General features: G+C 41.3%; 1 protein-coding gene across 2 annotated transcripts; it reads left to right on the top strand.

The window, feature by feature from the left end:
• Nucleotides 1-25,559: 25,559 nt before the first annotated feature.
• Nucleotides 25,560-120,360, top strand: DRD2 (dopamine receptor D2). Of its 2 annotated transcripts, XM_069949045.1 has the most exons (8): nucleotides 25,560-25,665; nucleotides 44,315-44,612; nucleotides 72,483-72,592; nucleotides 95,355-95,491; nucleotides 101,222-101,403; nucleotides 102,885-102,971; nucleotides 117,093-117,429; nucleotides 118,074-120,360. In XM_069949045.1, exons 2-8 carry the CDS (start codon nucleotides 44,346-44,348, stop codon nucleotides 118,265-118,267), a joined length of 1,314 nt encoding a protein of 437 aa, XP_069805146.1. In that variant the 5' UTR covers nucleotides 25,560-25,665; nucleotides 44,315-44,345; the 3' UTR covers nucleotides 118,268-120,360. The 2 variants fall into 2 exon arrangements, with proteins under 2 accessions (XP_069805146.1, XP_069805147.1); XM_069949046.1 differs by lacking the exons at nucleotides 25,560-25,665; nucleotides 44,315-44,612 and adding an exon at nucleotides 71,853-72,344.
• The last annotated feature ends 23,819 nt before the right edge of the window (nucleotides 120,361-144,179 follow it).

Here is a 144,179-nt window from a genome sequence, read left to right as displayed (position 1 = left end):
AGTCTATGAATGAAGGAGAGAATTCTGTAAGCATTTGCCTTGAGTAGTACAGGCATCAAGGGGCATCATCAGTAGTTTACAACTGGGAAGGCCAAAGCTTTCCAAAAAACTATAATGGCATTTAAACAAAGTGTATGGAAATATGGGCAGAATCTCACACCAAGAAGCAAGCAATACAGTACTCACATCCAGCCCGCTTACTTTGTTAATCCATATGCCTAGGGATGATACAAAATGATACCAAACAGGTGATGATCGTTTTGTGCTAGCTTGCACTTCGTCACAGCCCTTACCGTAAGGGATGTGACGAAGCGTGAGCTAGCGCAAAATGATCATCGCCTGGTTTTTTTTTGTTGTTGTTTTTATCATCCCTATGCATATGGATTAATAAAGTAAGTGAACTGGATGCAAGTGCCACACTTCTTGCCTCTTGGTGTGAGACTATAGTGGTTTCTGTTACCAGCCAGTCACTAGTCATTGGTTGAGGACTGTATTTCAAGAAGTTGTTACCTTATAGAAGAACCCTCAAAAGTAGGTGCCCTAAGGAAGCAAAATGAGATATTGCAAAAACTCTATTTGTATCTGATCTGCATCCTTGGGGCCCTTAAATTTTTTTGCTATGGGCCCCCGTGAATCCTAGCTACGCCCCTGACTAGAGATGAGTGAATTTTGTAAACCAAACTTAACAAATCTATACTTACCTATCCATGCTCCCTCAGAGTCCTCTTCTGTGTCTTCAACCACCTCCAGGCAATCATGGACTGAGGGACAACGCCCTGGTCAGTGATTGGCCTGAGAGTCTCTTGAAAGTGACAGCCTGCTCAGTTAGTGATTGCCTTAGCAGACTAGAGGCGGCTGAGGACACAAATGAGGACCCAGGGGGGAGCACTGTATGATTTTTTTTTTTAACAATTTCTTTTGTTAAGCTTTCACCGACACACAACTTGCTTTGTCTTTCTTTAAAAAAAATGACAGCATTATAATGTTTAATTAATCATGCTTTCCTTTGACTGATGCATTGTGTTTTATCTTAGCTGAGCACGTTCCAAAGCTCAAACATTTACAAATGGCAATTTCTAATGTAATTAGTCCTTAATCTGTTTTTATCTTTAGTCCCACGCTGTATTTTCATGTTTGCATGGGAAATGTTTTGCTAAAATGCCCATTTGACAGAAACTTATTCAAAAGACTGTTATGTAACAGAGTTACATGTTATTAATTTGGCTATCCCACAACTTAAAGCGAATCTGTACACTCCCATTTGCTGGTCACTGTGTAGCTTTCAATAAAAAATTAAAATCTGCGTTGTTATTCCCCCCCCCCCCAGAAAAAAAGCGGCAGCTTTAAGTCCTTCCTCTTTAATCTCGTCCAGGAATGCCTCAGAAATTAACATGATCTACCAAAGGCTACCCAGTGGTACCAGCAGTTTTTTTTTTTGTTTTGTTTTTTTTTTGGGGGGAGGGTATCACAGGTGATCTTTTAAGAATTATGTGTAGAGGATTTACAGTAATAACGAAGCAAATCACTTTGTCAGCCTTGCAGTTGGCTTATGAGCTGGCTGTTTTTTAACTCTATGCCTCTCAGGGCTGCTCCGCTCTGGGAGTCAGGTAGCTGTATAGTGTCCATAGAAGTAATAATGAAGTGAATTGCTTTGTTAGCTCCTCAGTCGGGTTATCATCTAGCTGCCTTTAAACTCCTGGGTGCCTGGAAAAGCTGGATCCAGTCCTAAGCACTGAGATAAAAGGCAGCCAGCTGATAAGTTGAATGCTGAGCTAATGAAGCTATTCACTGTAAATTCACTCATCTCTAATTATGTGTAATCAACCAATGCATTATTTTATGTTCTTTTTTTGTTTATTTATATTTTTTGAAGGATCACCTATTTGCTAAGTAAAAATTGTCTTTAAAATTTGACCGAAATAATCAGCTGAATACACGGAAGAATCTGGCATGTCTGATGTGGACTTACACCACCACAAAGGATGTAAAGAACTCTATGGTGCTGTATTGTATTGTATTGTATTGTACTGTCGATGTATTACTGTCCATGGACATTTTGTGTCTTCCAGAGAGAGAGAGAGTGCATTTGAGAGATTATGATTCAGCTAAAAAGCCAAAGTTCAAGTCATCTTCTTTATTGAGATAGAGGAACTTTTCTCAATTCCCTATTTGGGTATTTAAAAAAATATATTTCTCTAAACCCTATTTTCTAGAACCTGTTTAAGATTACAAGGGACCTGAAGTCTATATAATTTGCATTTGGTAATCCATGTATTAGGAAGGAATATATAGCTGTGTCCTTTCTTAACCTTTCCCTAAAGTAAATGTATTCCGTGATGAGCTTACCAGGCTTTCACAGCAACATGATCTCATGACACTCTATCACCAAGTGTAAACAATAAAAAATATATGGATTGACACATCTAAAAGTGTCTGCTACTGTAGTTCTTTTTCTGATCAGTGGTTGGTTAGAACCATTGGCAAAATACACAGTTCATCAGGGAATGTAAAAGGCTGACATGTAAAATGCCTGAGATTAATGACCCAGTGATGCTTTGAAAATCACGTGAGCATAGGACTGCACTTTAACGTTTTCTTTTGCTGGTCTAAGTACACTTCTTTTTATCCCTGGCCTCCTGGCTTGGCCATAACATGAAGTTTTTTTTTTTTTTTTAATGTTGGCTATTAGAATGGGTTGATTAAGCACGGTATATTATTTGTTATTGCAAACAAAGAGTACAGTAGGCACCACTACAGATATACTGTCACTATTTCTACGGGACTAAGTGTTCAGGTCAATACGGAGGTGCTCTAAAGTCAGTAAAAGACATATCACATAGTATAGCTAGAAACATTCATCGGGCACTCACCAAAGTTGCAAGAACATTAATTTACTTATTTATTTTCTCATGGTGTGCATAGGAGAGGAAGTATAGGTGGACATGTGGGAGCATTTTACCCTGGGATATAATGCTCCTGCTTGTCCACCTGTCCTCCATCTCCTATGCACACATTGATAAAATAAAGTGGGTCTCTTTCTTGCAACTTTGGTGAGTGCCCAATGACCATTTTTGGATTTACTATAATATTTGTTATATTTTCATGTTCATTATATATGTTAATCAACAGGGTTTCCTATGAGGATGTGCCCCTATGGGAGTAACTGCCAGATTTTAGGGGGATATGTGTGTGACTTTTTGGTTCCTTACCCCCCTTTTAACCTGTTTCGCTTTCTCTCTTGTTCTGGTGCCAAGCCTAGAAATGTAAGCCCCAGGGGATTCTTAGACATCCTGTTTGTAGGCAGTCTAGAAAGAGGTTGGAACTCAGCTTCCTTTGTCTAAAGTTTTAGTAAGTAAACACTATTTGTGCCTGATCTCTGCAGCATTTTTTTTTACTTTGAGAGTTATGGAATTGTTAGGTACCTTTTCTTTTATGGAACACTTTTTTTTTTATGACACATGAAACTTTTTTTGTGGATGGTAGAGATGAGAGAATCACTTAGAAATTCATTTTGTAAAGTTCACGAATATTCGCAAATCGTATACAATGTTTTTAATGAAAACAGGCAAACTATAGTAGCTACAATAGTAGGAATATTACAGAGCAATTTGTTCAACAGCTGTTTCTGTGACAGTTTCAAAATTGGAAAAAAATTAAAAATGTCAATCAGCCTGTCAATTATTCAATTTCCACCATGGACAGTATCCATCAGTGGACATTGGTGGATCAGCGGCGTAATATCAAGTTTCTTCAAGGACAGCAGTGGACAATAGTAAATGAGCACCCAATGAGTTATTAAGATGGATACTGTGTTCACTGTGACTTTCTACAATGCACACCCAGCACCCAGTGACTTGGAAGAATGAACAACACTCTTGAGAAATACACTCTTCTATCCTCTCCTCTGTCTCTATCGCTCTGTATTTTTCTACCGGCTCTATTTCTCAACCTACAGTACTCTCCATTATACACAGCCGACTATCCGCCTCCAGGAAGCCAATCACCTTATATAGAGGGTGAGGGGGGGGGGGTTGCTGACATCACAGTGGGGTTTGCAGCTGATTGGATGGATACAAGGGATTATGAATGATGCCTTGCTCCCGCCAAAGGACATTACTGTAAGCTAACATGTTCGGCGAATGTTTAACATGTTAACCATGTTTAACAAATTTGCGAACTGAATCTGGAAAATCTGTGAATCGATATGGAGCAAATTTAATGCCCAATTCCCTGCGAATCAGAATTCGTTCATCTCTAGTGATTGGGTAACACACAGCACAAAAAATAGCCCTCTCTAGCATCAATATTGAAATATTAGTCAATCCTTTCTGGGATCCAACACCATTCACAATTGATTAACTATGAAGAATTATCTACACGCATATCGAATGCTCAACCTAAAAGCAGATTAGATTTCATCTCTTGCTTGCAGCAACCTGTGGTGAAATAAACAACCTTGATGCTTTATTCAGTATCAGCATTAATAAGGCAAAAAAATAAAATAGAAAATGTTTCTTTGTTTAGCATAAAAACCTCCTCCTCCTCTCACATGCTCAGCTTTGAGTCATTCGCTCCTAACATTTAATTAAATTGTGACACCTTGACAGCTAGCAAGCAAAAACACATAGAATAATCAACTAAACTTCACAGGCCTGTCAAGGCTCCTTTCAATTAGCTGTTATTAGGGCTCATAAGTAATGAATTTCAATGTCCCCTTACAATACAAATACTCAATGAAGGAAAGAGGAGGCAGTGAAGTAATACAGCATATATGAATTTTTAAATTTCAATCCTAGTTCTTATATTCTTCTTCACGTCTTGCCTTACATAGATACAATGCAACCATTTCAAAGGCCCCTTTGTCACTGGGGCAAAGGATGAATATGGGTAAGCCAAGAATATTTTAAATTCATGTTGTGCTATGGCAACCTTTGAAATGCAGTTGGCTTACATTGTTATGTTGTAGTTAGTGTGTCTATATCTTTTGGTTTAGAGGAAACCTTTGAATTGGAAAATCATCTATAAAACAAGCTTTTATGTTAAAACTTTTAATAAGTTTGTGAAGTTGCTTTAGTATTTTTATAATTTTTACTATTTTACTTTTTATAGTATTTTTATGCTTTATACTTTTTTTTTATATCAGTAGCTGTGTAAAATATTCATAATTTGCAGTTTACCACTGACTGCTGTGAATATTGGGGGAAGATTAAAGACTACGTATGGTCTAGATTTTTTACTGATTAAAGCCAGATACTAAAACTAAGTTCTTATTTTTTTCTAATCTGTTTTTTTCTAATCTGTTGTGGGATCTGCCCTCTCGTCTGAACTATTTTTAACAGCATTTAGTGACATGCTTTATGACAAGCCCCATAGACATACAGATGCACAGAAGATTGTCGACAGGTAAAGACCCCTTGGTCCATCAAGTTTGCCTTTTTAGTAATTACTTTTTTATTATCTTAGGATCAATATGTTTATCCCAGGCATGTTTAAAATCTATAATTGAAGATTTACTAACCACATCTGCTGTAAGTTTGTACAAAGCATCTACTACTCTTGTAATACTTTCTTCTGATATTTCCTCCAACTAACTTGAGATTGTGTCCCCTTGTTCTTGAATTCATTTTTATTTCTAAAAACTCTTTCTTGTTGAACATTATTTAGTCCTCAAACGTACTTAAATGTTTTAATCATGCCCTCCATTTCCCTTCTTTTCTTCAGACTATACAGATTCAAATCCTTCAGTCTTTTCTGATATGTTTTATGCCTGACACCCTAACCATTTTTGTAGCCTGCACAGGGGGCATGGCCTCTGCATGCGCTGCATTCAACATTTTTTCACTGGAAAAAAAACGTTAGTGAAACCTACGCCAACTCTGAGCTGCCGTAGGTTTCCCTGCATATGAACCAAGAGGCTCAGGTGTGCACATGATTACTGTAAAGGCATTGCACCTCTACATACTGTAAACCCTCAGAGCCTCTGCGCCATGGGGATATTTTTAAGCCCAGCACAAAAACTTAATACGTGTCCCACCTAGTGTACGGTATGCAAATGAAGCCTTTTGATTGTTCTGATGCATGCCAAGATTGTGTGAATTGAGTTTAACCCCTTCTCGTCAGCAGTCTGTATATATACGTTCCTGCTGCACATACCCTGTGAGGGACAGTGGATGTGTGCGGGACCACTGCAGTAAGAGTGGTCCTGCACACATCAGTGTGTCCGGGGTGGGAGATAAGGCCAGGCAACTGCGATCCTGCAGCTGCCTGTCAATAACCCCTTAAACACTGCAATCTATAGCGATTGCGGTTTTTAAGGTACTCAGTGACAGGACAAGCTCCCAATAGCTTGCATCCACGGGCGGGGGTAAGTCACTTACCTCCGTCCTGTCGGATCGGTCATCTGTGTATAGAGTCTGCTCTCTGCTTTCACTATTAGAGATTCGTACGAACCAGAAATCTCAGCATCTGACTGTTTGCTGACTACGTGCAGCGGGTGGATACAGCGTAAGGAACGCCTAGAAAACCAGAAATCCGTCAGGTTCGCTCATCTCTAGTCACTGTATGTAGGGATGGTCCAAACCGATCCAGCGGGAGGACCGCCTGGAAAACTGGGATACAGCCATAGCCATAGGCTGTATCCCAGTTTTCCAGGCGTTACTCCCGCTGTATCCGCCCGCTCCACGGAGCGAGATGACAGCGGGAATCTGCTGCCGAGCGTTCGGGTTCATACGAACCCGAACCTCGGGAGGTTCGGATTATCCCTAACTATATGCAATTGATTGATTTTAAAGTGAATAACAGTGTTAAAAAAAGAGTAATAAAAAAGTTTTTAAAAGTAATAAAAAAAAACTTAGAACCCCCCCATAAGTGTTTAAAATACCTCGTAGCCCATTATAAAAATAAAAATATAAAAAATAAATAAATAAACATATATATTGTAGCATGCAGAATTGTCCAATCTATTAAAATATAACATTATTGTTCCCGCACAGTAAACGGCCTACACGGGCAAAAAAAAAACAGAATTTCAGATTTTTTAAAACTATTTATGAGAAAAAAATAAGAAAAAAACAATCAAAAGTGTTCTTTTACACCAATATGATATTAGTAAAAACTAGAGATCATGGCACAAAAAATGACACCCCAACCAGCCCTGTAAGTAGAAAAATAATAGAGCTATGGCTCTAAGAAGGCGGGTAGGAAAATTGCATTTATCTGACCCAGACATCCGTGCATCAATGGGCTTAGTCATGGAGGGGTTAATGAGTCATTTTTCCCCTTTGTAGGTCTTTTTTCAATGTTTTTATTCTCTATACATCTAAACACTGAATAGTAAAAGTTTGATGTTCCAATTGTAAAGCAAGAATAAAATTAATTGCTGGGATATTTAGTATGTTAGCATGTTATACCAGTTCAAGGTAGTAAAACAAAATCTGACTTATTGGGCACAACAGTTGTAAACGTTGGTGGATACTATTATAATCAGTTTACTTATAAACATATTATAATATAATCATATAGAAGTTTTGGCTTGCTATTTTCGAAATTCCAATGAAAAAATGTAGAGTGGGTCATAACAGAGTAAACATTGAAAGTATATTATTATTAATGATGATGATGATAATAATAATAATAATAATAATAATAATAATAATAATAATAATAATTCAGAGTTAATCTCCTCATTGCTGACTTATTCCATTTTCTCTATAATTTAAAGGGGATGTCCAGCGGAAATCTTGTCTTTGAAACCAACTGATATCAGACAGTTACTGTATATAGATTTGTAATTTATTTCTATTAAAAAATCTCTAGTCTTCCCATACTTATTAGCTACAAAATGTCATGTCATGTCATTTTCAGTCTGACACAGTGCTCTCTGCTGACATTTCTGGCCGAGACAGGAACTCTGTCTCGATTTAACATGAATCCCCATAGAAAACCTCTCCTGCTCTGGAGAGTTCCTGTTTCAGCCAGAGATGTCAGCAAAGAGCACTGTGTCAGACTGAAAATAAAACAACACTTCCTGCAGGACATACAGCAGCTGATAAGTATGAGAAGACTGGAGATTTTTTAATAGAAGTAAATTACAAATCTTTATAACTTTCTGACACCAGATGATTTGAAAGAACAACCCCTTTAAAGGAGAAGTTCAGCGAAAATTTTTATTAAAGTATTGTATTGCCCCCCAGAAGTTATACAAATCACCAATATACACTTATTACGGGAAATGCACATGAAGAGTTTTTTTCCCTGTACTTACTACTGCATCAAGGCTTCACTTCCTGGATAAAATGGTGATGTCACGACCCGACTCCCAGAGCTGTGCGGGCTGCGGCTGCTGGAGAGGATGATGGCAGGGGGACACTGAGGGACACAGGGCACTGAATGGACACTGAGCATCCCTCTGCCATCATCCTCTCCAGCAGCCACAGCCCGCACAGCTCTGGGAGTCAAGTCGTGACATCACCATTTTATCCAGGAAGTGAAGCCTTGATGCAGTAGTAAGTGCAGGGAAAAAAGCTCTTTATGTGCATTTCCCTTAATAAGTGTATATTGGTGATTTGTATAACTTTTGGGGGGGTGATACAATACTTAAATAAACATTTTGGCCGGACTTCTCCTTTAAGAACAGATTAGTTGCACAGGTAAAATCCAACAAGCCCAATCCTTCTCTCCCCCCAAAATGTGTTTAGTAAGACTCAGGAGTTGGTAAGTTGGTGAGTTTAGATGACTTTTAACTAAAGTATATAGTGAGGTGTATACAGACGGTAATTGCAGATGATGCAGTTTTAAGCCAAAACAAGAGCGTATTAATGAAGAAGGACATGCTGCACATCTGTCTTTTTTATTCAGCGAAAGAAAAGGGTAAAAAAGGAAGAATTGTTGGCAAAACTGATGCAATCCTATGCCGAAGGCCCAAAGCAAAAGGTAAAATTTAGGAGATAAAACAATCCATTTCTCAGCGTTCTATTCTTCAAAACCATAACATTATCTGTACCGATAATAAAGAAACAAAAGTAAAAACTGTAATAGAAAATGCAATAGAAAACAACACAATAGCATATGAGAAATCAGCCCACATAGAAAGTTATTATTCTTCCCACATCTGACACTCTTTATTACAATGTTGTCAGCCAACAAATAATTATAGAGAGGCAAAAATATGTCTTCTGTAGGCAGTGATGTTAATCAAGGATTATAAGCCACCCTTATATAGTCCTAATGTCGTACCAAGTTGTTACTTACAGTATGATGTTGAACACAGTTTTTGTGGTTTTGAAAAATCTAGCTACAACATACTGTACATTCATTTGCTTGAATTTTCTTCTTGGAATTTTCTAAAAACTATAGGGGGGAATATACTGTATAATTTTTCCACTGCTATTCTTATGTAATGTATGTACATGTACTTAGGTGCAACCACTTTATCAAAAGTCACACAATGTTTTAGTTGTATCTAAGTATTTTATTTAAAGGAAACAAGGGAAGGGGGGGCAGGAGATTGTAGAAACATAACAATCAAGAGTTGTTCCCCAATACCGAAGCCTCTGCGGCAGCAGTGCCACTGCTCATGGTCATCCACTGGTCTCCTGTGACATAATAGCTCAGCTCAGAAATGCTGCTCAGCCAATAAGTGATTAAAGTTGAAGTTACATGAAAATAAAAAAATCACAGGCAGGTAGGGGTGTGTGGAAAAATAATCATACTTACCCTTCCCTGTGCCCCTGTATCATTGCTTTTAATCTTTTCAGACAGCCACTAGATGTTATTTTCATTAAGACTTACTGGAGCTCTGCGGTCCGGCTACTGCAACGTCACAACCCCGCTGATGGATTGGCCGCTCAGCCAGTCAGTGACTGCCACAGTATTCCGCCACTGATTGTCGGTATCCTTCTCCACTCCAAGACGGGTACAACAAGTACAGGTTTAAGAGGTAGTATTGATATAAAATATCATAAAATTTATTAATAGAATTATGCCAGCGACATTACTGTACAATCTCTTTATCAAGTGTCTTTATCAAGGGTCATTAGACACTCGATAAAGAGACCAAACAGGTCTCGAAACGCAATGTGTCGCTGGCATAAATCTTTTAATAAATTTTATGATATTTTATATCACTATTACCCCTTGGACCTGCGCCTGTTTTACCCGTCTTGGAGAGGAGGATACTGACTGTCTATAATCCCTGTAGGGATTAGTTGGGAGTGGCTGCAGTTCATTCACATGCTATCAGTAAGAGTTGTGCCTTTCACCATGGGCTCATGGGCTTTCTTTCACCACTTAAAGGGGTACTCTGGCCTGGGGGATTTTTTTTCATATGGCCCGGTTCCAGCGGCGGGTCCCGTATTGCGGCGCTCCGGTCCCCGCTGCCCGGCCGCTTTCTGGTGTCTGACGCGGGCTCAAGACGTGACATTTCAAGTTCGCTCAGCCTGTCAGTAACAGAGGTGGGATCCTGCCGCTGGAACCGGGAGGTTAGGGAACGTTCTTGCCTTCAGCCACCTCCTCCCCGGCCATATAAAAAAAGAGCCCCCAGGCGGGAGTACCTTATTAAGTCCTGTCTGAATTACACTATGGAGCGCTGTCTTATATTTTGTTTCTAATCACTGATTTGGGGCAATCCATCAGCTGGGTAATGAATGGGGTGTTGCAATAGCAGGAGCTCCAGGGAGCAAGCAGCTGTCAGAGATCAGTAAGCCAGCGCTGCAGGGGCACAGGAAAGGTTTAGTATATTTTCTTTATTTTGTTCCCAAGCCCCCCCTGCCTGCCTTTTTTCTTTACATTTTCGTAGGACTTCTTTTTTAAGGCAGGACACCACCGCAATCACTGATTTTGCTGAGCACGTAGTTCCTGTGGTGTCATAACGGTATGGAAACAGGGAGGTACAGGAGACCAGCGGGTGATGATGAGGGGTGGTGCTGCTGCTGATGGGGCATGGGGACAGGTAAGTATAACTTGATTGTCATGTTCTGTAGGTGTGCTCTGGGTTGAAGTCACATGGCACAATTTTGTCACAAAAAAAGCTGCATTATGTAAACGATACTTACAGACCGAAAAATACTTATAAATAGGAAACTCACTTCAGCATTCATTAGGATTAGTATTTATTAGGGTTGGCATTTGTATATATTTAGCAAAGGGGGGAAACAAAACTCTACAAAGGGTATTGGCTTCTTGTTAAGTAAATCTGGGCCATTGTGTAGCATACCCTAAGGCTCCATTCACATGGAGTAAAACTGGTGGAATTCCGCGTCGGAATTCTCCGCAGCGGAATGCAGCCAGCCTCCGTGTCATACTGGTAGTCTATGAGAGGCTTGTGCGCCTCGTCTCTCTGCACTGAAGAATAGACATGTCCATTCTTCCGCATAGAGAGAGGAGACGCACCAGCCTCCTATAGACTCCCAGTATGACACGGAGGCTTACGGGATTCCGCAGAAGAGAGGTTTTACTCCGTGTGAACTGAACCTTAGTAGCCTATCCTAGATAGAGAAAATCCAATATAATGAGGCTATTCTGTAATACTTGTAACAGCTACTTTTAGAAACATGTTGCTGGACTTGAAGCTGTGTTCGGCTTGACTTGGGGATCGCCTGGGCTGGACCACCAATGATCACACAAAGGATCTTCATGCCTGTAAAACCTCAAGAACACAGTCAAATCTGGCTTTGAGACATAAATATTTTTTTCATTATTGAAGCACAACATGTATCAACTTCTAACAAAAAAAAAGTCAAATTTTCTGATTCTTTATTATCATTGTTCTATGCAAACATTACATAATACTCTGGTATGAGCAGTGGTTATAACAGTGGCATAAAATATCCCACCACAGGTACTGATGTGCAAGTGCAGTCAAGGAGAAATAAGCAGCAAAGCTGTTATCTTGTGCGCAGTCATACACTGCATTACATCCTAGAAATGAAAGCGGAGACACAGAGATTTGGACTCTGCTTAAATTTCCTGCCTGTTTTGTTGATTAAAAATTCATGAAAATCAGAAGCAAAGAGTCTCTCAGCATGAAATTACAGTTATAAAAGAACGCTTGTGTGTTCGCTAGCTGGAAATTTAAGACAACCACATTGGCAGTCAGAACTGAAGGGTTTTGAAAACCATTTAACCTTCCCTACTGATTCAACATGTGGAGAAATAATTCTCATTGATACTTCCTTGCTATGAATCTTTTACCAAGAAAATGTAAGGTGGTTATGCTTAGATGAGTGAGTCTGAAAATCACAGGTTTTGTTGCATTTATATACTATACACTTAGTCTCAAAGTCAAATAAAAAGCAAAAAGAAACTCACTAAAGTACAATAAGTAACTAAAGAGTGGGATGGACAGGAAGTTAAGAAACCCAAAGCATGCATTAAAATAAGTTCCTCTTTAACCAGGATAGAAAACTCTAGTGATACAAACAGTAATATATAGTGATGAGCAAACTGAGCCAAACCGAGATTTGTTCCAAAATGCAAAAAAAATTCAGTTTGCTACCAAACTAAACTTTTTGTAAAGTTCAGAGCAAGTTCAGAAAGATGGCAGCCATACATCTAAAAAACATAAAAAAGGGTTTCTCATCTGTCCACATTCCCCCGGTGTCGTTCTCAGGTTCTTCTGTGCCATCAGCACTCTCCAGCCAGTTCAGCCAATCACTGACTGAGACGGAAAGCTCTGCGGCTAGTGATTGGCTGAGTGGTCTGTGGTCACTGGCTATGGTATGGCTATGGTCCCATAAAATAATGGGATGCATCAAAACAGGCATAGATGCTAAAGATGAGAACATAGTTTTGCCTCTTTATAAATCACTGGTCAGACCACATATAGAATATTGTGTACAGTTTTGGACACCTGTATATAAGAAGGACACAGCTGAACTGGAGCAGGTGCAGAGTAGTGCAACCAAGGTCATTAAGGGAATGGGTGGGTTACAGTACCAAGACAGGTTATCAAGCTTAAGGTTCTTTAGTTTAGAATAAAACTAGGGGTAATCTGATCACAATGTACAAATATATGAATGGGCAGTACTGAGATTTTTTTTAGAAACCTTTTTACTTTTAGGCTTGTAACCATGACAAGGGGATGTCTAGAGGAAAGAAGATTTCACCAGCAGCACGGATGCAGATTCTTTACTGTAAGAGTAGTGAGACTATGGAACTCTCTGCCACATGATGTTGTCATGTCTAATTCCTTAAAGGGGTTATCCAGTGTGGGGACACTTTTTTGGGGGGATCGGGGAGGAGGTGGCTGAAATAAAAGACGTCCACTCCGCTCCCCGGTTCAAGCGGAGGGTCACTCATCGCGATGCTCCGGTCCCCGGTTCCCGGCCGCTTCCTGGTGTCTGGCGCCGCCCGAGACGCTATGTCTCAGGGCCGCTCAGCCACTCAGTGACGGAGGCAGGATCTGTTTGAAGTCCACTCGGATCCCGCCTCCTTCACTGAGTGTAGCGTAGCGTCTCGGGCGGCGTCAGACACCAGGAAGCGGCTGGGAATCGGGGACTGGAGTGCCGCGAGAAGTGACCTGCCACTGAAACCGGGGAGGTGAGTGGACGTCTTTTATTTAAGCCACCTCCTCCCCGGTCCCCCCCATAAAGTGCCCCCATGCTGGAGCACCCCTTTAAATACGTTCAAGGGAGGCTTGGGTGCTCTTCTTGAAAAATATAATATTACAAGTTATGGACATTAGATTTTATTTGATAAGACACTGATCCAGGGATTATTCTGATTGTCATTGGAGTCGGTAAGGAATTTTCTTCCTGTGATTGGGAAATTGTCATCTGCCTCAAAGGGCTTTTATGCCTTCCTCTGGGTTTTCTCTAAGTTATCCAACAGAGATACATGTCCTTTTGGGCAAAATATATAATATGTAGAGCATCCCTTGTATTTACTGAATACATATTATCCCTTAAGGTTTTTTTGTTGTGCAAAAGCAATAATTTTCCATATATATATATATATATATATATATATATATATATATATATACTATATATATATATATTGTTCTCAAAATGGAAAATGAAGAAATCCTTTAGAAAAGTTTTGTGAGAAGAAGCCGTTGTTTTAATAATTTCTAGCCAAAGTATTCTGGTGGAAATATAGAAAAGAGGATTACATAGCAATGGTGATATTTAGAGAAGGTTTAAGAAAACAGGTGTCATAGTAGTCTTCTGATATTACCTGAATTGATTCACGTCTGTAGTTATGGCAACTAGACATGTCCTGTCACCTTTTTGTATTGGATAATACTAATTTTCCAAGCTTTCAGTAATGGAAGTAGGATCCTTTGGGCTTGTTTAAATAAAGTACAATGTGCGGTAACGTCAATATCTTGATATTAGACTAACTAAAATTGTATTTCTGTTAAGTTAATTAAACATTTTTTGTGGGTTTTGTTACTTTTTAAAAAAAAATAATACTGTAACTATTAAAAAAAGTAACCAACAAGTTCAGTTTGTGCCAAAATCTCTAAATACTTCCCTTTATATCAATTGTGGTGTTTTCTTAGGATAATGTTTCCTGCAACACAGCAATAATTTTCAGGTATGGTTTGAAGAAAATGACAGGTGTTGACTTGATCTCTAAATTATCTATATCTCAGGCCAATTGGAAATCCATGGGATGTGCTAAAAAAACAAGTAACACACATAGAGGGCCCACATAATTACTTAGGCCCCCTTCACATATACCCAGTGGTCCAACTCCAACCATTTTGGGAACAGATATAAAATGGGGTACAGTGCCAAACATATGGACCATCCAGCATATTCCCCCTTCCCTCAGCCAGATCAAAAAATGTTGCATGCATTTGATCCAGCACCTGGACACTGGATGGTAAATGGCTGTAAAATAAATTAAAGAATACTCACCTCCACTTTGTCCAGTGCCAGCTTTCTGGTCTGCCTTGGTGCCTTTGTTTACATAACCTAATGATGTACATTCCCTTCTCTACTGAAAGCGTCCCAAACCTACTATAACCTCAGGGCCTAAAGCCCCTTTAATATGGGCCAGTTATCAGCAAGGAACCTTGCTAGAAACGCTCGATAAAAGTGTACTCCATACTATACCTGTTAGGTAGAGGGTCTGGGAAAACAAGACGAGTGCAGCCCTAGAACTGGCACCCACCCCAGCTGGCCCTACCTTCTTGCCGCGACAGCTCTAAACAGCTGCGGACAACTGGGCAGCGTTCCCTGACCTGGCAAAGTGCATACACGAAAAACAGAGACAAGACTAACAAACAAGCAAGGGAAGTCAGAGGTCCGAGTCGGTAACAGCCGGTCAGTATAGGTACAAAATCATGATCCAAAGAATAGTCGAGGTCCAAGCCAAAAAGTCAGGTATCAGAAGTACAAAGTCAGAGTAATGCTAGGTCAAGATACACAGGAGGAACCAGGTTCTATCGATGGCAAGAAATGAGAGCACAGGTCTGATATTTATGGAGCCTGGAGTCCCAGCCCCAGACTTGATTGGGGCTGAGGCTCCAGGTCCTGCCAGATACAGAAAGCTAACTGGTAAGTCAGCTGTCAATCAATAATCAGTGCACACACCCAACACCTATGCTGAACAGCCAGGGGAGTGAAACCCTGGCCTCTGCTATAACAAAGAACAGCAGAGCTGAGTATGTGAAAAACATGTGAAGCATTATGGCTGAAAAAGCGGAGCCGAGCGCACAACCCGAGTTAATAAAATAAAATATATTTTAATTTATATTTTATTTTAAGTGTCAACTATCAGCCGAGGAGCCAGAAAATGCCTGCTCATCGGTTAAACGCATTTTTGTGCGGCTTCAAAATGTATCGCTATTGGCTGCACATCTACTTCTCGCTCGTTTCCTTGCACGGAGCCCCATATCAGGCTATGTGAAAGGACCCTTAGTCATTGGATGTAGTGTATTCAGTAGTTTGTAGTAGTAGTTTGCAGTTTCTCTACAGGATGGAGTGTTTTTTTTTTTTTTTTTTGTTAAAGGGGTAGTGCGGCATTTTACATTTATTCACTAAATAACACACATTACAAAGTTATACAACTTTTTAATGTGTGTTATTTATGGGCCCCCTTCCCCGTGTTCCCCCCCACACCTCGAAAGTGTGGTGCAGTATAATTACTCAATTGCTGTCGACCCTGGCCAACATCTTGGGTCGACGACGTCATCTTCAGGAGGCCGGACGGACCGATCCAACCCTCCCTCCCCCCTCTGTCGGGTCATCAGCTGCTCAGCCGCGATTGGCTGAGCATAACTATGGTGCATAACTTTGTAATGTGTGTTATTTAGTGAATAAATGTGGAACATGGCACTACCCCTTTAAAACTGACAATTTAATGCTAAGTACTGCATATTTCCCTTTTTTCTAAGAAAGGGACTAAGTTATAGTGTCAGGTTCATTGACTAGAACATATGGTTCTAATGGAACTTAGAACTTTTACGGTTAGCGTTATTTATTACATCAAGGGAGTGTGTTGCCACTTATCGGCTGCTTGTAACAAAATGTCAGTGACTTCTATGCTCGAAGGAATCTTGAATCCATTTACTGTAGCATTTAGTGACATGACAAAAAAAGGAAGAAAGAAAAGAGTATGCTTACCTACACTTTACAGCAAAGTACAAGGACATCAAACAAATCTTCCAATCTTATTCTTAAATTATTCTAGGCTTGTTCATTTAAGAAATTCAATGCATTAACCTTTTTTTTTATTTTTGCTGTAGAAGCCTCAATGGGGCCGTGCAATGACGCAAACGAGCGCCAAACAGCGAGATTGTCTCTAGTTTTCAGAGCCTTGGCATGGCCCCATTAACGTTGCTGGGCCACACAAACAATCGCAGTTTCATTTGTGTGGCCCTTTAATTATATTGCTATTACACAAACATGTGCAGCTAATAGCGATACATTTTGAAGCTACATAAAAGATGCAATCAGCCGAGGAGAGAGTGTTTTCCCACTCCTCAGCCGATCGCTGACACTTTTACACAGGCCGATCATCGGGTTAAGGAGTGTTTCTAGCAGTGCTACTTGACCATAATAGGCCAGTGTAAAAGCAGCTTAACTTTACTTTATTTGCAGGAATCAGACAAACAATGAAGAAGGTCTAAGCCAGGGATAGCCAACTAAAAAAGTTACGGAAATGTAGTTGTTTTTTTCTAGAAACAGTGCCACTCTTATTCTCAGTTTTTGAGTGGTACTGAAGATCAGTTTGATTGAAGTAAAGGGAGCAGAGTCGTAATACCACACATCTGCTGAGGACATGTGTTGTGCTGTATTTGGAAGAAAGCAGCTATGTTTTTGTAATCCTGGATAATCCAAAGGCAGATACTGTATGTCATTCATCCCAATGATTTAGTGCATAAAAATCCAATGACTGTGCAATATTCCTTTATTCTAACCAGTTACTAATCCAATATGTATGGGAATCCCGATTTTATACAATCACTGGGAAATACCGTTTTAGGCTACACACAGCTAAAGAAAAGCGTTTTAGCATCAACACAAGAACTGCTTGGTGACTCATTGCTGGAGAGCTACAGTATGTAGTACAAAATGTAAGCTACGTTGATGATCTAAATCATTGTGACTGCTGATGTTCCTAACAGCTGCTGCTGAATGCAGTCAGGTAAAGGATACAATGTCAGCATTGTACATGAAGAAGCAATGCTATCCCCGAAGCACTTGAGTATACACTTTTGGCATATTGGATGCAGAGTCAGAGAAAAATGCACTGATATCAGAATCCATCCCAGGGGAATTATAGTACTTTGCAGACTCTTGAGCCTTAGTCTTGATTTACTGCCGTACTTAAATGTATATTGGGATTTCATGTATTTTGTAAGGTAAAATCTCCAGAGAAGGGTTCAGTAAGTTCAACACAAGCCCATTTGTGTAGGTAGTTTAAAAGTTTTTGTTATTTTACATGAATGGGGTATTTTGCTTACTGGATAATTCAAGGTAAACTAAAAATAGTCTTGATGATTTTGCTTTATAATAATAAACGTAATAAACACCATGATGGTGTCAGAAACTGCAGGGCTGTTTAAGCTAGAATATATTATATTAGGCACTGGGGGAAGCTGTTTGTGTCATTAGTGCTGCACCCTGTAGCAGAGTGAGTGCTGGATAACAATCAGTGCTAGTGACACAGACAGCTTCCCCTAGGCTTAAACTTTAGTGCTAACATGCATTAGAATAGATATCATGGGAGGCTCAGTATTAAACAGCATGCAGCCACCGCATATATATTTAACTGTCCCAGAACAGGGTTTGAGTACTCCTACCATTCTTGTCATAGCAAATAGTGGCAGCCAAGGGGCCTTTAAAATCAAATCAACTGGTTTCAGAAAGTTATAGAGATTTGTAATTTATTTCTATTTAAAGAAGCTCAAGTCTTCCCATACTTATCAGCTGCTGTTTGTCTTGCAGGAAATTGTGTTTTCTTTCCAGTCTGCCACAGTGCTCTCTGCTGTCATCTCTGTCCAAAACAGGAACTGTCCAAATCAGCTGCAAATCCCCGTAGAAAACCTTTCCTGCTCTGGACAGTTCTTGTCTCAGCCAGAGATCCATACATGAGGGGTGAGGGCCCAGCTCACATGCATGAGCTTACAGACTATTAGGAGGGGGTTTGAGACATATATATATATATATATATATATATATATATATATATATATATAGAGAGAGAGAGAGAGAGAGAGAGAGAGAGAGAGAGAGAGAGAGCAGATATCTCACAGATATCCATTCTTTTTTCTCCCATTTTCTATCCCTATCTCTCTCACAGATGTGAATTTATGTTTAGTACTGCTTATGGAAGTGCATAAAGAAAGTGCACAATGTCCACATTTCTACATAGGTATCAATGCACAGTAAGGAGGCCAGCAACGGAACTGTGCCAACCACTGGGTACTGCAAAAGGTGGACACAGAAATCGATAGAAGAAAGACCAGCAGGAGGAGCTACCACTGACATCAACAAAAGATTTGTATTGATGTTATGTAGCTAGCTTATAACTCTGTAAGTAAAATACTGATACTTGTACAATTGGGCACTGCATGTTCATATACTACATTATCCAGACCAGCCTAGCATGAATTGATTTTACAATCTTTCTATAGTTCTCGTGAAAGATACCCACTGGTTTATACAAAAGTACAAAACTTTTGTACATTGTCATTGATTTTTTTTTCCAACTAGACAACAGCAATGTTGAGATTTTGAACAACTTAATAATAATTGTGACATTGGATCGACATTTTCAAAGATTATAATTTTAGCCTTTTTTATGGCATCTCTATTGTTTCCATATGAAACACATTGTTTGGTATTGATAAGGATTGATAATAGATTAACAAGAAGGTACAGCACAAGGACAAAGGTTAAAGCAAGTCTCTCCCTTCCAAATGCTGAACTTAGAAGTTCACTAAGATCCACTGGGACTTGGCTTAATATAACTGAGACAAGCCTTTTTTTTGGCCACTATGCTCAATTATCATCAGAGGAACACTAGACAGGCCTCAAAGTGATTCCCAGTGGGAGCTTTCAATTAAAATTGTGCTATAGCATCATTATTTAAAACCCATCCTTTCCTCATTATCTGCCCTCTAAAGAAACCTAATAAAGTTGGCTCAAACACAATACAATAATTATTTCTGTGGAATTTTAATGATACTTTTTAATAGGTTATAATAAGAATCATTAACAATAACAGTATATCACACTGAGCACAGGTCGGCTGTTCATTTAATTCTCTAATTGTAAAATGATTAAGGAAGGAAACGAGAATAAATGGGTTATCGCAATTAATGTTTATGAACTCACTTAACCTCTTCCCGACTGCCCCGTATTATTAACAGGCTAGAGGAAGGGGAAGATGAAAAGAGTATGAAACTTGGCCCACTCCGTACACAGAAGCTTTCTGCTGCTATGTGCATTTATTCTACCGATGTCAATCTTTTAACCATTTAGATGCTGCAACTAATAGCGATCATGGCATTTAGATGTCCAATTGACAGGTGCCGCACCAGTCAACTGTCCAATTCACGGCCATGTGATTGCTTGGTGCCAATCTGTTACCTCTGCTGCAGGTGGTGCACCTAGGGTCCTATTACACGGGACGACGGGGGCTAGATGAATACTGTAAACAGATAATCGTTAAGCAATAGCTGCATGGACATCATTACCAATGTCCTTGCAGCCCTTGCCCAAACAGTATACATTACCCATTCACATTCCAGGCCTCCTCCTGTGGTCTGCTTCCTCCCTGATCCTGCGTGATGCAGCTTCAGATTGGCCTGTCTGAGCTGACAGGCCACTCAGCCAATCACTGGACAAACCAGTGACTGGCTGAGCAGCCTGTCATCTCTGACAGGCCACTCTGAAGCTGCAGCACGTGGGATTGGGTAGAAAGCAGACCGCAGGGGGAGCCCTGGAACGTGGATGGGTAATATATTTTGTTTGTAGAATCATCAGCTGCCGGCCACACATAACTATTACACGTAGCGATGATCGCTACATCGACTGATTACACTGAGTGATAATCGGCTGATTCCCCAAATTATCGCTCCATGTAGTAGGGCCCTTATAGATGTACATTTACAAACAACAAGTGTTGATTTTTTTTCATTGAAATGAAAGGCATATAGACAAGAAAATAAATCACTGTGAAAAGTCACTAATACGATCATAATTACGATACTAAATGCGTTGTTGTATATATACTGTGAATGATCGTAATTGCGTTCGTATCAATATACTGTGAACAATGAGTGTTTACACTGAAAGACTTGACACCGATTAACTATGATTTTGAGGTCAGCTCAAAAGATTTTGAGGTCATCCAAAAGGCCTCTACTTACTTTTCGTGCTTGCCGAAGTGACTCAGCTAATAAAGTCTGGCTCTGCCAGCCACTGCTAACAGAACACTGATCTAACTGTGATACATTGCATGGAAAGTATTAGCAATCCAATGATTGCTTTTGGAATTTTTCTCAGGGAACTAAAAAAAAAGTAAAAAAAAAACATACTTTTCCAAAAATATAAGTAAAATGCATTACAAAAGTTTAAATCACTCCCATTTTCCCAAATAATTTATCAGTTCAGGAGAAAAATAGGAAATGTAACCAAAAAAGAAGAAACCATGCAAGGTAGGGGAAAACAAACACTAATCGTTGTTCAGAGACAAGAAGCCTGGAGGGAAGTAGAAAAAACTATTTGAGAAATAGAAGAGGATGAGGAGCAGTCTGAGTGGTGGGGGATTGGAAGAAGTTTGTTTAAAGGGGACTCAAGGAGTAGTCTATGTGGAATAAATGTACGGAATAGTCTATGTAAGAAGAGGCAATGAAGCAGTCTACGAGAGATGGAGGCCCCTTGGAGCAGTCTGTGAGAGGGGAGTGGACCATAGTGAGCAGTCTGTAAGAGAGGAGACATGGAGAGGAATCTATGTAACACATAGATGACCATATGTAACAGTTTTCATAAGAGAAGAAGGCATATTAGCAGTTTGTGTAACATATAATAATAGCTGTCTGTTCTTGTGAGTCAGAGTTATAGGCATTACCCTTCCAGTAGTTGGTTAACTAGTTAACATTTATTGTGAAAACACTTCCTTTTCATTTATATTGATGTCTTCTCTTGGGAAATCAATCTAAATGGAAAAATTTGTATTTCAATATATTCACAGTTCATAGGTCTTGGTTTACTTGACATGATGATTTAAGTGTTAAACTGGTAAAGCGCCATAATATTAGGTCAAGTAAATGAGCTCCTTAGAAAGGTCAACCTGACAGTCTGCGATACACGGATTATATGAATAGTAGGGTTTACAATATACTGAATCACTTTGTAACCAGCTACAGCATTCTCAATATAGAGGCTTTATGACAAGTGATATGGCTCCTTTGTTCTTAATGTGTGGGAGTAGAAGCAGAAATTCTCATGTGCAGAAAGCAGCTTGGTTTCTTTCCAAGGTCTGAGGATGATCTGTTTGCAGACTTTGCATTATGTTTTGTAGGAAATAATTAACAAATTGTGACATGCTAGAAGTCATGGATGCATTTCTTGCAAAAAAAGCACATTATGTTAAGTTTTGAAAAATGAACAAATTCTGAAACACAAAGCAGCGTAGCGTGCTAGAAGCAAAGAGTCAGCTCTATTTAACAGGGAATTGCAATAGTAATAAAAGGCAGTGTACATGTTTAGTCGCTAATATGTAATGAAAATGTCAGAGCCAAACTAAATTTTTCCTCTCTCACTTAAAGGGGTATAATCATCGCAAGTTGTTATTAGGGATGAGTGAACCCGCTGAGGTTCGGGTTCATAGGAACCTGAACTATCGGCTTCTGATTCCCGCTGTCTGCCCGCTCCGTGGAGAGGGTGGATATAACCTGAGGACCGCCTAGAAAACTGGGATACAGCCTATGGCTATGGCTGTATCCTAGTTTTCCAGGCGGTCCTCAAGGTTGTATCAACCCTCTCCAAGGAGTGGGCAGACAGCGGGAATCAGAAACCGATAGTTCAGGTTTATACGAACCCGAACCTCGGCCGGTTCGCTCATCTCTAGTTGTTATTGTGTATCTATAGGATAAGGGATAATAAGCTGATTGTGGGGGTTTAACTACTGGGGCCCACCAAGCCCAAGAATGGAACTTGTCCTAAGATCATACACCATGGTCATTTGGCCAGCTTTCCATTCATTTTTGTGGGTCCATTGAACATTTCCAAAACCTATGCTTGAAAATGTTTGGCCCCATAGAGAGGAGGTGGTGCACTGGCCACTTATGCTTGGTGAGTACAATTCATTCTGGGGTCAATTTTGCGCTCATTCTTGGAATTGGTGGGGCCCTGGAGGTCAGACCCCCACCAATCAGCTTGATATCACACATCCAATTAAGCAAGATTCCTTTCATATTGCAAAATTGGCAAGATAATATGAAATGCCTCATTCTTACTCTGAAAACAGGGTAAACGGTCACACTTATATAGTACCATCATTTTTAGAAAGAATTTGAGGAGAATAAAGAATATAATATAATATACAGATAAAGTTCGTGTGTCAGCTTACTTGTTGTTGTCCAGGAACAAAATTTGTAAGTGGCGGGTGCTAGGATCCTGGGTGGCCAGCCCACTTGCAGCAAAAATTCCAAAATCCAAAAGTGATCCAGCACTTCCAAGTTGAAGAGATAGGCTGTTAAAACATATAACTTTAATTCATGTTCAGTTTAAAAACGAGACCCATGTTGGGAAGTTCTCTGGCTGGACCGGAGCACTTTCCAAGAATATCATAGGTGGTGATGGTAAAGGGTGCAATAATAAACCCATAGCTACATAGGGCTAGTCTGTAGAATTCTGGACATACCTTTTTATTTCAATAATTCTCTCTATTGGGGAGATATAAGCAAAAGTGCTCCAAGGGGCATTTTCAGCACTACAAGAGCCTAGATAAATCGAGCCCATGTCCTCTACATAAAAACCACTAGATAAACAAAACAAGGGCTAGACTTACATGGGCTCTGGCTGTGCTGAGGAATGCCCCCTGGAAACTTGAGCCCATTTCCCCAGGCTTACATATTGATGATAGGAGAGGACTTTTGACAAAAAGAATGCCCGTAATCCTAACAACTATCCTTATCTAGCCATCAGCTTGACGCTCTAATTTTGCTTTAGGCTATGTTCACACAAAGTGTCTTAAAGTAGCCTTAAAGGGAACCAATCAGCCTGCAGCGCTGTATACCTGAGATATTAAAGGGGTTATCCAGCGCTACAAAAACATGAAGTTTCAAACTCAGTTCCATTGAAGTGAGTGGAGCTGTCAGGATTGTACTTGGTAAAACAACGTTCTCGAGCTCTGGTCGCCGACTGCGATCATGGCGGCAAAATTAGTTGTTTACTTGCATCATTTTATTAGTGTGAACACAGTTTTATTCTGCTGTGGCATTTCTATTGATTCAGGTTAACGCCCTGCTTATTGTCTGGGAAGATTTATTCCAGCAGGTATACAGTTAACACCTTGCCTTGGATAATGACTGACAGCCGGGTCCTCCTGTCCAATCTCTTGTTTCTCTGCTCCAATCGTCTCTGAGACCGGGACCTGGTTTCAGATAAAGCTCAGTTATTCCCTAGGTCTGATGCCTGCTATAGGATTACACTTGCTGTGCCTGTTTCAAGCTTGCTATTCCTGTGTATTTTGAACTCCTGTTTTACCTGACCTCGGCTTGCTTCTCACTGTTCTTTGGCTCTGTGATTCTGGTCTATATTTTGATTCTCCTGGTTCTGACCCATTTTTGCCTGACTATCCACCATTGTGTTGTCTGTCTTTGTTATTGTCTTTTGTCTTGTCTCATGTGTCACCCTGTTGCAGTGCAGGGAACGTCACCTAGTTGTCCACCATCATTTAGGGTGGTCTAGTGGCAAGCAGGTAGGGGCAGTGGGAGTGGGACAGTTTCAGGGCTTCACCTGTCTTTGTGTGTGTTTCCTTGTGTGCCCTGAACTGTCCTGACAGGAGCTTAAATGCAAACCACACCTGAACTGGAGACAAGAGAGTGGGAAAAGTGGCCATGTTTTTGTAGCGCTGGATAACCCCTTTAAAGTTTAATCCCTGTGCACGCATCAGAGAGAGGGGTGAGAGGTAGTCCTCTGGGCGGCTCTCCGCCCATGTCTGATCACCACTCTCTCCCTGTCAGTGTACTCAGCGGGGACGATTGACAGGGAGAGGCGCCAGTAACGGACCTCTCTGCCTGTCACGCATTTATATATATAGCAATATGTTAGTGCTATATATAAATTATCATGGCTGATTATTGCCCTTACTCATTAGATGTTAAATCAAAACAACATTTTCTTTTCTATCAGAATTCCTACTTTTATAGGACAATGTCTCCATTAAAACAATCCCAAAGCATGCACTCCGGGTCACTATGTGCCCTGCACATGACTCTGCTACATCCATTAAACTAGTTAGTGCTGTCTAAAGTAGCATATCAATAAGAGAAGCAGCTGCAAACAAGCCAAATGGCATTGATGCCCATAAAGACAGTGGGACCATAGGCAGGAGTCATACAATCTCTACATGCACAGCTATGTAATGATGCTAAAAAACATTATCTCACAATACAAATGAAAATGCAATGTCCTGATGGATAATCAAAGCAAAGCTTTTTTCTGGGACGCAAACTCTTCAAGCAATGTCTCTTCCTAAAATAGTATTTTATATACAAAGATATACACTTTGTACTATTCCTGATGTTACATTTTTATATGGAACAGTCCCAGAACCCTTACAGTCTCGTCACCCCGTTCCTTAACCATCACCTAATGTCCTATGCATTCCTCTCTCATTGTGTTCACATCACGGTGAAAAATCCTCACATTTCTCCTGAGATTATCTAAAAATAGTTCTTTTGCATGTACTGAACTCCACCTTCTTCTAATCTCCAAAATAAGAAAGTCAAATCTCACCTCCGAGCTTGCTTTTAATTCTTAACCCACCAAAACAATATCGGTAGAATCGAGCCTATTGTCACACTGAACACTTTGGATTTCTTTCTTCCTTTCCTTTATTCTTTGTAAAGGTCATTTTTTTCTTACCATTGGAATGTTTGCTTAGCGTGCTAATAACCAGAACGCTTGCTCGGCTGTAGTTAATTGGAGATTCCTATGCCAGTCACACCTACAGATGTTAGAAAGTATAGACAAGGTAAGTTTCTATCTCACGGTGAATTATTTCTAAAGCTTCGGCATGTTTTATTGATATTTGTAACAATGGTGGTGTCACAGAGAGGGCACACCGAGGAGATCTGTGCTGCCTTAGAATTTTCATCTCAGTAGATTCCTGATAGAAAAGGGCAAAACTTTTTTTTTCTTTCTTTCTGTCGGTTCACTGATCACTGAATTTCTTATTATTGTTGTCCTCTCATAAAGACAAAAGAGGATAAAATGAAGTGATTAAGTGGCTGAAATATAGTACCATAGCAGATAATAAGTTAAAGTTGTTGGTTGTTTAGATAGCGAATTGACGGCACCCTGCAAACTTGCTCATCCCTACCTCTAATGTAGAATTAGAGAAATACAAATGAACATGGTGCAAAATTCCAGGTAAATCACCAAAAACAAGAGAAAATCTCTGCAAATTCCCTCACCTGATAATGTAGTGCAATTGTGAGGCACAACTCTCAAGATAGCATAGAGGGAATGTGCTGTGGACAGGCTTCCTGTGAACCCACACCGGGGTAGGTAAAGCCCTACGTGTTTCAAAGCCAAACTGGCTTCTTCCTTCTTCATAAGAAATAAACAGGTATAGTGACCTTCTATACGCTCACTCTCATTTTGACTGTATAAAAGGTCAATATACCTGTTTTTTCTTAGGCACCTGAGGAAGAAGCCGGTTTGGCTTTGAAACGCGTAAGACTTGTTTTTAAAATAAATTTTAGTAGTTTCATGCTACACTGTGCACCTGTGTGTGACCTTTGCCTAATACACCTGTGGAGGATAATGTTCTCTAATGTAGAATGACCTGTGTGAGTGTTAGTAGTGTGGAAGGATATTTGAAATTTTTTAGGTATTTTTTCATCACTTCACTAATTGCTGGTCAGTATGGAATATTGGGTTAGCAACATCAGAGTCTGAGCATGTTTAAACGTTGGCAACAAAATGAATGAGCAGGCTACAGTACCATGAAACAAAAAAGTAAAATGATTTTTTTTTTTTAAGAAAGGAAAGGGTTGTGGGTGATCTACAGTAATAATACGTATATATTAGTTTAAGACATGATCTATATATGCCAAAGCCTGTATCTACAACAAGGAAACATCTTATATATCAAGAGGAAAGAAGGATGCTGCATTGACCTAAAAAACACGGGGACTATAAAAGTCTTTCAGGTGAATTTATAGAAAAAATTCAAACTGGGCCTGGATCTATTTTAAAGGGAATCTAACCTGCTGATATCTCACTTTTGTGCAAGGAGCGCTGAGTATAAGGGTAGATCCTTATGCTAATCAGGGGGTTGGGGCACTGGAGGGGGGGGGGGGGGACTGCCCCCAGGGCTCTGGTCAGCCCCTGGCCATCCCGCCTCTCGTAATGAAAATCAACGGAGGAAGTCTGCTGTAGAGTGGTGCCCTGGAAGGTGGTAGCCCCACCCCCAGTGCTCCAAACCACCCAATTAACATCAGGATCTTATTTCTAACTGCACAGGAATGTCTCTTACTTTAATCCTCAGTGCTCCATGCACAAAAAAGACATATCAGCAGGTTAGATTTGTCTAGCTTGATGATAGTTTCCCTTGAATTAAAAAAAGTTATACATAGAAACATAGAAGATTATCAGCAGAAAAAGACCCCCTGATTGACCAGTACAAGAATATTTTAGTGTGTTGTATAGCCTCTGATAGGATAGTTCCCTTTGTCTGGGTCAATATTGTAGCATAGTAGACTGAATTGGATGGACTTGCATGTTTTTTTTGGTTTTTGTTCCACTTAAATAAATTGTGCTGTGGCCAGATCCCATAAGGTACTGGAGGTACACAGCCATATTTGCTACCAGGCATTGGATGTCCAGAGCAATTTTTGCCACAGGGTCCAGTGCCAAAGGTGGTCCCCTGCAGGAGGCAGCATTTGCTGAAGGTAATGAAAATTAATGTATTTATTTCCTGCCGCTGGTCACTAGCTTCTGACTAACCTGAGCATGCGGCATTTGATTACAGGTGGCTGAAGAAGTTGAATGCAGAAAACCTAGATATGTGTATCCAAGTTTTGCAGGACTATTTGTGCTGCATCCAACTTCTTCAGCCACCCGTAATCAAATCCTGCATGTTTAAGTGTGAATGAACCTTAGCACGCTCAAGGTTTATTTACCTCTAATAAGGAGGCATTTAAAACATAGCCAAGAATAGTGGCATACTGATTGGCATACAATCCATTTCAGTTTACAGTATGTACCATATATAACTTTTAGTTAATTTACACTGGAAGACCACAGATCAATTAAAGACCACTAAACTTTTAGCAAAAAAACAAAAAACACTTTAGGCTATGTTCACACTACGTATGAGACCGTCCGGGTTACGGAACAGCCGGTCTCTGGCCGGATCCTCTCGGATCGGATCAGATCTGGCCGGATGATCTTTATGGCCGCGGAGCTCTGATGCAGGCCCGCATCAGAGCTTACCATAGCCCACAGTGAAGTGAGCGTCTGGAGCCACTCGCTTCATTGTGTGAGCTGTCAGGTCTTTCTGTGGCCAGAATTCACTGAATTACGGCCGCAGAAAACTGACCTGTCATTTTTTTTCCGGCGCCGCATGGGATCCCGGAGCGCATGTGTGTACAATGTGTGTACCCTCCGTCCGGGATCCCATTCAACATCAAGCTATGTCACACACCGCAAAACTACATAGTGTGAACATAAAAATCAAAGCAAAAATATGCCCAAAGTAACTAGTCCTAAACGCACCAACGACTCTAAACACCAAAGAAAAGATCCAATGAAGGATCAAAAAAATGCAGGACAATCTCAAATAAATATATCAAAAGCTTTTATTTAATTGATTTATATTTAATAAAATTCATAAAAAATGAAAACACAAAGGGGTAAAGCAAAACCAAACAAATAGAAAACATACAAACAGCGAGGGGACATGTGGATGTACTTTATAGAATCATATATTGCACATACTAATAGCTGTATACAAGGTTAGAGAAATACAAACAGCCTCCACTAGATGGCACACTAATTGGTGTGAATAACAATCACTAATATACATATATATATATATCTACATGTATATATACCCGGGCAGAAACCCTGAGAAATGAAGGAGATGCTAAATAAGAATCTCCTATGTGAAGAAAAACACCAAACACCTTTATATATTTGTAAACAATGAAGGATGTCTGTATTCCATGGGGTCCCACTCACCTACTCACCCTACGCGCGTTTCGCGTGGCTTTATCAAGGGATGTGAGTAATGGGAGGAAGCCTGTTCTTTTTAAGCGCCATTCAACCAATGAGAGTAACCTGTTACAGGTGAAATAACTCACCCTAATGACAAACTGACCTATAACAGTGGATTAAGTCATGACAAGAAGGAGTAGGTGGAGAGACAAGCTGATCCATATTGTCATGTGACAGCAAGTGTCACCCCTGACCGGAACGTACGTCAGAACGTTTAAGACGTTTTTGGAAATACAGAGAAAGAGATGGTTACTGCGGTCATGTGACCGCACGCGTCACCCGCAACCGGAAATTACGTCAGAGCACACCGGTCACATGATTGCAAATGCAACCACGTGACCAAGGCTCAGCCCTCACCAGAGCAAACAGGTGATAGTGACATCAGGCTATAGATCACATGACCGCATGTGCGGACACGTGATCTACGGCAATTATGCAAGGAAGAAAAAAACCTTTTGACACATACACTAAAAATCGAATAGTATACGGATCAATTCTTATAATACTCTTTACCTATATGTTGGAATACAAAAACTCCGGATACCCTAGCACATGCACATGTATAACATACACAATACACTTTACATCAAACAAACATAACAAATAAACAAAGACAAGTGTCACATAGATATAATACCACCAGTGAAAAGGTGAAAAAATAAAGTGAAAAAGTGCCAAGTGAAAAAAGTGCAGTGCAGAAATGAAAAACCAAATGTGAATACTTACCACTATGACATCAAACAATCCTTATATATATATATATATATATATATATATATATATATATATATACACATATATATACATATACATATATCTGTATATAACCACACATAATTTATAATACAAAAATTAGAAAAAAAAAAATATATATATAGTTTATATGTGCACAACACGTGCCTGTGCCAAAATCGATATATAAAATGAATGTGTATAATACATGCAGACGCATAAAAATGGCCCTACTGAATATGAAATACATAATATGCATAATACTGTATGTAACACACACCAAACTAAGATGATGTGTGAGCAAAAAAACTACCGTGAAAGTGCAAGTGCAAATAAATAGATCGGTGTCAGTTATAATCACGGACCTGTGAAACTGTATAGAGATAGTGAAAATACCTAATGTATACATGTAAGTGCAAAACCTGCAATATAAAGTGCATATATTACAGTACATAAAATAATTCATATACATATAGATCAAAAGTGCCAATATAAAGTGCATATATTGCCAAACATAGTAAAATAATCTATATGCATACAAAACCTGAAGTGCAATATATCATCGTATAAAGTGACATAATGTAAAGTGCATGCGTACACATATATAGCTCATGGTGAGAAGTAAGATAAAGCAGGAGCCAATTCAAACGAACAAGTTCTCTGAACCCATATATTCCTAATCCTCCAAACAGGACCAGCACGTCAGCCTCTCATTGATCGAAGATCCCAAATACGTAGGCTAAAATAGAACACAACAACAAACATATAGTGAACGCTACAAAGCAGTTAAAAACAAAGATTATATCTCGATTAAAAATGTGTGTGTAAAATAACATACAACAAAATTAAAACCAAAAAAGAAAGAAAAAAAGGCTTCCTTAATAAAGAATACTTATTAAAGGGGCATGGAAGAAAAGGGGAAAATTTCAATATTCTGAACGATATAAGAAATATAAGGAATATAGGAAGGCGTCATTATAGAAAAGGGGCAAAGCTATTATATTCATTAAGGCCAACTGGAGCCATTGTTTTAAGAAGGTAAATCCATCTTGTTTCTTTTTGTGCCAAACGTTTTTTAATGTCTCCACCACGTATATTTGTATGGATCACATCAATCCCCCGTACTTTCAGGCCTGTTTCATCACATCCATGGACTGATTTGAAGTGTCTCGGTAAAGACTTCAAGCCCACAATGTCAGTTACGTCCTTGGCTGCCCGAATGTCTAAGACATGTTCACGGACTCGTCTCCTCAGCTGGCGTGTGGTCATGCCAATATAGATTTTATCACATGGACACGTGGCGAAGTAGATAACTCCCTTCGTATCACAGGAGATATGATGTCTGATCCCATACTGCTTGGTAGCATCAGAGTTGTAGAAACAATCGGATCTATCCATGTTGGGGCAAGCTACACACTTACCACAGGGGGTGGATTCAAATTTCTTCATCCTCACTCCTTTGAATGGTTCTACTGGTTTCACTGGTTGATAGTGGCTACGCACCATATGATCTCTCAAATTCCTAGATCGACGATATGTGACAGACGCCTGTGGACGTAAAAACGAATTAAGTGATTCATCCATACATAGGACAGGCCAATATTTGTTCAATGCTTGTACCATTGCCTGACTCTGTCCATTAAAGTCAGTAATGAATCTCACCTGTGTCTCATCCATAACATCTTTCTTCTCAGAGTGGAATAGATCCGATCTATGAGAGTGTTTAGCCCGCAGGTATGCTCTTTTGATGCACCTGTTACTGTAACCACGCTCACGAAAGCGCATCTTTAGATCTTCAGCTTGTTTTTCAAAGGCTGCATCGGTGGAACAGATTCTTCTAGCGCGTAGGAATTGGCCAACTGGAATATTTTTGATCAAATGTGAAGGATGAGAGGAGGATGCATGTAACAATGTATTAGCAGAGGTCGCTTTCCGGTATAGATCGGTCTGGACAAAGCCATGTTCATCAACCTGTAATGACACATCCAGGAAGTCAATTTTCGTACGACTATGCTTGTATGTCAATCTGATGTTGCGATCATTTTGGTTTAGTCGCTGCATAAATATTTGCAGCTCCTGTAATGACCCCTGCCAGATCATGGCAATATCGTCAATATACCGTCCCCACATAATCACCTTCTCAATGCCCGGTATGGGATCCACTTGGAATATATCCCTCTCCCACAGCCCCAGGAATAAATTGGCATATGAGGGCGCACAAGCCGCCCCCATAGCCGTTCCCTGGAGCTGCAGGAAGAAAGAATCCTTGAAGGTGAAGAAATTGTGGGTGAGGACAAATTGTAGGGCCTCTACAATAAAGTCACATATTTCCCTACTCAAGCAACTGGTTGATAGGAAGAAGCGAACTGCCCGTATACCATCTTCATGCCTGATTGAGGTATACAGTGACTCCTCGTCACATGTGACGATGTGCATACTTTCATCAAGTTGTATCCCATCTACTTTCGCCAAAAAATCACTAGTATCCTTGATGTACGATGGTAAATCTTCAACAAGGGGGCGAAGTATATAATCAATGTACCTACACAAGGGCTCACATAGATTATTATTCCCCGACACTATAGGTCTCCCCGGGGGATTATTGAGATCCTTGTGTACCTTGGGTAATAGGTATATCGTTGAAATCGTCGGTGATTCTATTGTCAATGCTTTTTTCTCGGTAGATGTAAGAATGCCTTGTCCGACCGCCGATGTCAAAAGTCCCTCCAGTTGGCCCTTAAATGAAAGAAGAGGATTAAAAGTAAGTTTTCTGTAACATGCAACCTCTCGCAGTTGTTTCAACATCTCCTTCTCATAGAGGGAGGTAGGCCAGATCACTATGTTACCCCCCTTATCGGATGGTTTTATAACAACTTCCTTCATTTCTGACAGTTCCTGTAGCGCATACCGTTGTGCCCGATTGAGGTTATCCTGATGAGAAGACATTGGAATTTTCTCAAACTCAGCTGCCACCAACTTCACAAATGTATCAATGGCGGGGCATAAGGATAGCATGGGAAACCTAGTAGACTTAGGAAGTAACGCTTTCGGGAACTTACCCTGAGTGTCTGATGTTGAGCCCATCTCCTGTTCATTTAACAAATCCACAAGTGTATGTACGGCTTGTTGTTCTTCCAAAGTTGAAAATGTAGTGTCAGTCTTTTTTTCGGAGAAAATCTTCTTATAGAACAACTTCCTCCCAAAGAGCTGGAGGTCTTTTATGGCTGTAAAACAATCAAATTTAGCCACAGGGGAAAACGATAGACCATACTCAAGAACCTCCACTTGTGATTTAGAGAGTCCATGTGATAAAATCTATATTGGCATGACCACACGCCAGCTGAGGAGACGAGTCCGTGAACATGTCTTAGACATTCGGGCAGCCAAGGACGTAACTGACATTGTGGGCTTGAAGTCTTTACCGAGACACTTCAAATCAGTCCATGGATGTGATGAAACAGGCCTGAAAGTACGGGGGATTGATGTGATCCATACAAATATACGTGGTGGAGACATTAAAAAACGTTTGGCACAAAAAGAAACAAGATGGATTTACCTTCTTAAAACAATGGCTCCAGTTGGCCTTAATGAATATAATAGCTTTGCCCCTTTTCTATAATGACGCCTTCCTATATTCCTTATATTTCTTATATCGTTCAGAATATTGAAATTTTCCCCTTTTCTTCCATGCCCCTTTAATAAGTATTCTTTATTAAGGAAGCCTTTTTTTCTTTCTTTTTTGGTTTTAATTTTGTTGTATGTTATTTTACACACACATTTTTAATCGAGATATAATCTTTGTTTTTAACTGCTTTGTAGCGTTCACTATATGTTTGTTGTTGTGTTCTATTTTAGCCTACGTATTTGGGATCTTCGATCAATGAGAGGCTGACGTGCTGGTCCTGTTTGGAGGATTAGGAATATATGGGTTCAGAGAACTTGTTCGTTTGAATTGGCTCCTGCTTTATCTTACTTCTCACCATGAGCTATATATGTGTACGCATGCACTTTACATTATGTCACTTTATACGATGATATATTGCACTTTAGGTTTTGTATGCATATAGATTATTTTACTATGTTTGGCAATATATGCACTTTATATTGGCACTTTTGATCTATATGTTGTAGGGATCTTCCCGGGGGATGGTGTGTTTGGACACAAGTCAGGCAGCAAACTTGGACTTTAGAAAAATCAGCTTTGATGTTTATTGGTAACATAAACAGTCCAGCAAAGTAAATCCAGCAACACTGTGCTTTAAGGATAAAACAAAACAAAAAGGTCTTGCCCGTCTGGGCACTTACTAACACAGGTCACCTATCTGTCACTTCCAGAGGCGGTATCGCAGGGTGTGAATAGACCCCAGCAGTGTTAGTACTCCTTGCTCCCAGGAAACACAGCATGCAGGCTGTTCACCCTGGCTGAGAGCAATCCCCTGTAGCACTGTGGAGCTTTTAAGTTGTTGCAGGCTAATCAGGGCACACCTGATTGCAACAACCGAACTGGACCGGGGGGAAGGGAATGGCAGGTCCCACTACCAACCTACCCACCATTCCAGTAAATCCGGCCCGGAAAATGTAAAGAACAACTCAGCAGCATAATACTGCTGAGTAAGAGATCTTTCCCGGATTTACCATCTCACCGTAAGCAGTAGCCTGGGTGAGATGTACCTCCCCTCGAACACTTTACCTGTGACATGTCCACAATGTATATGAATTATTTTATGTACTGTAATATATGCACTTTATATTGCAGGTTTTGCACTTACATGTATACATTAGGTATTTTCACTATCTCTATACAGTTTCACAGGTCCGTGATTATAACTGACACCGATCTATTTATTTGCACTTGCACTTTCACGGTAGTTTTTTTGCTCACACATCATCTTAGTTTGGTGTGTGTTACATACAGTATTATGCATATTATGTATTTCATATTCAGTAGGGCCATTTTTATGCGTCTGCATGTATTATACACATTCATTTTATATATCGATTTTGGCACAGGCACGTGTTGTGCACATATAAACTATATATATATTTTTTTTTTTCTAATTTTTGTATTATAAATTATGTGTGGTTATATACAGATATATGTATATGTATATATATGTGTATATATATATATATATATATATATATATATATATATATATATAAGGATTGTTTGATGTCATAGTGGTAAGTATTCACATTTGGTTTTTCATTTCTGCACTGCACTTTTTTCACTTGGCACTTTTTCACTTTATTTTTTCACCTTTTCACTGGTGGTATTATATCTATGTGACACTTGTCTTTGTTTATTTGTTATGTTTGTTTGATGTAAAGTGTATTGTGTATGTTATACATGTGCATGTGCTAGGGTATCCGGAGTTTTTGTATTCCAACATATAGGTAAAGAGTATTATAAGAATTGATCCGTATACTATTCGATTTTTAGTGTATGTGTCAAAAGGTTTTTTTCTTCCTTGCATAATTGCCGTAGATCACGTGTCCGCACATGCGGTCATGTGATCTATAGCCTGATGTCACTATCACCTGTTTGCTCTGGTGAGGGCTGAGCCTTGGTCACGTGGTTGCATTTGCAATCATGTGACCGGTGTGCTCTGACGTAATTTCCGGTTGCGGGTGACGCGTGCGGTCACATGACCGCAGTAACCATCTCTTTCTCTGTATTTCCAAAAACGTCTTAAACGTTCTGACGTACGTTCCGGTCAGGGGTGACACTTGCTGTCACATGACAATATGGATCAGCTTGTCTCTCCACCTACTCCTTCTTGTCATGACTTAATCCACTGTTATAAGTCAGTTTGTCATTAGGGTGAGTTATTTCACCTGTAACAGGTTACTCTCATTGGTTGAATGGCGCTTAAAAAGAACAGGCTTCCTCCCATTACTCACATCCCTTGATAAAGCCACGCGAAACGCGCGTAGGGTGAGTAGGTGAGTGGGACCCCATGGAATACAGACATCCTTCATTGTTTACAAATATATAAAGGTGTTTGGTGTTTTTCTTCACATAGGAGATTCTTATTTAGCATCTCCTTCATTTCTCAGGGTTTCTGCCCGGGTATATATACATGTAGATATATATATATATGTATATTAGTGATTGTTATTCACACCAATTAGTGTGCCATCTAGTGGAGGCTGTTTGTATTTCTCTAACCTTGTATACAGCTATTAGTATGTGCAATATATGATTCTATAAAGTACATCCACATGTCCCCTCGCTGTTTGTATGTTTTCTATTTGTTTGGTTTTGCTTTACCCCTTTGTGTTTTCATTTTTTATGAATTTTATTAAATATAAATCAATTAAATAAAAGCTTTTGATATATTTGAGATTGTCCTGCATTTTTTTGATCCTTCATTGGATCTTTTCTTTTGTGTTTGTAGTGTGAACATAGCCTTAAAGGGGTTATCCAGTGCTACAAAAATATGGCCACTTTTCCCCCTACTGTTGTCTCCAGTTCAGGTGCGGTTTGCAATTAAGCTCCATTTTATTTGAATGGAACTGAGTTTCAAAACCCCACCCAAACTGGAGACAACAGTAGGGGGAAAGTGGCCATGTTTTTCTAGCGCTGGATAACCCCTTTAATTTGACATTTAACACAATACATATAAAAAGGCAAACTTTAAATTTATATTTTTGTCTATACTGACTAATAGCTTAGTCACTCACACTGTAATTAGTACTGTAATGACTATATTAAAGTAGTACTGTAGGTTCTCATACTTGCCAACAGTCAATGTTTTCATGTTACTGCCCCTACAGGTCCATAATGGAGATTGGTTTGTAATAACTTGTATTTAAATGACAATTATTTAAAAATCTATAGGGTGTATGTGGTTCAAAGGGGGGAGCGGGGGTAAAAGTCAGTGAGTTGGGATTTAGATATCGGTTAGCATGAGTACACCGCCTAAGTCAGCTAAGACAATTTTGTAGAGCACATGCATAAAAAAGTGGCCACAGAACATTATTTTATAATGGAGGGATTATTGGGTTACTTTATGGCTCCACATCAACTCGTTGCAAAGGGTATAATTCTGTTAAAAGCCTTTCAGATATAGCATAGCTGTGAACTTTCACTTTGTTTCCATGTTTCCTTTTCTTCACTGTACTTTTGTTCCATGACCCAGTTTGATTTCCCATTTGATTTTTCTATAAAAACATCTAATTAAGGTTATTATTTTGTTCTAAGGAAGCATAGTGTTTACATTGATTTTACTATTGTAAGTTCTTGAAGGTGCCCATTGTCCAGAGGTTAGTGCTTTATATGATAAATATTTTAATGTTTGGTGGACGTTCTTAAAGCAAATGTAGCACTATTACATCACTTTTTTTTTTTTTCCAAATGAATAGACTGGCACCGGTCTATTTCCAAGCACTGGCCAGACATGAAGCACTGGAGGTGGACTGGCTGCCCCCCCCCCCCCCCCAGTGCGACTATCTGCCCTCTCCTCTGATCGTCACACTAGGGGTCGGCAGGCCTGCCTCCAGTGGTTGATGCCAAGCTGGTGTTCGGTAATAGACCGGCACCATGTGTGTGCAAGAACCAGACAGCGACTGAAGCATCGGTATGCCCACGCCGGCGCCAGTCTATTCATCTAAAAAACAAAAAAAGCGTTGAACCACTTTAAAGGCATGCACTGCTTAATAAGAACAGTGAAAGTCAAGTTATCTATGGGGTACTCATGTAATACCATGGACCCAGCTTCGCGTTTCATCCATCTCCAGCTGTTGGGTCCATGGTATTACATGAGCTTCAATGAGTGTACCATGATATTAGTTATATCGCTTTTCATTAGGTTGATTAATGTAGTCCGAAACCTCAAACATGTTGCGTTCTGTCACTATTTGACTTAAGTATTGCATTATTGTTAGTCTAGTGTTGGTTGGACTTTTTTTTTACTATTTAATTAATTTTTTATAATACAAAATCAAGTTCAAACATTCTTCAGTCATCCATATCCTACCCCATACAATCTCCATTTCTCCATTTGCTAAATTTACCCGGTCTTAATCATTACCATCCATTATAAAACAAAACAAAACATCAATATGCTCCCCCTCACCATCTTTATATCTTTCTATACCAAGACCCTCACTATATCTTCATATACTAAATGTGGAGTCCAGACCCAGCTGGGAGAACACATCAAACTAGCTCAATTTAAAGATTGTAAAAGTTAACTCTTAACCATTTGTCTCGGTTATCCATCAGCAGACCTCTGCTTCTCTCACGTTCAGTTCACTCCTGAAAAAAAAAATTAAAATTAATTGCAAATTTGCAAATTACAGAGATTGTTCTTTGACAACCTGGTAATTCCATCCATTCAGGGCTCCTTCTTCGGTTGAACTGCCCATTCTCTGGAGCAGAAGCTTACGAGCAGAAGTCTTCATAACTAACCATTCCATCCTGGAACACTGGCAAGCCCACTCAGGCAGACCAGCTATGCTCCAATCTACTAAGCTCATCCACCATTTATCATGATAAATTATAGTAGTGTTGGTTGGACTTAATGCACCTTTAATGTCCACCATTAATGCCTTTGTGGTTCTGCTGAAGACTTGTGAATGGAAGGATCTACTTTAGAGGAAGGTCTGACTCAATCCATTAGACTGTTTTTACTTATGTCAAAATGGCCTTAACTGTCCTCTGTTCTTTTGTAATATGGACCATTTAGAAAGTGCATAAACTTTTATTTTTTTACTTTAAATTTATATTTACATTTTTGAAAGTTTACAACAATGTCCATTTAAATATGCCACACAGAGAAGAAAGACAACAAACGTGAGTGTATATATGCCTTCATTAGTAGGACTCAAACACTAACAGATGTTTTCTTAAATTATGCTGAATTAGTCCAGCGGTGCCAACGTTGGTGCATTTTCTTTGTGGATAATAAAGCCAGAGACAGGGTAGATTCATGACAACACTGGGAGTTAACACGCCTGACAACATCATTTAAGGAGGGAGGATTAGGCAACTTCCAAGCTTGTGCCAGGAACAGTCTGGCAGCAATTAAAATGTGATGGATAACCATCCTAACTGGAGCAGGAAATGTATCCAAGTGAATACATTGCAAGCGAAGGATCTGTAGAAACTGGAGCTAAATTTATCTTTGAGAAAGTGCATAAACTTTTAAAGAGTCACTGTCATTAAATATAACTTTATGGAAAAAATAACTGACATGTCACCAATAGAGATGAATGAGCATATTCCATCAAGTATAGTATTTGCTTGAATATCAGGCTACTCGACAGTACTCAATACATAGGCAAGTACTGAATGCTTTTTGGGTGCTTGCTTACAAAAAGCTGGTTAAAAGGCAGCTGACTAGCCTTTCAACAAGCTTTAAGGCTGTGGAAATGCATAACGCATTTCTATAGCCTTAATAGAGTGTCTGTCTATCTTCTAGCTGTCTTCACTATTGCAGTTCAGCCAAGCGCCTAGGGCAGGACTGCAGTGCCTGATTACCTGAGTGGACTCTGCCTCAGCTGCTGTCCCGCCTTTGCTGATGTTTGGCTCCACGGCACTAGTGAAAACAGATAAAAGAGCAGAGCAGTAAGTATAATTTTCCTGCCCTTCTCCCCACCAACAGAGCACAGTCTGGCCCCCTAACCTGGAGGCCACGCTGTCACGTTAACCAGGTACCTTCCTCTCTGCCGAGTGGGAGGTGCCTGATAAAATACTAGAGTTTTCCATTGATTTTAATGAGGCTCATTACTCGAATTGAGCACTTGAATATTGAAATATAAAAGACTCAAGTAACGAGCATTGGTCCTCGCTCATCTCTAGTCACCAAGCTTTTCAAAAGTCATTGATCACAGCGAGTCTTACTGTCACGGAAAGAGCATGGCAGAAGTGCGCAAATGAATAAAAAAGCCGCTCACCGTTGCTGTCTGGGTCTCCACACTGGTGCAAAGAACTGCCAAAGACAACACAGCCAGACCAAACGTGAAGAAAGCCTGTGGCCCAAAACATGTTGGTCATTGATGATGTAGTATTTGTGTTTTAAACAATAAAGGACGATTTGCATTAAAACTCCTGCCCTGGTGTTGGACATTCGCTTTCTTCATGGCAGGAGGGTGATCCACTCCTCGGCTGTATGTACTGATCGGCTAGATCTGACAATTCAAGTCTACGAGGCTACATTGTTGGAATTAATGATTGGCCAGGGAGTGGATGCCACTGCTTCTGTACTCTCGTCCTGGCTATATTTTCTGATATCAGCAGGTCTCAGTAGTGACCCTGTTGCGATCAATAACTTTTGACATGCTGATGACATATCAAAAGATATTTTTAATGACAGGTACTATTTAAGTATATCCTATTCAGATCCACATGTATTTATGTATTTTAGTACAAGCCTTTTTTGTCTATACTATAGTTCTTGGTAACATACTATAAATTTGGGTAATCAAAAAAGTTGTCAGCACAAGGAACTGTGCTGGTGGGACTGCTGGGAATTTTAATACATTCAAAGGTGATTGATCCACTGTGCCACCCAACCAGTTTGGCATTTAGTCACTTCTGAGGGCATTTCTTAGGTACCCTCCTTGTTCTCTCCATTTAGCCTTATCCTATTAGGGTCTGTTATTTTTTTGTGGGGGGTGTAAATGAAAGCCTTCCCAGTGGGTCAAGAGAAGCACCAAGGGGTCAGGCATAGGTCCTGGTATGCGCAGAGGTCTAGTCAGGGTGGCATACTAGCATAATCAGAGACAGACAACTTGGGCAAGGCAGCATAGGTTTGTAGTCACCAGGCTAGGTGATACATTTGAGAAGCAACATGGTACAGGGTAGAAGAAATGAAGAAAGTTGAAAGTCTGAAAAGAGTCTGTGGTCATATATATTAAGAAATATGCTTATACAAGCCAACTTCATGAAACGCTAAGGAATTTTTTATTATCTTATAATAGGAGAATCTACCCGATATACATTAGGCTATAAGACTTTTGGTAACATTTTGAATATTTACATTGGCCCTTTGAAAGACTGAGAAAGAGCTTACCCTGAGGGCAAATTGAGGTTTAAGTAGAAGAAGGGAAAGCATGGAAGAAGCAGGCATGAACTAAGCTTCAGACAATTGAGGTAACCAAGTAGTTATATCAATGATGAAGCACAATATGTTGGTGAGGATGGGCTACTGGAATTATAAATCAGTCTATAAAAAAAAACTTTAAAATTAAATAGCAGATCCACAGGTTATCAATGTTTTGAAAATCTTTAAAACATCTGTCTATAAATTGTAAAATCACAAAGCGCAGTAAGGAACAATCGGAATATGAAATGGTGATGTATATCTTTTAGGGAATTGTAACCATGGTCGGGTCATTTAGAAAACATTTTTATTTTTAACTTCCTTATACTTTGTAGATCATTGTGTTAATCAGATTTGTGTTTTGCAGAATAGGATTTTCGTGTTCTATTCATATTTCTTGCAACATTTTAATGAATTGTAATTATAATTTTTCAGAAAACATTAGACTTACTTGCACTGGGAAGTCTGTAAAGAGTCCATTTTATTTTGGCTTTTTCATTGAAACATAATCCAATTTATTTCACTTAACGCATCATATGATATTTTTTTACAGCAGCCCCCTGCTGTCATTCAGTTCATACCCGGAATACAGAACACACTTCAAAGTTTACATAGAACAATCTGTTTCCTAGCTGAATATAAAGGGCAAGACCTGAAAAAAAAGAATACATTCCTCAGCAAACTAAACTCTGCACTAAACCTTCTCTCCTTAGGGGTCTGAGCTAAGACGGTCCGTACATCATTAAAATAAATGCTGTCTGTTTGGGTAACCTTTACTGCCCTCTTCTATACGTGACACGTTGCCTTTAAGAAATGTTAAAGCGACTTTGTAGCCACAATCTGCCCCTCCCCCCCCCAAAAAAAAAGAAAAAAAAACTGATTGGACCTTCCGATAGCTACTTTTAATCCAAGATCTATCCTGGGATCCGTTCGGCAGGTGATGCAGTTATTCTCCTAAAAAACAACTTTTAAACTTGCATCCCTGTGTCAAATTGGTGTGGCCTAGAGTACTCATGCCCTAAGATTGCGACACCCCTCCGTCGCCCCTCCCTGCCCTCCTCATCATTAGGAACTTCCCAGGAAGCATTTCTCCTATTCATCACCTGTCTGGACACTGAACATGTACTGTATTGTTAAGGCACCTGTGCAGTGTTCAGACAGGTGATAGGAAAAATCCTGCTTGGGGGCAATCCTAATGGTGAGGAGGGTGGGGGCAGAGAGGTGTCCCAATCCTAGGGTACAGACACTCTAGGCAACACCATTTTTACACAGGGCTGCAAGTTTAAAATTTGTTGGGCAGCCCTGCAGTTCACTAAAAGAACACTGGTGGCAGCAGAGAGGCATGTATCTCCCTTTTCTGTTGCAACTTAACATATAATAGTAGATTAATAAAAATAAATTTTCACTAATTTTAATGAAGTTATATTACAAAGTAAAATAATTGTTAAGATACATGTTATTACTTGCAATGTTAATATATCTTCGTATAACAATTATTTTGTGTTCAGATTAACCTTTCTGAAATATTAATGGCATATAAAACCAATTGAAACATTATAATTGCCTTGTTAAGTCTGTAAAACTCAATAGGTTTCATGCACCTCTATCTCTATCTTGGTAAAAAATAATGTTATCATGGGACCCTATAAAGCTCCCAATTACCTGTCAACCAATGAGATAAGAACCCCGACAGTATCCAGTGAAATTGAAAAGACACACTTTTAAAACACAACCCTCATTAATATTGCCTAAAAAAAGATAATACTCAAATTATCAACTAAAAAAAAGTCACAGTGGGGAGGATAATGCCAGATCAAGTATGGAAACTGGTGGCACACTATTAATAACTGCTATAGAGGCAGCAAATATAATAAGTCTGTCCTCAGGCTATGAAATAAATCCCAGATTATTGTAGGATATAACACATCAACTAGGGTGTTACTTGAGACATTAAAGTCTCCTAAAAAAAAAAAAAAAACTTGATCAGAGGTGAACAAATCAATTCTGCACAAATAGTTGAAATCCCAACATTTTGTAGCATAATTTAATTTCCTTATACAGTGGCCTAGAGGTATGTGTCCATGTTGTATGCATCTTAGGTTACACTTGCTGTGTTCTCTAGGCTGGATGATCTGCACCCTGCCCATTGAATTTGTACCATTTCTTAGTGTGCTGTACAGGAGCAGGGACTCCATTCCCTGCGTCCCTACTCCTGTACATACTGTGCATTTTTTTATCCCTTCAAGGACTGAACTCGCTGTGATGAAATCGAATGTACCACTTCATACACTGCAATTGTACCACTTCGTGGGGATGCTGGTGCCACAGCACTTTTTTTTAACCAGGTCCCAGTTCCCCCGCATGGTGCCGGTCTATTACCGACCATCGGCCGGGCATGAAGCACTAAAGGTGGGCCTGTCAGCCCCCAATACGACGATCTCCCCTCTGTGACTCGGCTCCATTCATTCTAATGGAGTCGCATCACATAGGGGAGGGGGGTTCATCACACTGGGGGACGGTAGGCTCGACTCCAGTGCTTCATGCCTGGCCAGGGTTTGGTAATAGACGGGCACCATGCAGGGAAACTGGGCTGCGGTTAAAAAAAAGTACAGCGGCACTGACATCCCTTACGCCGGAGACAGTCTGTTTATGTGAAAAAAAAAAAAAAAAAAGATGTGCCTAGTGGTACATTCACTTTAATGTTTCTTTAGCTATGTAACTAAAGCTACATTGTATTGCTTTGTTTTCCCTTTATTTCTATGTAAGTAATATAAAGCTGCACTATTCGTGTTTAGTTGAGAAAAGCTACATTACCTGCTGCATCTATACTGAAGCCCGTGCTGAGTTTGTTTGTATTACAGTAGCTTTCCAACCATATTTAATAATATGCATGCTGTTCTATATCAAAGCTGTATTTTACTGCTTTACTTTCAATAATTTTGTTACTGTTGGGATCCCGAAAAATATGTTAAATACTTGATTTAAATAATTACCTTTTTATAACTGTTTGGTTGTTATATTATAGATTGTGGAAGGGCATGTCAAAAATTTTGATCGTTCCAGGTCTAAATGTTTAGACCTGTACTGATCCTAAAAATGAACGGGGGAAGACTGATCTTTTTGCCGGCTCTGTGTCACATGAGTTGGGCTCCTAATGTAAGTCTATGGAGACCAACTTTTTCGGACCTCTCCCCGCTTGTTCTTATGATCGATATGGGTCTGAACACTCGAACCCGGACCGATCAAAACTTTTGCCCAATTTAACAGGAGGCATCACTGTTCTCATGCTCATATACCCAAAACAGTAGCTTTCATGAACACATCTCAAATCACACTTACACTGCCAAGTTAGATGAAGAGTACCATAATGGTTTCTCTGACTGACATCTGTAAAATAAATTTTTGCTGGTAGAAACAATGTCGACGTCAGCATTGTTGCAGACCCTAATACTGGTATATTTTGTCCTATCTACATGCAAAAATGCCTAAAAAAATTCAATAAGTGCATCAATCATAGAATGTGTCTGTTTTTATGTTATGTACAATATGTAAAATATAACAATGAAAAATAAAATGTGTTGTAAATTACGCTGACTTATCCCTTCTTTTTTGCAGGGCTAATTAGAAGAGGGACCGTCTCACCTTCATGGATCTAAAGAATCTGTCCATGTACAATGATGAATACAATAATGGCACTAATGGCACAGACATCGACCAGAAGACTCACTACAATTACTATGCCATGCTGCTTACACTCCTCATATTTGTCATCGTCTTTGGCAATGTCTTGGTGTGCATGGCAGTGTCTAGGGAGAAGGCTCTACAAACCACCACCAATTACCTAATTGTCAGCTTGGCTGTGGCTGATCTTTTGGTGGCAACACTGGTGATGCCCTGGGTGGTTTACTTAGAGGTACGTTTACTATATTAAAGGTCTTTACTAGTTTAAAAGTTCATTGAATTGTCTACAATTCTATAATTTTGTATGTGGAGATGAAATAGACCTAAGTCTCTTTAAAAAATTATTTTTAGATTGAAATTGTGGTATATGATTTATCTTTATACAACACCTTATAAAAAAGGCTACAAAAGTGGTCAGAGTCAAATATAGCACTCAATACTTGTTTCACATCTATCTTTTTTGGCAACGGCCTTTAATGTGCATGTTCAGCTTGGTTAATATGCTTATGATATTAATAAGGAAATTGACGGCATTCTCATTCTAACCGCCAGAGTTGTAATGTGCCTTACAGAAACTTATTGCATGTTTTCGGTTAAATTTTTGCAGATTTCGTTCATACATCCCTTCAAGGATGAAATATACAAATTTAGGCCAGGTTCTGTGACTCATCCAGATGAACCTAATTTCTGTTGAATTGGGATGCAGGTGCATCTGTGTGGACTTTTATCCAAATTCAATATTGCAGACAACAGAAAGTGTGGCCGGAGCCGCACTTTCCATTGTGTGAACTATCATTTTTTGTGCTGCCGCTACGAATCGTAGCCAGAGTGTATACTATGTGTATACACTCCGACCGAGATTCCCTTTGACTTCAGTGCAATGTATTTTTTCTATTAATCACGGCCGTTGTTGCAATTTGCAACAACGGCTGTGATTAATAGAAAAGATACATTGTGTGAACATAGCTTTAGAATGAAAAAAATTAATACCTTACTGCAATACCCATTGAAGGTTAACCAGTTCGCCATCAAGTCTGCCATTAAAAAATACTAGACTCAAATAATGAGCACTCAAGCATTTTAGTGCTCGCTCAACACTAGCATTGAACAATAATGTACTGTATATAGCCAGTTTTAGTACAGTGAAAAGTGTACCAAGTTTTGCTATGTAAAGCAGTAGTGGTAGTCTGCATTGAAAAGATACAAAATGACATGACTCAAAATATAGTTTTTATAAAGAATACAGTATTAGCAAGGGAAAAAAACTGAAAATTCTGTGTAATAGCAATGTCAAATGCAGAGGATGAAGGGTCTTGGTGCCCATGTAATGCATGGATATGACCTGGACCAAAACCTTTATCTATACTACTAGAGCCTGCTCACATGGCAGAGGAGCCAGGATACCTGGATTAATGAGTTACTAGATGAATGTTCTTCACCCTGTAGTCTTCATACTTTTCATGCCCTGCAACCAGTTATTTTATCATTTTATAGTGATTGCTCACATATCTATCATAGTTCACTCATTTTTGTTTAACCACAGTGGAAAGCCAACTCAGATTGAACACTGTATTTGTAATAACACTGGTTATTTGCTAGACAGCAGAGCTTCCTGTAGCTGTACCTCCAAGTACTCAGATACCCCCAAGAATCATATCACTCAAATAGGATATCCAACAAGAAGGAATATTGTCACGTAACAAGAATTGCTATTTAATGAGAGGAACTGGTGATAACCGGAATTATGATGCAAGGAATGATAATGTCAGCCAGGCATGAGGTAGAAGACGACAAAAAAGAGACAAGCGCTGGGGCTAGCTGTACCTTACTCTAAAGTGATATCAGGCACAAGAAAGTTCATTGTTCCTGCAATATCCCTACAGCCCTACGCTATGTTCCCACAATGTATCTTTTGTATTAATCGCGATGTTGCTACCGATTTGCAACAACGGCTCTGATTAATACAAAAAATATATTGCATAAAAGCCAAAGGGAATCCCGGCCGGAGTGTATACACATAGGGGGACATTTATTAAGTCCGGCGTTTTTTACGCCGGACTTATAAATGTCCCCACATCTCCGGCACTACGGAGATTTATGTAGAGGCGGACTGCCTCTACATAAATCCCGTGCGCGTCGGTGCGCACAGCCGAAAACCTACGCCACCTGAAAGTTGAGTAGAAAAAATGATAAATCGCGTGGACTCCGAGTCCGCGCCCCTCGTTCCGGCACTTTACGGCGAAAATCATCAGTACGCCGGATGATGCATGTCCCCCATAGTATACACTCCGGCCGGGATTGCAACCGGCCACATGAAAAACTGACATTTTGTGTCAGTTTTGTGCAGCCACTATTCATCGAAAAACAGCTGCTCAGATCTGTCAGTTCACACAGTGGAGAGTGCTCCGGCTGCACTTTTTATTGTGTGCTATGGTGAATTGATTTGCGAGCACTTACGAATGCGCCCGCATCCCAATTCAGCACAAATTAAGTTTATGAAGTACCGGCCAGGATGAACTTCACTGACACAGACCATTCTGTGAAACGGCCGGGTCACATGACGTCCGGTGTCTTTCGATGTGTGAACTCGGCCATAGGCTGTAAACTACCCATAGAAGAAACAACAATCAAAACTCCAGGACCCTGAGAAACTAAACAGAACCAAACCTGTTAAACTTTCAATTGCCTAATATCAAGTCATTTCAAGTCATTGTTATTTCTCAAGAATAAAACTCAAGAAAATTATTTTTAGATGGCCTTTGAGAACAGCAGGGAACAAGCTTTCACCAATACAACCTGAATAGCGATTACAGCAGAATTAACCTCAACAACAATAACGAGACCAACAATATGTTGCATACTTCTGGGAAATAATTTAGCAAGTCAAAGAATTTTTATTATGTATACATTTAAATGTCTGAATTTCTAAAGAACTACTGAAAGCTGAGGTTATCAGAGGTGCCATTTGTCAAGATGGTAACTACAGCGCTTTAACCTATCTTAGCCTAAAACTTTCAAACAAAACGAGAAAGGATTGTTCTAGAAAGTTCACAATAGACTTATGGGTACAAGGAAAGAGCAACATTCTAAAAGGAATGTGTGATCTGAAAATGATCTGTGTTCACTGCTAGTGTTTCCCATGCGGAACACCCACTTGCAGATTCAGAGCCAAATCCTGCCTTCAATCTCTTTGAATGGGAAAGCTTGCATGCCTCCGCTCTCCGCACCTCTCCGCTCAAAGAATTGACATGTCAATTCTTTGAGCTAAGAGTCCTAGAGAGCGGAGGTGTGTCTGCCCTTCAATTTAATCTAATAGAAGGCAGGATTCAGCTTCCAGGTGTTCCGCAGGGAATCTCTGCACCGAGTGTGAACAGGGCCTTAATCTGCCCACTAGACTTAATTTAATTATAGCAACACATATGTACTCAAGTACAAGCAGTTGTTTTTTACACACAGATTGTTATCCCCAATAGCAGCTTGCCTAGCCATGACTAGCTACATGCTTTTGCTGTTTACCATGGAGCATGGTCACTTATGGTCACTTCCTGACAGGGGCCATAATGCCAAATAGTGATGTCAGCTCCACACATGAAAGTCATGTGTCACCACCAGAGGGGATGCTCTTGTGCTCTATCTAGTTTAGAGTGATTGTGTGCATTGTGTTGAAGGAAAGTTGTTTTTGACTGGATCATTAAACTTTTTATCATTCGGCATTTGATTAGCGATGGCTGCTGAAGTTGGATAAAGCACTAAGGTTGTCTGGAAAACATGGATACAGCCAATGACTATATCCATGTTTTCCACATAGCCTTAGGGCTTTATCCAACTTCAGCAGCCACAGCTTATCAAATGCCGAACGATCGGGTTCGGATGGACTCGAGCATGCTCGAGGTTCGCTCATCGCTAGTCATTATCTTTTCCATCTCCGTCTCTCACTTTGAAGTTGCTAATTTCTGCTATAAGGGCCCATTCCCACTATGGAAAACAGTCTCTGGAGGAAAAGTGGCCATTTTTGCATAGCGCTGGATAACCCCTTTAAAGAGTATCACAGGTCCACTGCTCAGATTATAAGAAAGTCCCAACATCACTTTCCTGCTGAATTGCTCCTCTATCTGACTTACTTTCCTATTCTATACTATCACTTATCCTTCTGCTTCCCTTTCCCTCCAATCTTGTAGTGTTCTGTAACATCAGCTTCACAAAGCACATTTTATCCTTGTTTGATGGTGGATTATTGGGATTTGAAGGCATTTGGATGAGGGATTTAAAGGCTTTATCATCATAAGTGAATTAACTGAAAGAAAATTAAGCGATCCAACATATATTGCTTCGACTAAGCAAGTTTGACAGCTCCATAAGACACTACTAGAGATAAGCGAATTTTATAGTATTAACAAAGTGAAATGCTTTATGGTTATCCATCGGCTTGTCAGCCGGCTGCCTTTAAACTCCGCTCTGGGTGCCTGGAAAAGCTGGATTCAGTCCTGGGAAAAGTGGACTGCACCCAGCTTTTTCCAGCACCTGGAGCTGAGTGGAGTTCAAAGACAGCCGGCTTACAGCCAAGCGTAGCAAAATATTTCACTTTGCTAATACTGTAAATTTGCTCAAATAAAATTAATAATAATCAAAATAATAAAATTATCATAACTACTGTATTTATATTCCACAGTGCTGTTCAGTCCTTTTCATCATTCATATTGCTCCCTGTTCCCACTCGAGCATGGGACAGGAATTCATTGGTATGTTTTTGGAGCGTGGGAGGAAGCTGTATAAACACAGGAAAACTCCATTAAGATTTTGTCCATGCGCAATGGTTTATTAACCCCTTATGCTATCATGACATACTGGTATTTCATGGGACCATTAGGGGAAGTATGTAAGGGGTTCAGGCTTCCTTCCCACTCCATATCCAGGAGTGATCTACTGTATTCAACTGCAGAAAATTGCCACTATTAGCCTACAAGTTGTAAGAAGAACTAAACTTAGAAAATGAACGACTTGTAGTATGCCTTATTAAATATAAGATAAGAAATTTCATTTAGGTGAATTAAAAATCGATAATTATGTGTAGATGTCTGCATTCCATGTATTTATCTGGATGCAAAATGCTTGTTGTTTGAACTGATTCTTACATTCATCCAAACAAACACTTGCAGGCTGTGTAATCACCATAGTGGTCTCTATATTAAAGGGGTATTCCAGGGAAAATCAATAATTTAGCAAAGGAAAGGGTTAACCGAGGTTAACCCTTTTCTAATATACTTACCTGTTGTTTATTGGCCCCCCAAGGAGATCTCCGGTCCGGTCACGTGATCTTGCAGCTTGTGGCTCGGATCCTCTTCTCCTTCCGGTTTGGTGACGTCACCCGGCCGGCGTCGCTCTCCGTCTCATTAGCAGCAGAGCACTGAACCCTGACTGGCTTGGTAGCGTGTAGCCAATCAGGGTTCAGTGCTCTGCATCCCCACATGCTTCAGAGTGGGGGTCCCCTGAGGCTGCAGTAAATTATCAGGGGTAGTCGGGCTCAGTGCCGGTCACCAGTTACATGGGCCGGCGCTGCACTACAGCAGGTAAATAGGTAAATGCGGGGTCTAGCATCCATCATCACTCCGCAGAACACCCCCCCCGTCAGCAATGCTGACCGATTCACCGGCCCCCCTCCCTGTGTCCCTGTCAGAGATCGCTCACCGCCACCCCCGGAGCGTGCTGCTGGCCCCTATCTCGGCACTGGTCTCAAGCACCTGTACTCAGCTGACAGGCTCTGTGTGAGTGAGGCAGGAGAGATTTCTGTCTTGCTCCATACACAGAGCCTGTCAGCTGAGTACAGGTGCTTGAGACCAGTACAGAGATCGGGGCCAGCAGCACGCTCCATGGGTGGGGGTGAGCGATCTCTGACAGGGACACAGGGAGGGGGGCCGGGGGGGATCAGCAGCCGATACACATTACTTCCTCACCGATGCTGACCCTGAGTCCCTGGGGGGAGGGGATGCGGCAGGCGGCCGGGTGTCTGGTAGCTATGAATGAAGTAATGCCGCCCGCCGCATCCCCTCCGGGGACTCGGTCGGCATCGCTGACACAGGGGACGGGGGGCGGGGGTTCTGTGGAGTGATGATGGATGCTAGACCCCGCATTTACCTGCTGTAGTGCAGTGCCGGCCCATGTAACTGGTGACCGGCACTGAGCCCGACGACCCCTGATAATTTACTGCAGCCTCAGGGGACCCCCACTCTGAAGCATGTGGGGATGCAGAGCACTGAACCCTGATTGGCTACACGCTACCAAGCCAGTCAGGGTTCATTGCTCTGCTGCTAATGAGACGGAGAGCGACGCTGGCCAGGTAACGTCACCGAACCGGAAGGAGAAGAGGATCCGAGCCACAAGCTGGAAGATCACGTGACCGGACCGGAGATCTCCTTGGGGGGCCAATAAACAACAGGTAAGTATATTAGGAAAGGGTTAACTTTGGTTAACCCTTTCCTTTGCTAAATTATTGATTTTCCCTGGAATACCCCTTTAAGGTTGTTACAGCCGCGAAGTGGCCCCTTAGACTCCTCTCCCAGGTACGGCTTATGCCATCGCTAGCAGCAGTACAGCAGATCCACAACTTCAGTTGTGACACAGGGCAAAATATAGATGGTGCTTCGCTGCACATAAACACAATTTACACAAGTAGAACTTCAGTCTCCATTAAATGTAGTCTTCTTTTCCTTCTTAAGAAAATAGTTCATGATACAGAGAAGATTACAATCTATTTTGAGTGAAGTCACCCTTCTTCTTGGGCCAGGAAGAAGAGCAACTGTGCACGAAACAGACTGGAGCTGCACGAACCACCATTATACTGCAATCGGTTGCACATACCCTATGTACAGAGGGGGATGTGCGGTCAATAGAAATTATTTTTAGTAAAAAAATGCGATCAGCTGATATTCTCTTATGTGCGCTAAATACTTTTGTGTTTTGCGGCTCCTCAGCTGATCTCTGTCACTTTTACATGGGCTGATTATTGGTCACATGAGCTTTTCTAAGAAAGCACTTTGCTGATAATTGACTTGTGTAAAAAAGCTTTAAGTCTCATGCATATTGGTCCTAGGTAAAGTCCACAACATGAGTGATTGTGGCTAAGTTTTTAGAATGAGCTGTCTCTATCAAATGGGTGATTTCTCCTGAGGACAACAAACCATGTTGAATCGCCATTGATTTACTAGTCTTCTCACAGTGTTGTACTGCAGATATACTGCTAGTATTATACCATTGCACTTAGCAATCAGAAACTAGATCTCAAATTAATCTCTGACAAAATTATCGGCCCACAGGAATCATAAGTTTTTTCACTGCCCTTACTTTTAATAATATTAACAAAAATTAATTTTTAGCGGCGTGGTTTATAAACGGGGGGGGGGGGGGGCTTTTTATCTCGGGCCTGAGGCTTTTTTTTGTGGTACAGATAGTCAGCTAAAGTTGGCATACTACATCAATCTCTAATACATGCTATACTTTTAGAGTAGTTTCAAAAGAAATATGAGCAGCACTCACCATTAAATGCAATCATGTATCATTGATTGTTATCAATGAATTATTGATTATTATTGATTGTTGATTTGGACAGCCTAATAATTTGGTCATCTTTATGGCAAAAGACGGCCCAAAACTATATTGTGTTAACAAAGCCCTAACAAAATTGGTCGTGAGGGTTTATGTTGTATAACCACTGGCCTACCTAATTAAAATGCTACCTGAATTTTTCTAACCCAAAGAACTTAAAAAAGAAAAACAAAGCAATATAAATTTGTTAGATTAGTAGAAAACTTTAATATATGCTAAGTCTACCATCCATGACACAGAAAAGAAATTTAGGTTATATGCTTTTATTTCACACGGCATGAATAGATAAATGGTCTTTACTATATGAAAAGATTATGCTTTCAGAACCTAAAAAATAAAATTAATCTAGAACTAGGACTTTGGGTTGTCGATAAAAGCTTTTACATTATATTTACAAAATTGCTACGACAATGCCAATAAACTTGAGGACCAAAAAGGACACATATTTGTGTACATCATTTATATCATATAAGACATTAACTATTATTATTATTATTATTATTATTATTATTATTATTACTGATATTATTAATAATAATAATAATAATAATAATAATAATAATAATAATAATACAAGTACCAAGCTTAACTATGTTTTTCAAGGCCAGTTTGATATCCACTTGTTATATAATTCTTTTAAGGCTTTTAACCCTTTAAGGACAGAGCAAATTTCGATTTTTGCGGTTTCGGTTTTTCCTCCTTGTGCATAAAAGGCCATAGCACTTGCATTTTTCCACCTAGGAACCCACATGAGCCCTTATTTTTTGCGTCACTAATTGTACTTTGCAATGACAGGCTGAATTTTTGCATAAAGTACACTGCGAAACCAGAAAAAAATTCAAAGTGTGGTGAAATAAAAAAAAAAAAACGCATTTTGTTTATTTGGGGGAAATGTGTTTTTACGTCATTCGCCCTGGGGTAAAACTGACTTGTTATATATGTTCCTCAAGTCGTTATGATTAAAACGATATATAACATGTATAACCTATATTGTATCTGATGGCCTGTAAAAAATTTAAACCATTGTCAACAAATATATGTCACTTAAAACCGCTCCATTCCCAGGCTTATAGCACTTTTATCCTTTGGTCTATGGGGCTGTTTGAGGTGTCATTTTTTGCGACATGATATGTTCTTTCTATCGGTACCTTGATTGCGCATATACGAGTTTTTGATCGCTTTTTATTACAGTTTTTCTGGATTTGATGCGACCAAAAATGCGCAATTTTGCACTTTGGGATTTTTTTGCGCTGACGCCGTTTACCGTGCGAGATCAGGAATGTGATTAATTAATAGTTCGGGCGATTACGCATGCGGCGATAGCAAACATGTTTATTTATTTATTTACTTTTATTTATAACCTGGGAAAAGGGGGGTGATTCAGACTTTTATTAGGGGAGGGGGCTTTTTACTAATAATGACACTTTTTTTTTTACTTTAACACTTATACTAGAAGCCCCCCTGGGGGACTTCTAGTATAAGTGCTTTGATCTCTCATTGAGATCTCTGCAGCATAGATATGCTGCATAGATCCATGAGATAGGCACTCGTTTACTTACGGCTGCTGCAGCCGGAAGTAAACGAGTGCCGAGCCGGGGACGGCGCCATCTTGGAGCGGTCCCCGGCCGGCTTCAGTTACGGAGATCGCTCCGAGAAAAAAAAATTGTGCTCCATAGACTTACACTATGACCCTGACTTATCACGTGACACGGAGCCGAGAGAGGACCGTGATTAGCGTGGTTTTTGCCTGGCTCGCTCTCCCGATTGGTACAGGTCTAGTCACACTCAGACATGGACCAATCAAAATCTATCTCTCCAAAGTTTTTTTTTTTATAATGAAACGTACAACTTAAAAGTGTTATCCAAGATGAGAAAAAAAAGATAGCTGCTTTCCATCAAAAACTGGGCCAAGCTGTTCCTCAGCCTGTGTTTGGTATTGTACCTTACAGTTGTAGTACAATAATACAAGGTGGTGGTATTACATATCGTATTGCAACTGTGAGCTGCAACACCACAGACTGAGGACAGGTGTGGCGTTGTTTCTCAAAGGAAGCTGCTCTGTTTTTTCTACTCCTGGACAACTTCTTAGCCCCAGTTCTGTGCATGCTTCTTGCGATGTTCTGCTTCTAACCTTTTGTCTTTAGGATACTGAAATTGCATGATTAAAACACAGGAAGAAAAATAAAATTATAATGTAACATAATGTAAAAGGAGTTCTTTGAGACATTAATTTTTATTTTTTTCTAGACCCAGTCAGCTTTGCTTCATGATTATATCATCTTACTGTTTTTTTTTTTTTTTTTTTGAAACAGAAGTAAATTGCTTTATCTATGTAGACAGTTGACAGCTAGTTTTCCTTTCCTACAGTGCCACAATCTACTTGTCTCTGCAATATTTGCTTGGATGTTTAGGAACTTTAATTCAGAGTCAATTGTAGACCACCCAAACATTTAGCAGAGTGAGCTGCTGTCAATCACCACTCGCTCTGCTCCACAATACTGCAGCACTACTGAGGCCATGTTCTGCATGGAACATGGACATGGAATACATATAATGGACTCCCCCTGGCCGGGCAGCATCTGTAATAAGTTGCTTGGAGGCGGGAAACTGTATGCATATGCGTCGCGATGTAATGAAGAAGCCGTGCAGCGCTGTCATTACAATGCGGCACATATGCATACAGTTCCCCGCTCCCAGCAATTTATTACAGGTGCTGCCCAGGGCGGGGGGGAGTCTGTTACATGCATTCCACGTCCATGTTCTGTGCAGAACACGGAATGCGTGAATGCGGCCTAACCCAGGCAGCTTCTCGAGTTGTAATGTATTTTATAATGTTAACTTGCATTAGCATAGACATTGAGGACGGCTTGCTGAGCTTACCTTAGGCTTCATCCACACATCAGTTTTTTCAGGGACATAAAAAGGATCCCCTGATTTTAATGTGGTCATCCACACATCTGCTTTGAGAACAAATCTGTTTTTGACCCCTGATCTTTTCTGAAAAAAAAGTAGGCTTGTGATGATCTGCATTTGCCAACACTGCTACTGGTGGCATCATAGGAGCAATGTCGCCCCTTACTGGTGTCAGTCAATGAAAATATGAAGGGAAAAAAAAATTAAAGTTATATAATTTTTTTGAAGAATATTTTAAAAAAATAAGTTTAACAAGTTTTGGATTATTGAGAATTCTAGGTTGTTGTTCTTCTGCTTCCAGAAGATGATGACTACATGAAATGAGAGGACACTGGGTATATCCTCTAAAATGGAAACACTGCTTCTTTTTATAATAATAATAATAATACTTCTTCATGTGACTTCTTCCTCTGAGTTTGAGAGGCCGTTCCTAAATAACATGATTAATTCGGTACAGTGTGTTCTTATTCAGGAATTTTATCTATAGAGCTAATCCTTAAATAACAAAATAGATTCTCGGCTGGGCAGTAGCGTCCGGCTGCTATGAAATAAAGATATAAATAACAATCTAAATGAGTATTTCTATCACATCGAAAACTTTCAAGTTCTGCTTTTCTTGTCTTTTTTTTTATCTCTCTCATAGTATAGGTTATGCAGCTAATCCCCTATGCAAATCATAATTGATAAAGTTTGCTTTCTGCACAAAAACAGGAAGATTATTCTCCTCAAGTGCTGTAGATAGCCTCACGTTCCCGGAATGACAAGAGCCCCTGGCACCTTCTCATATGATCCTTTTCTTTCATTTTAATATTTTCTTAATCCCCAACATAATAAGATATTTCCAATTGATTTGACATAATGAATATTTCCCATGACTTTCCATCAAAGGAGAACTAGATAGCGATTTTATACTTAAAGGAAAATCGAATGCAATGTGAAACTTTAATTTATGACTTTTATTTGAGGAATAGTTATAATATTTTTATAACTTGCCTAAGGTTAACACAGAGAAAATGATGGGTTCAGTCTCTAACATTTTCATTTGCTTTCATGGAAAAGAACAGGAGACTACTATGATCTTGGCATGTCTTTTTAAAACATTTTAAATGAACTAAATAGGGCTATATCAAGGATTTTCTGGATTTGATAAGCTTAAAACGTTACTTTCAAGGTTTAAGGGGATTACATTAGTGTTACATTTGAGTTAATGTTTATCATATTCATCAGATGTTACACATCAGCGCTCAAATTGTATCTAGGAAATCACTCAAATTCTCGGGCAGTAAATACGTATAAATAATATTACCACATTTTGAAAATAAACAATGTTATATAATGACATCTACAGTAACACATTGTGTACATTGGACGTCCGTCATTTCATTGACTTCAAAGCATTTCATTGAAGTCAATTAAATCTTGGCTGACATCTTTTTAAATAGCAAAAGCGGCCACCTTTTCTCTTTTTTTGACCTTGTGTGAACATAGCCTTACAAACACTATGGGTATGTGCACACTACGCAATCCGCACATAAAACTTAAAGCGGATTCTAACACACGCCAGGCTTGAAGTTCTGCCTGTTCCATAGGCTCATTCTATGCTCAGGCAGACATGTCAATTTCCTAGGCAGACGGCGGAATCTACCTAAGCATAGAGTGGAGCCTGTGGGGTGGGCAGAATTTGAAGCGGGGGTGAGTGGTGGAATCTGCTTGAATTTCTATGCGCGGATTCAGTAGTGTGCATATACACTATTAGTTGAGTGCCATGCACAGTTATGGATCTCCACCAACCACCGCTAATTGCCAATTTACCACCAAGATGTACTTATTTTTTAAATCAAGTTTTTCATTGAAATACTTTTTAATAATTTAGTTTTGTTTTGAATTTTTGTGTTTTTTGGTGTTTTTTTTTCTTTAAGATTTATTTTATATATATATATATATATATATATATATATATATATATATATATACGTCTTATAAGCCTAAAAGCTCAAGACTTCATGTTCTGTACAGATCACTTTCCAGCAGTATGCTCTTTATCACCACTGACAGGATAACAGTAAAAGCTTGCATCAGTATATGTATCAGACAGTAGGTGATATAATGAGCTCAGCATCCCCCTCCCTGTGTATTCTTGAATTGTTATGCCCCCTTATCTGAGTAAGGGAGATATCGCTCCAGGTACAAATCATTTTGCCTGGTATTTTATATGTTTATTTTACTTACACCATCTGCATTTTTAACACGGCAATTGAAATTTTGTGTCTGTTTATGGGGCAGTGCTTACACTTGGGAGAAACAAACACCAGGTCCCCTGCCCTAGGGGACAGTGACTGAGTTTAAGAAGGAACTTGTCGTAACTTTCATGCTGCCCAGACCATTAGAGTGGTCCCTGGAAGTTTCTTCCAACCCTATAAATCACGGCTGCCAGGGCAGACAGAAGACATTGAGGACCACCCTAAAGAAAATTGGTTCAGGTGTCATGAATATGCCTGTCCCAAACTCCGGGCGCCCCTTGGCTCGTGCTACGCGCCTGAGATGGCGCTGATAGTCAGTGTTTTTGTATGTTTTGCGTGTCCTGAACCTTGTCTGAACACTGCTCTATTTCCTTCTGTGTTTGTTCAGCCACACCCGCTTTGCCTGAGATACTCCTGGCCACTCCGGAGTTAACTCTGATGCTGTTAGCTAGTCTGACAGACTGTTCTCCCTGCCAGTGAGGTTGCTCTTGCTCCAGGTGTTCTGAGGAGATTAGGGGTCTGGTCCAATCAGCTCCTGCACTGGACCTCTGGTCTCCTATATAGTGTCTGCCAGCCTGCCTCTCACTGCCGGATATTGAGCTTGTCTCTGCCTGGTTCTGTTTCTCTTGCTCTGTTTATTCTGACTCCTCTGCTTTGTATTTCTGACCATCCCTGCTAGCTGCCTCACCCTGACCATATTGCCTGTTTATTGACCTTGCTTCTTGGATTGGGATTTTGTACTTTTCTGCCCGATCGTTGTGACCCAGACTGTGGACTATTCTTTATTGTGTTTTGTCTGTCTGTCTTGTCTTTGTGTCCCACCAAGCCAGTACAGGGACCGCCGCCCAGTTGCTGCCCTAGGGTTTAGCCTAGGGGGGCAAGTAGGTAGAGGACAGTGGGCGGGGCTGAGCTTAGGGCTCACTGTCTTGTCTTGTCCTGCTGTCCGGTTCCTGACATCAGGCTTCATAAAAGTGAAGTCAGGTTAAGGTTTCCTTTAAAATGTCACTGTCATTATAACTTTCAAAATCTAAATCAATAGTTGATGTGATATAAAGCAAGTTAGCAATATACATTGGTTTTTTTTTTTTTGTTAGCATGGAAAACACAGCACTTCTTGTTTTCTTCTTCTTTTTTTTTTCTTTTCCTCAAAGAGTCAGAAAACAGGAAGTGCCGTGTTTTCCATGATAACAACAACAACAAAATAATGAATGTATATTGCAAACTTGCTTCATTTCACATCTACTGTTGATTTAGATTTTAAAAGATGTAACAACAGTGATACTTGTTGATGTAGGGTCCTATCTTTTTTATGTGAACCACTACGTACACCTCCATATACTGTATGAAATAGTGGTACTACAATTACTCATTTTACCTCCGTTATAATTTAGTATTAAACACAAACACAGCTTCTCAGAGCTGAAACATGTCCACATGGCCATAGATGTAGACTGAGATTTAGGAGAAGGGGCTAGCAGCAGCCATTTATTTCAAGTTGATCTTTTTGAGAATTCAAAGGGTAACCAGTTATTCTGATTAATCTCTTAGAAAAAGCCACAAAGGCAATCAAACACAATTATAACAGCATCATGTTACCCTAGGCCCTCTGGATGCATTAAAGATAGACCTATGAAAATTATTGATTCATCACAGTATGGTTTTCATGTTAATCCTTGGCCCTGATGAAAGTTTGTATGTCTGGTCTTAAATACAATGATAAAATGTAGAAGTATATGTTGGTGAATACTTCAGAAGAAATTACCAGATTTTCAAGGACTCTTACAAAAAGTTCAATTAATGTAATCATAAGTAGATGCTAAACAATCACAGCAAAGCACCAGAATGGATCCCTGAAAAGAAATGCTCATATTACAGTTTCAGGCTATGTTCACAATATGTAAGTTCCGTAGTAATCACAGCCATTGTTGCTGATTTGCAACCACGGCCGTGATTTTTACGGAACTTACATAGTGTTGCAGGCTAAGAGGGAATCTCGTCTGGAGTGTATACAAATAGTATACACTCCGTTCGGGATCCCTAGCGGCACCGCAAAAAACTGACATGTCAGTTTTCTGCGTCCACTATTCACAGAATAGCGGCCATTGAAAACCTGTCAGTTCACACAATGGTGCGTGCGGCCCAAGCCGCATGCTCCATTCTGTGCAGCAGCGAATTGGGATGCGGGCGCACTGATGTACCCGCATACCAATTCATCAAGAGTGAAGATCATCCGGCCGGCTGCAGTACAGGCCAAAATGATGTTCTTTGACACCGGCTGTTCTGTGACCTGTCCGCTCAGCTCCCATCACTGCCGGAGCATGTGGCCAGCCTTTTGGACACACCGACGGTGTCAATAGTTTCTTGCCACGGCAGGTGTCATGAATAATGTTATGCTTACTTGCAGCTGGCACGGCGTGTACGGTTTTTGTATTGTCTTGTCTCTGTCTTTGTATTTCACCATATCCAGAGTAGCGACCAGTCTTCAGGTTGGGGCCGGCCGTTAAGGAGCCAACAACTCCAAAAGACAGGGACAGTTTAGCAGCAGGGCTTCACCTTGTCTACGTTCATGACTCCCATCCTGACAGTATCTAAATATGCAATACATTTTCTTTTACTTATTAATTAAATATAAAGAGTAAAGGGGTAGTCTGGAGGATATGAAAATGTAAATGATTGTGTCAAGAACGTTCCATTTACTACTGCTCTGGGCAGTTCCTGACATGGACAGAGGTGCGCATCAGGAATTGCGGAATGTGCTACTATCTAGAATGTAGTGGTCCATGAATTGGGAACCCCTACGGAGGCACAAACTACTGTCCACAATTGCAGGTCCGTGATTGCCAACAGCATTGCATGCCTGTGAATGAAGCCTAGTGGTGCGTTTACACAGAGAGATTTATCTGACCAATTTTGGAAGCCAAAGCCGGGAATGGATTTGAAAAGAGGAGAAATATCAGTCTTTCCTTTATGGCCTGTTCTCTGCCTGGTTTTGGCTTCAAAAATCTGTCAGATAAATCTGTCTGTGTAAATGCACCATAATTAAGTCTGAGCAGAAATAAATATGTAAAATATACCAGAGAAACACACTTTAAAAGGGAAAAAAAAATTCTGTGTCATGTACCACCCTTCAAGATATGCGATAGGCATAACAGTATATACAGTACTAAATATATATATATATATAGATATATAGATAGATAGATAGATATATAGATAGATAGATAGATAGATATTCACAATGTATATCATTTAAATTGTATGTAAAGTAAAATTGTCTGTCTGATTTTCAAAGTTATGTCTGCTCATACAAATAAAGATGTATTATTGCGGCTTTAATCTACAAAAGCAGCCTTCATAAATATTGGTTTCACTATGGGTTCACTAAAACTTAATTACATTTTATAGGGAAAAATAATTGGGGAATACATCCCTACTGGTCACATTAATAAGAAATATTCATTCATCCATAAAATCTCATTTACAAACTTTAAGGGGGAGATTTATCAAAGGGTGTAAAATTTAGACTGGTGCAAACTGCCCGCAGCAACCAATCATAGCTCCTCCTTTCATTTCCACGGAGCTGGAAGCTGAGCTGTGATTAGTTGCTGAGGGCAGTTTTCACCAGTCTAAATTTTACACCCTTTGATAAATCTCCCCCTAAGTGTTTAGAAAAATCTATAGGCATTCCACAGTGCAGTGTTATAGATACTACGTAATGACATTCGGCTCCCACAGAATGTTATGTTACAATAAACAAAACATTGCTTGTATAATAGGGCCAGTGATCAGCTAAAGGACAAGCAAACGTGTAATTTTCCACTAACCTGACCTGTCAAAAAACTCCACTAGTAATAGAGGATGGGATGCCATTGGCTGATTGAGCACAGGACAGCACCAAACTTTGTTCACTGTTTTATGTGGGTGCTAAACAGCTGATTGGCCGTGAGACTGATGAGATATCCTGTGGGTAGCTCATCAGTCTAATTTGCCTAGTAAACCCCTTTAAAGGGGTTTTCCACCGAAGAGCTAAAAAATAAAATGCTCCCAAACCTAGCTGGTCTTACTCACCAAGTCCTCCTGAGTATTTTGAGTCATCTCCTCTCTTTCTAGCTGCTGTGATTCCTGAGTTACATGTTTTTCTAAAAAGCCGATCTATATCCAAGATGGCGTCGGCCAGGAAATTACGTTTTCCATCATGCATCTCCTTGATTGGACCATTTGCGTACTCACCCCCTTAGCTTTCTTTTCTGCACACTGCTGTCATTACTATTGCACAGTACATACAGGATTTTTTTTCACTGATTTTGCATCACATTACCCCAATATGTATTCCATACTAGCTGATGATGTAGCAGAGCTGATGCATGCTAGTGTAGCTATGTGCTGCATAACATGGGTCCGTTTACCGGGATTGGGGCGTGTAGTGTAGGTTTAGATCTCTGCTTGCTGACTGTGAATGAAAACATTCTAGTTCCATCCAGACTCTGAGAACATCTATAACACAATATACAGAGCTGTGACACAAAGACAGGTGCATATGTCTGTATTCATTGACAGTAAGCAGAGATAGAACTATTAATTTTAATATTAAAGAAACTTAGGCTCAGGGACACATGTAAGTCGCCGGCCGGCAGCCGCACTTTGCATTGAAGTGAGTGGCTAATTGATTTGTGGGCACACCCAACGGTAACCGCAAGTCAATTGTAAAAAAAGAACGTTCCTGCAGCCGATACCTCTGTACGTCCTGAATGAATCGCCATGCAACGGACACTGTTAAACGTAGTGTGAACATAGCCAAAGGGTGCAAAATAGGTTATACATGTATATTAGATGTAAGGCCCTATTGGGAAGGGGGATCATTTAGAATATTGTTTTTGTTATGTGGATAACCCCTTTAAGACCTTTGTACATAGATATTTTTTCTTCCTCATTCCAACCATCAAAATCTAGAAATACAATGTACTTAACCCTCAAATTTCAACAATATGGTCAGAATCAAAGAAGAAGGAAGAAGGTCCCCAACACCCAAGACACCAAACAAAAGCCATGTTGGTGGCACTAACAGTTGTGCAATTGTGTTCATAATTATGAGTGATCCTAACCTAGGGAAATTTTATTTAGAAACATCATTTTTTGACGTTGGAGTTCTTGATCTACTTTTCAACTTACATTTTTCCCTATGGAATTGTCTAGGAAAAACCCTTTAACCCAATATGAACACAACAATGGGGATTGTCTAAAAAGCTAGAATAAAAACCAAAGACTGTAGTAAAGTTACATTGCAATATGCAGTGGGTGGTATGAAATTACCCCTTTTATTTCTGCCAGATTTCTTTGGATTCTGACCCACATATATTTTCAATCAAAAATGTTTTTTTTTTTGTTTTTTGTTTTTTATGGACAATTGCAACTGGAACATCTTTCCTCATCACTCCCACAAATTACAATATAATATGATTTAGTGAAGAGAGAAAAACAGAAATGTGTCTTTTTTGACATCTTTAAAAAAAAAAAAACTGCTTGTCTGTTAATAATTTATCTGAAAGATTATATAGACGTGGTTGTAGCCTGACAGATATAATTCACTGGAAGCAAAATAATTGTTTGAAATCACTTGTCACTTTCATACATTGTACAGACGAGGAGCATGTGAAACAATGCTGTCTACAGACAAGCTGTTTTCAGGTATCTGGTAAATCATGATTGAAGACTCTTTAATCCCTTCCTACTGATTTTTTTCCCCCACTTTTGTTTTTTGCTTTTTACAATCTATATAATAACCTTTTTATTTTTTTCCATCAGCAAAGCCGAATTAGGGCATATTTAAAAGGTAGCTATCATCTTTTGCTGGCGGCAGGATATGCTGTCAAAACCTTGCCACCGCTCTCCCTGTGCAGGCGCGCCAGAGAAGGAATTCTTGCAACGCAATCAACAACGCTGCCGGAAGAATTCTGTCTCCAGCACGCGCCTGTACAGAAAGCGCAGCGTCAGGATTTTTACAGCGTATCCTGCCGCCAGCAAAAGATGCTATTACACTTTGGCGGCAACCTTTATTTTACCATATATTGTATGTTAAAAAAATGGTATTTCTTCAAATTGTCACAATACCTGTTAAAGGAGTTATCCACCTAAGAGCGAAAAAATAGAATGCTTACTCACCAGACCAGCCATCTCCTGTCTTTCTAGCTGCTGCCATACTTGAGTTACACGTTTTTATAAAACTCGATCTATAACAATATAGGAAACTACATTTCCCATCATGTATTTCCCTGATTGATCCATTTGTGTGCTTGCCCCCTTAGCTTTCTTTCCTGCCCAATGCTGTCATTACTATGGCACAGTACACACAGGACAGTTTTTTCACTGATTTTGCATCACCCCAGTATGTATTCCATACCAGCTAATGATGTAGCAGAGCTGATGCACGCATGGTGTAGCTATGTGCTGAATAACCAGCATCTGTTTACCGAGGGTGGGGGGTGTAGTGTAGGTTTAGATCTCTGCTTGTTGACCATGAAGGAAAACATTCTAGCTCCATCCAGACTCTAAATATATCTATAACACTTACAATATACAGAGCTGTGACACAATGACAGGTACATATGTCTGCATTCACTGAGAGCAAGCAGAAAGAGAACTCTGACAGCCCAGCTCTCTGCTCTGGTAAAATGAAAGCTGAGCTGTGATTGGTTCCGGTGGGCAGTTTACACCAGTCTACATTTTACACTATTTTATAAATCTGAGCCTACGTACGTATGTTCACCTCAAAATCTAGTTCCTTCAAGAACGGGGCCTAAATACATTGAAAACCGTTGTTCTGAACATAGCCTTAGAGTATATTCTTATTCTTACTGATATTGGATGGTATCGAAGACAACCAAACAATCCTATTTGAGCCCTATGACTGTCATGACAACAGCACCCTCATCTTGAGTAGTGATGAGCGAATACTGTTCGATCAAATAGATATTCGATCGAATAGTAAGGTACAGTATTCAAACTATCGAATATTATTGAATAGTTCGCCGAACATTAGATAAATATTCGATAAGTGTTCAATTCCCCCAGCTTAAGGTTTTTACCTCCAAGTGGTCGAATAGATGTTTTTCAATAATCGAATACTTGTTCCCATAGACTTTAATGGGATCGAATATTCGATCGAATATTCGGGAGATTTTCGAACGAATATTGAATATTCGAATATTTCAATATTCGCTCATCCCAAATCTTGAGGGTTTAATGGACAAAAGTTGAGTTATCTCTCGTACCGGGCACTGCTATCAGGTGACAGATAATTCAGGTGACATATAAAGATATAGACAGAATCATCCTAGTCCCTGGTGTGTTAAAAGTTTCTACTTCTTTCTTCGAGGGATTTCAGGGTCAGTGTTTCAAATAAAATAAAGCAGTGTTCACTACAAAGACTACATACAGTTGTAGATCATATTCTATTTTGTGTATTTTTTAACAATAATTTTTCATGGTTCATGCTACATACTGTATTTATTTTTCCAGAGTGTACACCAATGGGAGGGGAGGCAATTTTTTTTTTCTATAAGGCTAGGTTCACACACAGTATAACAATAACAAAAATACGGACATAATTTTGAGGGGAAAATATGGCCGTATTTTCAATGTAATCATGTGCTCTTTTAAAGTCTATGGGAAATTCATTACGACTGTCCAAATATTAAATATGCTCATTATTTACCACCTGTTTTTTTTTGTGTTTTTTTTTTTGGGGGGGGGAGGGGGGCACCAAACTTTTTTCCCCCTGTTTACACATTGTTTTATTTCTACTTAAAATTATAGTCGTATTTTGCTTTTATTTTTAATTATAGTTGTATTTTGCTATGACTTATTTATCCTTCTGTTAAAAATATAGTCGTATAAATATGAACACTTATCAGCTATGTTCTCACAATGTTTTTTCCCTCTCTGTTTTTAGAAAAGAAACATAAATGTCCGTCATTTTGAGTTTTGAGTTTGTATTTTGAGGATTGGCCGCCCGTCAGTGACGGCTGTTGGTACATTATTCTAGTTTAGGTGTACTCATTGCCCTTTGGGTGTATCTTTAATTAAAAAGTCCATCGAACTTAATAGTAAAAAACGGTGAAAGGACGGGGACAAAAGAAAAACTGTGTGTGAACAACTAAAAAGTAACGTCATGATCATTATTTTGACGTTCCACACAGACAATGTCCGTCATTTTATAGCAGGGGTCTCAAACTCAATTTACCCGGGGGCCGCTGGAGGTAGAGTCTGGGCCGCAACAGGTTTTCCACAAGAAAAGCTCTTACAAAAACATTCCAATGTCATCAAATGTTTTTATCTTTTCATCTGTTTAAACCCCTTGCCCTCCCCACACACAGAACTATCACTCCCAGCCCCCCCCACAGAACTATCACTCCCAGCCCTCCTCCACACACAGAACTATCACTCCCAGCCCTCCTCCATACACAGAACTATTACTCCCAGCCCTCCTTCACACAGAACTATCACTGCCAGCCCTCCTCCACACACAGAACTATTACTCCCAGCCCTCCTCCACACAGAACTATCACTGCCAGCCCCCCCCCCCCACAGAACTGTCACTCCCAGCCCTCCTCCACACACAGAACTATTACTACCAGCCCTCCTCCACACAGAACTATTACTCCCAGCCCTCCTCCACACACAGAACTATCACTCCCAGCCCTCCTCCTGACAAAACTATCACTCCCAGCCCTCATTCACACAGAACTATCACCCCCAGCCCCCCCCACAGAGAACTATAATCCCCCCCACACAGAGAGCTATCAACCCCAGCCCCCCCCCCCCACACACAAAGAACTATCACCCCCAGCCCCCTTCCCACACACACACAAACACACACACAGAACTATGATATGCAGCCCTCCCCCACACACCACTATCACCCCCAGCTCTCCCCCACACCCCCCCCGCCGAGAGTACTCTTACCTTAGGGCCGGCGGGGCATAACTTCACCCAGGCCGCACGTCCCCTTACTGATTGGCTGGATGTGCGGTCCGGGTGACGTCCTGCTCCGGCGCCGCGCAGGAGTGGAGCTGAGCGCTGCGGGAGGAGGGGGCCGGGGCGCTGCAGGAAGAGGGGGCCGGGGCGCTGCGGGAGGAGGGGGCCGGGGCGCTCTGGCAGAGAGCTGCACTGCACATGTAACTACAAATAGAAGATAGATGTGCCGTGTTTCTGCCAGAGCCCGGGAGGAGGGGGTGCTCCGGCAGAAACACGGCACATCTATCTTCTATTTGTAGTTACATGTGCAGTGCAGCTCTCTGCCGGAGCACCCCCGGGCCGCACTTACAGTAAACTTACCATTGAGGTGGGGGCCGCAAACTAAGGTCCCGAGGGCCGCAGTTGTCCCGCGGGCCGCTAGTTTGAGACCCATGTTTTATAGGCTATGTTCCCACAGCGTAAGAGACCGGCCTTTCCATGACCCGGACGGTCTCTGAAAAGATGATCTTTCGGGCCGCAGAGTTCTGATGCGGATGCACCCCTGCGCGCCCGCATCAGAACTCCCCACTTCACACTATAGAGTGAGTGGCTGGATTCGTTCATTCCACAGTGTGCACTGACATGGTTTTCTGCTGCCGCTATTCACTGAATAGCGGCCGCAGAAAACTGAAATGTCAGTTGCTTGCAGCGCCACGAGAGATCCCGGCCGGAGCGTATACTATGTGTATACGCTCCGGCCGGGATCCCATAGAGGTTAAGGCAGCGTGTCCTTTCGTACAAAGTACGCCCGTTGTTGCCGATTGCAACAACGGCCGTACTTTTACAAAAAGCTACGCTGTGGGAACAAAGCCATACACTGTATGCATTGGACGTTCGTCATCCCATTGACTTGAATGCATTGGATTGAAGTCAATTACATTGCAGCAATAACACACGTCTTTTTGAATAGAAAATGCGTCTGCCTTTTGCCTTTTTTTTGACGTTGTGTGAACATATCCATCTACTGAAAGGAATGATTTGGATGCTGATAAACTGGGTGCTTTATCTCAATAAGAGTTTGTTGCAGAATTTTTTTTTAATCTAAATTCAACAAAATAAAGAGTAAAAGAAGGAAATAATGTGACTTGCTTGACGCATTTTCACTTTTGGAGTTTCAATAAAATATTACACTTACTGTATAATTCACTTATAAGTTGTCGGTGTCAGCTTCTTGTCTCTTTCACCTTAAACAAATTGATCTGTTCTCATTCTTGAGTTGATCCTTCTGTTTCAGCGGTCTGGTTTTATATAGCGCATTTACAATGGTTATTTTTCAATAATTCACTCCAGTGTTGCAGAGGCAGAAATTAAATGATTTGACAGAGAGAACAATATTAGAAGACAGGACAGTCAGTACTCATCAAAAACAAAAAATACTGTTCTTGCACAAAGCCTTATGTATAATATACACCGTTCCAAATTCAAGTTTTTCTCTAGAAAGACAACATGGTGGCTAAGTAGTTAGCACTGTTGTTCTGCAGCCCTGCCGTCCTGGATTTAAAGTTTGCATGGGTTTCCCCTGGGTACTCTACTTTTCTCACGCACTCCAATAATGATAGGTTAAATTACTATTATTTTGTATTCAGCACAGGAGCTCGCAAAATTAGATTATAATCCCACTGGGTGCAAGGGTGATGTAAGTTGTCACATGTTAGGTAGTCCCTTTCTCCAGTCAGGAGTGTATTTGGCACCCAATAGCCTCTACATAGGGTGGCAGTGTTAGGGCCCATTCACACTGTGGAAAACAGGCAGATATTTTCAACGTTTGGGATTTCACCCGCCTCACTGCCCCAAGTATAGGACACCTCCACAGCTCTCTGCTGAAAGAATTGACATTCTTTCAGTAGAGAGCGGTGGAGAGTGGGGGCACCCTGTACTTAACATTGAGGCAGTGAGGCAGGCAGAATGTTAAATTGGCCAAAAAAAAAAAGAAAGACGTTCTGGGAACATAGCCACATGGTGTGTATTCAGTCCAAATGCCTAGAGCAGCATGATCTGTAAATTTCTCCCTGGCTACAGATATGAACCTTGGTGTTTGGCAACCCAGTTCATTTTGCCACACAGCAGCCTCTGGTGAAAGCAGTGTTTTTATCCAGAAGTGAGCCTATACTTACCTGTCTGTGTCTTTTTACAGGTCTCCAATGTGCCCCGCCAGCTTCTTTTATGTATATTTTCTTATCACAGCATGCACTGAATATTAGTACAGGGGAAGGTTGCCAATATAATCATGGTGTGGGGCAATTCCTGCATAGTGAGCAGTGATGATTACTAGGATCGCCTGCTCTGCTAGTGGTTTTAGCTTAGTGAGAGGTGATAGCAATTACCATTCACTGTACAGAGACTCACGGACACAGTGATTATATCAGAAGCCTTCCCCGTGTACTGTATATAAGAATATACAATAGGGGGAACGGAAGCCTGCTCTGTAACGCTGGGCAGATCAGAGCAGGGAGATCAGAAACTGCAGGGCTTAGATATCCCTGTAGCTCCAAACACAATCATTGGTGGCAGCAGAGGGGACTGCTTATTGATGCCATTCACAGAAAAAAAAAATGTCTTTTTTTTTTTTTAAGTTTTATTACAAAAAGCATACATCATAAACCATGATAGGTCATAACATCAAGGGATCACATTAGATGTTAAAGGATTCCTTAAAGAAGCAGTTCACTTTTTATTTTTTTCGCCCCCCCCGGTTAGCCGCTGTCAAGTATACTTACAAAAGATGATCGGTGTCCCGTTCCCGTCGGTCAGTTCCGTCCCGCGGTGCCGTTCACATCGGGCGCGCGCTCACTTCCGCCGGCGCTGTGACTCCTCTTCTCTCCCTTGTCATTTGAACGCCGGAAGTCACGCGCTTCCATAGAGAATGCATGGAAGCGAGTGACTTCCGGCGTATAATCACTGGGCAGAGAAGAGGACTCGCAGCAGCCGGCGGAAGTGAGCGCGTGCCCGATGTGAACGGCACCGCGGGACGGAACTGACCGACGGGAACGGGACACCGATCATCTTCTGTAAGTATACTTGACAGCGGCTACCCGGGGGGGCGAAAAAAATAAAAAGTGAACTGCTTCTTTAAAAAGCAGTATACGCAAAGCTTTAATTTTGGGAAAGAGACAACAAACTAGATGTTTGTCCCAGATACTACAACATTGTACAACACAATGACACTTGGGTTGTTTTATCCCCCCACATTGCTCGGCACCGCTGCATCCCACTCTCACTTCCATGTTCAGCGCAGAGGAGCGAGGACAGAAGGCGGAGTTGCCGAGCGAAATGTACACGACTCCTTCTGGCATTAACACACATTAACAATCAAAGCCCTGGAGACATGTGGAATGCCAGAGGGAGACATAAAAGTAGTTAAAATATACTTACCAGGTCCCAACCACCAGTCCTATCACTGTCCAGCTACCGATGTTATAGCTGATAGTGGCTGTCGGTATCCTGGACAACTTCTGTTAACATGACAGCAAGAAAAAGGGACCAAACTTTCTGGTGAAGGGTCTTATAAAAGGGCACGCAGCTTTCAAGACCCTTGCTTCTATATTTTTACAGAATAAATGAGCCAGCCCAGCCATGTGATAACATTTCTCATAAGCATTTCATGCATTGAGGAATATTTATAACTATTACACACAAGAACACATTTATTAAATCTGGCGCTTAATCAATTTCTTAGTGTGTCAATGCCCCGATGTTCATGAATAACCCCAGTCAAGCATCTCATCTGTTTACAAATGGATCTTCTGCAAATGATCAATAGATAAATGCATAATGTAATCAAATACATTGTAATAATAAGGTAAGATAAGGTCCCTGCCAGAAATATTTGTAACCATAGATCACCAGCATTGGCAGACAATGTGGATAATTGAAACTCACAAATCCAGATTATTCCGATATGAAAGACATCATGTGACTTCGTAAAAAAAAAAAGATTAGGGATTTTCATCACACATATGATAATTTTTTTCACATTCTCTGTCTCCATTAAATAACGTAGAATTGGCTTTGACAATGATATATATTTAGCAGATTATCAAGAAATAGAGGACCCATAGAAGAGACACATGCAGATTAGTCTACCTACTTATTTTAACCATTTAGAGTGGTGAAAGGGTGAGTTAAGGTGTGTTTTTTTTCCCTTTAAATCTGGGGACATATTCTTGCTGGACATACGGCAGTAGATGTACTGGAATTTGCCCAATAGATAGGTGCCCAAAACCTTGTGGATGGTCAGAAATGGGAAAGAAGCTTTGATTTACCTTTGAGGAAGAGACTGAGTTATCTGGAACCAGCAATTTGAAGGTTCTCAGGTTCCTTCTCTGTCTTGTTCATTTAACATAGTAAATAGAGATGAGTGAACCGGGTTCGGGTTCGAGTCCATCCGAACCGAACGATCGGCATTTGATTAGCTGGGGCTGCTGAACTTGGATAAAGCTCTAAGGTTGTCTGGAAAACATGGAAACAGCCAATGACTATATCCATGTTTTCCACATAGGCTTAGGGCTTCATCCAACTTCAGCAGCCACCGCTAATCAAATGCAGAAAGTTCAGGTTCGGATGGACTCCAGCATGCTCGAGGTTTGCTCATCTCTAATAGTAAACCTAACCTGTAGAAATGAGTGAACTATGAGGTTGCTCAGAAACTTTGTAACTAGAGTGTGCAGCATTTGATTACTGGCGGCTAAAGAGGAGGGGAGGGGGGATACCTGCATTGCGGATTTATTTATTTTTTTATTTTACATAATATACATAAATAAATAAATTTGCTAGCTCTACCTCATGTTCAGAGCAGCAAGCATTGCCAGATAGTTGATATGGTGATTAAACAAATTATACCTGTCTCTTAGCTGATGGCTGTTGGAAAGTTATAAAATCATATTTTTTTTTCTAAGATCAACAGTCGTAAAGGCCATGCTGTAGCATGCACAACTTTCACCTCCTCCACCGCTTCTTGTCCTTCATGACTGCTGTAAAAGACTCAGTGCTAAAGGCAAAGCCCTGTACAAATAATGCAAAGCAAGAAGGAGTGGAGGGTAGGAGGCATGTACACCGCAGCCCAGAAAAACATAAAGAATGCAAAAGCTTACTGCTAATGGAAAGACACAGATCCAATACAGATATGAAAATCCCCCGTGTGACCCATCCCACCACGATAAGGTGGCCCCATGCCCGGGATGGATCCTACACTTTACTTTGGCCTCTCTATGGCTAATAATAAGCCTTGGCTCTGGGCATATTTTAATTTTTAATATCTACAGAGCAGGTGTTTACCATGTGTACGCTGGGAGGAGTATATACGGTAAGCCCTTGCACCTGTGGGTTGCTGGTGCACCTTTTGTTTTTTGTCTGTACTTAAGCCACAAGCAGCGTGCAACCTGCAGTGTCAACAGAGTCATAGATGGGCTGCCAAAATTTCTCCTTTTTTGCTCTGGACATGCAGGATCCATGTAATACTGGCAAAAACAACCACCTGGGTGGGATGGGTGGAGTGCACGACCAAGAAGAGGCAGTCACTCCCCCATCTGGGATACAGGCAAAAAGACCAATTTGGTCAGCTCTCCTACAACACTATTCAAACTTGGCAGGAGCACGTTGCTATGGTCCAAATTTCAGACACACAAAAACACAAAAAAATGCAACAGCTCGCCCCTAATGGCAAGATACAGACCCGATACAGAGATATATCTAAAGAAAACAACAACAAAAAAAAAAAAACGTTAAAAGCAGTCCCCCAACTGCTTATAAAAATCTACATAAAAATAATGAGGCTCTTGGTTACCATTTGCAAATAGTGTGAACCATCCCACCAAGGGATGAGGTGGCCTCATGCCCCCGGTATGGACCTACACTGTACTTTGGCCTCTCTATGGCTAATAATAAGCCTGTGCTCTGGGCCCAGGCCTTGAGCTTAGAAGTAAAACATGTGTTTATAACTTTTTAGACAATCATCAGCTAAGAGTATCCTTTGTTTTATTTTCCTATGTGCCATCTACCCGCCTCTGCAACTTACTTTTCGCTTAAAATACCTATTTCTGTGAAAGCTTGTCTGGATTTCAGTTTGTCTCAAGATTTCAAGAGAACATGTAACCTCAACCCTTTTGCCCTCCTTCTTATTGCAGGGCATTTTTATGTCACACAATAAAAGTCCATTTATAGCAACCTATCTCCATTGTTATCTCCACACACATCTGTTGCTGGTAAGAATGTACTACATAAGCCTCTTACAGGGTTTTTTTTTTTTTTGGTTTTCAGCCACTCGAAACCTTAATTCTCTTTCATCAGATAAACATCTGCACTATTGATTTTCTGTTCTCGCATCTCTTTCTACTTCTTAGGTGGTTGGCGAGTGGCGGTTTAGTCGTATCCACTGTGATATCTTTGTCACCCTTGATGTTATGATGTGTACAGCAAGTATCCTTAATCTCTGTGCCATCAGCATTGACAGGTAAGAGACATTGGGAGAGATTGTTCTTCTTGTTTCACAATAGGGACTTTATATGACGAACATTTTCTGTAAAAAAGAAAAAAAAAGTTAAGAGAAATTATTATGACCATTACGATATACTGAAGTAAGAGATAAAGAGCAACTAAAACATTTTATCATTTTAGATATATTTAGGCTTTTATTTATACAAGTGGTGTGTCAACCTTAAATTTTTAGCAAATGACTGTAGTAGAAGGTCCCGACATGCGGAGATCCCATGGTGTCCCGGCGCTGAACGACTTGGCAAGCGCACTCCTCGCAGAAAAATGATGGGAGTTGTAGTGGTATTGTAAATCATTTTAATAGTGAATAACGAGTTTCAAGGTCACTCCCTTCGTCAGATCCATCAACTGGATCTGATGAAGAGGATGACCCTGAAACGTGTTATCCACTGTTTAAACAATTTACGATACCATTACGCCTCCCATTATTTTGCCATAAACAATGAAGTTTTCATTGCTGGAATGCTCCCTCTCACCCCCTCCCTGCTTTAATGACACCTGAGATGATTCCAAGCAGGGTCAAGTATGGGAGGGGAGTGTTAGGAGGTGTTACAGCTTGCAGCAGATCAAGGGCCTAGGAAAGCCTCTTTGACTCTTTGTACTATAGATTTAAAGTTGTTTCTACATTCTGGAGGCACAGACGGATATGTGAAAGGTATCATATAACTCATTGACCTAACAGCTGTCTAACAGTGTCAGAAGTCGGGAGTGTAAATTGCACATGAAGGATTCCCTTTAAGGATTCAATATTTTCTGTTTCTAAAATTCCCACTTTGTTTATGCTTGTATCAAATTTTACACACAGCTGACAGTCCTGGGCTCCCTGTATGGGTTTCTTCTCTCTTCTGTTCCTTCTAACACAATGAGCCAATCAGAAGCTGTGGTGGGACTCCTGCAGTGGGGTGTCCCGCCTCAGCCGCAATTTGACTTATTGCATTAGAAGGAACCAAAGAGAGAAGATGCTGTATGCTGTGATACCATGAGGGTTAATCCCTTTCTTTCCAACATTTAACCAGTTGGGGCCAGACTGAACTATTTGTTCACCAGGGGGTTAATTGGACGTGTTATGTGATCTTACTCTTGGCCAAACTACTCAATGTGGCCCCCAAGGAGTTAAGTGGAGGCGTTTAACCCTCTGGCTACCAAATTAAAAGCTTTTGAAAGTTTTTTTTTTTTTTAGCACCCCAGCACCATGGGGTGCTAAGTCAAGTATTGACACTCGCTCAACACTATTTATATTGAATTTACTTGGTTTTGCATTTGTTAAGAAGTAATAAAGCTGAGAAAACATCCTCTGTAGGGATAACATAATATTTTGCTGAGGGAAGGAAGTAATATGGTTGCTTAGAGTTATCAATCTGCCTGAAACCAGAACTCAGAGTTACAGGGATTTCCTCATTACAAGCAACATATTGAAAAGTATTTCAGTGAAAAAAAAATGCAGAAAAAATGGCCTGAAACTAGAGATGAGTGAGTTTCTGATCTCAACAAAGCGAAGGGCTTTATTTGAGCAGCGCTCAAAGCCCCCAGCCTTTCAGCGCTGCTCCGCTCCCTGTCACTCCTCCTAGGATGCCGGGAAAAGCTGGATCCAATTCTGGAAAACTTCTCCCAGTTTTTCAGGACTGGATCCATTTTTTCCCCGGCACCCAGGGTGGAGCAGTATAGTGTGGTAGAGAGTGGAGCAGCGCTGACAGGCTTGGGGCTTGATGAGCGGAGCACTGATCAAACAAAGTGCTTCACTTCATTGAGATCAGTGATTCGCTCATCTCTATCTGAAACCAAAAACCAATCACAGCTAAGCTTTCATTTTACCGGGGCACATCAAGATATAAAAGGTAAGCTTTTGGTTACTGTGGGAAAAAAACAGACAGTTTAGGTTTCAGGCAGATTGTTATTTGTGGTGAGTAAAGTCTATTATCTCATCATAAGAATTAAAGATACCTTATCTATTAGGAAACCCCCTACTGCCATGCTGAATTCTAGCAGATGTTTTATTTTATCAACAACCAAAAAAAAGTACACTGAAATATTGCAGCAGTTAGGTAACAGAAAAATAAAAACCACATTATTTTAAGCAGCTACAATTACCGTATTTTCCGGCGTATAAGACGACTTTTTAACCCTGAAAAATCTTCTTAGAAGTTGGGGGTCGTCTTATACGCCGGGTATGGTCACCCTTATAAGGTGAGGGGGCTCAAAAATAGCCCCATAGCAACCACTATAAAAAAACAAAACATTTAACTCACCTGGGGCCTGTTCCCGGCATCGGCGCACCTCCCATACCGTTCCCAGCGCAGGCGTGTGACGTACACAACCTGCAACGGAGAGGGAGATCGACAAACCTCTCCCGGGCAGCCGAGCGTCTCATCGGAGAGGCTCGGAGAGGCTCGGAGAAGCTCTGCTGCTGGGAGAACTTCGGGATAATGAGAGAGGCGCCGGAAGTTCCCGAAGCCTCTCTCATTCTCCCGAAGCTCTCCCGGCAGCCGAGCTTCTCCGAGCCTCTCTAAGATGCTCGGCTTCCCGGAAGAGGTTTGGCCATCTCCGTCTCTGGCACAGGTAGTGTACGTCACACTGCCTGCAACGAGAACAGTGTTTTTTTTTTAAATTTAGCTGCAGTTAACCCCTGCCTGACTGCAGCAGGGCTGTGGTAAGGCAGAGGTTAACATTTTCTGGTGTATAAGGCGAACCCCTGACAATCTTCTTAAAAGTCAGGGGTCGTCTTATATGCCCAGTCGCCTTATACGCCGGAAAATACGGTAGGCTGGAAACACTCAGCCACTGGGGTTTTTGTGCCAAAACTCTAGATGTGGATTCAAATGGGATGAAAAATATGAGGGGAGGACTTGTGCTTCTCTCCCAAAAAAACTGCTCTGGGTGGTTCCAGCCTTAAACCTGGAGATATATATATGTATATTCTACAGCAATCATTTTACTGCCTAACGGTAAATGTAATTGCACCACAGTCCTACACAGTGTTCAGTGATATTCAAATCACGGCTCTTGCTGTAAGCATCCAACCACTTTAATATGAATCCATGTGAAACTTCTAGATATACAATGTAGCCTAGGAATTAGACTGCAGGGTAGGCATAAAATTGCTACATGTAAAAGGTACTGCTGACACAGGCAGGTCTATCAATTCAACAGGAAGATTGCTGAAGTCTTACATAAAAAAGAACTATGCGAGAACATTGTGAAGTTAGCACAACAATTAAAGACACAAAAAAAAATTACTCATTTGACGTACTATAGCTTTTTAGTAGAATTGCTGTTCAAAATGCTCACGCTGTATATCAGTGGATGATAATAGCTCAGGAAAGTGACTAACATCAAGAGAATAAAGGGACATGCTTCTGCAATAAAACATGCTTCTGCTACATATCTCTTACTTCCTAACCCCCAGTTTTAGATATTTAAATGGATCCTGTCACATTGGGAATTTAGTCTATTCTGCAGGGCATAGAACAAATATAGGTGAGTAGAGTAATACATAGTTTTGTAGAAAAGTGCCAGGATAACTTGTCAATTATTCATTTAAACTATCATTCTGTTCATGCTGGGCTAAGTGGTCAGGTGGGTGGTCCTGCTTAGTGATTGACAGCTCTTTCTATATGCACACACATTCAGCAGCTGTAGTACAAGCGCTACCCCAAAATAGTAAAACCTACAGATGAGCACAAAAAAAATACACAGCTCACAGCTCAGTACACAGAAATATGCAACATTAACAGAGCTCAGAGAACGGTGATGGAAGGCAATATTTTCTTTTAAGAAAAGTTGTTTGCTTTAGGGTATGTTCAGACAATGTAAGAGACCAGCCGTTCTGTGACCAGGCCGGGTCACGGAACGGCCCGTCTCAGAAAAATCATCCCGGCCGGTACTGCAGTACAGGCCGGATGATCTTTAGGGCCGCAGAGTTCTGATGCAGGTGCATCTAAGCTGCTTGCTCCATAGTGTGCACTGACAGGGTTTTCTGCGGTCACAATTTACTGAATAGCAGCCGCAGAAAACTAACATCCTGTGTACTATGTGTATACGCTCCGGCCGGGATTCCGTAGAGGCAAGGTAACGTATATTTTCATATTAATCATGGCCATTGGTGCAATCGGCAACAACGGCCGTACTTTTATGAAAATATACATTGTGTGAACAAGTAGTAATTAAAGTAAAAAAGCACATGGCTTTATAGTAGTAAAGCATACAACTCTATAGTAGTAAAGCTCACAGCGCTATAGTACTAAAGCATTCGCCTCTATGGTAATAAAGCACACAGCTCAATAGCAGTAAAGCACACGGCTCTATAGTAGTAAAGCACACGGCTCTATAGTAGTAGATAGATGCTTGATAAAGGCCCATGTTGGACAATATAGGGCAAAAACGCGTTGCAATAAAAGAACATATACTTATTACGCCATCTACCCTTGGATGATTCCTGGCTGCACCGCTGTGTGCAAATGTGTATACTCCTGCGCTTACCGTATTCTGGTGTGGATTTGACCCTTGGTCCTGTAGTCGCCTGATTACACATCTGCATCTATAGTAGTAAAGCATACAGCTCTATAGTAATAAAACATACAGCTCTATAGTAGTAAAGCATAAAGCTCTATAAAAGTAAAGCACACAGCTCTATAGTAGTAAAACATACAGCTTAATAGCAGTAAAGCATACAACTCTATAGTAGTAAAGTTACATAGTAACATAGTAAATGCGGTTGAAAAAAGATTGAATAAAGGGAAGAGGGATATACAAGGAGGGAATGGATGGAGGGAAGGGGGATGGATGATGAGTAGATTCTATACATATGCATTAATGTTATTTTCATCTAAGAACCCTGTTTTGAAGCCCTCCTTTGCTTTTGCTGTGAGCAGATCCTGGGGTAGACTGTTCCACAGATTCACTGTTCTCATGGTAGAAAAGGCTTAAAGGACAACTCCCGCGGGACCTGCAAAAAAAAACAAAAAACACAGACACACACACACACCCTACTCACCATCCCTCTGGTGACGATCTCCACTTAAATCGTCCGCCGTCCGTGTCTCCGTCACCTCCGGCCGCCATCTCCGTCATTTCCAGGTCCATGGGAGAGAAAAGGCTGCCGGTGCGCCGACTGCCGGTCGAGGGTCGGAAAGTGGGGGAAGGGGGCCAGACAGCTTATTTACACACATTACAAAGTTATATAACTTTGTAATGTGTTTTAAATAAGCTAAAAAAAATTTGTGGGAGTTGTCATTTAATGCAGTCCTGGGAAACTTCTACCAGGGCTGCATCCAGCTTTTCCAGGCACCTGGAGCACAGTTCAAAGGCAGCAGTCTGAAAGTCAACGGCCAGGCATGAGGAATAGTTTGACAAAAGTAAAGCATAAAGAAGGTTGGGAGTAATTATTATATCCCAATACACCGCTTACTCCTGGATTTCCTGGTCTTGGAGGACTACCTGGTAAATGTTAGAAAGATAAGCCACGGCACACCAATTTAGAATGCAGCTGAACGAATCCTGGCCAGGATTGCTTCTCCTCCATTACAGAGACCCCTATGCCTGAGGAAGGTCCTTGTTAGGACCGAAAGGTCGTACCCATTTTGTTCTCATATCTTTGTAATAGGGATGAGCGAACTTTTGAAAAGTTCGGTTCAATTCGGCGAACTTTAGTGAAGTTCGGATTCGTATGAACCGAACCTAAAACGAACCTTGCTGAGTGAAATATTTGAATATTCGATAAGCGTACGCATATCTCCTGATATTCGGATATTCGATAAGCGTACGCATATCTCCTGATATTCAAATATTCGATCCCATTAAAGTCTATGGGAACAAGTATTCGCTTATTGAAAAACATATATTCGACCACTTGGAGGTCACCAAGTCCACAATGACACTTCAGGAGATGATGCCAACACCACTGGAATGCAACTAGGAAAGCAGAGGAAGCATCTGACACCACAAAATCGCAGTATAAACCAGCTATTAACAGTTAGTTACGCATGCGTATATACGTACGATATGTGTACGTGTAGCGATGTGTACGAGGTTCGTGCGACGCATACATGACATTCATGCGACCATTGCAGTGTGCACAGCAGTAGACAGGAAACATGGCAGAGAGTGCTGCTCCATTCACCAGGCCCGAATTAAAGATCATGGTCCAGTTCTTTGATGACAGGGACTATGATTTAAGACAGGGATGTGTGAAAAACCCTAACCAATATAAGTTAAAAATTATACAGAAATCCAGCAAATCCAGCGAAAATGGTCGGATTTAAAATTAAAAAGCACTGATATGCTGACCGAGCTTCGAATAAAGAGATATGTCGCGGTGAGTAATATGACTGCATACCTCACAACTTTCTGCATGGTCAAAGAGGGACATTTCGGCTAAGTTCACACCTAGTGATGAGCGAGTGACAGTGACAGCAAACTAGGTTAGTGGGTGTTTGCATTCAGTGACAGCAAACTAGGTTAGTGGGTGTTTGCATTCAGTGACAGCAAACAAGGTTACTGGGTGTTTCATTCAGTGACAGCAAACTAGATTACTGGGTGTTTGCATTCAGTGACAGCAAACTAGGTTACTGGGTTTTTGCATTCAGTGACAGCAAACTAGGTTACTGGGTGTTTGCATTCAGTGACAGCAAACTAGGTTATTGGGTGTTTGCATTCAGTGACAGCAAACTAGGTTACTGGGTGTTTGCATTCAGTAACAGCAAACTAGGTTACTGGGTGTTTGCATTCAGTAACAGCAAACTAGGTTACTGGGTGTTCCCATTCATTGACAGCAAACAAGGTTACTAGGTGTTTCCATTCAGTGACAGCAAGCAAGGCTACTGGGTGTTTTCAATCAGTGACAGCAAACAAGGTCGCTGGGTGTTTCCGCTCAGTGACAGCCTACAAGGTCGCTGGGTGTTTCCATTTATTGACAGCAAACAAGGCTACTGGGTGTTTCCATTCATTGACAGTAAACAAGAGTACTGGGTGTTTCCATTCATTGCAGCAAACAAGGACACTGGGTGTTTCCATTCATTGACAGCAAACAATAGTACTGGCTGTTCCCATTCTTTGACATCAAACAAGGTTACTGGGTGTTTCCATTCAGTGACAGCAAACAAGGCTACTGGGTGTTTCCATTCAAATATGTAGTAGCAAATCTACAAATGGTAGTGCAAGCACTCTGCTGACCAAGTGCTTTGTGCTGCTGATACGTGCTAGACGTCTCGATCTAAAAAAAAGAGTAGTACGTGTGTTCATCCAGTGCTACGTGCTGCTACGTCATACATAAATACACAGGGAGGTACAAGCAGGCTGCTGTGCTACTATAAGGCACTCTGTTTACCAAGTGCTACGTGCTACATAATACAGCCGACCAGCTGTACCTATAAAATATTCATACACCCTTTAATAACCAGGTAATTCACCTGTATAACATCGACTTTATTACCTGCGATTTTGGGGTGCTGGATGCTTCCCCTGCTGTCCCAGTTGCATTCCAGTGGTGTTGACATAATTTCCTGAGGTGTCATTGTGGACTTAATGAACCTCCAAGTGATGGAATAGATGTTTTTCAATAATCGAATACTTGTTCCCATAGACTTTAATGGGATTGAATATTCGAATATCAGGAGATATGCGTACGAATATCGAATATTCCAGTTTCGTTACGAACTTTCTCAAAGTTGGGTTCGGTGACAAACTGAACTTTTTGCGAAGTTTGTAACGAATCTGGTTCGTTACGGTTCGGTTCGCTAATCCCTATTTTGTAACTACTTACTTACCCTGGTTGGAGTAAAGACTTTTTTGTCTACTTACACTGTAAATAAAACTACTTCACCTGCATTCTAAATTGGTGTGCCGTGGCTTATATATCAATGATAATCGGTTGAAGAACCTATTGCTACAAGAGCACCCATCCTAGTGGTAGAGGTGTGCCGTCCTGTTCTCTATTACCTGGTTAATGTTGACTGTGGGCAATTGCCTTGTTTGCAACTCTCTATAACCAGCTCTAGCAGTATTTTGTTTTTCCTACCTTCCAATCTCCACATTATTTCTTATAGTTGTATAATTCATGAGCGCAGCAATAAGAGCCATGCAATCCAATTTTTCACTTGAATTTTAATTCCAACTATAAAGTATATGTAATCAAGCCCTTTGCCTTATCATACCTATGGTACTTTAGCTATGCAGTTCACTCGACATCTTGCTGTGAAATTTGATTAATTTAGACACATGAATTATTGACTATGCAGCACAACATTTTACAAATGCTATAAACAGTTTTATGTGGAATCGCTGTACGGTAATCATAATATATATATTGCTCCTCAGCCATCGTGATTATGTCTTAATTGGAAGTCAACCTTGTCTGTTACAAATGCTGTCTGCTATGGTCGAGAATTTATTTGGTTGTTAACTGAATTTCAGAGCCTTTGGCGAACATGATAAGACGTATGTGCTTAATGTAATATAGTAGAGTGACAGGACGGCAAACTATACAGAGAGTTGTATTTCCTGTGGTTTCTTATGTGTGGTTTATGTGGTACTGAAGCTCCAGGCTGTTACTAAGCTGTACATAAAAAGTTCTGACTAAAGTATTGTATATAGTTTACTGGTCCCGAGTGTCTTACATTTTTCAGAACCTATAAAAGGTCTTTAACAGAGATGAGCACAACATAAGTATGCTCAAGGCCAATTGTTTGGCATTTAAATACCGGTGGCTGAGAAGAAGATGCATGCAGCCCAAGTATGGCCTGGAAAACATACATAAAGCCATAGGCCATGGGCAGCATCCATGCTTTCCCCAACTCAGACTCCCTGGGGCTGCCTCCATCTTCTTCAGGCACCAATATTTAAATGCTGAACAATCAGGCTTAAGCATGCTTGCGTAGTGCTCATTCCTAGTCCTTTACGCCTTTCTGCAAAATCACATATTGGCACATCCTATTTAAACAGCAGATTCTGCCGATGGACATGCCAGTATTTGACTGGGATAACACAAGCACAGAAGTTGTGCCTGTGCCATCCACGTTGGCCCTGGCTGTCAGTGATAGCCGAGTACCCACTGCAACTGCCGAGACCTGGGACGAGCGCAGATTGCAGCGGTTATCCATATAGGTTTTGGTGAGCAGTGCGATCACAGCATTTATATGGCATACCAAATGAAGAATTCTCCCTCTGTTCACCATTAAGGCAGTGCGGAGTGATCACACAGCAACGATAATTGCTATGATAAACGGAGCCCACCTCTTGTATCATAGCCTGATAAGCTTTGCCTATAACAGACATATCATATTGCAGTGTAGATGGTCCTTAATGCCAAAATTAGCCCAGTCTTGAAAGGGTTAAGAAACTCTAAGAGATATCAGAGTATACCTAATATTTTTGTTAGATCAATTTCACACAAGCATGTATATTTGTGCCTATGTTTTAAGTTAAGGGTGCTTCCCCAATGGAAGATCAATAAAAGGGGTATTCCCATCTCAACTAGCATAGTTGGAGGGAAAAAATGTTTGTTTGTTTGTTTGTTTTTTAAATAAATTGATGGCAGAAAGTTATACAGACTTGTAAATTACTTATATTTAAAAGTTTCTCAAGTTTACCAATACTTATCAGAGCTGCTGTATGTCCTGCAGGAAGTGGCACTTTCTGTCCAGAGCAGTAGCAAATCCCCAAATAAAACCTCTCCTGGTTTGGACAGTCCCTGGCATGGAGGTGGCAGCAAAGAGCACTGGGTGAGATTTATCAAACTGGCAACCCCTAGCAACCAACCAGATTCCACTTTTCATTCCTCACAGATTGGAAAATGAAAGGTGGAATCTGGTTGCTAGGGGCAACTGAGCCAATTAGACTTTACACCATATTTGATATACTGTATCTCCCCCAGTGTGTTTTTAACTCCAGTACCCCTTGAAACTTATAGGACTGGTCAAGTAAACTATTTTTGCAAATACATTCATTTAGCAAACGTGCCTTCTTCTCCTAATATGCCATCTCATTCCCTCCTATTGTTGACAGCATGTTATCTAGGTTACCAACCATTACTCTCCTCTAAAAGCCGTGGTCAGACTGATCTATCTATCTATCTATCTATCTATCTATCTATCTATCTATCTATCTATCTATCTATCGTATATATCGTATATATGTATACATCTACTTTAGGGTGCTCTCACACTTTTTCTAACCTCCAAAAAGCCAATGCGGCGCATGGCATTTTTTCCCCCCATGCATTTGCCTCTTTTCTGGCCTTTTAACTTAATGTGTGAATAATCTTTTTTGTAGTTTACCTGTTTTTGTGTGCACCAAGATGGCTGAACTTCCATTTACTCCGCCATCGTGTGACATAGCTGCTGGACCAAAATGGTACAAAAACATCAGAATAAAAACACCATAAATACAGCAATGACTTTTTTGAGATGACCAGAACTTTCCCATTCCCATTAGAGAAAAATACCACAGCTGGCAAAAAAAAAAAAAGAGCCTCAAAAACACCATAAAGGAGAGAAAAACGTCACCCGCAAGAAAAAGCACTGTGTTAGGCAGATCATAAACTTCCATTGGCATCCAGCTAACATCTGTTCACTGGCTTTTTTTGAAAAAAAAAAAAAAAAACATGCCATTTTTCTTTGACTTTTTCACAATTTTTAAGGCAGTGTGAAGCCAGACTTATAGCTATATATACTGTACACTGGCCAGACCACTACTTTGAGAGCAGAGTGGTGGTCGGTAACCCAAACAACAAGCTGTTAACAATAAGAGGGAAAGTGCGGCGATATCAGGAGAAGGTGTCACATTTGGTAAATAAATGTCTGCAAGCGTATTTTACTTGATGTACCCTATACATATAACAATGTTATGATGGTAATACCCCTTTAAGCCCTTAGCCTCAATAAGGGTGCCCGTAATATACCCATGCAAAACTCTACTTTGTACAATAAAGAAAGTCAGGGAAACACAGTGAAGACAGCAAAAGCATCAAGGACTGATTTTTTTCTTTTCCTTTGAAGCATCACATACTCAAGTTTGCCAGAGGGCAGCATGGATACCCTTTGGTTAGATAATTGCTAGATACATTCACAAGCTTCAAAGATTGTTTACATGAATATCTTTGCACCAATGCTTTCTGCCAATGTGACATCATTATTTCAGCCATGGAACAAAGTATCAGTCAGAATTTCTGACAGTACTTCAGGGGAAGCTTTGAATGTCAGCTGGTACATTTTGACAGTGTCCATGGGTTTGAGTCAAAAGAATGGAAGAATGTTACATTATTTATAGATATAGTACATGTCAAGCATCTAACATCGAGTAATATGTACTGCATTTCTACTGCTTGATCCATTTAGAAAATTTGTCAGGATACAAAAAAAAAAACTGCAGGGCCCTTCAGGGGGAAAAAGGGGGACCCGAAAGCTTTTTTATGCTGCCTGAACCACATGCAGAGTTTAAAAAGTCAGCTATTGGTAATACAGAACATGATTTATGGTATTGGTAAAACAAACCATGATTTATTCTGAAATTCTCTGTCTTATCAGAGAATTTATAGTCTTAAAACACTTAAAATGGAATTAATAGTCATCAAGGCGGTCCTCCAAGGCTGCTTACTGCCACTCCAATTCTTTCCCGGCACTTTAATACTGCTCTGATCCCATCTCGTAGGTAAAGCTTCCGAGTTAGCAAGTGGGTGCTGCCTCATGATCATTGCAAGAGGGCCACAATGCACTTCCATGTGAAGACTGATGGCTGTACTATCTTGCCAATATATTGTGGCAATATTGTGAGTAAATTGGTCATCACCATTTACCCAATGTGTTCAATGTGGAAGTGCAGCTCCGGAAGTGAGGACCCCCTCCTGGATAACACCCTTTGTTTACTGAGCACATAAACACTGGCCCAGATTTCTCAATCTGTTTGAGAATAAAATTAAGCACATTTTTGTCTTAGAGACCAACCAACCACAGCCCTTTCTGAAAAATGAAAGCTGAGCTGTGGTTAGAGATGAGCGAATCTACAGTATTAGTGAAATGTAATGGTTCGCTATGCTCGGTTGTTGGCTTGTGAGCTGGATGCCTTTGAACGCTGCTCCGGGTTCCTAGATGCAGTTCAAGGACAAGGTTTTTTTAGGACTGCATCCAGCTTTTCCACGCACCCGGAGCAGCGTTCAAAGGCATCCAGCTCGCAAGCCGACAACTATGCATAGCGAACCGATTTGCTTGGCTAATACTGTAGATTCTCTCATCTCTGGCTGTAGTTGGTTGCTATTAATCCGGGATAAAAATTGACACAAGGTATTTTTTTGACATTTTTTCATGGGATTTTCTTACACAAACAAAAATTGTAGTAGCTGATATTCTACCCCAATGGTATAACAAGCAAATGCAAAATGTAATATATATGGGGATAACCTACTGGGTGCTACAACAGCAAAACAATACATATACACCTACAAAAGAATACTGTACCCAGATGTAATATAATCACAAACAAATTTTTTATTGATAACAAAGACATATATAAAAATGCAATAAAAACACAAACTGAATCAGAACGGATGATTACAAAAAACATGGGTAAAGTGCATATACTAGAGTGCCGGCATGTAGCAGGAATGTGCAGAAATGCAAGTGCTGTAAGTCTTGCAGGTAAAGTGCCTGGCACAATAAATAAATAAGGTCTACATGTTCAGCAAGGGTTCATTACAGTAAGCGAGGGGTTGAGAAAGGCGTGTTGCCGAAACGCGCGTCGGGGCGCACCTCATGGGTATTGTATGAACATACATTTTAGGTAATGTTTCAGTGATAGGGCTTTCTGTGATATCGGTTTATGGTCTTTTGGGATATATTGCTTACTGTAATGAACCCTTGCTGAACATGTAGACCTTATTTATTTGTTGTGCCAGGCACTTTACCTGCAAGACTTACAGCACTTGCATTTCTGCACATTCCTGCTACATGCCGGCACTTTAGTATATGCACTTTACCCATGTTTTTTGTAATCATCCGTTCTGATTCAGTTTGTGTTGTTATTGCTTTTCTTACACAATTTGTGAAATGGCAAAAGAAATGCATGTTTTAAAGAGTACCGGTCACAAAAAAAGAAAACTGTATATGTCATAGAGACATGAAAAAAAAAAGAAAAAAGAAAAAGAAAAGCACACTGCAAATACCATAAGACATATGGTTAATAGAGATATTTACAAGTGCTGCTAAAACTGCTATGGAAAAAATATATAGGGGAAAAAATAGGATTCTTGGCAAGGGAGCGGCCTTGGGACACCACCGGATGGCAATATCTTCACGACTCGGGGGAAATGCCTGTCCCGGCTGATTGGCCAGTCCATTAGCCGGGTCATGACATGTGCAGTGGCAGAGATCCCGGAGCCCCACGAGGGTCTGAACAGGCATGGGGAGAGGTAAGTTAAAACTCTTTGTTACTTTACCCCGTGGCCCTGCCTTAAAAAAAAAAAAAAATTGCGTTGGACTTCTCCTTTAAAGGTTACAAAAACAAGCACGTCTGCCTCTCCTAACCTTTGACATCATTAGAATGGAGTGTATATTTTCTCCTTGTATTTGTGTAGATTTTCCTTTAAATCTTCTGATTAAGTCCCACACTCTACAAACATATTGAGATCAAGAAATTAGATTCTAAGCCCCACCGAGGACAAAAACGGATGCGGATGATGACAATCTGTACAGTGCTGCAGAACATGTTTGCACTATATAAGCAACGGAAAATAAATGACAGTGCTATTGATTAAGTACTTAGGTATTGATCTGCCCTTAGCAGCATAATGAGAGGAGGAAATTGAAGAAACAAGAAGAATGTCCAGCATCAACACTGCTTCCATTAAAATTGATCCTTTATTGCAGCATAATGAAAGTCAGCAACACATGCAGCCCCCTAACATGTTTCAACAGATGTCTGGTCTATGGCAGCAAACAAACATTTCCCTTAAAGGGTTTATCCTAAGAATAAAAGCTATTCCCTATCCTCAAAACAGGATAACTGTCAAGAACCGTACAGCAGGACAATACAAGACAGTGAGCCCTGTTGCTGAACCCCGCCCACTGTCCCTACCTGTTTGACACAATCTGCCCTAAGATGGCGGCGGGCAACTGGGCGTCAGTCCCTGCACTGGCTAGGTGGGACACAAAGACAAGACAGACAGACAAAACACAATAAAGAATGGTCGGCAGTCCGTGTCACAACAATCGGGCAGCGCAGTACAAAAACACAATCCAACAAGCAAGGTCAATAAACAGGCAATATGGTCAGGGGCAGGCAGCTAGCAGGGATGGTCACAAATACAGGCAAAGGGGTAAGAATAAATATAGCAAGAGTAGCAGAAACAGAACCAGGCAGAGACAAGCTCAATATCCGGCACTAGAATGAGCCTCAGCCAAATACTTATAGGGAACAAGGAGACAGTTTCATCCCCCTATTGGACAAGGCTCCTGGTTCCAAACAGGAACACCTGCGGATCAGAACTGGCAGCAGTGTAACTCCTTAATAGCCAGAGCACACAGCAGACGGGTGGGGCTGAACACAATACTAGAAATAGGCCAGTGTTCAGACAGGGTTCAGGTTACTGCACAAGACATACAAAACACTGAATGTCAGCGCCATCTCAGCCGCGCAGCACGAGCTGAGGGGCACACGGAGTTCATCCCAGGCACATTCATGACAATACCTATCTTATCTCTAGGACCCCCATCAATCCCAAAAGAGGGGTAATTAGGCCCCTAAATAACTCAAGCAACAGCGCATATTCATATTCATCTTCTATATGACTTACCAAGGCCTATACACAGTAAATGGAGCAGTGCTAAGGTTTTACTCCTTACCACACATGTACATATTATAAATAATAAAGAGCTTATGCTTACATCCCTGTACCTGTGACCCTTGCTGAGTTATCTCGCTTTCAATTCCTAGGTGGGCTAGTTGGGGGGGGGGGGGTGTGACAGATTGCTCAGCCAATCACTGACTGAGATGGGACAGCACTGCTGTCAGTGATTGGCTAAGTGGGCTGTTATTGCTTAGTCGAGTTCGCCTGTGGAAGTGGCGGCTGCAGTCAGTAGGGGAACCAGAGACACCACAGGAGGACACCAGGGGAGCGCAGAAAGGTAAGCATGTTTTATGTATGGTAAGCTAAGCATCATATTAAATATTTATAAGTGCAAGATAGCCCCTTTAGGTTCTGTATTAGCACTACTCCCTGTTACTGATGTCTGTGATGGAACTAATAAAGTATTTTTTCCCAGTACCAAAAGTCTTCTGGCTTAGCTGTCTCTCCAGCCACACTCCAAAGTAGTTTTGGAGCATTTGCCACACAATACCATTGCACAGGGGCTTAGCTAATGTCTCCTGGGCCCTGGTGCGAGAGGCCAACTTGCCCCCCTTCCTCCTTTCACGACCAAGTGATGCTATTGGTGTGTATATGTATATATATATATATATATATATATATATATATATATATATATATATACACACACACACACACACACACACACACACACACACACACACACACACACCAAGACAGATATTACCAATAACACCAGCATATAGGAAGAGAAAGTATTATCACCGTACATATTACCACCATACTGTTACCGACCAAATCCTGTATACTGAGACCAATATTACCAGTAATACCAGTATATAGGAAGGAAACATTACTGCCACACCACAACCACTACCATCACCACCATATTGTTACTGACCAAATCCAGTATACTAAATCACCTCATCCAGTCAAATAGAGGTGGCCCCAGCTCTATACAGGTTCTATACACCATATACATTACAGTGCAGTTATATCAGGTGACTCACAGGAGACGTCTTCTTTGATCAGAGATCTTTCCTTTCCATCTTCTCCATCTGTCCTGGGCCATTATGAGAACTTCTCCGAGCCACGAATCCACAGAATCTGCCAGACAGACATATTAGGCTTCTCACTCTGGCACCATCCTCATCTCTATACACATTGCACATTTGTATTGGCCCCTTTACACCCTCATTTAGTGGGTCGCCCTGACTCTATATGACCCCCGCCCTCATAGATGGCCCCATCTCCCCCCACCCCCTCATAGATGGCTCCTCTTTCCCCCCTCCCTCATAGATGCCCCCCTCTTCTCCCCACCCTCATAGATGGTCCCCTTTCCCCCCACCCTCATAGATGCCCCCCTCTTTCCCCCCTCCCTCATAGATGCCCCCCTCTTCCCTCCCACCCTCATAGATGGTCCCCTCTTTCCCCCCTCCCTCATAGATGCCCCCCTCTTCCCCCACCCTCATAGATGGTCCCCTTTCCCCCCACCCTCATAGATGCCCCCCTCTTTCCCCCCTCCCTCATAGATGCCCCCCTCTTCCCCCCCACCCTCATAGATGATCCCCTCTTTCCCCCCACCCTCATAGATGCCCCCCTCCTTCCCCCCACCATCATAGATGCCCCCCTCTTCCCCCCAACCCTCATAGATGCCCCCCTCTTTCCCCCCATCCTCATAGATGCCCCCCTCTTTCCCCCCACCCTCATAGATGCCCCCCTCTTTTCCCCCCTCATAGATGGCTCCTCTTTTCCCCCACCCTCATAGATGCCCCCCCTCTTTCCCCCCACCCTCATAGATGCCCCCCTCTTTCCCCCCACCCTCATAGATGCCCCCCTCTTTCCCCCCACCCTCATAGATGCCCCCCTCTTTCCCCCACCCTCATAGATGCCCCCCTCTTTCCCCCCACGCAGCAGGCTGATAAAAACAAAACAAAATTAACTCACCTGACAACGCGCTCCCACGTTGATCCTCACTCCTCCTGGTCTGTCCGCTGCTGCCGGGGGTGTCACGTCTTATCCCTGGCAGCGCGCGCATCCCAGAGCTCCCTGCGCGCCGGAAACGGAAGTCAGGGCCCAAGGCGCGCAGGGAGCTCTGGGATGCGCGCACTGCCGGGGGTAAGACGCGACACCCCCGGCAGCCGCGCAGCAGCTGGGGGAAGACGGAGCCAGACTCTTGTGACCGCAAGCAAAACAATGCTTGCGGTCACAAGAGTGATTGATCAGGAGGGCCTCGCGGGCCCCCCTTCGTGGCGGGCCCGGTCGCGGCCGCGACCGCAGTAGCTACGCCACTGCCATTGCATTCATTTTGCATTCACACATAGTATTCTGTTCAATATTTGGGCCTTATTCTGGAGCAGCGCCAATGGTGAAACTCAAATACCAATGTTCTACTAGTGTCTATCAAATAAAGTGAGGTACTCATTGCTTTCAACTCAATGATCTGACCAGATACAGGTTTGATTCTGCTAACCAGTCAGATAACTAAAATGGCCAGTGCAGCCTGTGTGGATCTATTGGTGAATTTGTAGGTGGATTAAAGGTTCTTTTTGCCAGGCCAAGCAAGTCAGGTAGCCAGTCGCCTGTGTGTGGAGGAGAGAGCAGGATGGTAAGCAGGCTGTTAGGGCAGAGCAGGGAAGGACTAACAGAGTGATATAAGGACAGAGAGGAGAGGAGAAGATAGGAGGGCTGATTGTGGATGATGTCAGCATCTCCCCCTTACCCTCACTCATCTCTAATAATAGCCTAATAGTTGCAAGGACTCTTGGAGGCACCAGGGCAGTAACATCCAAGAGGTTGGTGTGACAACATAAATATCTCTAGGGCTGGGTATGCTACTGTATAATAGTAGGTAGCCCCTTCACGCCCTAAACAGTAAAGAGAATGCAGGCAGTAACCATGAACTACCTAGATGCATCTACATGGGGTGTATCTTGACCTCTTGGATGATTTTTGTTGCGGCAGACAGTCAGCTATGAGGACCAGACTCCCTCCCACCAAGTGTGTGTACAACTATTAGGCTTGATGTGTTTCTTCACTGTAAAAAAAAAAATCTTGTTGTACTGTAATGTCAGTGACATTTTCCTAGCAAAGGTGTACCAACCAATTCGGATGTGATGTGCAGCATGAGTTAATGCTCTTTGGAAATCATTGATTTTCTGCTTGCAGGTGCTGGGATGTGATTTCCCTAGTGCAACTCCTAATACTTTGGAAATGTCACACATAACGGATTGTGCCTGCTGCTTTATGAATTATCATAAATAAGTTAAATATAACTTGTGTTGAGTAGTAAATGGAGGGACCTTTAAATACCGGACACGTTCCAAATGAAAAGTCAAATAAACTATATGGTGTCTTTTCATGAATGAGCTTCCGGGGCTGGAAAGTTCACCCTTTCATAACATGTCTACCGACGTCTTCAGATATTACATGCAGAGAAATAAAAGAATTTGTATGTTCTACAATGTTTTTAATGCTGTAGTGCAGCTGGTAAGTGGCAGTGCCATTCCCATGTTTCCATTATATGGCATGTGATTCCTTCATAGAGAGAACTCATTTTCATACCCATTTCTATCAATTCCTTGTGGAACTTTCCTTGCTTCACTTCAACAGATAGTCGTAGGAATCTACACAGCAGCTTTCCATTACCAGCTCAATGAATACCTTGCATGACTGCTTTCTTACATTTCTAGGCACAAAAAAAAAATGTATTCAAAGCCACACACCAGCTCCTGCATCTATTAGCATCAGCAGCGGAAGCATAAGTTACACAGTCAGATATGGTTTTAAATTAAACCAAAGGGGGAACAGATTAAATTCTGGAAAAAGATTGCATAGAAAGTATGCCAAACACCAAACCAGCTCAAAGAAGATATGATTCTTATAGATATACAGATGCCAATCTGTGTACAGCATGGCACAATGTGCTGGGGCTTTATAAGCTACAGGAAATAATAAATGAATAATGTAGTAAAGATCTGTTTATTTGGGTATGCATAAGACTGCGAGGGCAACGACTGAATTATCCGAAAGCTGTACTTACCATCTGCACAGAAGAAAGTTAAATGACAAATATATGTTTATAGCAAAAGCTTAAAGGGGTATTTCGGTAAAAATTAACTTTACTCCTATCCACAGTATAGGGGAAAAGTAGGAGATCGCAGGGGGTCAGATTATGCCGGAAGAGCATTGTACTCTGCTCTTTCCGTTTCTGTTATGCCCCGGGTCAGCATAACAGAGCTGACGGGGTCCGATTCAGAGATCGCCGGGGGGTTCAGAGGTCAGATCCCCCGCAATCTCCTACTTTTCCCCTATCCTGTGAATATGGGAAAAGTTATCTTTTCCCAGAATACCCCTTTTACATTATAGGACGTATGAGTACAGGACGTCTGACCAATGAGTCATACTACCCTATTTTCCTAAAAGGAATGGGAAAAGGGTATGGGAGAAAGCCATTGGCCCTTTTTTCATACAACAATATGGTAGAATACCTTGGTCCGACTTTGTCTTTAGGCATCCCTCTTCCCTTAAAGACAGTAATAATTTAATAATCATTTTTATTTATATCGGGCTAACAGATTCACAGCCTTTTAAAATTCTGAGGGTACAGACATAGACAAAAATCAGACATTACAGCGCTATACATAGAATTATCAAGCCGTACATGAGGAATGAAGGCCCTGCTCGCACTTTAAGGCTGGGTTCACACTACGTATATTTCAGGCAGTATTTGGTCCTCAAGTCAGGTCCTCATAGCAACCAAAACCAGGAGTGGATTGAAAACACAGAAATGCTCTGTTCACACAATGTTGAAATTGAGTGGATGGCCGTCATATAACGGTAAATAACTGCCATTATTTCAATATAACAGCCGTTGTTTTAAAATAACAGCAAAAATTTGCCATTAAATGACGGCCATCCACTCAATTACAACATTATGTGAACATAGCCTTTCTGTGTTTTCAATCCACTCCTGGTTTTGGTTGCTATACAGCCTCACAAATACAGCCTCAAATATACATAGTGTGAACCCAGCTTAAAGCCTACAGACTATACAGAGAGGATTGAGACAAGAGGCAGAGGGACAAAAGTGCTTCACTCTTACTATGGTCCAGCCATCTTTACAAATAAGACATTGTAAATAGATGTGGGTGAACTTGTCACCAACCAATGCCTGCATGCTAAAGGACAAAATGTTTAAGTGCATGGTGTGTGCATGTGTGTGTGTCGGTGATTGAATTAAAGAACCTAAAAACCTGCTTGAAAAGATGTGTTTTGAGGGCACGTTTGAAGCTTTGGGTATTGGAGATTATCCTGACATTCTTGGGTAATGCATTCCATAGAACTAGTGCAACTCGGGTCCTGAAGATGGGAGTCAGAGATGCGGATTATGGAAGATGTTAGGCATCATTATTCATTAGAGGAGTGTAAGTCATGGTGGTAAATCTGGCTTACTTTGCCATACTTTGAGAAAGTTAAACATACCTGACGAAATATGTCAGTTGGCATGGCTCTTTTTAATTATCATTGAGTCAATTAGAGTAATGCTTCAGCATGCAAGGGATCAGATAGCTTTGGGGCAACAAGTGTGTACAAAATCGCTCATTGGGAATAGGACTAGGTAGCGTTAGCCAGTCTAGATCCTTACTTACCTAGAAAGTTTGCATATCGCCTGCAGCGGTACGATCTACCCAGTACGAGAGGTTGACCTCACCTAACGCTACCTAGCCAAGGCACAATTGTCCGAGCTGCCAGTCCCCTACCAGGGACTCCATGGTATACCGTATGCTTTGTGATACCTCTCACGGCCGTGATGGTGTGCATGAAGTAATGCCACACACAGATCACAGAGGCACTAACCTTATACCACGACCGTCTCCTTGATATTTTAAGGTCGCACTTACACTAGAATATTCTGGTGAATATTTTAATCATTTAAATAAAAGTTACATTTTAAGGATGGGTTCACACTACATATATTTCAGTCAGTATTGTGTTTCTCATATTGAAACCAAAACCAGGAGTGGATTAAAAAACACAGAAAGGCTCTGTCCATACAATGTTGAAATTGAGTGGATGGCCGCCATATATCAGTAAATAACTGCCATTATTTCAATACAACAGCCGTTGTTTTAAAATAACAGCAAATATTTGCCATTAAATGACGGCCATCCACTCAATTTCAACATTGTGTGAACAGATGCTTTCTGTGTTTTCAATCCACTCCTGTTTTTGGTTGCAATATGAGAATATGAGGACCACAATACTGACTGAAATATACGTAGTGTGAACCCAACCTAAAGCCACTGGGGAATCGAGTATACAATCTAGGCCTTAGGACTGATCTGAAAGGTTGTATAAATTACATCCGAGTGCTGATATTCTTTAAAAGACACCAATAAATGGGCAATGAGATCATACTGGTGCATTTATTCTCTCTAGCTTCCACTGATATAGAAAAGAGTAGCTATAGTACTGTTTTGGAAAAACTTAAGTCCATTCAAAAGTATTAAAACTAAAAACATCCATATATAGTAATTTTATCTTTCTAGTTTACCATATAATCTTCCCCGCTTACTGGCCCCACATTTGATGTTTACAGCTTGTTGTCCAGAGTTATGACCTGTATTTCAGCTATAGCTTTGTGGTTGCACATGCTCAGTTGTGACCTGTTTGTTTATGAAACTAGGGACTAATGTGGGAGGCTCAGCAATAAAAAAAACAGGTGGAGGAGGATAGCCTGGAGTAGATGTCATGGAATGTGATGGAAACTGTAGCTTGCTATCCTTGTGTGCTGCTGTTGATACCATATCTACCGTCCTGTAAAGGAGCATGTGCAGGGAGAAATATAGTGACAAAAATGGTAATTGTACATGTTTAGAATAAAGGATTAATGTTATACTTTGTGTAATGTCTAGTGATGAGTGAATAGTGAGATATTCGAATATTCAATATTCGTACGACTATCCCGTGAATATCTGAATATTCGATCGAATATGCGATCCCATTAAAGTCTATGGGAACAAGTATTCGATTAGGGAAAAACATTCATTTGACCATTTGGAGGGTGAAACCGGAAGCTGGGGGATTTGAACGCTTATCGAATATTTATCAAATATTTGCGGGATATTCGTACGCATATCGAATATTAGAATATATCACTATTCAATCGAATATCTATTCGATCGAACAGTGTTCGCTCATCACTAGTAATGTCCCTTTAGACTACCTTTGATTTTTTTGAGTTCCAGAATACCAGCTTAAGGAATATACTGGTGACACCTGGGGCCAAGTGTAAAGTAATGTCTGATAAATAAGGCATAGCCGCTGTGAGATTGCTTTTAGATGGAATCATTTATAATGTACATTGCTATACACCATATAAACAGTATATAATGGTGTTCAATCTAATATGCTTCCAGCATTGAATTTTTTTCTAGTCTTTCTTTTGCTTCAATGTTATTGTTTGTGAAAAGACACTACTGGTGTACACAAGGTGCATGATGTTTTCAATGTAAGTCAGGATAATAAATACATATTATAAGCATGCCATTGACTATAGCACTGGATGTTTCGGCAGAAGTAATCTACTCTTTTCTCTTAGGAAAGGATGGTATACCTTGCATGGTGCACCTTGGTTTTGTAAATGGATAGCATATAAAACATAAAAGCCATCATTGCCTTTTGGTGTACATAGCCTTAATATGTCTACTTCATACAAAAAAAAAAAATATGGAGACAAGCACAAGAAAATTGTTACAACCAACTTCTACAGAAGCTCTACGGTCATACACATTAGAAGATGCAAATTAGTTAGAATATGGTGGTGTTTTATTTGCTTTATCTGTATATGTTTTCTTTTAGATATATTACTATGTCTGGACTGTATATCTATAATGTGTACTTGTTTTAGGTATACAGCAGTGGCAATGCCGATGCTCTACAACACACGTTACAGTTCCAAGCGCAGAGTGACTGTCATGATTTCAGTAGTTTGGGTCTTATCCTTTGCAATCTCTTGTCCACTTCTCTTTGGACTAAATAACACTGGTAAGTATAGCAAATATTTTTTTTTTAATGAAGTGACTGGTTATTCCAGGAGAAATGATTTACCTATAATAGCTGGATACCTATATATAGTCTGGATAGGGAATATACATGGTAAATTGGTAATGATTCCTCACTGATCCCTGTTTGAATGGAGTGGGCAGAGTAAAAAGGAGGTAGTATCTGGTCTAGATTTGCCCTATTAAGAGGTCCCATCCAAAAAACAGCATTTATATGCCCCTTTTTGGCACCCATAGATTGGGTTTCCTGTATGGGAGGAATGGATAAATGCTTGCGATATAAAGTTTTCCTCACAACAAGCAATAAAAAAACCATATTCTTAATATTTAAAACCTTTCGAAGATTTTATTGATTTACTAATCCTAGATTCCAAATGTTCTCATGCATAAAATCATATAAGAAATATTCTATAAATAACAGTTGTAAATGTGTAAATCCTAGTCTAGACAAGTCTTCAAGTCCTGAGGCAGGACTAAGGTAGAGGCCTTCCAGGTGGTTATTATAGAATTAAGAAAGAACACCATGTAGAATGTAAACTATCCATATTGAAGGTCATATGGTTGTGCTGCCTCGTAAAATACTGTACTGTATGTAGTTTTAAAGTCATATGTCAAAGTGGCCGCCTCCTTTTCTTGTTTCTTTCAGCTAAACCATCTTTTACCATTGGTAGCCAATAATAGTAATAGTGGCCTAAAGGGCACTGTGCTCTTAGGTTATTAATACAGATTTTATCCTGGTATTTTGCCATGTTCCTACATACACAATAAAAGGGACTGGAAGCAGACAGACACTCCAGGTTACTGTGTGTCAGCTCCCACAAAAGTAAATAACAGCTGAGCTTGAGTAGTCTGGTGCAGCATCATGAACAGAGCCATATGTTTCTAGTCCCTTTCATTGCGTATATGGCAGAGCCATGGCTGTTTCAGCCATCAAACATTGGTGGCCAATACAAGAATAGAACATCAACATAAAGGGCCTTGAATGGCCCTTTAACTTGGCAGACACTAAACAAAGTAACCACTTACGAGGAATACAATGAGGAGGTCCTTGTTCTGCCCTACAGATGGAAAACAGCCTGTGGTCAAAAATTTGTTTAGGCATGCACCAAGAAAAATACCACATTAGGCATAAAATACAACTTTTATTAAATTGGTTAAAATTATCTTTTACAATGATAAATAAAACATATGTACAGATACCTAGCTATAGATGAAGAGGTTTTGCCACGGTTGGAAGGCAAGGGTTGGGGAAGTGCTAAACTACGCTAAACAGGGTTGATAATGAAATCCATAAATAAACTGAAAAGTATGTCTTTCTCAATAAGGATGGGTCAGTAAAATTATCTCCAAGCTTACAGCCTCCTTTGCTAAATTTGATCTGTTATTGAGCTCTGTGGTGTTGGATAACAATGAAAAGACAAAAATTAAAAAAAAAAAAAACAGAGCACGAAGAAACCAAGCACCTTGACACATCATAAATAGACAGTCCTACTTCAGCATAAATATCAGCTAATCCAAAATTTCTGTAAAAAACAAACAAAAAAAACCTGTCAAAATACATTGGAGGTAGGGATGGTCCGAACCTGCCGAGGTTCGGGTTCGTATGAACCCGAATGCTCGGCAGCAGATTCCCGCTGTCTGCCCGCTCCGTGGAGCGGGCGGATACAGCGGGAGGAATGCCTGGAAAACTGGGATACAGCCTATGGCCATGGCTGTATCCCAGTTTTCCAGGCGGTCCTCCCGCTGGATCCACCCGCTCCACGGAGCGGGCAGACAGCGGGAATCATAACCGAGGGTTCGGGTTCGTACGAACCCGAACCGAACTCGGTTTGGACCATCCCTAATTGGAGGCTAAATCTGACAACTTCTGTGATTCTGGACAAAATCACTGTTAGGCTTTTACCCCTTCCTGTGGATGTGCCTGCATGTCCATTTTACCCCCTGTTCCCACATATGGATGTGCCGCCACGTGTATGGATGAAAAGGGCACAGAGGCTGTGCTTGAGCCATCCGTGTGTGTCCTGGATGTTAATCATAGAAGGGAACCTACTGCAACTATCCACAGCATCTAGGAATAATAGACAGGCAAATAGCGGAAAAAAAAGTGCGTCAAACTCCTAGATGCCAGCGCTGCCTCAGAGGAATCACAGGAACGATGATGGTAATATTTAAAAGGTTTATTTAAAATACGCACAGAGTATTACGCGTTTCAAAAGCAAATGTATGCCAAAAATCTAAATTGGGAAAGCATTTCTTCTTAATAACTCCTTTAGAAAATTATTATAGAATACTTTATTCTTACAAATACCATTTTCATAGCAAAATAGCAGCCTGGCCATGCGGTGTAATAATATATGCAGCTATTATGAATCTTCTGAGTTGCCATTATTATCTATTGTTATAAAATGATAGACAAAGAAAATGTCAAGGCAAATTTATTGATAGAGCAATTTGGACAAAATATCAAGGACAAACTAAATGCTCAGTAAATGGTAGACGAACATATTTTGCTTGCGATGAAATAAAAGTATCGAAATTTAGAGAGCTCAAAGGAACGTACCAATAATTAGCAGGTGGATAAATTCAGTACTCTGTTTTATTGTTCAAGTTTTCCCTGCTCAGCAGCACTTCTGTCTCCCTACTGTGCAAAAAAAAATGCAACACAGGATTACTCACTTCAATAGACCTCAAGTATGTTTCCTTAAATATTGGGCTGAAAAAATGCTTGTGTTGCAAAAAAATCCTGTGATATTTGGTCTTTCTAATCTCAAAATCTAAGTGAAATGTCAAAATATTATGACACCGAAATGCCCCTTTACAGGGAAACTATCATCCAGGTTAGATGGTTCTATGTCTCTATAGGGTACAGGGAGACATTTTTTAGCTGTATTTGTGATATTAGCAATTTATTTAATATGCTAATTAGGCATTTTCAGTGCACCAATCTGCCCTGCCCAGCCCGCCCCTTCCTATGAACATCCATTAAAAGCTTATTGTAAAAATAAATAAATAAATAGACAGAAATATCAAATAGTTTGATGGCATGGAGTCTGGGTGTTCAGACCCCCACTGAATGCTCGATATAGCTGAGAGACTTGTGACTCAGTGCTTCTCTCCTCTGCTCATTGCTCAATCTGACTGGTTGTAAGAGGTGTATTCTCTAGTAAGTAAATGGAGCTTGTCTCCTTCAAAGAATTAGATCTTATTAGATCGCTTAGCATCGAATCAAAGGAGAGCAGTAGTCAGCCATGAGCTTCTTCCAGCTCTTTCTAGTGATCATGGGTGGTCTAAAAACCTAGATCCAAACTTGTGTCATGTCTGTGTAAAAAGTGATAGTAATTTAAGATGAGTAAAGCAAATCCAGCGAAGCGAATTATTGCTAAATTTGCTAAGTCTGCACTTGGCAAAAAAAAAGTTTATTCACCTTTCTGTGCCCGGTGTCCTCTTTTGTGTCTTCGGCCACCTCCAGCCCGCTCAGACAATCGCTAACTGAGGGACAACTCTGCGGCCAGTGGGCTGTCACCTTTAGGACACAATAGTGACAGGCTGCTCAGCCAATTACTGGCCTTGGCACTGTCCTTTAAACAGTGATTGCATGAGCAGGCTGGAGGCGGCTTAAAACACGCAAGAGGACATGAGGGGGGAATGTGGACTGGTTAGTATAGATTTGTTAAGGTTTGGTTCGCAAAGTTTGTGAATTTTGCAGTAAGAATTTGCAAGCAATGAAATATGCAGCTGAGTGGTCACGCCTAAATTGATCATCTGGATATGTAGATTTATATATATATATATATTTTGCAGCCTGACCCACAGATTCCACTGAGACATCATGTGGTCCTCTGCTTGTAACTCTGAACACACAACCCGCTCAGCCAATAACTGGACTCGACAGTGTCCCTTCTCAGTCAGTGATTGGCTGAATGAGTTGTCATTGTCAGGAGGAGTTTATTTAAAAATAGCAATCAGGGCGACAAGTGGCGGACCAGATGATGTCATGTTTTCCAGGCTCCTCGAAAGTTAAGGATTGCTTTTTTACACTTTTTTTTTTTATTGTGGCCCATGCAACATATAAAATGAATTACATAGCCAGATAACCCCTTTGATATTACTTAGTTTAAATAAAAACTTTTACTGGTTTCATGCTACGTGAACCATAGGAAGCTTAAAACACTAACAGGATCCCTTACCATGGTGATCTATGATTCACTCTGAATGAATGAGAGAAGTTTCAGAGAAGTCATAATTGTAATGGTTAGGAAAAGGGCTCTTAGTTAACAGGGTGTTCCTAGGAGGCTGGATTGGTAGTAATCTTAAAATATTCAATTATGGAGAGATCTGGCCAACCACCCCAATGACTTGGACCTCTGATCTCAACCAAATTTACAACTGTGATATTATTATATCTCCAAAATGGCAAGGCTCTTCAAAGTAAATTGTATTTCACTGTGCTGTGGAAAAGGAGCCTGTCAGTGTTACATACTGCCCTTGGTTCAAGCAGCAGGAAACTAGTGATAGGTTTCCTTTAAGGCTATGTTCACACTGCGAATCGCGAATATACGCACGTAGTTTTGAGATTGATGCATACGCTTGAAAGTATACCATATACGCTCGCACAATGCACACTACGTATACGGCGCCATGAAAAATGAACACGACCATTGTTTGAGGACGGAAATGTTGAAACTCACGGCCATGGATTTCCATGCGGTCCCGTACGAAAAAGTTATTTCAGGCAAATTGAACTTGATTTTTCGATTCAAAAGGTTCTGTGAGTTTTGTTGGGCTGGGCGAAGATTTCCAAGTAAATGACCTGTTTCAGATCGCTTCGAAACAAGCTAGGGAAGCATAACTCTACTACCTTCGTATGTTCGCGGTTCGTACGCATCCGGCCGCATGTCTGTTTTTCCCACGCCCGTAGTTTCAGCCGCACATGTACGGCAGCGTACGAAATGCAGCCGGACTCGTATGCAGTGTGAACATAGCCTTAGGCTGTATTTAAAGGGGTTGTCCGGCGAAAAAAAATTATTCACAGAATAACACACATTACAAAGTTATACAACTTTGTAATGTATGTTATGTCTGTGAATGGCCCCCTTCCCCGTGTTTCCCCCCACCCACGCTAGACCCGGAAGTGTGGTGCATTATACTCACCGCATGTCGTGTCGTCCACGGTCTCCGATCGTCAGCAGTGACGTCTTCTTCGGGAGCTTGGCGGATCTTCCCGAGTGCCGGCCACCCTCTGCAGCGTCATCCGAAGCTCAGCCGCGATTGGCTGAGCATAACTGTGCTCAGCCAATCGCGGCTGAGCGGCTGATGACGCGGCCACGTCATCAGCTGCTCAGCCGCGATTGGCTGAGCACAGTTATGCTCAGCCAATCGCGGCTGAGCTTCGGATGACGCTGCAGAGGGCGGCCGGCACTCGGGAAGATCCGCCAAGCTCCCGAAGAAGACGTCACTGCTGACGATCGGAGACCGTGGTCGGCACGCGACAGGTAATGTATAGCGCACCACACTTCCGGGTACACGGGTGGGGGTGGTGGGACACGGGGAAGGGGGCCATTCACAGACATAACATACATTACAAAGTTGTATAACTTTGTAATGTGTGTTATTCTGTGAATAATTTTTTTTCGCCGGACAACCCCTTTAAGGAACAGGGTGTGAATGAGATCAGTTGTAAAGTATTATTCTGTTCCAATCTTTTTTGTTCCAGCTTCTAATGAGTGCCTCATTGAAAACCCTGCATTTGTCATCTACTCCTCTGTTGTATCCTTCTATGTCCCCTTTATTGTCACACTCCTCGTGTATGTCCAGATTTATATAGTTCTAAGAAAGAGGAGGAAAAGGGTGAACACTAAGCGCAACAGTCGGGGTGTGGATGCAGAGACCCACAAGGTAAGTTAGATTTCAATTTTTGGGTGAATACTCAAAACAGTCAGATTAAAAAAGTTGCATCCAAAAAATATTCACCTGTCGAATACTGGTTCATAAATAGAACAATAGAACAAATAGATTCAATTATTCACTTAAAAATAGGCGCAAAGCCCTTTACTAAGAGTATCAAGAGTTGACCCAGAATTGTCTTTTGGGGGTCCATACTTACATATGACTATTCACTGATCGTGTTAATTTAAAGGGTTAACTTTACAAAATTGATGGCCCATCTTGAAGTGTTTTTTTTTTTTCTGTATTATGGCTTCAATGCCTGCACCATCACTCTGACTTAGTGGATGGTTCACAAGAACGACCTGCAAATTGTGATGCACCATTACAATTTTTGATGAGAAGGGGTTAACATTCTATTGTGTAAAACAATTTTATGCTCATATACATAATCTTACTTATCTTTACACCAGAAACCCCCCCCCCCCCTGTCGCTTTGTCTCAATATTCATGAAGCACTCCAGATTTCGAATGTCTTTGTTATATTCTTAACTAAGCTATGACAGCTATGACAGATTCAATTCTAATATGATCACAGCAAATATGACTTGGCCTGGATTACTCTTTGAATTCTATTCATTCATATACATTCATATCACAATTGAGACAACTAGGTTTCTGCTGCATGACCAGGGTGAGATTATACACAAAAAGCCTTGGTAATTGTGATCTGAGACCCTACATTAAGGGAGAGTGAAGATACTAGCTGTGCATATATGTGTCTTTTCTTGCAACTAGTTAAGTAGTTTAACATTACATGGGGGATGGCTTTAAAACAAAAAACAAAACATATTGCTTGGCTTCACTGTTGAAAGTGTTTTTGGGGCATTGAGATAGCTGTATTAAAGTGATTGTCCAGGCAAAAGCAAAAAATGTGTTCCAGAGGTGGGGTGGTATGAAAATATACAGTACTTACCTCCTCCGGTCCCACACAGCTGCCACATCAATGATCCTTGTCACTTGCTCTTCTCCTCTTCTTCCAGGTTCTATGTCATCCAGTCCTTACAGGGCCTGCCTTCTCAGCCAATCATCAACCGAAGCAGGACACCACTGCACACTGATTGGCTGAGTAGTCATGTTCTAAAGTATGCAGAAGAAGGGGAGACCAGTGGAAGACCAGGAGCAAGAGTTCAGTAGCAGAGGGGGACTGGAGGAGGTGAGTATAGCATGTTTATTATTTTATACCACCCCCACTGCTGGAGAATTTTTCTTTAGTTTTTGTCTGGATAACCCCTTTAATGCTTTGTATGATAGATATACCCACAGCACAATTCAATATATTTTCTTTAATACACTATAAAACCTAGGTATCGTGTAATCTTTGGTTTAACAACAGTCATTTAGTTGATCATGTGCTCTTAAAGAAAGACTCAGCCAGCATGGCTAGATGTTGTTCTTACCCTGTGTATGAACTTTGTTACTTTGTTTCATAGGACAAATGTACTCATCCAGAAGATGTGAAGCTGTGCGCTGTCTTTGTTAAATCCAATGGGAGCTTCCCGACTAATAAAAAGAAGGTGGTAAGTATTATAACAACAAGCTATGTTTAGAACAAAATCTTTTCAAGGCAACCATTACCATATAGTAACTGAGCATTCAACAACAGCTGTTAGGAAAAGTAGAGAGAAAAAGGTAACACTCTGTTCTGTATAGGCAAAGAATACAAGATGTATCTGAGGGAAAGTACTGTGCTTGGAAGCTCTAATTGTATAAAATGATCACGTAAGGGGAGAATACTGTTATAGCACAATGATAGATGTGAAGAATGACATTATAATAGAAAAATGAAAACTTTACAGGCAATTAGTCAAGCTAATTTCTTTGAAAAGCTGACCGTGTAGGGAAGTTTCAGGGCTTTATAATGAGAAATGGTGGATATCATGTATGAAAGTTGCAGGGTTATATAATGAGAAATGGTCAATATCATTAAGTTACACTGTGATACGATAAATTTAAAAGTATAAATACTGTATGTAGACAAAAATATTCTCACACCTACACATTACACCTTTGGGAGTTTTCTATGTTAAATTCGAAGGCAATGAAGTTGCTTCCCCTCTTGCAATTATAACCACCTTTACCCACAAAACACTACCCCATAACATTATTCATTCTCTTCTTCCTTGCACAGTGCCGTATGGAAAGTAATGTATTCCTGGTAGGGATGGTCCGAACCGAGTTCGGTTCGGGTTCGTACAAACCCGAACTCCCGGTAATGACTCCCGCTGTCTGCCCGCTCCGTGCAGCCGACGGATCCAGCGGGAGGACCGCCTGGAAAACTGGGATACAGCCATAGCCATAGGCTGTATCCCAGTTTTCCAGGCGGTCCTCCCGCTGGATCCACCCGCTCCACGGAGTGGGCAGACAGCGGGAATCTGATGCCGAGCGTTCGGGTTCAGACCATCCCTAATTCCTGGCATTCATCAAACCTAGGGTGATTCATCTCTTCATATAATAGGTTTCCACTGCTCCAGGGTCTAGTGCAGGCATGTCAAACTCTGGCCCGCGGGCTAAAACTGGCCCGTAGGCCTAATTTTTTTTTGACCCGCTGAGTTGAGCTTCCAAAGTCGCAGCGGATTATAATATGGGTCGTCTGAATGGCCGCTTCAACCACCCATATTATAATCTTCTAGGCTGCAAGCAGTTTTAAGTGGGTTGTCTCCCAGTGCAGGCAGCATGGGTACATCATAACACATGTCTTGCGTCGGGTGCCTCTTGAAGAGCTGGGAAACTGTAGTGTGGGAACCAGAAATGTAAGTCCAGCCTAGTCTCCTGGTGAGGGCACTAAAAGGGCAGTAATTAACAACTATAGGGGGAGTTGGGTACTATATGGGGAACTATTGTAAGGACTGGTTACTATATGGGCAACTATTTTAAGGGCTGATTACTATATGGAGCACTATTGTGAGGACTGGCTACTATGTGGTTGTACTATTAGAAGGGCTGGCTACTAGGTGAGATGCTATAGGAAGGGCTGACTACTATATGGAGAACTATTGTTGAGCTAACTGATATATTGGTCACAATTGGGGGAGCTGGCTACTATGTAGGACACTATTGGGATGGCTGTTTCAACAGTGCCAGGAACACCCCAAGCTGTTTAATAAATTTCAAGGTTGGCCAACTTCTTTTTCAATTTTGGCCCACTCTGTATTTGAGCTTGACACCCCTGGTCTAGTGGTAGTGTGTTTTGTACCACTCCTGCCTACACTTGGCACTGTGATTAGTGATTCCTATGAATCTCTCAACAGGGTTCAGTTTTTGGACTGATTTTATTGCTAGATGAGGTTTGGAGCTACTGTGTCAACTTAGCCTTGATGACTTTTATACCATGCTTGTTACCTTTGTGGCTGTGGTTTCTAAATTCTTTTAATTTTCAATAGTATTTCTCACAGTTGACTATTAGTAAATGTGTAGGCCTGTTGTCATTATGGGTATTTTATATGGCATCTAGAACCTCCTCCCTTAAATTTCAAATTTCTGCATTATTTTTACTGGTGGCATCAGGGGATCCAGGAAGGGAAGCTAAAACTCTGCAGGAGCAGACTGCACAGGGGGAAACAGAAGTGCATTACTGTCTTTAAAAACAATACATATTTTTGTACCTATTTGGAGTACAACATCAAAAGGTTAGTGCGTATGCACCTTTTGTACTTTTGTTCAAATTTTTAGCACTCCTTTTTTTGGCGTTTCTCGTATCCTATTTTACATGGTATATTTCCTTGTTGTCTGTGGCCCTGTTGAATTATGGTTCTCAAATGTTTTGCATTGCATAACCCAATTTCTCCATGGATTTTGTATCTCACTGTAACGCCTTGAGTAGTGGATCCACTGGATCGTCACCAGCGATAGCACTAACCTCACCAGGGAGCGGAGTCTAAGGGGCCGCTGGTTTTCACCAGAGCCCGCCGCAAGGCGGGATGGACTTGCTGCGGCAGGCGACCCCCAGGTCGCTACCCCTGGCTTGGTTGCTAATGACGGCAGGCGAGGCGTGGCAGGAGCAGTAGGCAGGAGATTGGCCCTTTAAACCTGAGACAGCCGGCGTGCGCGTGCCCTAGGAGGCGGGGACGCGCGCGCCGGCCGGCACAGTGAGAGACAGGAGCGGAGAAGAGGTGAGGCGCCCCCAGGGGCCGAACTAGCAGCAGCGCCGGGTCCCTGCACAAGGAGCCCGGCGGCTGCATGGGGCAGGAGGAGGTTGTGGCGGCGGCCCGGAGCACGGGGCGCCGCCGCGGCTGTGACACTCACTCTATCAGTAATAGGTTTTATATAGCAATGCATGGCTATGCTTAATATTACATCCCTTTTCTTTTCTATCTGAAATCCCTTAACCACCATTCTCCCTTGCCCTTCATCTCATATAGCAAAGCTTCAATACAAATTGAAAGGAAAAGTACAAAATAGATGAGGAACAAAAATAAATAACACAGAAATAGTATAGTGAGAAAAATAAAATAAATAAATGGCAGTGGTGGAGTTATTGCCAGGATAATCATCTTTTACCAGTAGCCACAAGGCATCTTGCATGAAGTAATTGTGATCCACATTGTGACCTCCCAGTGGAATTTGGTGTATTAAAATCTATTGTTAAATTGAATCTGCTGGTGACAAATAAATTGACTACAGATGGAAAACCTTTGGGGAAACTCATGTCAACTAAAATAAAACCTTTGGAGAAACCCATGTCTGGTAAAGTATGAATTGAAGAGTAAGGCCTGAATACAAAATAAGGAATTTTTCTAGCTACACTAGATCATAACAGAAGCCAAGACCGATATGGCAAATCCATTATATAATGAAACCTAGCAGATTGTGATGCATCCCATTGACTTAAAATGGGTTCAAAAGGTTGATTTTCAGGAAATACTGGCATAGATGACAATTTTTGTTATATAGAACAATGGGAACTTAATAGAATGGACCAGAACACGAGTGCAAACATTTCTTGAATCTAGTGCAGTGACATGGATAATTGAAATCCCTCAAGAACATTATCAAAGACATAATTCCCTAGCAATAGTAATTTTGAAGCTTGAGGGTTAACAAATGTACAAAGGGATTGGTATATGCATTATTTTCAAAGACCCTGTATATGAACTTCAGTGTCTAATTAACCAATGCAATGATATATAACAGTGAACCTACTCTTATATTCTTCGCATTTGTCAAATGAAAGTCGAAGACCTCAAGCGGTAAGAGCTTTCTATAAAGGACACACATCAAACATTAAAACTGACGTCAACCATTTAACAGCCTGGGTCAATGAACTAAGTCATTGTCTTGGAGACGTTTAGGAGAAGCTCAAGGATGATGCTGCTGCTTTTATTTCAACACAATAGAGTTTGACCAAGAAATTTAAACTTTAATTTTTTTTTATTATTGACATGTAATTCTCATACTCATGTTTTATCTTCTTTAAAAAAAAAAAAAAAAGACTGATAGTTCTGCACAAAATAGATGTTTTGCATTTCTGGATGCGGCCATAGTAGGGATTTATTGCTATCTGGTTCAGTGTATTAGCATGGCAGCAATTGTTCAAAAATTATATATTATTAGTAGTGATGAGCGAGCACGCTCGTCCGAGCTTGGTACTCGTTCGAACATTAGGGTACTCAATGGTAGTCGTTATTCGGGTTTAAGTTCGATAAAACAGCTAAATAATTGTTTGTTTAGCTGTTTTAATAAAGTTTCAGCTCCCTGGGAAAGAAGGGAATCAGTAATACAGGGATCGGCATTACCGGGGTTAGCGATCCTCTGCAATAATGCCGATCCCTGTATTGGTTACTATATTTAATTAATAAAACAAAGTTTCCTTCTAATAAAGCTATTTTCGTTTTTCAATGGTTTAATTAAAACAAATCCATACCTGTGCAATTAAATATACTGTTAAAATAATGTAATGTAATAATTAATATTTTACTTTAATTAAAAAATCAAATGTTTCATCTAATTATGCTATCACAATAGCATTATTAGAAGAAACATTTTGATTCATATGTGCACTCAGCTGAGCACACATATAAAGAAGGGGTCCTGGGCACAGTGACTTCATTGTGCCGCGGACGGGGGAAGAGACAAGATCGAGACATCGGAGGGTGAGTATAAAGCTCTCCCCACCCCCTCCCCTACACTGCACCCATCCCAGCAAGGAAGGGGGTCATTTAACCCCTCCCTTGCTGGTATGGGTGCAGTATGACATTAGTCTGGCCCCATGGGGATAAGGGGGATGCAATGCATCCTCCCTTAACCCCTTGGGTGCCAGACTGTAAGCAGCCATCTGTAAAAATGCTGCATACTGTAAGGTGCTCCTAAACTGGGCGGCAGCAGGCTGGTAATATTTAAACTGGGCAGGGCCTAAACCAATGACCCTTCCCACCCTTGTGTTACCAGGCTGCTGTTGCTTGGTTTTTAACCTGGCTGTTTATGAAAATAGGAGGGACCCTACTCCTTTAAAATAATAATAATAATAATAATAATAATAATTAAAAAAAACGCATAGATTCCCCTCTATTTTTTATAACCAGCCAGGTTAAAAACCAAGCAACAGCAGCCTGGTAACACCAGGGTGGGAAGAGCCATTGGTTTAGGCCCTTCCCAGCCTAAATATTACCAGCCTGCTGCCACCCAGTCCAGGAGCGCCAATTTTGATGCTCCGGGACCACTGGCACTCGGCTCTTCCCAGTACCCCTGGTGGCATTGGGTACTGGGGTAATAATGGGGGGGTTAGTGTTAGCCATTTTATACCGGCTAACACTAAGCCCTGACATACTAATGGATTCTGTCTATTAGACGGCTTCCACTACTAAGTCTATAAAGAAAAGAAATAAAGACAAGACACATTTTTTTATTCAAATAAAAACACCCCCACACCCCTCATTGACCATTTTATTTAAAAAAAAAAATCCAAACAACCGCTGGTCATCGATGTAGTCCAGCAAATCCGACGTAATTCACAGGATACCGATATCTGAAAAACAAAAAGAGAGAAACACACAAAAAACACACAAACAGGAGCACAACACCCATCATTGTGAGCGGTGTTGTGCACCTTACAGTATGCAGCATCTTTACAGATCGCTGCTTACAGTCTGGCACCCAAGGGGTTAAGAGAGGATGCATTGCATCCCCCTTAACCCCTTAGGGGACAGACTGATGTCATACTGCACCCATACCAGCAAGGAAGGGGTTAAGTGACCCCCCTTCCTTGCTGGGATGGGTGCAGTGCAGGGGAAGGGGCGGGAAGAGCTTTATACTCACCCTCCGATGTCTCGATCTTGTCTCTTCCCCCGTCCGCGGCACAATTAAGTCACTGTGTCGGGGACCCGCTCTTTATATGTGCGCTCTGTTTTAACTAAAGTAAAGATTTAATTATTACAGTGAGCTCTATTACGGGCAATATGAACCAGCTTTAATAGAGCTTCCTGTAATAGTTATTATAATAAATTAATAAAACACGTTTTCGTTCTAAAAAAGTTATTTTTGTTGTTCAATAGTTTAATTAAAACGAATCCATACTTTTGCAATTAAATATATTGTGTATGTATATATATATATATATATATATATATATATATATATATATATATATATATATATTCATATTTATGTATATATTTACACATATATATATATATATATATATATATATATATATATATATATAGTTATTTTAACAGTATATTTAATTGCCCAAGTATGGATTCGTTTTAATTAAACTATTGAACAACGAAAATAACTTTTTTAGAACGAAACTTTGTTTTATTAATTAAATATATTAACCAATACAGGGATCTGCATTATTGCAGAGGATCGCTAACCCGGGTAATGCCGATCCCTGTATTACTGCTGTTTCCTGTCCATTACTTTTGGTGTTTGCCAGTGACTTTAATGGAGTTCGTTGCTCGAAACGAGCACCCAAATATTGGGAAATACTCGTCTCGAGTAACGAGCACCCGAGCATTTTAGTACTCGCTCATCACTAATTATTACAATTACAATTTCACAGTGTATAAAACCAGTAGATTGTCAATTATTCTATTTTATATAAAGATGATGTATTGCAAGGATATGACATAACTCCATAATCAGTAGGGGTCAAACCTTTGAGACCTTCAATGCTTATAAAAATGAAGTTAATGCGGTACTGATGGAACAGTGTCACCTTCTGAGAATTTACTTGAGACAGAAAGGACAGAAAGGTGTGGCCATTTAATTCACCCACACCACCATCCCTACCTCCCTGTAGTTTCCATCCAGACATCCAGTCCCTTAGCTTTCATATGGCACAGGAAAAATTCAGTAGGGGAGTATAGTCATACAAACAGGAGTAGAATCAGAAACCACTAATAGGAAGTAAGAGTCTAAGCCAGAAATAAGAACTATTAGATAATGTAAGGGATAATATCAGCAGGAAGAGACAAACTTAAAAAAATAAATAAAAACAACAACAACAACAACAACCAAAGGGTCAGAACCATAGCGAGCGCTTAAATTTAAGGAGACATCCGGCAATTTTTTTTTTTTATTAAAGTATTGTATAGCCCCCGGAAAATTATACAAATCACCAATATACACTTCCCTTCCTTGATAAAATCGACCCGACTCCCAGAGCTGTGCGGACTGTGGCTGCTGGAGAGGATGATGGCATCTCTGCTCAGTGTCCCTCCAGTGCCCTGTGTCCCTCAGTGTCCCCCTGCCATCATCCTCTCCAGCAGCCACAGCCCGCACAGCTCTGGGAGTCGGGTCGTGACATCACCATTTTATCCAGGTAGTGAAGCCTTGATGCAGCAGTAAGTGCAGGGAAAAAAGCACTTTATAAGCATTTGCCGTAATAAGTATATATTGGTGATTTGTATAACTTTTGGGGGCCATACAATACTCTAATAACACCGCCGGACTTCTTCTATGACACCCATGGTGATCTCTTGCTTGGCACTTACACTACGCAGTGCATGTAATTTGTCTCCGTTTATTGTGAAGCAGTTGAGATGGGTAACTGTAGCTCAGCTCCTATTCACTTGAACTGGAGATGAGCTGCAGTTGTAGGTCACCCCCACTACACAGTGAACGAAACCAACTGTGGATATCCTGCGGATAGCTCATGAGTACACAAACACGCATACACTTTACCCTCACCATTTTAAATAAATATCTACATATATTTATGGGACTGGAATTTTTCTTACACAATATATTACAGGATTCTTGTATTTGTTCATAGTGTTGAATTTTGCAACATATATTGAAGGTTAGTGATCATTTAAGTTATGGCATTTGAAAATCTAGAATGTTTGCATAAAAGAGTTCAAGGTCATATAGGGAAATTTATCATTAATAGCAGGAGTAGAGTCCATAAAATCACAGCTATTTTCTCCATTCACTAGACAAAGTATTTTTCTGGTCTGACTTATACTACATAGATCATCATGTTCATCATTATTAATATTTAACTTTTGCATTTTACAACACATATAACACCAATGCTTTCATCTTGTGCCGTTTCAGTCGGCGCAGGGTAACTGATTTCCGTGCTGCATGTTCAAAATGAATTTTCCCATCTCGGAAATGCCTTATTTTGTGTAATTTTGTTCCCTTAGACTGCTTCATTTCATTATTTATTTTTTCATATTTCTTAATCAGTTTAACATATTTGAAGTCAACAGTGAATAATTCCGCCTCCAGGAAAATGTTTGGAGACTTAATAACAAATTTGACATTTTACTTTTAAAATTTTGAATAAGTGATCAGAATTTCCTTTTCGGTGAACAACTTTGTATGCATGGAATACTAAGTAAGGATTTGAAGTGATTGAATATTGAAAAATTATCTTTCTCACTGAGTCTCCAGGATGAAAAACAGCTCAATTTTCGGCAGGTTTTTTAATCTGGAAAATTAATTCTTCATACATGAGCAAATATATTCTCTTCTCCATTGATTTTCTGATATACAAGAGAATCTCAAATATGCATAGTAGATTGTTCCATATACCGTCATCTGAACTCTTTCCAGAGGTGCAAAGAGACGGATGTATCCATTCTTAAAGGAGTTATCCAGAAATAGAAAAGCATTATCACTTTCTTCCAGAGACAGCACCACTCTTGTCTCCAGTTCAGGTGTGGTTTGCAATTAAGCTCCATTCACTTCAATGGAACTCAGTTGCAAACCCCTTCCAAACTGGAGACAAGAGGAGAGATAAGCAAACCTCAAGCATGCTCAAGTTCATCCAAACCCGAGCATTCAGCATTTGATTAGCTGAGGCTGCTGAAGTTGGATAAAGCTCTAAGGTTATCTGGAAAACATGGATACAGCCAATGACTATATCCATGTTTTCGACGTAGCCTTAGGGCTTTATCCAACTTCAGCAGCCACCGCTAATCAAATGCTGAACGCTCGGGCTCAGATAACCTCAAACATGCTCGAGGTTCGCTCATCTCTAGACAAGTTATTGTGTCTCTGAAAGAAAGTGGCCATGTTTTTCTAACCCCTTAACGCTAAACTCAACATGTACTGAGATGACACACTATCATTAACTGTAAATGATGTTTGTCTATGTACAGACACCAACCACTGTTATCTAAATGAAGCAATGTTTTCTGATAGCATGTGGCCCTATTTATGTCAAATTAGGGATTGTGTGTTTAATTAGGGAATGTACTGTATGTGTTGACATTTTGTATCTTATGGGCAAAGCACTATAATATCATTCAAAGCATACTGTGCCTGCTCTGACCTTGACCAGTTAGGAAAACAAGCTGGGAGAAGTCCACGTGCTTCGTATTCTCTCCCTGCTCTATGTTATGTGACCTAGGTGGCTGCATAATTCAAGTCTATGGGACTATTAAGGTTTGTGAGAGGAGTGCATGGCAGCGCGGTCATCTCCCCACGCGGTCATTTTCTCACGCATTCTCCCGATTGGTTGCAGTCTGAACACTCAAATCCTGATTGATCACACTTTTTGACATGTCTCTGTGGCATCTCAAAAGTTTTTTTCTAATGACAAGTACTCTTATGAGCAGTCAAGTCATATCCATAGTCCATCTCGGGTAGTAGTTGTCTAATGGTGATCTCCACCCATATCTTGTTGTTAATTACATAATCCTTAAGGGCAACAAATCACTGATTTCATTGCTTTTTCATTGTTCTAATCCCTTGTAGACAGGCCGCCATCCACGCACCCCTTGCTGCCAAATAGTCGGCCTGTGTAATAGCCCAATAAACGAGTGTTGATCTAGCAGATTGGTGCTTATTTACAGTTTTCATAGGACTTATAGGACCCTAAGGCTTATGACACCAATTGTGGTGGTTCATATTACCCATCAGTTGGTATAACCGAGTACATAGTCTTTACATTCTTTGTATAGTATAATATTTTACACTTAACATTATTTTAGGTAGGATTTATAAGCACATAATATATAACACAAACCATAGAGCACATAGTTATTCACAGTCATCCTTGATAAAGACCTTGGTGAATATTTTCCATCTGAATTATCCATGTGCCTTAGGGTGCCTCATGACCACAAATAGCCATTGAACAGATCGATGGTGCAAGCTCCTTAACCCCTCTGCTATTGCCTCAATGCAAAATGTAATATAATATAAATTGTTAAAAAGCTTTGGCGATAATATTAGAGCACTGAGCAGCAAAAAGCATTGAATAAATATTATGAAGCATTTTTTCACATTTAAATTTCTCTATTGATATTTTTCTCCAAATTACTTGCAGATGGAATACACATCAATAAAGCAGGTCATATTCTACTGAACTGAAGTTTTCTTGCCAAGAGCAAAGCAGTGCGACTAAATCTGTATTCATTCCAGTCAGTTGACTATATCATTCATGAACCTCATTATGGGAAAATTTGTCACTCCTCCAGAATTGCTACACATTAATAATGTAGGTTTAGGTTAGCTGTCTCTATGCATGGTACCTGACAACATTAGATTATTGTCATGATATATTTATAGTGCTCATCAGAGTTTCTAAATCATAATCTTCTCATTACACCTTATTTATTACATGCTATTTCTACATTTGACATTTATCTGATTACACTGGAAAACAAAGACTTTGCTTCCTGAAAACCTTTAGTTTTATGTAATGTAATTTTAACTGATGCTCGTTAAAATAATTTTTTCCCCATATTTACAGGCTGTTCATGTATTGTTCACAATTTATATGCTGTGGATAGGATGCAGTCCATGGATTGTAAGGGGTTAAGTAGTGATGCAGTAGCATCACTACTAACCCTCTGGGGCTGAACAGCAAGGAGGGGTGCATAGTGCACCCCTCCTTACAGTACAGGAGCAAAGAATCACCTCATTAAGCTGGCATTCCCTGCGCTACAGGGTTTTCCACCCAGAAGCAGAAAGCTTCTGCTTCTGAGTGGGATATTTAAAATCCCACACAGAAGTTACAGTCTGGCTCCCAGGGAACTGCAAAGAAGTGGTTAAGTGCCCCCTTTCTTGCTAGGGCAGATGCAGTGAGCTTTCTATGGGGAGGGGATTTGATGGTAGGGGCCGTTGGTTACCTGCTGCTTCCTCCACAGTTGCTAGCAGTCCCCATCATTACCCCAGTACCCAATGGCACCAGAGATACTGGGAAGAGCCGGGTGCCAGTAGTCGTGGAGCTTAAAAAATTGGCGTTCCTGGACGGTAGTAGGCTGGTATTATTAGGCTGGGGAGGGCCAAAATAATTGGCCCTTCCCATTCTGGTACTACTAGGCTGCTGTTGCTTGGTTTTAAATCTGGCTGGTTATGGAAATGGAGGGGGGATCCTATGCATTTTTTATTTCTTTATTTAAAAAAACGCATAGGATCCCCCTCTTTCCATAACCAACCAGGTTAAAAACCAAGCAGCAGCAGACTAGTAGTACCAGGGTGGGAAGGGCCGTTTATTTTGGCCCTCCCCAGCCTAATAATACCAGCCTGCTGCTGCCCAGTCCAGAAGTGCCTATTTTGACGCTCCGGGACTACTGGCACCTGGCTCTTCCCAGTACCCCTGGTGGCATTGGGTACTGGGGAAATAAAGGGGGTTTAATGTTAGCCTTTTTATACTGGCTAACACTATGCCCCGACTTAGTAACGAATTCCGTCAATTAGATTCCTTCCACTACTAAGCCTGTAAAGTAATGAAAGAAAACACAACACACCTAGAATTTTTTTTATTAAAAAAAAAAAAAAAAAACACTCCCACACCCCTTGCTGACCATTTTATTGAACATTAAAATCCGCTGGTCATCGACGTAGTCCAAACAAATCCGATGTAATCCTCTGAATGCGTTCGGAGCTGCACGCTCCAATGTGTGATCTGACAGGGTTTTCTGTAGACACTATTTATTGAATAGCGGCTGCAGAAAACTAACATGTCAGTTTCTCACTGCATAACTAGAGATCCTGGCTGGAGTGTATGCTCTGTGTATACACTCCGGCCAAGATTCCCCCAGCCTTAAGCACAATGTAAGTTCCGCACTAATCACGGGCATTGCAAAATTGGCTGTGATAAGTACAGAACTTACGTTGTGTGGACATCGCCTTGGGTGAGTGGGGGCTGATTCTGGCAACAGCAGTTTTACTAGGTGAAAATGCTTTGATTTCTGGCTCCTGTACACACCCGATCAGCTATTGATGGCCTATCACCTGTAAATAGACCATCTATAAATTTCCTCCGGAAAACCCTTTTAACTGTAAGTTGTATAACATGGCAAAGAACAATACCATGGAACGGTTTTATAATACTATTGCTGAATAATTTCTGTATAAAAACTTTCTTTATTAACCCTTTAACACAATTCAGATTTTTTCATAGGGATATTTGTAGTATTCCCTTGATGGTGGAACCAAGTCCTTTCGGACAATTTTTATACATCAATCAATATTCTGATGTTAGTGCAGTTTTATAGTACCTGACGATTGTCAAGTTATAATACCCAGCTTAGTCAGTGCCTCGGGGATCCTGGGAGGTTTCAATCACTTATGTGAGCTGGACACATGCCTACTTCACATCATTTTCCCTACCCACTCTTCTAAGCAGGTTATATAGAGTTTATAACTCAGCAGGTATATATATATATATATATATATATATATATATATATATATATATATAAAGAGCACAGTAAACTGCACAGTCTGGGGAAGAAAGAATTTCTAAATGTGTCTTTTAAGCTAAGCAATATAAAGGAGTTCAAAGAGAAATGTAAAGGGTATTTGAAAAAAAGCATCAGTTTGATGATAAAGCAGCAGTCCTCCTGCACCGTAAAAGATTACATTAAAATCTACTATTGACATGGGAGAAATACAATAATAAACATTTGGATAACATTTGTTCTTATCAATAAATTATTTGTGCTCCTGAATTGATGGTCCATCTCTACTGCGTCTATTACGGACTATGGTAAGCGCTCACCTGCGCTTGGGATTTCATAGAGGATCAAGTGGCACGATAGGTCTGGATCGAGCCGTTCTGTCTTACAAATATTTGGATAAAACATTTGTATTGAAGAAAGTATCTAGTCCACATCAGACAGTTGACAATAACATGTTTACAACCCTGTAACTTGGGTAAATAATAAAAAAATGATTACTACAATACAATTGCAGAAATTATTTTCTATTAGATATATTTCAAATGTATTGGACACTGGTGACACATGCTTAAGACTTGTGGTACGTTGAGGAAGGAAGAATATTTGTTTAGAAACAGATAGGGGGGAATTTATCAAGATAGATGCATAGTAAGGGGATAGAAATGGTGCGGTAAATGGGGCTTTGGCATCAAACATATAAACATGTTGCTGATTTATCATTGTAATTATTGAATAATAATAATTATAAGGGAATAATTAGAAGGGAAAGAAGAAAATAGGATGGATAAAATAGATATACAATGGAAAGAATAACAATGGAAAAAAAATAAGAAAGACATTTTTCATGAGGAGACTACTAATGCTGCTTATGACAAATAGGCACATAAACATTTTCTTCTATTAAATCTTGGGGAATGTAAAAGATTACCCAGTTACGTACATTCCAAGATGACTACATATTGGACATCATTTACTAACAATGTGTCTCTCTCTATATATATATTTTTATAATTCATTTATATTGAATTTTTTAATATATATTTTACAAAAGTAACAAAACATAACATGAATTCAGACATTTAGTTCTGCAGTACAATGTGTTAATTTTAAGTCGTCTGTTTTTTTTTTGTTTTTTTTTTGCCTTACATTTATTCATGTGGCGCATGCTCTTAGTAAAACTGGAAGGTTTTTCACAACACAAAACTAAAACCCGACCATCTCGCCCCACTAGAAGTGGCTGGTTTTTACAATAGAAAACCAGTCAAAAATGATGGCTTGCCTAATAAATCTGTTGGCTGTGGTATGTTTTAAGGGACACACCATGGCACACCCACAACAAGCCCACTTTGTGTTTTTTTGGCCATAAATGATGGGTTTGTTGGAAAAATCACATATATATTATTATTATTATTATTATTATTATTATTATTATTATTATTATTATTATTATTATTATTTTTAACTGAGAATGACAGTTTAATTTCCCAGCCTATAAGACCTCTTATAATGAATATGTACTTACTGTTCTTTGTTGTATATTTAATTTTTATACAGGAGTCAGAGAACCATCAAGAAGAAATGGAGATGGAGATGATGTCAAGTACATCACCCCCAGAAAAGACAAAGCACAAGTCAGCTTCTCCAAACCACCAACAGCTAACGGTGCCAGCAGCATCAAACCAGTTCAACACTTCTGTCCCTTCTCCAGCAGATAGCCCATGTAAAGCCGAAAAGAATGGTCATCCAAAAGACAGTGCAAAGCCAGCAAAGGCTTTTGAAATCCAGTCAATGCCCAATGGTAAAACAAGGACCTCTCTTAAAACTTTGAGCAAAAGAAAGCTTTCACAACAAAAGGAGAAGAAAGCAACACAGATGTTAGCCATTGTACTTGGTGAGCCTTAAAATATATTATCCATAATAGTTTTTGTCTTAAAGCGAATTTACTTGATGGTACAGTACATTCGCTTTAAGTTTTGCACATGAATAGAGCGGCACAGGGAAGCCGGTGCTGCGGTCCCTTTTTTGAATGACGGCCCGGTTCCCACACAGGGCGCCGGTCCGGGCTGAAGCACAGGAACTGTGCTGTCAATTGGAATCAATGGATCATAGAAGGGCGGGGGTTTTCTCCAACTAGGGGCAGACAGGCCCACCTCCAGTGCTTCAGGCCAGTCCGATGCTTGGTAATAGACCAGCGCTGTGCACGGGAATCGGGCTGAGGTTCAAAAAAGGGACTGCGGCACCAGCTGCCCTCTGCCAGCGCCATTCTCTATTAAGGTGCAAAACTGATGGTACATTCGCTTTAATTTTGCCTAAAATACCTCATATACATATTAGATGTGTTTAAGAAAGGGTTTGCTTTTACATGTCTCTACAAAATATTTTTTTTTTAATGTGAATGGAACAATTCAAAGGCAAATTTATCATGTTTGTATAGTAGTACATATTAAGTTCTTTGCTTTAATACACCAAATTAATAAAATGTATGTTTAATTTTTACTCAAATTTCTATTGATATGGTATCTTGTATTTACACAGGAGTCTTCATTGTCTGTTGGTTTCCTTTCTTCATAACCCACATCTTAAATATGCATTGCAACTGCTCAATCCCACCGGCCTTGTACAGCGCATTCACTTGGCTTGGATATGTCAACAGTGCAGTCAACCCTATTATTTATACCACATTTAATGTGGAATTCAGAAAGGCCTTTATAAAAATTCTTCACTGCTAGAAGACATGTTGGACGTTTTTTCATAGGCAACAATCACAGAAGTGGGGACTCCAAGGAAACCTTGCTTCCTTCATTGATGAGAGTCAATTCCCACTCATGTGCTCCCGTGTTATATATAATGCCTATGCTTCGTAAAGGGGAGCCTGGAAGACGTTCTGCTTCTATAGACCAGCACTAAGTTTTCAGCAATGGTGATGAATAATGGATTACTGGACCTTTATTGAACTATGTATATCACCAAGGCAGCTTTGGAAAGTGGTAAGATGAGCCTTAAGAGTACTAGACTTTGCCTTTCTAACTGCAGTCAAGATGAAGAAGAGGTGTTGGATTCAGCCATTAACGATAATGGAGTTAGATTATCAGGACTTTTACAGATGTCATTACATTCTCACCAAAGACACTCTCATTTTGTTAAACCCGATCTTTGCAATAGAAAAAAAGTGCTAAGTTAGCACCTGGAATTGGGAAATTAGGGCTGTTCCTTTAACATACTTAAGGACTATACATGGAATTGTAGGTCTATGGACTATCCCTTGTGATGGCCGCCTCCAGCTTTCTGGGTAACATTGTGATCAATGGAACATGAGGAACAATGCTAGGACAGCATTGTAGTAACAAACTGTAAATAAAGAATGATTCGAAAGAAGCCCAAGCCAAAAAATAAGAATATAAATATAAAATCTGTTTTGCATGGTGTGTGTCACATTTAGAATATATCATTATAAACACCATGACAAAATGAAAGCAAACAATAAACTACACACTAAGCAATTGTATGTGGACCTTCCGATGGTCAGATTCATGTATCTGGAGGTCCGGTATGCTGTACAATTAAATTCATGCAAAGCCACATAGTAATAAAAAATACAACATGTACAACATTGTGAGTATATAAGATATCAGTGCAAATATTATTATGCCTTTGGCTTGTGCTTGCTGCCAGTAGAACTGGTTAAAAATGTCTTTACGCGCTCCAGCTGAAAACTTACTTAATATATCGTGAAGCTGCATCACTTCATCCAGATAATTTGACAATTACTTTTCTATTGCCTTGTAAATTGAATGAGTTTGATAGCAGAATCACATCAAGCATGGTGCGTTCACTTGGGGTAAAGAGTAAAAGCAAAAATTGACTTACTAAAATAGGATATTGCACATGCAACTGTTCCCTGATGTACTATTTCTGAATTCTCCATTTCACGAGCAGAAACAATATTGATAATAAGGAGGAATGGGAAATTTAATCCCTGCAGCTGTTCTCTTCAGTGGTGTCAATGGACTATACACACCCCGAAAGACGGTGGAATTATGGAAATCATAGAATCGACAGACATGCTAATAACATGCAAATGGTAAGAAAAATGGAAACAAAATATTCAATGTTCTGCTACACTGAATGCGAGCATATCATCAAGATCCATTGCTGGCAGCAGTTGCATATTACAAATGCTGACCAATGATGACCCAGATGTTCTAGATGGGTCCAGAGATCCTGCATAGTGACATAGTGTCATGTTGAAAAACAGGTACACTTTTGTAATGTTCCCACGTAAAGGTCTCCTCAACACTGAAATTTCCCCACCAAAAAAGAGAAACCATAAGGCTGTGATACAGAGCAATGGAGGCTGGAATAAAGGTCTAGTTCTTTGAGCTGTCAGCATTAGTTCTGATGATCTGCATACCCAAGTGCAATTAGTGTGGCAGAACATTTCTCAGACCCAATATTACCCTAATTGATAGCCAGCTGTGTAACAGAGTGTATTTATGTATGTGGTGCTTGTACAAGATGCTGAAAAAATTTAGACACTTTGAACATTTTGTTTCCTTTTTTTATTATTTGCAAATCATTAACATGACCCTGTGATTTTTATAATTCTTTTGCTGTTTTTCTCTTGCCAATTTAAGTGTTGAGGTGTACAGGTGCCATATAAAGAGTTACATCAATTTAAAAGGCTTCTTCTTATTATAAAGAACCATAAACCACACCTGCTTTCTATGGATGCCACCAAGGACAACAGCCATTGGGACTTCCTTTTCCTTTCTTTGTGTGTCATCAATCTCATCTTCATGAGTGACTGCTATTGAGCCAATATAAGGGTTCACACTGAGGAATCCGGGCGGATCACCTGATGTGGATTCCGCCGCTCACCCCTGCTTACTGCCACGTGTACCCTGCCCTTGCCATAGACTCCATTCTATGGTCGGGCGGATTCCGCCATCCACCGAAAGAATTAGGTTCACAATGAGGAATCCACATGAAAAAGTGAGCGTTGGAATCCGCGGCGGTTGATCTGCCCGGATTCCTCAGTGTAAACCTTCCCTAAGCCTACGTTAACAGAAATCACACCACTCTTGTCCATTGGCTGTATCCGATATTCTTGTACTTTATCCCTATCTTAGTAAGAGGGGGGTTAACTGCAATACTAGACTCTAGTCTACTGACAAAAGTAGCTCTTTTTCTGGTAAAAGTCTGAAAATTTTTCCAATCTTATACAATTCCTTAGAGGAATCATTGTATATAAAGTTCCTTGTGAAACAAGTTTGATGGACATTTACTGTGCAACTCATAACATCAGGCTGGTAATACACAGCTAGAACCATGCTAGAAAGATTTAATGTGCATTCTTATAGATAATCGATTGTATTAGTTGTTAAAAAGACAAATCAAGAAGCCAGCTGGACATTTTCATAATAAAGGTGGATCCCTAGTCACAGCCGATGAAGCCCAAACCGCTCTAAATTGAAAGGGTGGAAGTTATTTGGTTGCACATGTCTTTATATTCAATGTCAGATTCAAATACAGTTTTATTATCATTATTATTATTATTATTTAAAAAAAATCATTTTATTTTTTATCTCATATTGTCAAACCTTGTTATATATTGCACTTTGTATAATTTTTCAAGTGGATTAGGGAAGAGACAAGTGCTCTGCTCATATTTCTGTAGTCAAAATAAATTCCATACTCTTACAAGACCACCTTCAAAAATGCTGCATCCTATTTGAAAATAGAGAGAAGTGCTGTGAACCAAGCCCGTTTCTGATGAGTGTATTACAACTTTGATGTCGGGTCTAATAACCTGATCTGACAGCATCATGAACCTGGGATTCTGAGTTGCACTACGCACACAGACATGCAGCCATGTTATACTTGTCTGAAACAGACCCTGATGTGAGACATTTTAAGAGTACCTGATGTGTCAAAAGATCTGTAAAACACAGTGCTCTTACTGTTTTTATTGAGCTCCTGGGACGGAGACCCTTCCATGTTGAACAGCTGTTTCTCCATTTTAGGGGATGGCAACAGAACTGAGCTGTTTGCCAGTAATACACACACAGGGACTTCCTCCCTTAGGTATCTAGCCTATCATAGCCCAACACTCAGGCCTTACTGACATAGTACTGGTATAAGGTGCTCTGGAACTGGCTGAGAAGGGGTTTTTCATGCACTGGGTTTGCAAGGTGCTATGTTGAAATCTAAAGGGAGGGGGTATGGGATTGCATTGCAGCACTATGAACATACAGCAGTAGGTTCACTTCCATTATCATAAAAGATAGCTTATATGGGTGGTCAGAGATTATCGGGAAGCCTTGATTTACCTTTATGGACAGTTTTAGTTTTCAGTCACTCAATACAGTCTTTCTCTCTCTTGCACAAAGCAGATGCTAAACCTCACCTGCACCTTTTGTTATTTGTCCTGGGTTTCTCTTTTACTAGAGACAGGCATGCCCTGACAATAGGCGGTAAACAACAGATTGCAAGGGCTACATCTAGTGACCAAGACAACTTTTTGTGGGATGAGGAGTCAATTTTTACAAATGCAAATGGCAATACTCACCTGTCTCGGCTGTTTTTGGCTTCCCAACCCTGGAATTCCTAAACAATGAAAAGAGACTACTTCTTTAAGATTATCTCTTCTGCTGCTTATTGGCTAGTCACACAAATTATATTTATTTTATTAAAACAATGTCAAATGTAATGGAAAGTTGTTGATTGATCATGTTCACACATAGCATTTAATGCATTTAATTAGCAATAATTAGCACTGCTTTGTTGTGCACAATTTGCATTAAAATATCGATATTGAATTGAATATTGGATATTGGATGTTGAATGCCATGTGTGAACATAGCCTTAGCTTTGCAGTTTCATTAGCTACCATTTAGGATTAGAAAATACTTTAGCAGCTTTAAACAGTAGTAGTGTCTGCAAACAAAACGTAAATTGCAGGAGGGTTCTATAAAGGATGATATATACCAGTGACCAGGTGCTTATCTGTTTGAGGTCTTAATATTACACTATTACACATTATGTTCTTTGTCTCCATCTTTCTAAATCGTCCTAAATCGACATGGAGTGCGGCCAATCTTTTTTACAATATATTGTGTATTAGCACCACACTAGTATAGAAAGCAAATGCTGTTCCTCCTGTCTAAACTGTCTAAACATGCTATCAGTACAGCTGCTGGAGTATAGAGACAGGGGGCTGCTATTTCAGGTAGAAAATTGGAAAGGACTTGAGTGATTGAAAAACAGCGGTTGATGCAGAACATCGAGACAAGTAGTAGAGTTAATTACTTTACTGCTGTTTGGAGATTGGCAGCTTGGCATCATGAAGGAGAACATGACTGACAGTCTATGTCTTCACCCGGCTTCGTTAAATCCCTTCTTCTTTGAAAAGTTGCTACTCGTGGTCTAGTGATATTTTTAAAAATCAGTAGGAACAAGTGACTTGCCATCAAGCTATATATATCTTTCGATCCAGTATTAATGAATTGACAGAACAAGCTGAATTATCAAGTATGCATAGCATAATGCATGAAATTTACATTTAAGAATTCAGAGACTTGAGGAAAACTGCCCAAAGTAAAATATTGACTGACGTTTTCCAAATATGTTATTATTGTTAATAACATACAGTATAGTTTTAAAGAGAAACCAACAGCACATTTTTAGAAAAATCACTCTTTATTTCGGGCTGACATTGTGACAAAGGTGGGTCTGTGACACTTTCTGCGATCATCTGGCGCTCTGGACGTCACTGTGCTCTTCAGGACGCCCTGTCTCCTCCAGAATAAGGAAGATGAGCCGGATATAAATCATTCTAGAGGAGGCAAGGGCGGCTTGAAGACAGAGCGGTGGCTGGAGAACGAAGCGGGTTCATACGATATCACAGACCCTGTTACTTTGACAGCAAAAAAGAGAGCACGCAAAGACAAGGCAAAGGTACCCACACAATGCCCACGTAATAGGTAACAGGAAACTGGGAGGAAAAAGGGATCAGTACTGTCGATTTTCCTTTAAAGAAAAGGAATCAACTTTTTCCCCAGAATCTATTTCTACTTTATTTACTGTTTTTAGTAAATTTTTATAGGTGATGCCATGTTGTCTGAGCTGTATTTTGGGGGGGCAAGTCCCTGTACTAGAGATGAGCGAATTTGCAGTAATAACAAAGCAAAGCGCTTCATTATCTCTGTAACCTGCTCATCGTCCTGCAGTCTTTTAACCCACTACCGCTCCATGCTGCTTGAAATACCCCCCCCCCCCACCCCCACCCCCAGTGTGGGAAAAACTGGTTGAGCTGATGAGCAGATTGCAGAGATAACAAAGTGATCTCTACTCTGCATCACTGTACCAAATCCACCTATTAAAATAAAGGGGTCAGCACATATGTGGACAGTTACGGATACACATCCGTATTCTTATCTATAGTTGTGGTTTCGCGGCTACGGGCAGCACTAAAAATGTGTGAATCGGGCATAAGGGAGCTATGGCCTTTTCAATGTTTTCATTGGCTGCAAGCTAGTCTATATGTGTAAAACATTGTATTGCTGTAAACGCTGTTGTTGATTCAATTGAAACAAATTTGATATTGCCAGTCTATCCAATCTATCATTTTTCTGGAATGTGACAGACCCTATAAGTCAATAGAGTACATAAGGATCAGTTGGAAGTGGGACCTTTCCTAAATCATGATGCTGGTGTGAACAGAGCCTAATTATATCACCATTTTATGTTTTATCTCATAAAAATAAAATAAAACTCTATCGAACTGAGATGAAGCCCACTATAGATTATAAGGAGTATAGTTACTGGAAGTTTGTCTTTCTATGATCATTATGCATAAAACTGAAAACCTTCACCCGATCATTGGCTTTGAACCGTCTGGCCATACCACCAGGATCATTGTGATATTCTTGTCAAAATCTTTGCTATTGTTGCCAACAAACGAAAAAACTCTGGGCTTGTACGCGCCACCGCTTTTCTTGGACACGTTTTTCAGTAACTGTCCACTGAACTTAAAAACTTTTCTAGTCTATAGAACTATAACATGTATCATTGGATGGTAAATTCAAAAACATACCTAACAAGGTTTTCTTACAGTCTGGATCTCATAGGATGCCATTGAATGTTGTCCTTTATTACATTATCTTAAATGGCACAAATCCTACTTTGAGGCCATATTAAACATCACTGAATGATCACTGTGTGTGTGTCTGTCTCATTCAATTCCCAATATGGACAATATCATAAGGTGATCTTAAATAGCTACTGGAAATCATAGAAAGGTATTAAAAGGTCAGAGAGCGCCAACCTGGGTTTAGTTACTTTAAATAATCACTGGTTTATTTTTTGCCCTTAATAAGCACACTAACAACCACAATTTCTACAGTGCCATCTGTTTCATTCCAGCTCAGCTGCAACAATACGTTTTATAATGGAAGCTAGATCATGTGACCAGCATAGCATCTGAAATTACATGGTTTTATGTGTCATAGAAAGTGATCCATCCTGGGTCAGATGACCTCCTGTGAACACGATTATCTCTTAAAGTGTATCTTTCCTTTTAACTTTCAACGTCTAACTCAACAGTAGATGTGATATAAAGCAAGTTTGCAATATACAGTAAAAAAATTTTAAATCATGCTATAAAACAAAGCTATACTTACCAGAAACCCAGGTCCAGTCATCTGAAGGTAGCTTTTAAGGCTTGTGCTGGTTGGAAAAAAAAAGAGAGAGAGAGAGAGACTAGACACATGGGGGGAGATTTATGAAAGGGTATAAATATACACCTGGTGTAAACTGTCCACAGCAACCAATCACAGCTGAAAGCTGAGCTGTGATTGGTTGCTGAGGACAGTTTACACCAGGTGTATATTTACACCCTTTCATAAATCTCCCCCATGAAGACTGGCCAGCACCGAGTGTCACAGCTCAATGTGTCTATCAATCATATGACTGACTTCTCTGTGAACACACAGATCACCTAGGAAGCATGGGACTTCCTGTGTTTAGACTCTTAGGGGGGGGGAACGCAGCAAGTGCTGTGTTTTCAATGATAACTTAAAAAAATTATAATAAAATAATGAATGTAAATTGCAAACTTGCATTATTTCACATCTACTGTTGATTTAGGTTTTGAAAGTTATAATGACAGTGACACTTTAACCTCATAGTAGATCACATACCCCTCCCCACTTAGTTTTATGGCCCAATTCAAACAGAGCAAGAGTGGCAGAATTCCGCCGCGGAATGCCGCCAGACTCCATGTCATAATGACACTCTATGGGAGGCTCGCTGCATCTCTCGGCGCTGAACAATGAACATGTTCATTCTTCAGCGTGGAGAGACGCTGAGCGATACAGTGCGCGAGCCTCCCATAGAGTGTCATTATGAGACGTAGGCTGACGGCATTCCACGGCGGATAATTCCGCTGCGGAATTCCGCCGCTCTTGCTCTGTGTGAACGGAGCCTATCTGTATATCTTTCCATGTATAGGATGCTGCTGCTGTCCCCATGGGTTTAGGACATACTGAAATTATTTCAGGGTTAGGGCAGCATGTGCTGTATTTACAGTCCTGACAGTGACCCTGTCTGTAACCTCTCCAACAGGGAACAAAGGATGTAAAGAAGGCAGGCTGTAGCTGAATCTTACATAATACTATATAGTGTAAGTGAACACATGTTCATCTATCAGTTACTTTACTTAGGGCTTAGGTGACTCCACCTCCTCTTTTAGCAGAGCCAAAGGCATCATAATAAATATTAGCAACATTAGTAAACCATATTAGGAGAAAAATGTGAATCGATTTGGCTGAAAACCCGTGAGCATGCTATGCGCTAAAATGAGTATATACAAAGCATAAACAATAACCTATTATTGTTAAATAATACCTTATGATGAACTATATAAGTGACATAATTAATTAAATGTCCTTGTAATAAGGCTCAGCATGGTCTATGTCCTGTTCTCTAATGTTTGTTATAGGGGCAAGTTGTGGATTTTGGCTCTTCCATTCATAAATATATATTTTTTAAATTTAAGCAACTGGAGTCTTAAAGGGAACCAATCAACCCAATTGGGCTGATTTGGTTTCCTGGAGCACAGTATAAAGCTTGTGTGCAGCTCACGGTATGTACCAGCCGTGGCTGCAGCAGCAGGGTTACACCCGAGAAAATTAAGTTTAGTCTCCGGGCATGCGGCAGGGAGAGGGGGGGCAGGTAGTCATTTGGGAGGCTCCCCGCTTGTGCTCTTTGCCTGGTAGCACACTCGGCAGGGATGATTGACAAGCAGAGGTGCCAGTAACGGTCCTTTCTGCCTGCCACTCATACCTGTAGAGCATGTTGACAGGCAGAGAGCGGTGAATTAACACAGATGACTACCTGCCGCGCCTCTCTCTCTCAGGTTTAAGGCTGCTGCTGCATCTGAGGCTGTGTGCCGCAAGCTGAACAGGAGCTTTATACTGTGCTCCAGGGTATCAAATCAGCCCAATTGGGCTTATTGGTTCCCTTTAAGAAGGTAAGAAATAAAAGTAAGTAGTATAAGTAGAAAAGCTGATAATTTAAGCTGCATTTAAGCCTTGATGGTCTTCTCAATTACAAATGCATGTCACAGCTTGAATGTAATTGATTTAACTTTAAAAGAACTGGATGTACAAAAGTGCAAAGGGTAGCAGAATCTAGTAGTATCTAACACATATTCTTAATTGTTACATGGTACAACCTATGATTTATTCAACACAATATATTATTAGCACTTCCTTGTAGATCAGATTGCAGAGTAATGCCACTGAACATTTCTCACTTATTTGTACAAATGTAAATGTCACTGGGTACAACTTTTTAGTGAATTAAATATTTATGAAACCTGCAATAAAAATAAATATATCAGACAGGCAAAATGAATGTGACACTAAGAAAAACTAGACATTTAGTATGATGCAAATTTAGCATGAGCTGTGTGCAGGAGAGAGGACGCGCATGAACAAGCCTTAGCTGTTATCTCTAGAATTTGAGTCAGTTTACCTACTAAAGATGATCTTTTACTGAAATGTAAATTAAAGGGATTGTCCAGGAAAAATTCATACTTATCCATGCTCCCAGGGCTGTGGGGTACATGTCAGAAATGTATACTTACCTGTCCTGCTCTCCCGCTGCTGCCAGTTCCCAGGCTGTCCATTCTGTGTCTCTGTCAACATTTTGAAAACATCTGATGACATGCCACTCCCACCAGAAATGTACGCTCAGCATAGAGTGTATGCTGACCAGTCTTTTTCTGTGGGGAACGGGATAATATTGGATGTTATAAAAACACTGACAGCAGTGCACAGCGGGATGCCCGGGTTCCAGTGGCAGCAGGGGAGCAGGACAGGTAATTATACATTACTGTCATGTCCTCGGCAGCAGCATGCCTAAGTAGAAATTTTTCCTTGACAACCCCTGTAAGTCTTCATTCTCATCTCTCATCACCCACAAAGTGTAATCCCACCTTCTAGTAGCTTTTAAACATCAACAGCACCAACACCAAAAGTAGCAGTTCCGCCTGTTTAGTATAATGCTCGCTTTGATTGGCCAGAGAGCTAAGAGAAGGGAAGTCCTGTGTAAATGCTTCTGTTAAACAGCTTAACTCTTGTCCCACCCACTGAAATGTGGAGAATGACAAATTGCTGTGTACTGGGAAGGGGACCCTGAGGAATACTAAAACATCACCAGGAATACTTAAATATTGTCACCATCCTGAAGGGTGATTCAAATAAAACCATGGGGTTATTATTATTATTTTTAAATATACAGTATATAACAGCGCTTCTTTACTTTGTTTCCTGAGCATCGCTTTAGGATGATTACATTAAACCTTGAGAAACTAACTTATTGAAAACTGAATTGTAAAATAACAAAAGACAAAAAATTGTGACAGCTAAATGATCTTTGGTTTTCCCTGACTGCTTTATTAACCCTTTGAGGACCAGGCCCAAAATGACCCAGTGGACCGCGCAAATTTTGATCTTAGTGTTTCCGTTTTTCCCTCCTCCCCTCCTAAGAGCTCTAGCACTCTCAGTTTTTTATCTACAGGCCATGTAAGGGCTTATTTGTTACAGGAATAGTTGTACTTTGTAATGGCGTCATTCATTTTCCCATAACATGTATGATGGAATCCCAAATATATTATTTATGAAGATATAAATTGATGAAATCGCAAAAAAGAATGCAATATGGTAACGTTTGGGGGGTTCCTGTGTCTACGTTATGCATTATATGGTAACAGCGACATGATACAATTATTCTATAGGTCAGCCCGAACACAACCATATGCAGGTTACACAGATTCTCTAATGTTATATATTTTTTTTAAATGAAATCCTTTTTTTTGGCAATTAATTATAAATAAAATGGGACTATTGTGACGCTTATAACGGTTTTATTTTTTCACCTACGGGGCTGTATGGGGTGTCATTTTTTCCGCCATGATCTCTAGTTTTTATTAATACCATATTTGTGAAGATCGGACGTTTTGATCACTTTTTATTAATTTTTTTATATATATAATGTAACATAAAATCGGTAATCTGCGCACTTTTTCCCCTCTTTTCGTGTACGCCGTTTACCGGTCACAATGACGCTTGTTATATTTTAATAGATCGGACAATTACGCACGCTACGGTATATTATATGTTTATCTATTTATTTATTTTTATATGTTTTATTTATATAATGGGAAAGGGGGGTGATTTCAACTTTTATTGGGGGAGGGGTTTTGGGGTAGTGTATTAGTGTTTTTAACTTTTTTTTTTTTACACATTTGAAGTCCCTTTGGGGGACTTGTACATAGATTAGTTTGATTTTTACACTGATGAATGCTATGCCATAGGCACAGCATTGATCAGTGTTATCGGCGCTCTGCTCATTGAGCCTGCCTGTGCAGGCTTAGAGTAGCAGAGCGCCGATCGGACCGCATGGAGACAGGTAAGAGACCTCCAGCAGTCCGTTATACCGATCGGGACCCCCGCAGTCACACTGCGGGGGTCCCGATCGGTAAGTGACAGGGGTCTCCCCCTGTCACTTACACTTAAACGCCGCGGTCGCGCCGTGATCGCGGCGTTTAAGGGGTTAATGACACGCGGCAGCGCGATCGCTGCAGCGTGTCATTGCCGGTGAGGTCCCGGCTGCTCACTGCAGCCGGCCCCCACCTCCTATGAAGCGCGCTCCGCTCCGGAGCGCGCTTCATAGCGGGAATAACACCCGTGACGTAAGGTTACGTCATGGGTCGTCTGGGGACAGACTTCCATGACGTAACCCTACGTCCAGGGTCGTCTAGGGGTTAAAGGATCGCCAACAACACTGATCAATAATGATTGCATGTAATAGTCCCGTAAAGGACCTTAAAATATGTAAGGCTTTGTTCACACAATATACAATTTTTGAAAAGAACAGACACTGTTTTCAATTAAAACAGCAGCTGTTCTTCTCAGCCTGGGCAGCATTGCATTGAAATCAGTGCAATTCTGCTCATTCCATGCACACGCTGCACTGACAGTGGCCATTGTTCTGTGCTGCCATGCAAAAGAATGATCATGTCAATTAATAACAGCCGCTGTTACATGAACCTGACCAAGCCCCCCCCCCCCACCCCAAAATTCCCTCAAAATCTCAAAGAACTCACAATACACCACACGAGAGTAGCTGTGGATAACATGAAGATTGATAGATACAGCAGGGATGGGCAGATACTACAAGATGAGGCAGATTATTGGCAGTTGGCTCTGAGGTGCAATGCATGCTAGCAGATGTAGTTTCCTCCGCCGGTGTCATCTTGAATATATACCAGCTTTCAGAAAAACAAGAGCAGCGGTAGCTAGGAAGACGGGAGATTGCTCAGGGGGACTTGGTGATTAAGATCAACTAGGTTTTTTTCCATAGCGCTGCCAATCACTGGTAGCAGGGCTGCCCCGTCTTAGCTAGTGATTGTCTGTATGGGCTATGACCGCATGATGTGTCTTCTGTGTCGTCTAGCATTGCCTTTTATTGTGGCACATGAAAGACCCAGGTGATATGTAACATTGTAACTTCAGGCCATTATAATGTAAGAAACCATGAAGTCATGATAACCAAATACCTTCAGTTTCTAGACGGTAAAAAGGTCAATGGAGTATTGTTTCTCCTTGTATATTGGAAATGGTAGGAAAAAGGATACGCAAAACAGCTCTGTCCCAAAAAGGAAAAAAGTTTACTCTCTATTGCCACTCTTTGGAAGTGTGTCAAGTCTCTTTTTTTTAGAATTTTAGGATTTTAGAATGTAGTGATTTAGATTCATCAGAATATCCAAGTGACAGTATATATCTTATAAACTACTGCCTAGATCGCTCTAATATTTATGTTTTTATACAAGAAAGAACTTAAGAGTATTTATTAGAATATTCCTTCCATGTGCAATGAATATGGAATGTCACGGGCCTCCTTGGAGAGCTCTTCCCTAGGATAATTTAATAGCTCTGAACTGAAATCTATCACAACACTTCCGTTATTTATAATAGGAAAACACAAGCTAGACGGGCAAAGAGGCCTGAAAAAATGATGTTATGAGAGCAAACTTTCCCTTTGGCTACGTGAGAAAGCAAGATAGACTATAGTTCACTGTCTAATCTGTTTGTTTCACAGCCCTGCTAAGAAATTGTCACCGTTCATCATATTTCCCAGTCTCCAACATTTCCTCTCTCCATCCTCTTCTCTCACTATTCCCTACGGCTTGTTACTGTCGCTTTCAACTTATCACGCGGCTACTTAGTTCATCATCTACATTTTTTTCTGTTATTGTACAATGTGTGTACAGTGAGCTGGCCTTGTACACTCTTATTATTTCATCATTATTGTAGAAAAGGAAATGTAGGAAATGCAAATCGTTCAAGGTGAGACTTTACACGTTGACAGCCATCCTGTCCAACTAGTGTATGCTTTAAGTTACATGACATAAGGAAGGTTTAGTCACCTAACATGCACCGTGTGAGTTCTCCTGGTAATTAAATATTGAACTTGCCTAGCACAATGTTATTTATGTTTTGACTAATCATTCACACAGATATATATATATATATATATATATATATATATATATATATATATACACACACACACAGTGGTATCTCAGATTACGCGTACCTGCAAGATGAGCGGAGATTTTTTTAAGGCTATGTCAACACTACGTAAAACTACGTCCGTAGTTCTCGCTGCAGAACTACGGCCGTAGTTTTGCAGGGTGGGAAAGCTTTATTTTTAATGGGATCCCGGCCGGAGTGTACACACATTGTGTGCGCTCCGGCCGGGATCCCGTGCGGCGCCGGAAAAAACTGACATGTCAGTTTTCTGCTGCCGGAATTCAGTGAATTCCGGCCGCAGAAAGACCTGTCAGTTCACACAGTGAAGCAAGCGGCTCCGGCCACTCGCTTCACTGTGCGCTTTGGGAAGCTCTGATGCGGGCACACGCTGATGCAAATGATGGATGGACGCTGATGGAAAGATCAACCGGCCGGTACTTAAGTACCGGTCGGGATGATCCGGGCTAAGACGTAATGTGAACATAGCCTAAGGCTATGTTCACACTACGTACATTTCAGGCAGTATTTGGTCCTCAAGTCAGGTCCTCATAGCAACCAAAACCAGGAGTGGATTGAAAACACAGGAAGGCTCTGTTCACACAATGTTGAAATTGAGTGGATGGCCGCCATATAACGGTAAATAAGGGCCATTATTTCAATATAACAGCCGTTGTTTTAAAATAACAGCAAATATTTGCCATTAAATGACGGCCATCCACTCAATTACAACATTATGTGAACATAGCCTTTCTGTGTTTTCAATCCACTCCTGGTTTTGGTTGCTATACAGCCTCAAAAATACAGCCTCAAATATACGTAGTGTGAACCCAGCCTTAGTAAAAGTGTAAATTGGTTAACAAGCAGTGTATTTTGCAATATGAGCTCCCCTGTGCCTGATTAAGGATACTGTACATGCTAAACTGGGTGAAGGGGGCTTAGCAGAAATGGTCCACCTCTACACTAAAGTCTTTCTCACAATCAAGGGGCGCACAGTTCCACATGGACTGGCCACAATCAGCTGTCAGGAGACCAGAATAAAGGTCTGCTTGCATTTTAGGCCCAGGCTTTGCATGGAGGAGGAGGCCAGGAAGCAGATAAAATGCACGGTCCTTACTTGCATCAGGGGTCCAGGCTGTGCATGGAGCAGGAGGCTGGAAAGCAAGTGATTTGCATGGTCCCTGCTTGCATCGGAGGCTGGACCTTTGCATGGAGGATGGCTGGGAAGCAAGTGACCTGCATGGTCCCTGCTTGCATCGGGGGTCCAGGCTGTGCATGGAGGAAGAGGCCAGAAAGCAGGTGACCTGCATGTTCCCTGCTTGCATCGGGGGCTCAGACTGTGCTTGGAGGAGGAGAAGGCCGGGAATCAGGTGACCTACATGGGCCCTGTTTGCATCAAGAGCCTGGGCTGTGTATGGGGGAGGCCGGGAATCAGGTAACCAGGTATGTGTACTATACAGGATCCAGAAGATGCTTCCACAGACCATTTGTGCAAATACACAAGTAACTCTCTCTGCTCTGCCCAACCTCATAAATGGTAAACTGTACTGGCTGTAGAACAAATTGTCTGGATTTAAATTATTTCCTATTGGAAAATTTGCTTTGATATATGAGTGTTTTAGATTACAAGCATGTTCCCAGAATGAATTTTGCTTGTAATCCAAGGTACCGGTGTATATATCAGCCAGTCTGTGCTTCCAAACACAGTGTAGCATAACAATAACCTAAAGTGTTAGCAAGGGAGAAGCTCCATATACAGACAAAGATACCTACAGTGCCAGCTATGGCATCATACACAGTTCTTGCAGGAAAGTGTGAATATACTCTACACAGTATCACCAGAGGGCCTCCATACACAGCCAAAGAGTGCTCCCATAAATAGTATCATAAAAAGAGTGACCTCATAGAAAAGGCCATCCAAAAAAAGTCCCCATACACAATAGAGTGAATGCTTGTCAAGAACCAATAAAGGGGTATTCTCATCTAAAGAAGTTAATCGCTATCCAAAGGAAAGAGAAAATAGGCTGATTATTGGCGGTGGGACTAACAGGTGAAGATCAGCAGTTGTTTGAAGACCCCCAAAGAGAATGACCACAGATATGCAGTGCACTGTTTTCTCCAGGTACAATAATGTTTCCATTCTCGGTATCAATGGGGGGTCACAATTTTTGTCCCCATACACGAGATCAATGAGGATTACAGCAATCTGAACCTAACTTGGTATCCCCAACTTGGAGATACATATAATTTTGGGGCTCTGTTACATAGTACCATATAGAGAGTGCCCTCAAAAACATCAGTACCCATAGTGTGTTCTTACCATAATGTTCCCACAGCACAGAACCAGCCAGAATGCATCTTTACACACGATCAATCCTCTACATATCCTTCAATGCAGACCATTTACTACTCACCTACTCATCTTGCTATTGTTCTTTTTAGATGGGTAAATAGGCAGCCATTCTTTCCTTCTGAAAGTAGTTGTGGCTTAAGGATGTGATCTAACTACTTGTCTCTCTATTCTAGACATGCACATAGTAGAATCTAGATCTGGGGTCCCTGGTGCCCAGTTCTGTCTATACCATTATTATCATTGCACCATCATAGTTCTCAGTCTGTTAAATTAATAATGTGTATTTTCCCTTTATTTATTGCCTATCCACTAACCTTTATGGCTTTGTCATTGAACTGTACGGTAGTTTCCATTGCAGGAGAATACGTTTCAGCCAGGAACCTGACATTGCAGATTTAATATATACAGCACTTTAGTCCCTTTCAACTTTTAAATGACTTTCATTAGTAGAAGAGCAGACAGTCCATTAGACTGTAACATATCTAGATCAATTTCTATTTTTCTTTTATGAAATGAGATCGATATTGTCATACACACTTATACACTAGAACCTATTTGAGCTGTGCATTAGAATAACAATGTCATAATGTATTGTCTGTTTAAAATCATTGTTTTGTCTTACAATGATACAATATTTTCATTGCTTTACATTACTTGTTTCTATTAAAGGGATTATCTCATAAAATGAAAAAGAAAAAAAATCTCTGGAGTAATAAACACCACTGTTCTAACAATACTTTATAAAAGTAGCTGCTCCGAAGTGTAACTTTTAGCCTTTTTATTCTATTTCTTTGCCTATCTGCAGCTTTGGTCTCTCTACCTTCAGTGGGTGGACACCAGTGTGATAATGTGACCAGGAAGAAGCTGCATTTCCCAGTAGTGCATTGAAGTCTAGCCCTTAGTAACTGCCTGGTTACCAGAGAACGGTTTTACTGTCTCCCTCCACTGAACTGTATGGAAAGAACAGTCCTTTAGACACAGCTCCAGAGATCTCACTAATACATAGTACTACAGGATCTAATTTCCCCTGAATTGTCTTCTCTGTCCCCACTAGGGATGAGCGAATTGAACCGTAATGATTTGTTACAAACTTTGCAAAAAGTTCGGTTTGGCACCGAACCAAACCTTGATAAAGTTTGTAACGAATCTGGTTAAAATAAAAATAACAAATAAAATCACAGAATAGACAAGTCCAAGACATCTTTAGAGAGTAATGCAAACACCTCTGGAATGCATCTGGGAAAGCAGGGAAGCAGTATTACAGGGAACGGTATTACCAGGGTTAGCGATCCCCGGCAATAATACTGCACCCTGTAATAGTTAATATTTAATTAATAAAACAAAGTTTCATTCTAAAAAAGCTATTTTCGTTGTTCAGTAGCATAATTAAAACAAATCAGTGCTTTTGCAATTAAATATACTGTAAATAAATGTATATATATTTTGTTTTATTTATTTACAGTATATTTACTTGCAAAAGCATTGATTCTTTTTAATTATGCTATTGAACAGCGAAAATAGCTTTATTAGAACGAAAATGTGCTTTATTAACCCCTTGCCTCCGCAGCCTGTTTTGGCCTTAATGACCAGGCTCATTTTTCAAAATCTGACCTGTCTCACTTTATGCGCTTATAGCTCAGTGATGCTTTAATGTATGCTAGCGATTCTGAGATTGTTTTTTCGTCACATATGGCACTTTATATTAGTGGCAAAATTTGGTCACTACTTTGTGTGTTTTTTGTGAAAAACATCAAAATATCATAAAAAATTTGAAAATTTTGCATTTTATGAACTTATGAAATTCTCTGCTTCTAAAAAAGGAAGTCATAGCACATAAATTAGTTACTAAATCACATTACCAATATGTCCTCTTTATTCTGGCATAATTTGGGAAACATATTTTACTTTTTTAGGCTGTTATGGGGCTTAGAAATTTATTAGCAAATTATCACATTTTGTGAAAGTTTCCAAAACTGATTTTTTTTTAGGGACCAGTTCTTTTTTAAAGTTGATTTAGGAGGCTTGTATACTGGAAACCCCCATAAGTGACCCCATTTTGGAAACTAGACACCTTAAAGAATTAATCTAGGGGTATAATGAGCATTTTAACCCTACAGGGGCTGGAGGAAAGTATTCACAATTAGGCCTTAAAAAAATCGAAAATTTTAATTTTCCAATAATATATATGTTTAGATTAAAGTTTCTCCTTTCCAAAAGGAACATGAGAGAATCTGCACCCCAAAATTTGTAACGCAGGTTCTCTTGAGTACAACGGTACCCCATATGTGGGCGTAAACCACTGTATGGGCACACAGCCGGGCTCAGAAGGGAAGGAGCGCCAATTAGCTTTTTTAAAAAGTTTGAGCGCCAGGTGCGTTTGCAGTGCCCCTGTAGTGTCAGCAGAATAGAATCCCCCCAAAAGTATCTCCATTTTCGAAAGTACACCCCTTAAAGAATTCATCTTGGGGTAGGATGAGCATTTTGACCCCACATGCATTAGAGGAAAGTATTCAAAATTAGACAGTAAAAATGAAAAACACGAATTTTTCCAATAATATGTTCGTTTAGTTTGAAATTTCTCAATTTCACAAGGAAAAAGAGAAAAAAAGTACCCCAAAAATTGTAACGCAGGTTCTCCTGAATACAACGGTACCCCATATGTGGGCATAAACCACTATATGGGCACACAGCGGGGCTCAGGAGGGAAGGAGCGCCAATTAGCATTTTCAGTGCAGATTTTGCTGAAGAAGTTTCTGAGCGCCAGGTGCGTTTGCAGCGCCCCTGTAGTGTCGGTAGAAAAGAACCCCCCCAAAAGTCACCCCATTTTGGAAAGTACACCCCTCAAAGAATTCATCTTGGGGTGTGGTGACCATTTTGACCCCACAGGTATTAAAGCAAAGTATTTAAAATTAGACAGTAAAAATGAAAAACTCGAAATTTTCCAATAATATGTTCGTTTAGTTTAAAATTTCTCAATTTCACAAGGAACATGAGAGAATCCGCACCCCAAAATTTGTAACGCAGGTTCTCTTGAGTACAACGGTACCCGATATGGGGGCATAAACCACTGTATGGGCACACAGGAGGGCTCAGAAGGAAGGGAGCGCCAATTAGCATTTTCAGTGCAGATTTTGCTGAAGAAGTTTCTGAGCGCCAGGTGCGTTTGCAGAGCCCCTGTAGTGTCCGCAGAAGAGAACCCCCCTAAAAGTCACCCCATTTTGGAAAGTGCACCCCTCAAAGAATTCATCTTGGGGTGTGGTGACCATTTTGACCCCACAGGTATTAGAGGAAAGTATTCAACATAAGACAGTAAAATTGAAAAACTTGAATTTTTCCAATAATATGTTTGTTTAGTTTGAAATTTCTCAATTTCACGAGGAACAGGAGAGAAGCTGCATGCCCAAATCTGTAACGCAGGTTCCCCTGAGTAGAACGGTACCCCCTATGTGGGCATAAACCACTGTATGGGCACACAGCAGGGCTCAGAAGGGAAGGAGCGCCAATTAGCATTTTCAGTGCAGATTTTTCCGAAGAAGTTTCTGAGCGCCAGGTGCGTTTGCAGTGCCCCTGTAGTGTCAGCAGAAGAGAACCCCCCCAAAAGTCACCCCATTTAGGAAAGTACACCGTTCAAAGAATTCATCTTGGGGTGTAGTGAGCGGTTTGACCCCACAGGTATTAGAGGAAAGTATTCAAAATAAGACAGTAAAAATGAAAAACTCGAATTTTTCCAATATATGTTCGTTTAGTTTAAAATTTCTCAATTTCACGAGGAATGGGAGAAAAAATGTACCCCAAAATCTGTAACGCAGGTTCTCCTGAGTACAACGGTACCCCATATGTGGGCATAAACCACTGTATGGGCACACAGCAGGGCTCAGAAGTGTCACGGCCGCGGCGGCGTCCCGTGCTCCGGGCCGCCGCCGCGACCTCCCTCCATCTCATGCAGCTGCCGGGGTCCCTGTGCAGGGACCCGGCGCTGCTACATGTTCGGCCCCGGGGGGCGCCTTACCTGGTCCCGCTCCTGCCTCCGTCTGTGCCGGCCGGCGCGCGCGTCCCCGCCTCCTAGGGTGCGCGCGCGCCGGCTGTCTCAGGTTTAAAGGGCCAGTCCGCCCCTAATTGGCCAGTTGCACCAATCACTCCCTATTTATTCCAGCCCTGCCCCACCACAGGTGTTGGAGCCTCTACATGCTTCCTTAGCGTTTGGCCCAGCTCCCTGTTGTTCCTGATTCCCGTCCGCTACCTGGTTCCTAGTCCCTGTTCCTGAGTCCTATCCGCCACCTGGTCCCTAGTCCTTATTCCTGGTCCCTGTCCCCCTGCGTCACCACTGTTCCGGTGTACAGTCTGTCACCTGCGGTTACGTCCACTGACCTCTGCAGCACCATCTCCTGCCTACTGCTCCTGCCACGCCTCGCCTGCCGTCACCAGCAACCGAGCCAGGGGTAGCGACCTGGGGGTCGCCTGCCGCAGCAAGTCCATCCCGCCTTGCGGCGGGCTCTGGTGAAAACCAGCGGCCCCTTAGACTCCGCTCCCTGGGGAGGTTAGTGCCATCGCTGGTGACGGTCCAGTGGATCCACTACTCCAGGCGTTACAGTAGGCTCCAACCATGGATCCCGGCGAGGTGCCTGATATCCGCGAGGTAGCCCGAGTGGTCGCCCTACAGGCTCAACAGATCCAGCAACAGTCACAGCTGATCCAACAACTGACTGCAGCCGTACAGCAGCATACCACAGCTCAGCAGTCATCACCCCCGGCAACCTCTTCAAAACTACGACTGGCTCTCCCAAGTAAATATGGAGGTGACCCCAAGTTGTGCAGAGGATTCCTGACCCAATGCACTATGTATATCGAACTTTTAAGCAGTCAGTTTGCCACCGAGCGCTCTAAAGTGGCTTTCATTATCAGCCTATTGGAGGGTCGAGCTCTGGCCTGGGCCACACCACTATGGGACCGTAATGATCCGGTTGCTGCCAATTTCCGAATCTTCCTGGACGAGTTCCGCTCTGTCTTTGAGGAACCTGCCCGTGCGTCTTCGGCTGAGACTGCTCTTCTCAATCTATCCCAAGGTACTTCCTCCGTTGGTGATTACGCCATCCAGTTCCGCACCCTGGCTGCGGAACTAGACTGGAATGAGGCCGCTCTGATTGCCACCTTTAAAAAGGGCCTGTCCAGTCAAGTGAAGGATGTGCTCGCTGCCCGGGACCTGCCTACCTCCTTGAACGAACTTATCCTACTGGCTACCAGAGTCTACACCAGGTTCTCCGAGAGAGAGGAGGAGGTCCGGCAAGGACGGCGTCTGAGTCTGCCCCGTCGCCATCCTCGGCTGGCACCGGTGTTCCAGAATCCCATGGCTCCTATGTCCCAGTCGCCTCCAGAGGTTCCTATGCAGGTGGAACGTGCTCGCCTGACGACTGATGAGAGGAACCGTCGACTGGACCAAAATCTCTGCCTCTATTGCGGTGGCGCGGATCACTATCGGCAGAGATGTCCCCAACGCCCTCAGCGTCCGGGAAACGCTCGCACCTAGGTCCGGTGGGAGAGGCCTCCCTAGGTGTGAATGCCACCTCTCCAAGGTTGACTATGCCCGTCTCCATCCAGACACCCTCAGGGCAAGTTTTCCAGACTACTGCCCTCATCGACTCTGGCTCTGCTGGCAGTTTCATCTCTGCTTCGTTGGTCCAAAGATGGCGGCTACCCGTTATCCAGCTAGCCCAACCCCGGTCTATCTCTTCGGTTACGGGGGAGATTCTTACCGAAGCTGTGTACAGCCAGACGGCACCCCTAGTCCTCCAGGTGGGCGCCTTACATCAGGAGAAGATCTCCTTCTATGTCTTGCGCCATTCCTCTTCCAACCTCCTGCTGGGTCTTCCTTGGCTGCAATTCCATACCCCTAAGCTGGACTGGAGAACTGGGGAGGTTCTCAGCTGGGGCCAGGACTGTCATAACCGGTGTCTGAGATCTCCTCAACCCAAGTGCTCTACAAGGTCACCTGCTTATGTCAAGCCTCTATCCGGGCTACCGGAGGACTACCAAGACTTTGTCGATGTTTTCTCGGCCAAGGAGGCGGACTCACTACCACCTCATCGAGCCTATGATTGCCCCATAGACCTTCTTCCAGGGGCTTCTCCTCCACGTGGTCGAGTATACCCTCTCTCTGTGCCCGAGACTGAAGCCATGTCCTCCTACATCCAGGAGAACTTACAAAAGGGCTTCATCCGTAAATCCACGTCTCCAGCTGGCGCCGGATTTTTCTTTGTTCAGAAGAAGGACGGTTCCCTCCGCCCATGCATAGACTATCGGGGCTTAAATAAGGTGACTGTTAAGAACCGCTATCTTCTTCCGCTTATTCCGGAACTATTCGACCGTCTTCGTGGAGCTAAGATCTTCTCCAAGCTGGATCTCAGGAGAGCGTATAACTTGGTCCGTATTCGTAAAGGAGACGAATGGAAGACCGCTTTCAACACCAGAGATGGGCACTACGAATATCTGTTCATGCCATTCGGCCTATGCAATGCCCCAGCGGTCTTCCAGGAATTCGTGAACGATATCTTCCGAGACCTCCTCTATGTCTGCGTCATTGTCTATTTGGACGACATTTTGGTCTTCTCCCCGGACCAGCAGACTCATGTGGCACAAGTGCGTCAGGTCCTACGAAGACTACGGGCCAATCATCTATACGCCAAGCTAGAGAAGTGTGTTTTACATCAGCGCAGTCTTCCATTTCTTGGCTATATCGTCTCCGATCAGGGCCTACAAATGGATCCAGCCAAGCTCGCAGCTGTCCTTCAATGGCCACGCCCTGTGGGACTTAGAGCTATCCAACGTTTCCTTGGTTTCGCCAACTATTACCGGCAATTCATCCCTCACTTCTCTACCCTGGTCGCACCCATAGTGGCTCTCACTAAAAAGAAGGCGGACCCCAGACGTTGGCCTCCAGAGGCCGAACAAGCCTTCAATAGCCTCAAGTCTGCCTTTGCTTCTGCTCCTGCTCTAGTCCGCCCGGATGTCTCCAGGCCGTTTTCTCTCGAGGTCGATGCTTCTTCTGTGGGCGCAGGAGCCGTTCTCTCGCAAAGGGACATATCAGGCAAGACCAGAACCTGCGGGTTCTTTTCTAAGACTTTCTCCCCTGCCGAGAGGAACTATACCATTGGGGACCGTGAACTCCTGGCCATTAAGTTGGCACTGGAGGAGTGGCGTCATCTATTAGAGGGGGCTAAACACCCTGTTAACATCTACACGGACCACAAGAACCTCCTCTACCTCCAATCGGCTCAGCGCCTCAATCCCAGGCAGGCTCGGTGGTCCCTCTTCTTCTCTCGGTTCAACTATACCATCCACTTCCGTCCAGCCGAGAAGAATCTAAAGGCCGATGCATTATCCCGAGCATCCGATGTCATGGGGCAAGAGGAATCTCCTCGTCACATAATACCTCCCGACCGCCTAGTACCAGTTGCCACTTCTGCTCTGCAGAGACTGCCTCCCGGGAAGACTTATGTGCGCCCCGCACTCCGTAAACGCATCTTGAAGTGGGGGCATTCCTCCTTGGTAGCCGGGCATCCAGGAGCCCAAAAGACCGGGCAATTGATCTCCCGTCACTACTGGTGGCCCAATCTCCTCCAGGATGTCAAGGATTTTGTGGCTTCCTGTGCAGTTTGTGCCAGGAATAAGTCTCCCCGTCAAAGACCTTCCGGCCTACTATTGCCCTTGCCAGTCCCGGACCATCCCTGGCACCACATTGGGATGGATTTTATCACAGACTTACCTCCATCTGCGGGCAATACAGTCATTTGGGTGGTGACGGACCGCTTCTCCAACATGGCTCACTTCGTGGCCCTTCCTGGTCTGCCCTCTGCTCCTCCTCTGGCTCAGTTGTTCTTCCGACACATCTTCCGCCTGCATGGACTTCCTCTTCACATTGTGTCCGACCGAGGCTCTCAATTTGTCTCTAAGTTTTGGCGTGCCCTCTGCTCGCAACTCCAAGTGAAGCTGAACTTCTCATCGGCCTATCATCCTCAGACTAACGGGCAAGTGGAGAGAGTCAATCAGATTCTGGGTAACTATCTACGCCATTTTGTTTCCAGCCGCCAAGACAACTGGTCCGATCTACTCCCATGGGCAGAATTCTCATATAACCATCTGGACTCGACTTCCACAGGCAAGTCTCCTTTCTATGTGGTCTACGGGCATCATCCTCGTCCTCCTCTGCCTCTCTCTCCATCCTCCGAAGTCCCAGCCGTGGAGGAGTTGTTATCTGACCTGCAATCGATCTGGGAACAAACTCGACAGTCATTACTCAAAGCCTCTGAACGCATGAAGGATCAGGCTGATAAGAAGAGGAGACCTGCCACAAAGTCTGGCTCTCGGCCAAATATGTCCGACTCAAGATTCCCAGCTACAAGTTGGGCCCTCGATTCCTCGGTCCTTTCTCGGTGCTAAGACGCATCAACCCTGTCACCTACAAGCTCCGCCTACCCCCCACTATGCGGATTCCGAACTCCTTCCATGTTTCCCTCTTAAAACCAGTGGTCCTGAACCGGTTCTCCGATAAGTCTTCGTTCTCTGCTCCTCAAGCCGTCTCGGACGACGTCTACGCTGTTAAAGACATTCTGGCCATGAAGACTGTCAGAGGGAGAAGGTTCTTCCTGGTGGACTGGAAAGGATTTGGTCCTGAGGAGAGGTCCTGGGAACCCGAGGCTAACATCCTGGACCAAGATCTCATCAAGAGGTTCCTGCAGGCTAGAAAGAGGGGGAGGCCAAAGGGGGGGGGGGTACTGTCACGGCCGCGGCGGCGTCCCGTGCTCCGGGCCGCCGCCGCGACCTCCCTCCATCTCATGCAGCTGCCGGGGTCCCTGTGCAGGGACCCGGCGCTGCTACATGTTCGGCCCCGGGGGGCGCCTTACCTGGTCCCGCTCCTGCCTCCGTCTGTGCCGGCCGGCGCGCGCGCCCCCGCCTCCTAGGGCGCGCGCGCGCCGGCTGTCTCAGGTTTAAAGGGCCAGTCCGCCCCTAATTGGCCAGTTGCACCAATCACTCCCTATTTATTCCAGCCCTGCCCCACCACAGGTGTTGGAGCCTCTACATGCTTCCTTAGCGTTTGGCCCAGCTCCCTGTTGTTCCTGATTCCCGTCCGCTACCTGGTTCCTAGTCCCTGTTCCTGAGTCCTATCCGCCACCTGGTCCCTAGTCCTTATTCCTGGTCCCTGTCCCCCTGCGTCACCACTGTTCCGGTGTACAGTCTGTCACCTGCGGTTACGTCCACTGACCTCTGCAGCACCATCTCCTGCCTACTGCTCCTGCCACGCCTCGCCTGCCGTCACCAGCAACCGAGCCAGGGGTAGCGACCTGGGGGTCGCCTGCCGCAGCAAGTCCATCCCGCCTTGCGGCGGGCTCTGGTGAAAACCAGCGGCCCCTTAGACTCCGCTCCCTGGGGAGGTTAGTGCCATCGCTGGTGACGGTCCAGTGGATCCACTACTCCAGGCGTTACAAGAAGGAAGGGAGCGCCAATTTGCTGGAGCAAAACCGCAGCTAGTAATGGTTATTAGAATAGCGCAGTTACTAAAATACAATAAAAAAAATGAGATTACAGGTAATGTGGGGTGGTTACGGATAATCTGGGGTGGTTATGGGCAACCTGCGGTGGTTACGGGCAACCTGCGGTGGTTACGGGCAACCTGCGGTGGTTACGGATAAACTGAAGTGCTTATAGGTAATCTGGGATGGGAACCTGCAACGTGCGGTGGTCGGGGGCAACGTGCGGTGGTCGGGGGCAACGTGCGGTGGTCGGGGGCAACGTGCGGTGGTCGGGGGCAACGTGCGGTGGTCGGGGGCAACGTGCGGTGGTCAGAGGCAATCTGGGGGGAATTACATGTGATTAGGGGCAACATGGGGTGGTTAAAGACAATCTGCGGTGGTTACGGGCAACATGGGGTGGTTACAGACAATCTGGGGTGGTTACGGATAAACTGAAGTGCTTATAGGTAATCAGGGGTGGGTACATGTAATTTTGGGTGGTTACGGCAATCTGGGGTGGTTACGGGCAATCTGGAGGGGGTCACTGGCAACGTGTGTGAGTTAGAGGCAACGTGCAGTGGTTACGTGCAATATGGGGGGGTTATAGGCAATGTGTGGTGGTTATAGGCAACGTGCGGTGGTTATGGGCAACGTGCGGTGGTTATGGGCAACGTGCGGTGGTTAGTGG

The sequence above is a fragment of the Dendropsophus ebraccatus genome, chromosome 12, assembly GCF_027789765.1.
Source record: "Dendropsophus ebraccatus isolate aDenEbr1 chromosome 12, aDenEbr1.pat, whole genome shotgun sequence".
NCBI lineage: Eukaryota > Metazoa > Chordata > Amphibia > Anura > Hylidae > Dendropsophus > Dendropsophus ebraccatus.
Note: the sequence above shows the minus strand (reverse complement) of the source record. Positions and strands in the feature narration are given on the sequence as shown.

What these genes read in the sequence shown, in the direction of transcription:
- DRD2 (XM_069949045.1), top strand. Translation starts at nt 44,346, where the DNA reads ATGGATCTAAAGAATCTGTCCATGTACAATGATGAATACAATAATGGC. An exon ending in TGTGCCATCAGCATTGACAG is followed by an intron (nt 72,593 to 95,354) that starts GTAAGAGACATT and finishes TACTTGTTTTAG; the next exon opens with GTATACAGCAGTGGCAATGC. An exon ending in GATGTTAGCCATTGTACTTG is followed by an intron (nt 117,430 to 118,073) that starts GTGAGCCTTAAA and finishes GTATTTACACAG; the next exon opens with GAGTCTTCATTGTCTGTTGG.